The sequence below is a fragment of the Lutjanus erythropterus genome, chromosome 2 (assembly GCF_056507025.1).
Source record: "Lutjanus erythropterus isolate fLutEry1 chromosome 2, fLutEry1.hap2, whole genome shotgun sequence".
In the NCBI taxonomy this organism is placed as follows: domain Eukaryota; kingdom Metazoa; phylum Chordata; class Actinopteri; order Lutjaniformes; family Lutjanidae; genus Lutjanus; species Lutjanus erythropterus.
In genome coordinates, this window is record NC_139318.1 from 13,079,285 (window position 1) to 13,223,463 (window position 144,179).

General features: G+C 39.9%; 8 protein-coding genes across 10 annotated transcripts; 4 read left to right on the top strand and 4 right to left on the bottom strand.

Moving 5' to 3' along the window:
- Positions 1 to 3,148: 3,148 nt before the first annotated feature.
- taf4a (TAF4A RNA polymerase II, TATA box binding protein (TBP)-associated factor) lies at positions 3,149 to 18,972 on the bottom strand. Its single transcript, XM_084728679.1, has 15 exons — positions 17,245 to 18,972; positions 15,743 to 15,882; positions 15,302 to 15,421; positions 13,873 to 13,962; positions 13,539 to 13,661; positions 12,173 to 12,262; positions 11,808 to 12,020; positions 11,490 to 11,631; positions 11,290 to 11,392; positions 10,852 to 11,021; positions 10,386 to 10,516; positions 9,960 to 10,085; positions 9,117 to 9,173; positions 8,900 to 9,022; positions 3,149 to 4,522 (listed from the first exon to the last, which is right to left on the bottom strand). The coding sequence occupies exons 1-15, from the start codon at positions 18,026 to 18,028 to the stop codon at positions 4,358 to 4,360; spliced, it is 2,577 nt and encodes an 858-aa protein (XP_084584805.1). The 5' UTR covers positions 18,029 to 18,972; the 3' UTR covers positions 3,149 to 4,357.
- Positions 18,973 to 24,496: 5,524 nt separating this feature from the next.
- LOC146331235 (protein LSM14 homolog B-like) lies at positions 24,497 to 27,763 on the top strand. Its single transcript, XM_084744197.1, has 8 exons — positions 24,497 to 24,745; positions 25,137 to 25,300; positions 25,433 to 25,562; positions 25,688 to 25,879; positions 26,571 to 26,648; positions 26,891 to 27,031; positions 27,135 to 27,261; positions 27,347 to 27,763. The coding sequence occupies exons 1-8, from the start codon at positions 24,619 to 24,621 to the stop codon at positions 27,501 to 27,503; spliced, it is 1,116 nt and encodes a 371-aa protein (XP_084600323.1). The 5' UTR covers positions 24,497 to 24,618; the 3' UTR covers positions 27,504 to 27,763.
- Positions 27,764 to 28,338: 575 nt separating this feature from the next.
- On the bottom strand, positions 28,339 to 41,977 carry cdh27 (cadherin 27). The gene is made up of 13 exons (XM_084742961.1): positions 41,823 to 41,977; positions 40,455 to 40,577; positions 39,348 to 39,497; positions 38,051 to 38,192; positions 37,766 to 37,932; positions 37,385 to 37,516; positions 34,940 to 35,122; positions 34,468 to 34,775; positions 34,245 to 34,387; positions 32,611 to 32,835; positions 30,889 to 31,110; positions 30,588 to 30,785; positions 28,339 to 29,112 (listed from the first exon to the last, which is right to left on the bottom strand). Exons 1-13 carry the CDS (start codon positions 41,841 to 41,843, stop codon positions 28,688 to 28,690), a joined length of 2,439 nt encoding a protein of 812 aa, XP_084599087.1. The 5' UTR covers positions 41,844 to 41,977; the 3' UTR covers positions 28,339 to 28,687.
- A 1,555-nt stretch (positions 41,978 to 43,532) lies between these two features.
- LOC146331237 (dysbindin-like) lies at positions 43,533 to 67,218 on the bottom strand. Its single transcript, XM_084728691.1, has 4 exons — positions 66,996 to 67,218; positions 45,962 to 46,114; positions 45,736 to 45,879; positions 43,533 to 44,360 (listed from the first exon to the last, which is right to left on the bottom strand). Exons 1-4 carry the CDS (start codon positions 67,036 to 67,038, stop codon positions 44,104 to 44,106), a joined length of 597 nt encoding a protein of 198 aa, XP_084584817.1. The 5' UTR covers positions 67,039 to 67,218; the 3' UTR covers positions 43,533 to 44,103.
- A 7,921-nt stretch (positions 67,219 to 75,139) lies between these two features.
- LOC146331238 (uncharacterized) lies at positions 75,140 to 85,526 on the top strand. Of its 2 annotated transcripts, none has more exons than XM_084728712.1 (3): positions 75,140 to 75,709; positions 81,282 to 82,400; positions 84,035 to 85,526. In XM_084728712.1, the coding sequence occupies exons 2-3, from the start codon at positions 81,417 to 81,419 to the stop codon at positions 84,383 to 84,385; spliced, it is 1,335 nt and encodes a 444-aa protein (XP_084584838.1). In that variant the 5' UTR covers positions 75,140 to 75,709; positions 81,282 to 81,416; the 3' UTR covers positions 84,386 to 85,526. The 2 variants fall into 2 exon arrangements, with proteins under 2 accessions (XP_084584838.1, XP_084584829.1); XM_084728703.1 differs by having other exon boundaries at positions 75,140 to 75,705.
- Positions 85,527 to 87,143: 1,617 nt separating this feature from the next.
- On the bottom strand, positions 87,144 to 102,514 carry LOC146331239 (bone morphogenetic protein 7-like). Its single transcript, XM_084728724.1, has 7 exons — positions 101,936 to 102,514; positions 93,681 to 93,870; positions 89,323 to 89,471; positions 88,827 to 89,033; positions 88,645 to 88,718; positions 87,861 to 87,971; positions 87,144 to 87,761 (listed from the first exon to the last, which is right to left on the bottom strand). Exons 1-7 carry the CDS (start codon positions 102,330 to 102,332, stop codon positions 87,612 to 87,614), a joined length of 1,278 nt encoding a protein of 425 aa, XP_084584850.1. The 5' UTR covers positions 102,333 to 102,514; the 3' UTR covers positions 87,144 to 87,611.
- A 4,790-nt stretch (positions 102,515 to 107,304) lies between these two features.
- On the top strand, positions 107,305 to 115,367 carry rae1 (ribonucleic acid export 1). 2 transcript variants are annotated; one of them, XM_084728745.1, is made up of 13 exons: positions 107,305 to 107,435; positions 108,119 to 108,237; positions 109,163 to 109,267; positions 109,441 to 109,533; positions 109,620 to 109,706; positions 109,791 to 109,877; positions 111,102 to 111,173; positions 111,263 to 111,370; positions 111,593 to 111,699; positions 111,864 to 111,939; positions 112,971 to 113,165; positions 113,262 to 113,347; positions 114,769 to 115,367. In XM_084728745.1, coding segments are annotated over exons 2-13 (1,107 nt in total). In that variant the 5' UTR covers positions 107,305 to 107,435; positions 108,119 to 108,147; the 3' UTR covers positions 114,770 to 115,367. The 2 variants fall into 2 exon arrangements, with proteins under 2 accessions (XP_084584871.1, XP_084584862.1); XM_084728736.1 differs by lacking the exon at positions 114,769 to 115,367 and having other exon boundaries at positions 113,262 to 113,351.
- A 1,551-nt stretch (positions 115,368 to 116,918) lies between these two features.
- Positions 116,919 to 133,189, top strand: LOC146331241 (RNA-binding protein 38-like). Its single transcript, XM_084728758.1, has 4 exons — positions 116,919 to 117,960; positions 121,251 to 121,374; positions 122,612 to 122,666; positions 131,372 to 133,189. Exons 1-4 carry the CDS (start codon positions 117,748 to 117,750, stop codon positions 131,715 to 131,717), a joined length of 738 nt encoding a protein of 245 aa, XP_084584884.1. The 5' UTR covers positions 116,919 to 117,747; the 3' UTR covers positions 131,718 to 133,189.
- The last annotated feature ends 10,990 nt before the right edge of the window (positions 133,190 to 144,179 follow it).

Genomic DNA, 144,179 nt, shown 5'->3' on the forward strand with positions numbered 1-144,179 from the left:
CCCACAATCCATAAATCATTAAAAAACAAAAACAAATATTAGTCCCCATTAACAAAACTGGCAACTTCAGAGGTGAAATATATGTCAAGGGTGCTTTTTATGAGTTAATAGAGCATGAAAAATAAGACTGTCATATTTTAAAGATATGATAAAAAATGTAAGCACATTATTCATAATATAACTATAATCCTGCATATGAAGAAGTAGAAATATATTTCATAATTAACTATATGCTGATATTGAATGAACTTGGTGCTTTGAAGGTACAACAATTGGACTATCAATGAATGTTAGGCTACAAAATACAACATAATGTGACCTCTGGTATGAAGCATGCACACATCTGGTTTTCTGTCTGAATACAGATACAGTGACAGATAATTTTGTCAGTTGAACAGATACAGATAATGACATCTCTCTTCACTTCTACTAACCAGGTAATATGAGGTATAAAGAAGAAACTGCAGCTCAGTCCATGGGAGCTACAGGAGGATCCTGTAATTTGATCAAATGAGCTATTGCCACCTAGTGGCTCCCAGATGTACTCTCATTATGGAAAATGAAATTGTGGCTCATCACCACTGATGGCTCCAAATATACACTTATTTTTCCTCTTTGCTCAACGCAGACACAAAAGCTGCTCCCAATCATCGTAACATCAGGCTACTGTCCCAGTGGCAGAATGGCCTAATTATTTCCAGCCCATGGTTGTGCTGAATGTTAGCAGCTGATGTTGCAGCTGTTGCCAATGCACCGTGTGCTGGGCTGATAATGGAGACGGACTCGAACAAGACAGCCCAACAAAGAGCAGCACAGACTGGTAGCAGACTGTGTGTGAGAGTGTGTGTGTGTGTGTGTTTAATTTTGTGCGTTCCGCTCATGGGAGTTGTGTTCAAAATATGCACATGCAGACTCAAGGGACACACACGGTGTGTGTACTACACGTAGCTTTACAGATGTTAGAGGATTACGTGGAATTATCTGTGAACAGGTAGAGTAAGAAGGAATTAAAGGCATTCAGCTCATTCATGTACAAAGCCTCAGTGTCCTTAGTGCCACATGCTGCACACAGCCATATATTTTCATAATGCAATGCTGCCCCCTAGTGTGAAGCAGTAAATTAAAAAAAAAAAAACTATTACAGCTATTTTTTTTAATCCTTTCCAGTTTTTCTCATTTGCTTGAACACATTTGTCAATTCAGAAGTTACACTTCATTTCTTACAGTTCACACACAGAACTAAACTAGAACTAAACAAAACATTAAAACACATGCAACAAAAGAAAATACTTAAATCAAAATACACACGCTGTGGCCAAATCAAAATGTTCTTTCAATCAATAATGACACAATGGACAACGAAATACAGCTGTCAGTATGAACCACTTCAGCCTTAAGCCTAGCCTAAGCCCTTTGTTGATACTTTACATGCTTAGATAGTATGTGCCAAAAATTGCAAGCAAGCATATCACAGCATGAGTTGTTTTCTGCACTGCTGAAATACTGTTTTTCTAAAAAAGTTTTCTTAATTCATTTCTCAGTATTCTTGTGTGGAGTTCTTTCTGTGTCCATGATCTGTCATTTGCATGTAAGACCTACGGTGAACATCTAGACTACAATATTCCATCAATTATAGTTCAGCTTGTATACAGCATTCTTTCGTTACTAAAGAAGAAGTTATTCTTTTTGGCTGGACCACAACAGTCATATAAATAGAAACTCCTCTTCTTCAGGTCCCTCTGACACGGCCTATGTGCATCTGGCCTCTTTGACCAGCACCTGCAAGTAGCAACAGAGGGGTAGTTTCTTTTTTACATAGATGAGGACTGATTAATGACTGAAGAGTCGTGTAAAGGAGTTTCACACAGGGGCATTGGAGAGTCATAATTACACAAATAAATTCTACCAGCTATGAATAGAGCTTTCCTTTTGTTCAACACAGTTAGTCCAACAGAGCTCAGTGTTTTTCTATGAGATCTGTGTCAACTGTTGTGAAAAAGGGTGTGAGAAACGTTTCAAAACAGTGAAAAAGTGTTGATACATTTGCAAAAGAAGACTTCTGTAGTGCTAAGAAGGTGATGATGACGATCAAGATCAAAACTGTAAACACTTTTCCTGAAACTATAGTTCAATTTGGAAAAACTCTAAACACAAACACAGAGGTGTTAACCATTTGTCAAAACTCCACAAATCTCTGCTCCCAAAATTATATTCTGTCTCCTCAAAACCAGTTCTTTCCACCAAAATGATGCACACAGTTGTCATTTGAAAATCAGACATTGGTGTCATAAATTTGCAAAACTGAGTAGAAATTGTTTCATTCTTATCCCTTAGGATTTAGGGGAAGATTTTTTTGTACCAAGCTGCAATTTTATGACAAATACTGCTGCCATACTGCAGTACAGTATTAAAATAATAAATAATGCATTGATACAATTCTCATTTGTCTAGAAGCTTCCCAAAGTCATGCTGTGAACTTAAAGTATAGTTAATATGGCAGCATTGTTAGAGTTCAAATCAAAGTTTCACAGATGTCATTAGAAATATTCTCTCTCTGTTCTCCATCCTGCTACAGCAGAGGTCACCTGAGGCCTCTGTTACATTACACTCTTACAGGTGATTGAAGTGTTCAGCCAACTGACTTGAAAGAGGTGAGACCTGAATGAGATAAACTGCTAATTAAGGTGTAGTGTTTTTAACGCCAGTGTTTTCCAGGTGAGAATGTGCTAAATGATGTGATTTGAGCTTAAGATTTTTCAAAGATGGAAGTTTGAATTTCTATTTGATTGTGTTTGTGCTGAAGGTTTAGCAGCAGCACCCTGCTATCATCTGACAGAAGTTACAGAAGAATCTGCTGCCATCAGACTGAAGAGCAGCTTCTTCCCCTGAGGCTGTGAGACCGCTGAGTTCATCCTCCATGTAAACTGGTTTGTTATATAATTGTATTTAATCTCTTCAGCCAATCCAATCAATCAGTCAAAGAGGGAACTGCATTGAAATCTCAAACAACATTGTTGTCAATGATGAATGAATCATGTATCCTTGTTGGTGATAAATGAACTTTGACTTTTCAGACTTGTTTGCATAGTTCCATTTCTTACATGTATTTAATGAAGAAAAAACTGTAATGAATCAAACATCAAACCAGTTACTGTAAAATCATTATTTATTCAAACTTTTCAATAGAGAAAATGTTTTTCTTTATGCTGTCTGGGTAAATTTTCCATTCTATACAAAACTGTGTAAAACTTTAGGTGTAACATTTACAAATATACAGGAAGAAACTCCAGTTTGTTAGGCTGGAGGACATGGTCAGTCACTATTAAAAGAGTAAAAATGTGTATTGGTGGGCAGCTACAAAAATAGTTTCCAGTAGATGTATGTTTGGTATAGCAATACAGGTCAAAAGCTTTCAGAAAACTGGTTTAGAAATCAATACATGTTAAACTAATTTTAAAAAGTACAATTTAACCGATTAAAAAACACAAACACGCCTCTGTTCACACACTGAAAACTATACAGCCAACATAATGTCAAAAACAGAATTTAAACACATCCTGTGCACATAAATGCACATTTTGTTTTGAATTTAAGCTACATGAAAGAACTGAGATGTCACATGAAATTAAATAAATAACTAAACATTAATTTAAGCTTGAGTTTAGTAAATAAATATGCTGAAAAAACAAAATCAAACAACATGGTGGAGATGACAGATGCAGAGCGAGCTACTGCTTCATGGGTTACAGAAGGGTTAATTGCTTCAGGATGGCTATATGGCTTATTCATAGTTAGGAAGGCAACTCAGTAGGTTACACAGTCTGGAGTTCAAACTAATTCAGCTGATGAAAATAAAAATAAAATCATTATTATTCAATGAAATTAGTTGGTGGTCTATAAAAACAAATGTGTTGATTTCCATTGCTTTAAAGCCTAAAGCACACACGAATAATCAGAAAATAAATTGTACTGTGTGACAGTGCAAAAATGTACAATAAGTCATTTCTTCGTACAAAAACCCTTCGTCATAAAATACATGATCCATTTTTGCACTTTCTTGAAAAAGAAAAAACTTGTACAGGGTAAATAAAGGGGCGTTAGTCCATGACTGCTGTGAAAGAAAATAGGCGTTATTTGAGGAGAGGTAGAGAGGCCATCCAATATGGCTACTACTGTATTTCAGGTTTGTGTGTGTGAAAGACCTTGAAATGTGCCAAGCTTCTGCTCTCCTCTGCTTCATTTGTAAGAGTCTCTCACGCTCTTTGTGTGGTGGGAGCGGCTGGTCTCTCCACACACTTCGTTTACCCCCCTCTCCCTCCTCTTCCTCCTCCTCCCCCTCTCCTCTCTGACATCAAGCCTATTTAAGAAAGCCCTTGTAGAGGAAATGGGAGCGACTGGTAAATCTCTCGTTCTCCAAACAGAAGAGCAGGTCCCTGAGATTGACGCGCGTGATGCGCTGCCGCGTGGGTCTGGAGCCCGACGAACCGGCCCCGCCAGACAGAGAGGGACCTGATCCTGATCCCTGCAGGAGGAGAGACAGACGGGAGGAACAGAGAGACAGAGAGGGTGAAAGAGGGGAGAGGTATGTCATATTTGTCACCTGCAAGAGAGATGGTCTGATGAACCTCAACAGAAGCACAAGTATTAAGATCTTTTACTTAAGTTGAAAGTACCAATAGTACAATATAAAAAGTACTCCACTAGAAGTAAAAGTCCTGCATTCAAAATCCTACTCAAGACTAGAAGTCTGAAAAGTAAAAATATTTTTTCCACAGAAAATGGTCCCTGTGACTAACACTGTATTATATATTTTACTATCAGGTTGATTACACTAATGCTTTTCTCCTTAAGCAGTATTTCACTCTTGCCACTGTGTGAGGTGGAGCGAGTTTAACTACTTCATATATACAGAATCAGGTATTTTCATGCAGTTAGGCTCCACCCTAAGGGTCTCAAGATGAATCCAAACATCTTTCTTTTGGAATTTTTTTGTGAAATATTCAGTAACCTAACTTTTTTGAGGCTCAAATAGATATTAAAAAACTGAGAACTTATTTAATATTTATACATGTATTCATTTAGTGCATTTTATAACCCTATTGTGTGATTTTTATTGAAAAGTAATTAAACTAACTAAGCTATTAAACAGATGTAGATGAGTGAAAAGAACAATATTTCCCTCTGGGATATAGTGGAGTAGTAAGCATTAAATAAAATGGAAGAACTCGACTTCGAAGTTCAAGTATCCCAAAACTATACTTAAGTACAGTACTTAAGTAAAAGCACTTTATAATCCACCACTGGACCCAAAGAATAATTCATACCTGCGTGCACCTTTACCAAATACCTTTATATTTTCACATTTAAACGAGTAATATTGATCAATAAGTAGCAGCTAAGTGACTGACTGTGTGCAGAGTTTGCATGTTCTCTTGTATGGATTTCTTCTGGCTGCTCTGGATTTCTCCCACAGTCCAAAGAAAAGTAGATAAGGTCAGCGATTCCCAAACAGGGGTGCTTGTGACACAGGAGGTAAGCAATGCATACAATAGCATGAAGCGAAGGATAAAACGGGCGAAATAGGATCACTAGCTGAGTTGGAAACTCTACATTGCCAGCTATATTGGCACTTTTATTGACTTGTAACCTGTCTGGAGTGACTGGGTACACTCACAGCACAGAGCAGCTCAGAAAATGAATGGATGCATGCATGTTGTCCAGTGAACTGTTGTTTCTCAGCCAGTTGTCGCAAACTTTTTTCTTTAAGGGTCAAGTAAGAAAACGGACTGTTTTAAGAAGTACAGACTTTTGCTACAAAGTGAACAGGTATTCTGAATTGTCAATTAAAAGTTATCTTCTCTGTCTTACATCTTTCCTAATACATGAAGCATCAAATTAGCTCATGCAGGAAGTCATATGCACCAGCTGTTAGACGGTGACAGCCAGCTGATAGAATCACAATCTATCAGTCATATATCAATCACAGCCCATTCAAATATAGTATGCCTCTCTCCTCACTGATCCCTGCTACACCAATGCACCCCAGCCCCCACCTGTCTAGTTCAGACTGGCTCAAAGGTTAAATGGTATTCATGTCTTGCTTAGGTCTACTCCTGTATATCCATTGGGGGTGAGGAGGTTGCAATTTAGCTTCCAATTTGCAATAAATGTTAAATCTGTGAACAAACTGTTGCTAACTGAAATGCAGTTCATCTTTTACCCAGCAGCACCAAGCAGATTTTTTAAGAAGCCCTGCAGTCATGGCCTAATTACTTAGAAAAAAACATCTTCTAAAAATCCCTCTGAAGTACAATATTTTTTTTTTTTTTTTACTAAAGCCAAGTTTCCACTGCAGGAAATTCCTCCAGGAACTAGGAACCTTTGCAATGACTCATTTCCACCGCAGGGAACACGGTCCAAATGAAGCTCGGGGATGTTTACTCCAAGGACAGTAGGGCTGCATGACTAAATGCAGTTGCAATAAAAACACAATATGGTCAAGTGCAATATCAATTGCAATTGCAGAGTCTGAACCAATTCACAATTTTTTGGAAAAAGGGGAAAATGTATGAGAAAACAGCATTATAATGAGGTACTGTAGTGCTGCATAGATGACCTGGCCTTGTTCTCCAGTTGAAAGAAAGCAAGTTTGTTTGGTACAAACCATAAATATCACTGTTAATCACTATTAATAGTTTTTTTTTTTTAGTGAACATGAAAATTGTAATGCACAACAGATCATTTCCACCAATCGTATCTCAAATCACAATAGCAATGTTAGTCAAATTAATCGCAAAATAACTCTTTTACCAAATCGTGCAGCAGTGCTTGAGTATAGTGCAGGAACTCTGGGGGTGGGGCTTGCAGAGGCAAATATTTCTGAACATTTTCTTATTTTATTTCAGCCACCATTTTTGAAAATCTGCCGCCACAAACCAGTTTGAGTTTTTTGGTCATTGTGCTTTATACACAATTATCACAACAGATATTGACACCTGCCTGTTGCTTTATATGGTGTCATCCAGGTACTCTGGTTGGAAATGCCGTTCAAGTGTTACCTAACTCTCATGTGTGTAACTTTAATTTGATAACTCCTTTCACACCATCCATTCCCCTCTATAGTAATTTGCATAGTACTTAACAGAACAGAATATGACTCTATGACATCTTAATTTTCCTGTATTTTTACAGAGTTAGACAGAAAAACTGCAAAAAAAGCAGAACTGCCATTGGGAGAGTGTATGATTTAACACTGTCTTTAAATTATTGCATCCTTTGTCAAACTAAGTAAATGAAAGCTTTGATATCACACAGCGCTTTCTAAACATTCCTGTCAGAGACAATTAAAGAACACAGGAGCATTTATTGCAGCAATTTGTTAAGACTTATTTCTCAGAATGGCTCTTGTGGATGCTCCCCAGTGAATCCAAACAAAAACAGTAAGAGATCCTATGTGGAGAAAAACAAAGCCCCAGACACACTGACACTAAATAGAGCAGAACACATGCATTTGGTAGATATATAAAGAACAAGGCAGAGAACACCAGAACCGAGAGGATCAACTATCTAGAAGACATGGAGATTTGTGGTCAAAGGAGACATCAATTCACTCAGCCAATAACAGTAATGTGTAGCAGGTAGGACAGAGCAGAACCAGCAGCTGCAGCACGGTGAGTAAAGGTTTGTCACATTGTATTGATTGGATGTGACAGGTGCCTTTTTTTTTTTTTTTAAATGTGAGCCGTAATTACAAGAGTCAGCTGACAGTTTGCATGAGTGCAGTCCTCTGCCACAACTAATGAGCTGCTTCATTATATTATTTTCTCTAGGTATGAACAGCACAGATGACTGACAGCAGGTTCCTGTCGGGGTGGTGTGGGCTGTCAGGGACAGCTTGTCACCAAATTAACTTTGTCTGGTTGATACAGTCACTAGAGAGAAGAACTGAGTAACGTTAATGCTAACATTAGAGCTATTTCTGTAACCAGGATTTTATACTGATGGAGTAGAATTTTAACTTTAACTTGATATTATTATTGCTGTCAGGAGTATTTTACACTTTGGTGTCTTTTGTTGAAGTGTGACTCATACAGGAAGTACCAAATGGACAAAGGTACTTGGTGATTTTATGAACACTTGAAAGCTACCCCAAGATTAGCAACACTATATAGCAAATGTATTAGAGGTTTCACAGCCTAGTCGATACTGTGCATCTTTGTAGACTAATTGTGGTTTTAACACTTTGCAGTACTACAGCAGTGGTAATGCATCTACAGCAGATATGCAGCTGAAGACATTGTGGTTAACTGACAGTCATGTCTGACTTCCAACAGTGCAGCATTCGAAAAAAAAGCAACCTTTCTATGTGAACAGACAGTGGAATAATACTGACCACCATCCGCTTTTATTTTGGCATTTCATTATGGCGTCTAAGTTACGCATTTCTGTTTAGTCATTTGTAAAGCTGGGTGATATGGCTTATAAATAATATCTTGGTATTTTTAGCCAACACTGTGATACAACAAACATCTCGATACACATAAACATTTTCTCTAAAATAACAAACTGTAAATTACCAAATAGTGCAAACATATGATGATCTTACAGAATATGATGCACTGCTGCAGATTAAACTACCCAATAGGAAATAAAGCGGGCTGGGCAATAAGGACAAAATCATATCACAATATTTTTGACCTAATACTCTGACACTGATGTTGTGGCAGTTTTGTAGAGATGACTATTGGTGCTTTCAAAAAAATTTAATTATTTTTGATAAATAATCATCAGTATGTGGATATAATGATAAGTGGGTAAGGACAAATGCAGGGTTTCCCCCCTCACGGTCTCAGACCGCCTATTGAAGACGTATGTCTTAAAGTGTACTGCAATCAGTTACCTCTGCTGCAGCAGAAGAGGATGGAGAATCTATAATCTTCCTCTTCTTCCTGGGACCGATGGCTGCCAAAGCTGTCAGGTTGGCCTCCCTCTGCCTCATCTGAGCCAGCTCCTGCTGCTGCATCTGGACAGTGCATACATACCAACATGGAAGTCAAGCATGGACTGCATAAACGTACAGAAATAGAGACTAGTTGTCTGTCCTCCTCTCATCCTACCTCTTTTGCCTTCTGTTTCAGACGCAGCTGCTCTGGGTCCTCTTGCCGAGCTCGAGACTGTGAGGCCAAAAGCAAGACACATTAATAACTGATGTCAGCAAAAGACAGACCAAAGTCCAGGTTGTGTTTCAAAAGCAAATTCAACATCAGCGACTCATTTTTGGCTGTCTGAACTTGCCTGAATATCCCACATCCACCAATACTTAACTGTAGATCTGAATATTGTTTATATTGCACAACAGCTGAATAAAAACTTTTTCACTACTTTAACTTATCTTGTTATGCCCAGATAATTCATTAAACCCATGCATCATTTTGTTCTTACTGTCACATACCTACTGGAATTTAATTTAGTGATTTAAATTCATCCCCAGTGCTGTTTGATGTATCACACAGCACATTTGTTAGACTCTGTTCGTGTTATATCCTTACAGGCATCCTGAGGGTGAGTCAAAATCAATTGCAGGTGACCTTTTGTCAAACTTTATAGACTATAAAGTACCTCTGGAGAAGAGAATAGCTGCAGGATACTGAAACACAAAATGTAGGTCACACAAATCAGCATTTATTACATACCTGTTATTAATAAATGGGCCTTGAGTTAATCTAAACAATAAAAAATTAATGGATGCCACAATATGGCCCTGGAATCATAAAACGTGTGCAAAAACATCAGAACCTCACAGTTTATTACACGGCTTTTTATTTACACTCTATTTGAGACCAGGTATGTAAATCCATTGATTCTTACTTCCTACTACGCACCACAAAGCTACCACATTAACTTTTATATTCCACAAATAGCCTTGAGATATATTTTGATGTCCATCAGTGATGCTGTACCTTAGCTGCCTTTAGAAGGATCTCTCTCTCCTGTTCCTCCTTGCGTTGTTTCTCTAACTGGTCCAGCTGCTCAAAGAACTTGAGTTGAGCACGAACATCACTGCTCTGCTCATAGTTCTCGTCCTCCTGCCGACAGACAGTAGTGATAAAATGTTACTCCGGAAAAGAACAAAACATCTGTCATTTGCCATTTCAGACCATTTAGTTTCGCAGCACCAGTGTAACTTGTCTGCAAGAATCTGGTTAATGCTGAACCTAAAATAGTGGTTTCCAACCTTAAGGGACCCCTTTCATCTCAAGAAGGCCTCGTGATCCTCTGTGAAGCACTGATGACCCCTAGTGGGGGCTGGGATCCCAAGCTGGGAACCAGTGATCTAACCCATATGTACTAGTGTGAGTCACTCCATAATGACGCTGTCAACAAACCTTGAAAGTGACATTTTTCTGCTGGGCCACTTGTGAAACTTTCTCCAGCAAGTTCTGAAGCCGCTGCTGAGTAGCATGGGAGACGAAATTCACCACATCTGCACCCAGGTCTGACACACCATACCTCCTGCCTGAAGACAAAAACAGTGACACACCTTTGGTGTTGAAAATGCTTACAATCAATTGCTCATTAATAATTAATAGGATACAAAGTGCAAGTTTGTCAATTTTTTTTCTTCTCATTTTAAGTTTCCTTATTCAACAAATGCCTCAGCCAGACAAAACAATGTCAAAAGTACAGCACAAATACTGCCATTTCTGGACAATTAATTATCCATTAATACATTTTTCAATCAGTTAAATTCTAAACTTTTATTAATCAATTAATGATTAACATTCCTATTTAGGGCTTTAGGAGGTGGATAGATAGATGCTATATTATCAATAATGTTGTTAAGTGTCTCACCGATCTCCAGCATTCTCCTCTGCAGCACGGCACAGGAGAGAAAAGCCTCGTCCTTACAGGAATGTGTCACCGCTCCCACCAGTCCAGAATTGGTTGCTAGGATATTAGCGCTTTCCTCAGATAGGTTCACTCCAGCCATGGAGGCAACATCATTGATGTCGTCGTCATCTCTGTGAATATAAATGCAGTATGGCGAACCGAAGCACTGGACTAAAGATCAGGAATCCAGATGTCTCATGGGGGTGTGACAAAAATAAAACTGAAACTTGGAAAAATCCCTATGAATTGTTCTTCAACTGTCCAACTACATATCATTTTATATGTAGCTATAAAGTTTCAAAAAAGTTAATTTTTCACCAGCAACTGATAGTAATACAAAAACAGGTGTGATTAAACAACATTTATAGTAAAGCTGAATTCTGTAATCTTTGTCCTCACTTGAAAGTGCCACCCGCCTCCTTCAGCTTGTTCTTTTGAGCCGGGGTCAAGGCTGCAGCACCGACTTGTTTAGAAACAGGTAGCATCTCTGGTCTCACAGGAACTGTCAGAGATGCAAAATCACAATACAAACTGCAGGTCATCCAGTGAAACACCCATAAATGCCCAGAGAGAGGGTGTTATTAGACTGACATCCTCACCTGGTTGCAGCTCTTTAAGCTGGATCTGTTGCTGTCCCAGCATGATGCGACCAGGGGCCTGATTCCTGAGAGTCACCACGGGGGTCGTCGGTAAGGTTACCTGAGGTCTCAACAGTGCTCTTTGCTGCTGAGGCTGGAGAACCTACAACAGTTTCAAAAGCACATTATGTAATTATTAGCAGAATGCTGCGTATTCTTTATGTTTTGTTGTGAAATTTCAGGGAGTGGAAACATTTGTGATGAAATTTGATATGAATGCCACTCAAAGTTATAGATTTGAGTTGAGCTGACTTTTGAGATATTAAAACATCAGTTTACCAGTGAGGAGGTCTGTCCTGGTTTGCTAACTCCTGGCTGAAGCTGGGGCCTGCTGACCGGAGCAGTGAGGTGGGGGGCTGGGCTGCCCAGGACCACCGCGCTGGGGGTGGGTGAGGTGGAGGAGACTGGAGCTGAGGCCAGCTGGGGGAGCTGACTCTGCTGGATGAAGGCTGCTGAGTCTGGGGTGAGTTGCCTCAATGCTGGGAGGTTTCTCTACAGAAAACAAACAGGTGGATGAACATTACAGAAATGCACTTAAAGATGACGTTCTCCTTTATGTAGTCTGAGATCATATAAAACACATTTTACTGATCTGTGCTGAAGGGTAATCAATAAAAATGAGAACAGAATATAAGCCTTCTTACCTTGAGGAAAGGCACAAGATAAGGTTGGGGTGAGGAGTTTAGCTCTTTGTATAATCTGCTGGTGAATTCCTCAGCTTCCAGTTTGCCCTCCTAGTACAATATTAAGACATTAAGAGCTGTATGTGAGAGGTGTCATATTTGCAGGTACAGAGGATGCTTCTCTTAGCTGAAGGTTTTCTTCTTTTAAAGTCCAGGGTGCTCCAAACAGAACTTTGGGGGCCAATCACCAATCATGAGAAGCAGTATACCAACCACCGAATCTATTCGAAGCCTTCTATTTATTGTGTAGCATTGTATATGAATGGTTAAATACCATTCAGAATCAAGATCAAGATCACCTGATGAAGGTCTACAGACTGAAACAAGTAAAAGACAGTGTGTGGGAGTTCTTTTTTCTCTTGTCCATGGATTTCCCTTCTACGCACCTGTCTACAAGAAACCGGACATGTGCATGAACCTTTATTCTATTACTGACAATCAGAAATACGTTATTGATCCCTGGTTAGAATCCATAAACAACAATGTGTATTAAATATACAGCTAACAACTTCACAATTATCACAGAGGTACTTGGGGACCTGTTGTACAAGTATATGGTTGCATTTACCATTTACCCATAACTATTCAAGTTTTCTATAGCAGATTAAAGTCTGCCTGTGTAGAAATGAATGGGACACTGTTCTGATTTTAGCATGTAATTATTAAAAATGCTGTAGTAGGTTGAAGGCCAACTGAAACAACCTTTGTGGCCACTGGAGAACAGATGTCATAGTTTACAAGGTACACTTGAATGCACTATGAAGTTCCTGTACACCTTGCCATACAAACAGATGTTGATTTCAGAATAAAGCAGCAACTAATGATTATTTTCATTACTGATTAATCTTTTCACAATTGATTGATTAATCATTTAGTCTATAAAATGTCAAAAAAATGTGAAAAAAAAGAATGCTCATCACAATTTGCCAAACAGTCCAAAGACTCTTCATTTACTGTCAAAAATGATGGTAAATTATCACAATTAAGAACCTGGAAGCAGCAAATGTTTGACAGTTTTGCTTGATGATTAATGATTAATCGATTATAAAAACAGATAATAGAAGAATTTGGGCTTGGTGGGTCTTAATTTCAGACCCTGTCACTTCATCATCTGACTGGCTATTCTGATTGGCCCTTATAGACACCACTGACCAAACTATTTTGAACTAATATTGGCTGATGACAATCGGTGGTCAGTCAGTCACAGCATCCTTAAGTTTTTTAGAGCTTTCCCTGGTCTACATGCTTATCACATGTGAGATATATATTTACACACTGTAGCAGCCAGTGGGCTCCTGTGTGTCTCCTGTGTGTGCAGCTCACTCACCAGCAGGTCCTTGACCAGCTCTCGCACACTGGCTGCAGTCTCTGTTGATTGTTTCCCAGTGGATGCCAGCTTGATCAGTGTAGACAGGAAGCTCTTACATTTTTTCACATTCTCCATTGTCTCCTGCCAAAAACACAGAACATTTGGATTCTGAACAAATTCAAGACTCGTTTGTAAATATCCAATGCTTTTATCCATCTTTTTTAATCTGTTATCATATAGTACCTGTCTACTTCAGTACAGACTGTGCTTGTGTCATAAACTCAACAGTACACTGTTCCACTACATGCAGACACCCAGCTCTATCTGATCCCTTGGGCTGAGCACAACTCACTTTGCTCACTGTTACTGAGGTAACTGTGGTCCCAGCTGTTTGGCTGACGGTCCTGGGGGTCATTCCTGGTACTGGAGCCCCAACTGAGCTCTGGAAAGACAGACATCACCATCATAGCATGTTACTGAGGTTGTTGAAACATTTCAACACCCACTTCTCAAGTCATCACAGGAGAGTGTGGGTGTTCAAGCTGTTCCAGAGTCAATCAACTGCATCAAACTTCAGGTTCATAAGAGGAAACAGGTGTGCCTCTGCAATGAATTTCAGTTGGGGGCTCTTCCTCAAAAAAAGAACTTCAGTGTGTTGGTTTTTTAAGATTTTAGGAAAGAAGTCAGCACTCCAGTGGTATCACTTGTTCATTTTTTGATTTATACCTGGCAAATCTGCTGACATGTTTTGGAGTGTGTAACACATAAATCCTCTCATCCTCTCACAACCTCTTTGCCAGGTTGTAAGAGGAAGACATCTACATGTGTCAATACATGAACAGCAATTTCCCACTATTATTCTATACATATATAATTCCAACAGCTTGCAAGACTGGGGTAAAGATGCATGCACAAAACTTTTGGTCAGAAGGAGAAACACACCTACTTTTACACATCATGAAAGACAAAACATATGAGCAAATATCACAAGACCAACATTTTCAAGAAGGTGGTTAAATAAATGAAAGTCTGACACTGTTGGAAAACTGAAAGAAACCTATTTTAACAGACTAGCAAAATGTCTCAGGCAACCCCAGCTCTTCCACTTTTCTGTAATTGGAGTTTATACCACTGCATGTGAACAGGAATATTAGTGATTTTCATCAGCCATGTAAACAGCTTTGTAAAAATATTATAATTGAAATTTGAAATATTTTGAATATTTTGCACACATATATATACTAAATGTTGGCTGGATGAGGTCCCATATAAATTATAAAACATTATAACATAATTGTTCCAATCATGCAATAGTAAGCTCCATGTAAGTGCACACTTTGGTTCACTTTTTACAATAACAACCCCACATGTATCTTGTTTCATCATCTATTTTACACCTAGTAGAGGCATTAGACATACGGTCCAGGGTTCAGTTTTCTTGAGACCTCTGGCTGCTGGCATTCATAGAATATCTCTTTATAAAAAAGTTTAATTCCCTCAAGCCTAGGACTCAATTCTACTGTAGTAAATTTAGGAAACAAAGTCCAGGATTACCGATAAACCCAAGCAACTGAAAAAGATGAATTCACAATATGCGTCATACAACACACCTCTACAAAATGAGAGTTTGCATCCTGCCAGTGTGACTTTGAGACAATATTATGGTGCAATGTAACATATTATCATGTTGATCCAATTTCAAACAGTGAAAAAGGCACTTTGTATCATCCAGCAGTCTGCAACTTATGCAGAAATGATTCGACACCAACAGGTGGGGTTACCTGAAGAATAGGAGGTCTGTGAAGAGTGGTGGTCGCAGCGAGTGACGTTGGAGCTGGACAGCCTTGACGGATGATAGTGCTGGGAGCTACTTGTCTGCTGATGATGGTGTTTCCAGGAGCCTGAGAGACAGCACAATGCATGACATGATGTATGTGTTTCATCAAACCAAAATAGACATCCACTGATTACACCTAATAAGTAAAGAAAAAGCTATACATCTTATACAATTCTGCAAAAATGAAGGGTAATAATACAACACACACGCACATTACGTTCCATATACTTATCTATGAGCTGTGATCTATCTAACATTCTACTCAACAGGTGCTTCCCTGAGTTGTAGGCAAGAAGGCAAGCAGAACATCAGCTATAGTACTGACACTGGCACTAAACTAAGACTTAATGTTGCCTTATCCTGAGGGCAGTCTGTGTGATCTTACCTGACCAGGAGGCATACTTGTTGGTGTAGAAGTCCGCGGTGCCATGCCTCCCTGCGCCTGTGCCTGTGCCTGCATCTGTGCCAGAGCCTGCTGTGGGATCATCAGCAGCTGTCCACTCTCACTGCGTACAAGAACCATCCCTGAACCAAGTCACAAAATATAATATAATTGAATATAATTATGAAAATGAGAGAAACCAGAAGCTCTTCAAATAAATGACACAGTGAACAGCCCAGCTACTATGCAGCATAAACATGAGCAACTGTCTGAAAAGGTAGTCATGATAAATCGTGACAGACTGGTGGTCTAGTATTATTTAAAGTGAAGTGACTTGGGGTTGTATGATGTACTTATCCATAGTCAGTGTATTGCCAACAGTGGATGCTAGTCGACACGACCCCAGTTTGGAGAGGCAACAGGAGTGCTGGTGTAGAGAGCTAAACAATGAACTGCTGTGGAAAGGCTCAGCAGCAAAACATATGTTGACCACTTAAAAAATATTAGTTTATATGCACTCTTTAATCAGAATATTCTCATCACCTTACCTTGTCATCAGACAGCCTCTTCTGATAGGGAACCCACTGTTATATAAGCCAAATATTGCTCTCTCTTGCTCAACCAGACTTCACAAGCGAAATCAATAATGTTACCAATATGTGGCTTATAAAATGGCAGTTTCCTATCATAAAAGGCTGTCTGACTGTGAGGTAAATCAGTGAAATACAGCACACGCTTAAAATGATATTGTTTTCTTAGGTGAACTTTTCTCCAAGTGGCTAAAATGTGTTGCTGCTGATCCTGTCCTCAGCAGTACACTGCCTAGCCTTCCTGCTGAGACTCCTCTCTGCATCTCCAAACGTGGTGCATGTCGACACTGACTATGGACAAGTGGAGGAGGGACAAGTGCTTCATACAAACCCACTTAAAATAATATGAACTATCCCTTCAAAGAATCATGTACAATACTTAAAATGAGTATAAGAGGACAGGCAGGCTGCACAGAATTGTTAAAAAATTATATTGCAATTGACAGATATTGTGATTGCAGTAAGATTCATGATTAGTGGGAATTATCATTTCTGCATCATATTTTTAATTTCACTGGAAAAATAAAATATGATAAAATCATGATGATTATTATGGTCTGTAACAAACAAATGTGTTTTCTTATATCTGAAGAACAAGATTTGTAGGCCATAGCACTGCTGCAGAGGTACAGTTTTTTTTCCTTTATCAAAAATTTGCTGCTTCTGCAATTTGCATATTGCACTTGGCCATTTTATGATCTGACAGTTTTTTGATTAATTGTGCAGCCCTAGAGGACACATATTTTCTCTGTGCTCTGAACTGGATGACCAACATTCGATATGATCACAACTATTCGATACTTACTTTTTGCAATCACTGATCTGAGAGAATGAAAATCAAACCACTTTGATGAATCAGTCGAGTGTGAAAATAAGTGCAGTGCACATACAATAAAAAGTTGTGATTTGACTCACCCGGGGGGAGCTGGATGTTATGTATACTGGGTTGTCCCGGGGAGGTCTGGGGGAGCCTGGGGACCAACATCTGAGGCGTCAGGGCTCGGATCCCGCCTGGACCCGCAGCTACCGTCACGGGGATCCGGGGAGCGCTGGGAATGACAGCCGGCTGCGGTGCTGCTGACTGTATAATTGTTGTGGGTGGCTCTGCCTTGATTATGTGCGACCCTGCGCTGACAGAGACCGAGTTGGACGGCTGGCTATTGTTTACAATCGGGGTCTGAATGGCGATACCTGCCTGACCTGTTGTACTGGCCACCACAGCGGGGCTCGCATTGTTGTTCCCATTCAAAGTTGTGCCCGACCCCGCGGTTTGCATAGGCGGCCTGACGAGTGTCACAGTGGGTGCTGCTGCCTGGCTCACAGGCTGAGCTGCAGAGACAACACTCTGGGAGTTCATGAGCGGCGTCTGAATTACACTGTTTGACGACGGGGGCATGATCGCTTTGGACATCACTGGTCCACTGTTGACAGCTGTGACAGACACCGCAGTGTTAATGCTGCTGTTACCGACTCCACTTGTCACTGTCGCCCCCCCGAGAGGGACAGCGGGGCTTCCTGAATTGTGAGAGTTCATAGTTTGGCTCCCATTGAAAGTCTGCACTGAGTATGAGCCTACTACTTTCCCCTGGTGATTAGGGAGAGAAGTTACACCGCCACTAACAACAAGTGTTTTGCCAGGGTCGCGTCCCGGGGTGGTGGTGGTGGTGGTGGAGTCCGTGCTGGCCGTCGATGCATCCATAGTTGAACCATGGGGACCTCGTTATGATGAGACCCCCTGCACTTCAACTTGTTAGAAGGAGCACAAACAATCTCGAGTGAGATGGGGCAACACTCTGACACATCTACTGTTCGTCTCTGTCAGCTCCGGCGCTTGTTTTTCGTGTATAATACCCGGAGAGACAAAGAGGAAAACAACATAAGTAGTTACAGCGTACCTGCTTCAGCAATCGTCTTGACCAAGTCCCAGCTGGACATTAGCTTGCGCTATACCCCTTGTCCCGGAACTATAGCCGTGTAATTACCGGCTGCTTCGTGCCTACCCCAGTGGTTGTTGTGACACAAGAGCGACAGTTGTGACTCTACAGACTGGACAAGAGGACAAACTACCGCTTTATTCACCTCTGTGTGTAAAAACGGCTCATCCAGCGGGCCGGGGCCAACCGCCATCTTCACACTCCTGCGAGCTTGTGAGAAGTGAGGTACTTACCAACTGACATGCGCCTGCGCACAACAACTCAACGTCTCCGTGCAGGGAGTTCGGCGCGCTGTGATTGGCTGCTCCGCATTGTAAAAGGCGGTACCAATGGCTTCAGCTGTCATTCCAGGGGATGCATGAGACGGAACAACATCGTACTGGAGACGAAGTGTTTTCATCAAATGTTTCGTCGTCCCCGGTGTGTTTCTGCTGTCACGATAGCTGCTTCGTTTCAGAGTTGTACCGTGTGACTCTTGGTAGAATAATAACGGGGTTTACAACAAGCTAACAAACCAAATTTAAGAGTTTAAACACTCTCGATACGCCGTGCAAGATGGCTGCAGCGTTTTGGCCAGCAAGTGAAGTTGCTGTTGTAAAAGAGGCGTTTGAGGGCGCCCCACCCTCCTTTTAGAGAGGAAATATTGTACTGTACTGTCAGCAGTCATGGGATTTAGTGTGGTTAAACTCCCACGTGTTGAGTGTTTTTTTTAGTTTTAATTTTTTTTCTTTTATTTTATAAAATAATTTTCTTTTATTATACTGTTTTTTTCTATTATTATGTATTGAAAAAAGCAATAAATATATTGTACAATTAAAAAAAAAAAAAAAGTGCTCATGCACAACTCAAAGTTAGTTTATCTTTATATTCATGACATCTAAATTCAATGTAAATTTCTGAAAAAAAATTACATTATAATCTTTATAGGCTAAGAGATGTATAAGACCCCACAACTACTATAAAGTCATTTTCTATTATACAGTCTTTATATATCAGCTTAAAAAAAATATATCAGTTACAGCTATTTTGGACATGCCAATGTTCATGGACTGCCAGTCAATGAAAAGCAAATAAACTATTATTATGTTGTACTGCTCAGGATAAGGTCATTTATGTTAAACAGAAAACGGAAATATGATATATGAAATATAATTGATATTATTAATGTTCATTTTTAAATTGCCATTTATCAATATCTACTCCAGTTTCCTTTTCAATTTTTCTTGACAATTAATTTGAATAGTACATCATAATATAATAATAGGGTAGACTGGAGACGGTTGCAACAGGTCTTATTCCTCCAATCAGCAACATATTAGAGTGATGGTGTTCATACTCAGAGCCGGTCCAGACTTCCATGGGGCCCTAAGCAACAGACTGGAGAACCACGTAAACCATTTGCCACACAGTCACACCTGACACCTGAGTGCTTCCACTACAATCCCTCCTCCTTTCAAACAATTTGCTCCATCTGTCGGTCAAAGAATAAGGGGAGAACAGAATGAGGTACAAATAACATTATTGAATAGAATATTTTATGTAAAATCTTGAGATGAGTGAATATTGATGTTAAAATAAATAAGACATTTTGTTTATATGAATATTGACATATTCTGAATATTAGTTGAAAACTAGTGTGCATGTCACTGATGCACATCATTTAAGGCAGTGGTCTTCAGCTGTTGGTTTGTGACCCCTAGGCGTCTTCAGTCACTGCAGGGACCCTCCAAATTTTTGTTTCATCTTTTATTCCAAAAAAATAATTTTGTTTGAAATTATGTTTACAATTACAATTATGTACACATCATCATTTTAATGAATGCATACAAATAGGATATCTAGAGCTAAACAGAGATTATACCAACACAGATACTTTGGGAAAATGCAGCTTACTTTCACATACAGTCTGTCTTGGATCACCATTAAAGTTACAATTTATTTGTCTTTGAAATAATACAAATTGTATTCAGTGTATTTTGCCAAAGAAGAATAAAAATGATTTTCCTTTATGCAAATCACACCACCATTTATTTATAATGTACTCTGCAATTCATTGTAAGACAAATAACTTTTCTGTCTAACTTAGTGCAATGCCACCGAGTTCATCACTCACCCTGCCCCCAAGATAAACAGGCAGGAAGCCCCCACCATGGCCAGCAGCCCCCAACAAGGAGTCACCCCCACCTGAGGAGGCACTGTTTTCTTTTTTTCAGGAAAAAAACAGAAAAAAATGAAAACTGCAATCAGCATTGTATGGGGCCTTGCACACCTCCATGCATCAGGGCTACTATGACCGCAACCATGTCACCAGATGTCAACTGGTGTACGAGGTGCTGAATTTTCACATGGCGCTATGACTATGTTCTAGTTGTCATGTAGATGTGTTCATATGTTCAGGCCTGGACTGCGATTGAACATGTCAAGTTTCAGGCAGACTCGACCAAGTACACGGAAATTAATGCAGCTTTCCTGTCTTTTGGCAAAACACTGAATGTTCCCATGCCATCACAGTAATGCCATTTGACCAAACGTCAAGATCTTCGCAATATAGCATAAATATGATCTTAAGGCCTTTCTGACCAGATTTGAGTTGGATATGGCTTGGACGAGCACGGAGACACAAGTCTAAAACATGACATTTCCTGTTGCCAGTAGGTGATGCTATGAGTATGACTACTATATTTAAAAAATAAAATTTAATAAAAACCCTGGAATGGAATTTGAACCAAAACTGTAGAACAAGATTTCTTCCTGGGCCAAAAAAATCCTCTTTCTGGACTGGAGTCTTAAAGAGGAATTAGTTACTAAATAATCAGGCAGGTATAATAATTTATACAATGTATAGACAAGTTTCTTGTTTACAAACATCACAGGGTGTGCATGCATTCAGGGAGTAAAACAGCTTTGGTAGCTGGTCATAAGATTATAGTCAACAGATGTAATCAATGTATGTTTAGCATGGTTTTGAAAAGCCTTGTTGATTCAATGATAAAATGTCATTTCAGAGTTGGATCTGTTTGATTGTCTTTCATATCATATTAATATATTATATAAAGTGTTAGCTAACTATAGTGGACTGTTAGTATAATCATCAGGTCTTTGAATGAAATGGTCCCACTAAGTTTGTTATTCAAATAAATGTTTAGCAAAAAGGAGCCGAATCACAGAAACTTTGTTGCTGACATGTCCTGTTAATTTTGCTCAACTCATCATAAAACTTAAGAAAGATACTTTACCTTTCATAGAATATTTTCCCAAAAAATCAAATGAAATACTTTGGCTCATATATCTTGATATCAATATAGACACTCAGTGGAAGTTTAATCTGTGTGTTAATCATCCATCTTTTGGAGAAATTAACTATTAGTTCAAACTATTTAAATATTAACAAGATCAAACTATTTATATTTCCACATTTCTTTTCTTATTGTTTTACAGATTTATATTTTTATGACACTCTATGACTCTGTATATGAACACACTGAGCCAGAGATCAGAAGAGAGAGTGAGAGAGGAGCTCAAACTCTTTACATATTTTTTTTAGGAATGTCTCAATCTGGAGATCTGGAGACAGAAAGAGTGAGAGAAGCTCACTCACACTTTGAGAAGATCCAATCCACAGAAAGTTTAAAAGTGAGAGCGTTACTGTAACCATAGAAACTCACTACAACTGACCTCCCTCTGCTGCAGCAAGCCTGTCCTCCTGCTCATGTCCAGAGGGGAACCCCTGATTTGCTAAACTCTCGACAGATCGTTGTTAAAGAAGTAGTTCACCCCAAAATGAAAATTCCATCATTATCTATTCACCTTCATGATGACTGAGAGTCAAGTTTATTTTGTAAGTCCACAAAACACTTTTGCAACACTGTTTTCCCATGAGAAAAAAAAAAAAACCTAAACCCAACTTTCAGTCGGCATGAGGGTGTCCAGATAATGACTGAATTTTAATTTTTGGGTGAACTATCCCTTTAAGGTTTTAGTTTTTGTGGGTCTGGGGTTCCCATCTAGACATCACCATAAAAATCAACCTTGGTCCGAAAAAATTAAAGTTGCATTATCGCTCAGTGAAAGTCCGCCATCAATGTGAAAACTTGTATTGTCTTACCTTTTGGGGGTCTGTGGCGACCTGACTTGCTTCAGCACTTGGGCCTCAGGCCTCACAGCTGAAAAAGCAAGCAAGAAAAAAAACAAGTCACACACACAGATATATTGTGACACACCGCTAAATGGAGCAATCACACACACATACAGGAAAGCACACACACATGATTCTGATTTGACTTTAATCCAGAGCTGGTCCTGACCTCTGTGGGGCCCTAAGCAAAATTCTGCTAAGGGGCCCTCCTAACTGACCGGAGAGCCATGTAAATGATTTGCCACACACTCACGCCCCAGTACTTCCACTACAGTCCTCCTCTCCAGTGTAGTGGGAAAATTATATGCTGAACTGGTCACTATTGTTCCTCTTAGTCACTTCTCATGTATTATCAGGCACTAACTGGTTATTCGCCCTTGAACACACAGCTGTTCTCCCTTTGGAAGAACAACTTCTGATAACATAATCACATCCTGACCCTCCCAATAAGCACTTCAGGTCCATCCTGACCCAACCTCCTTCGCCTCCTAACCCCTTTTACACTTTCTGTGTGACTGTGTACTGATCCTTTGCAAAGCTCTATTAAAACACCACAAAGACAATCTTGGTCTTCGTGCCTGTCTTCATTTTCAGATTTTCCACCACACCAGTTTGCTCCACCTGTCAGTCAAAGAATAAGATCTAAGAATGAGATCTATATAGAATAGAGTGAGGTACAACAAAAACAATATTTATTGAATAGAATATTTTGTGTAGAGTCTTCAGATATGTGAATATTGACATTAACATGAATTAGAAATTTTAGAATATATAAAATGTAGAAAACACTAAAACATAAGACTGAGCTTTGGGTCAGATGCCTGATAATTAGTCAGTTAATTGAGTTTAAGTTCAATATTTAATCAATCATCAGTGAATGTCAGTCCATTAATTTCTATCTTGCATCAGTTCAGAGTTGTAATCAGTGGTGGACAGTAACTAAGTACATTTACATTTACAAGTACTGTATTTATTTTCTGTTTTACTTGAGTTCCATTTTATCCAATTTTATGCTTCTACACTACATCTATACTGTACTTTTTAATCCACAAAGCTGAAAAAAGTCTGTTTTCTGACTTTTTAGAGATACGTGGTTCTCACAGGACACTGACACTACAGACATTTGATGGTCTTATAGACCATGATGCATTGATGTAGATTAAACTCATAGTTTAACTAGTTAAAATCTACAGCAGTAAACAGCAGTAATATTAAAGCAATAATATGAATCCAAAAACATCAGACACATATCAAACCAGACCGCACAACAGTGTTTTTCAGTTTAAACTAGTTATTGTTGCAGTTTTGTTCAATAAATCCATGTTTAGTAAAGGTCTGTTGCAAATTGTTCCATTCCTCTTGACTCATAGAGAAATGTAGAGATTCCAACATCTGCACATTGACTCAAGATAGCCATATGTTTTGCCCACAAACAAACATAACTTAATTATATAATTTAATAAACATTGCAAATAGGTAATAGTATCATGTTATTGTATACATAATTGATACTACTACTAATATTATTATAAAACAATGCATATTTGCAGGACACTAACTTTTTCAGACATAAAGCAATGGCTAATTGGTAAAGATTTTATGTATTTTTAACATGTTGCAACAGTCCCTTGACTGTGTTGCACCTGTCCCCAAGGTTGGGGTCAGCTGCAACTCTTACATTCTAATAAATACTGTGATCAATATTTCATATGTAATCATCTTAAATTGGAATTGATAATTAGCAAACAGATGTAGGTTTATTGTGTAAAGAATTGGTTGGTCTAGTCAGTGAGAGAAATGCAAGAAGCGTTGCAACCGTCCCCAGTCTCCCCTATAATAGATTATTTTCCATTTCATTTTTGCTTTTAAATTTGGATCCATTTCACTCCATACATATTGGCACAGGTGGGAATATTAGATTAAAATTCTCAAAATTATGTCATGAAAGTAGAACAATAAAGTACTTCTTTAAACCACTTTGCAGTTTTATTAAGTCTGCAGACTCGGCAGACCTGTGTGTGTCTCGCGGTGTTTGGCCGCAGGAACAAACCCTGTCTGTGATCCCGCAGCAAAGAAGTGCGTCACCGTGACAATCTTATAAAGGACACAGGTGCTCGTTAATTGCGCTCGTTGCTGATTAACGTGTCTTGTGGTCCGTGGATTAACACTCTGTGATTTAACCGCCTATTTCTACTCTGAAAGCTCATTTTCACTGCAGACATGAGTGCTGGAGGAGGAACCCCTTACATTGGCAGTAAAATAAGTTTGATATCCAAGGCACAGATTCGCTATGAGGGAATATTGTCTTCTGTCGACACCGATAGGTCCACGGTTGCTTTAGCCAAAGGTAGGTTGATAGGCCCAGTCAACACCTGTGTTTTATTATTTATTATTATTTAATTATCTCTATACAAGGTTACTGCAGGCCTTAAGATTTCTCGGACACACGTTTCACGGGTCTTAAAAATGATTTGCTATCTCTTTAAATGTCTTTTGAGCAAATATAGGCTATTAATCGCGCTGTAACAACTACACAATGAAACTATCATTGAACTAATAACCACTAATGCAAACTTCATGTACTTTTTTTTTATCACTATGGATGTATAATGGGTCTTAAATTGCACTCATAATGCTCTTGTTGAAAACTACAGAACCTCTGCTAATGTTAGGTTAAAGTATGGAGGTAAACAAACGACAACAAACTTTTTTCCCTGATTAATTTCTTTTCCCATCAGTGAAATCTTTTGGGACAGAGGACCGGCACACAGACAGACCAGTGCCACCCAAAGATGAAATTTATGAATACATAATTTTCAGGGGAAGTGACATCAAAGACATCACGGTATCAGAACCTCCTAAACCACACCATGGACTGCCCTGTGACCCTGCTATAGTACAGGTGTGTGCCTCATTTCACTCACATTTTAAATGAATTTTCACTTTGAATGTGTACTTGATATTAATCAAGGGTTGCAGTACTCACAGTTGATAAAACAACTCCCTTTGTCTTCAATTGTGTGTGTTTTTTAAGTCATCTATTGGCAACTCCTCTGCTGCGTACCACCCACGCTGGAGTCCATACAGAGACATGATGCCCACCTACAACCAGCTGGCTGCTAGTTCTCTATTCAGTCAGCAGTACAATGCAGCACTGGGTCTAGGTACAGTTACTGATCTTTTGGACATTTGGGATATCTTCAGCTTTTCTCCAGCACTATAGAGTGTCTGTGTCTTGCATGTATCTGCAGTTTGGTAAGCCCCATCATGTTTGTTCCTGTTCCCTTAGTACCTGGACTTCACGGTATCCCGGCCAGAAGAGCTCCCATGGTCGAGCAAGCCGTCCAGACCGTGCCGTTGGCCAGCGCTGCCCAGAAAAGGGGGAAGACTTTAACCCAGCCACAGGTCAAACAGCCTGTTCGCCCAACCCAGCGTTCTGTCAGAGGCGGTTCACAGGTTCAGAAGGAGAACATACCAACCAGTAAGCAAAGTTAAACAGAGTTCAGATTATTTGATGTGGGGTTGTATGAGACACTTATCAATAGTCAGTGTATTACCTACAGTAGATGAGTAGGTCAGCAACAGAAGGTATAACAACTTAGCAAAAAATCAATATCAGTTTAAGTATATGCTATATTTAGAACATTTTCACAGGTCTATTTTGCTGTCAGACAGCCTTTTTCCCTCTAAACCAACAAAACTTCATAGCCAAAATTGGTCATTTTACCTCAGTGAACACAGGAGTTTCTGGTCCACTGTTGTGTCATTTTGTTAGTTAATTTTTTTTTTGTGACTTTGAGTCTGAAATATCAAGACACTGAAGTTGTACCGTAACACAAACTAAGATTGTGGCAGTGGTTTACTAGAAAGTCCCATGTTCTGCAAGGTAAAAATAGTGAGTTTGGTTGGTTTGGAGAGAGAGATATTTATTTGTCTTTAGAACGGTGGATTCCGGTCAGGAAAGGCTATCAGTGAAAAGCTTCTGTGCTGGTACTCCTCTCTGCTTCTCTAAACTGGGGGCATACGGACCAGCCTCTACTGGACTACAACCCCACGTTAAATAGTCCAGTAGTGTCCTTTTCACAGTGGCTCATGACTTACCACTCTTCTATTTATTGTATTGCTTCTGTTTTTAATCCAGCTCAAATAAAAAACATTTTATTTATGTTTAGGCCGAGCACAATCTCAGCCAAGTGCAGCCAAGATTCAAGGCCAAGGCACTGACAACCAGAAGCGAAGGCAAAAGCAAGGTACCAAAATGAAAAATGCACCCTGAAACCTTTTTCTTACTAACAGAAGAACAAAGCTTGTTTTGAGACTTTTGTTTCTGCTGTCAAGAAACATCTGTACAGTGCAGAAGTACAGCAGGAACTGTAAGAAATGGATTACAAGAGTAAATGTCAAAGACCAGATGAACCTGTTCTACATGGTTACTAAACCAGTTTCACAGTAGTGTTTGGTGTATTTGTCTAAACGTTCGGCTCTCCTGCAGGCAGTCGGAGATCCAGGAACAGAAGCAGAGGCCAGCTGCTTGTGAAAAACTCAAAGGCCACAACCCTGCAGTTTGAGTCAGACTTTGATTTTGAAACTGCAAATGCTCAGTTTAAAGATGACCTTACAAAGGAGGTTGTAGGTATGTTTGTTTGGAGGGACCTCTGTCACGTGTGTTCCAGTGGACACAAGATAAAGCTGTTTTTTAAGTGATGTATGTATTTTGTTTTTGTGAGTTTCGGCAGTTGAAAAGGTGGATTCTGGGGAGGCCCAGGACAGCCCGGTTATGCAGGAGGAAGACCCTTTGGGAGAGAAATACTACGACAAAACCAAATGCTTCTTTGACAACATCTCTTCAGACCTTAAGCCCAGGTAATTATGAAACTTATGTCTGTCTGTTACCTGAAGTGTCTGTCACGCTCTACAAAATTTACATTGTTTGTGCACACTTCATCAGGAGAACCACCTGGGCGGAGGAGAAAAAGTTGAACATGGAGACATTTGGAGTGCCCGGCCGCTTCCTGAGAGGCAGAGGATTCAGGGGCCGAGGACGTGGAGGGCAGAGCACCGCTGAGCAGCGACCCCTCCCAAAAATGGGTAGTGGGAGGGTGTGAAGCCCTTTCTTTTGTTTCTCTTTTTGTTAACATTTTCTGTAAATATTCTAGTTTTCTACTTATTTAAAAATGGTACCTCCGTTTGAAGCACTTGAAGCAAAGTATTTTTTTTTCTTTATCTCAAATATGCATCTAGGGAATTTTGTATTTTGAAGCTTTATATTATATGAAATGGGAGAGGAATTTATTTTTAATACAGCAGCTGTATGCTAGAAGCACATTTATTTATTGGTAGTTTGGTAAAATGCAATGTGGAATTTGTCTTTTGAACGGGCCAGCAGGCATGTAAATTGTTTTTTTGTTTTGTTTTTTGACAAGATATATTAAATTCTTGTCTACTTGACTGTCCAAGTTGTAACTCCAAATTGTTTTTGGAGGACAGCTGTACTTTATTTTTCCCTACTTGTAACATGAAAATCGTGGAGGTTGCTATTAAATAATATGATTAACTGTGTTTTTTTTTTCTGTGATTTTGTGTGATTTCATTGTCATTGAGGAGAGAAATGCACAGAATCCAAAATTTCTTTTATTCCAAAATATTTAGTATCATTCTACCAGAAAAACACAGCCTGTGCACTTCTGATTACCATACTCCATACTCTTTAGTATGCTGAAAAAAATGGTATATACATATGCTAAAAAAACCAAGATGTCCTGCTGCATCAGTCATATTTAGCAGCATGGAAGCCAGCCTGCTTTTCTGACTATTGAGACCCACAATCCTCTGCCCAGCAGAAGACACAGGCACACTCACACACTAAGGGACTAAGACAGGGACTAAGACAGATGAAGGATGCAGTGTTCCAAATTGCATGCCTTTTTTAGCTTAAATTTCATGCTTAAGGTGTTTTTTTTTAAGATTATTTTTCCTTTTATGCTTTCAGATAGGACAGCTAAAGATATGACAGGAAAGGAGGGAGAGAGGGCAGGAATATAATGTAGCAAAGAGACACATGCTGGAATCAAAACCCAAAACTGCAGCAGAGGACTGATAGCTGCTGTACCCAGGGTGCATGTTCTACCAACTGAGCTAACGGGGTGCCCCAACGGTGCAATTTTGAGAAAATGTATCCCAATTGTATACTGCATACTTTAAGAGCAGCTACAGTACATAACTTGAAGTAGAAGTGTGCAATTTGGACTGCAGCTAATGTTTGGGGAAAAATGTTACAGAAGAAACGTGTTCATTTTTGTTTATGTGGTGGCATGCAAATCGAAGCCAGTCGGTTGAACTCGGGGCCGAGGTCTTGCAGTGCACTCAGGGATGACTCATCGTCAGGATTGATGATGCTCTCCAGCTCTGAGAGGTTTTCCAAGTCCCCCTCATCTGCGTATTGGTGAGGCCAGTAGTCAGATAGCACATCTCCCTCTGTCTCCTTGAGAACAGTGAGCCTCTGCAGGAGGAGTGGAAAGTAAGTCAAGTTTAAATATAGTGGATATTTTACTCCAGCAGGTCCATGCATGTATTTACAATGGAGTAGATGTGATACTGTAAGAACACCACCAACCCGATGAAGCAGGTCTAGGAGAGCTGAATATGACGCTTGATATCTTGAGTCCACTCCATGGTGGAAATTCATTGTGTTCATGCCCTCCACCTGTACACAAAAAAATGTTCACACAAAGATTAATTTTCTTTCCTCCGCCGCCTCACAGTAATGAACACAAACCGAACAACTGTTACTCTACCTGGTAGGCGCCATAGTGACCACTTCCCATTTGGGAATTCCAGTTCTAAGATTAGAGGAAACAGTGAAACAGCAAGGAGCAAAGATGAAAATAAGTATTTGAATGCACAGTTGTGACTGATGTAATTGACCCTGCAGAATACCTGGTTCCAGTTCTCACTGAAGAGGTAGTTTTGATTAACCTTCCTGTAATCTGCAGAGTTTGTGTAGATGAGGTTTTTCCCCTTAACCTGTTGAACAGACTGACAGGAGTAACAGCTGAGTTAAAGTACAGTAGGTGTTTAATTTAATTTTTAATTTATTTAATTTTTAATCAAATAAATTTCATTTGAAAGTCTTTATGGGCTGATACCAATGGTGCACCAATGTCGCTGTGTATCCCAAAACCAATCTGAAGTTATGCAATTTGACCAATGAAAAAATTTTGTCCATATCATTTCCACCTGCGCTCACCTTTGCTGAAATCTGTCCTTTTTGCGTTCCATCATGCAGAATTTGCCCATCGAATTGATCGAGGTGCTTCACTCCCAGGGTGCTGTCAGGTAGCTTGAAAGAAAAGAAAATACTTACTACTGTCTGCATGAAGAGAAATCTGGAAATGTATCACTGATTTGTTACTTCCAGCAAGGAGGTTATATTTGCAGTGCCATTTGTCTGGCTGTCAGCAGGATTATTGAAAAACTTTTATGAAACTTGGTGGATGGATATAGCATGAGCCAAGGGAGAATCCAAAAATTTTGGATTGGATCCATTGTGATGTTAGACAGTAACTCAGTAACTGATGAAGGCATCTTTTTGGGTACTGAAATTAACCTTCAAATTTTACATAGTAGTTAGACATTGGTTGCAACAGTATCCAGAAATGAATAATGGAGAAGTAGAGACAAAACAGACCACCTTTGCTACATTTATGTAATGAAGTGCCGTGTAATATATGTGTAAAATTTAAAAAAAGATATGACTTTATATTCTTATATGTATTTAATTATTCACATATTCTAGATTTCCAGAACACAGTCTTTTCTGTTGCTAATCTTGATCCATTTTTGGAAAATACCTTGGTTTTCTGTACGACCTGGAAATCTATATAGAGAGTATGATCTCAGACAGGGGCACTCTTCAAGTGTTTTGCATTTGTTTGCAACTGTTCCAGATTCAACGGGTTCTTCCCGACTTCTTAGACATTGTACTTTTTATGAGACACCACTGCAGCAATGGCAGCTTGTTTACTTCCTGTACTTCCCTGGATTCTGGGTACTTTTACATCCAAATGTGAATTGTCTGCAATGAACTCCACCAGAGAAATGACAGAAGAATGTTTGAACTTTACACTTCACAAGAACAAGCAATGATATTGACCCTGAAGTTGGCACTTGCAGATTTGCATCTCACAGACAAGTGGACTGTTGTTGTTGGCGGTGGTCTGTGCTCTCCCTGGCCCTTCTAGTTTGCACATGTTTCTGAGCAGTTACCTTGCAGTCTGTTCCTGGTGTCTCAGTGTTTGTTGTGAGGAGGGTTTCTCCAGAGATGTCATCGGCTGGAAGAGTGGTGAACTCTTTTTTGCATGAAATGGCGACTACCATCAGCAGCAGCACTGTCAGCAAGACAGACCAGACAAAAATTCAACTTGTAGTGAGTTATCAATATTGTTGTAACATATTACAGGTTCTTCTAAAGGCAGTGATTCAGGCTCTTACACCCCAGTAAAAACAGTGAGCCAAACACAATGCCGATGGCACTAAAGGAAGGTTTTGTGGCAGTGGCTCGGCGGCTTCGGCAGCTGGGTGTCACGGAGCAATCACACACGATCGCACTGATGTTGTAAATGCCAAACTCCCCCTGCAGGTCAGAGATCTTCAGTTGAAGTATGTGTGGGCCAGTATATACACTAGGCTCCTTCACCAGGCCAGCTGTGAACCCTGTGTGAAACAAGCACAACATTAAATGAGCAGGGGTTTTTTTTTAACCCTTGTTTGCCCAACATGGAAAAAATTTAATATAACTATTATTGACCAAATACCTAAATATTAACATTTATCAATATTGTGACAAAATTAGGGGTGACTATTGGTGCTTTCACAAGATATTGACTGTGAATGTTCCTGGTGACTAATCACCCTGTCAATCAAACCGAAATTTGAATTTAGACTAGGTGACTAGTCTAAAAGTGAGAAAACACTCACATTAGTAAACAATGTCATATTGGTTCAACTTGTGTGCAGCTCGCGCTCCTTGCAGGTTAATGTCCATATGCCTGTACTGAATGTAGTTACTCAATGCTCTGGTTGAGAGGTTATATGCCAGTTTACTCTAACACAGTGTTCCTCAAACTTTTTATGCTGCCATACCACCTCAGAAAATATTGACCTCTCCAGAAACACAGGAGAGAAATCTTATTTTATATTACATGTCAGTGATCTTATGTTTTCATTTGAAATTTGTAGTATTTTTGATAGTATTACAGGTTTTTAATTAATTTTCATTTAAAAATGATATTTCTGATATTCTTCCGCATACCAGTAGAGGGAGCTCACGTACCACCAGTGGCACAAGTACCACAGTTTGAGAATCAAGGTTCTAACACACCAACACACACTTTTTTTTTTAAATCAAAATACTGTCAAACAGTGCTGCCTTAGATGTTATCTTGGTCCAGCTCTCCAGCCTGCTGGGTATAAGCGCATGCTGAGACTGCAGCGCTGGCTAGTAGCAGGTGGCTGCATGACGTCTTAGGTACAACAGTTCACCAGCATTGCAAATTGACATAATAAATCAATAAAATATTAATAATTGATTTAACCGACTCGTATGTCTGGTGCTGACCAGCAGGTGGTTGGTTGGGTCTTCCTCCCACCTCCACATGCGCAAGACACTGGGCTGCACTTTGCTCCCCAGCCACTGGGGATGCACAAGCCAGATTATTCCCAAATTACTGGTCCCAAAACCACATAAATAGGGGAGGGTGCACCAGGAGGTGCATCTAGTATAAAAAGCCTATGCCAAATCAAATATGTGGGTCTATTCAGTGTTGGGTGGGCCTCATCCTGCTAGCAAGAGGATTCATTACGGTGACCCCAGACAGAAACAGCCAAAAGACTTAAGAATCATTTCTGGCTAGGATGTTTAATTGACTAGATAACTAATCGTGCACATCCCCTACATTAATATAATAATAAGATTTATGATAAATAATCATCAGGTATGTGGATATATTGACCAAGTGAGTAAAGGCAAAGGAGAGCAGTCTGGTAAGCTCAGAGAATTAAATCATCTTACTGTAAAACAGCATTTAAAACCATAAAAAGACAACAATTATGCCTTATGACAATGTCTAAAATGTAAAGATGAGATCTACTCTCATATCATATTAAAATATTATTGATTAATTTCCCAGCCCAAGGAAGCATAGACATTTCTACCATGTGAGGGATCCAGTTTCCATTTTCCTTTAGCGTCCCCCAGTAGTTCAAATGAGAAAGGCCCTCCAAAGGGATTGCCATCCAGGTCAAAAGCTGTGATGTTGGTGGTGGTGGGGCTGCCAGACACACAAACATCCACATCATACGCTGTGGGTTTAGGCACGTTGTCGTTTTGGTCGGACACATGGATTGTCAGTGTGGCTGTGCCTGTCAAAGGTGGGTTTCCTGTCCGAGATAGAAACAAATAGTGTCACAAAGCAATAGCAATTTAAAGGAACAGTTCACTCCAAAATCTAAAATACAGATTTTTCCTCTGCCCTATAGTGCTATTTATCCATCTAGATTGTCTTGGTGTGAGTTGTCAAGTTTTGGAGTTACAAGCTGTAGAGATGTCTGCCATCTCTCAAATATGATGGAACTAGATGACACTCATCTTGTGGTGCTCAAAGTGCAAAAAATACATTTTACATATATTCATGCATATATTTTCTATGCAGAACTACATCCAGCAACTGTTTCAGTGCACTAGTGCGCTAAACTGGCTCAGTGAGTCTAATGTTTCAGCTCAGCTGAGGAGGACACCATTAAAGTTTTCATCCCAAGCTTTCAGAAGCATAAGCCTCTTGTCCATGAGTAGATGCATGCTTCCTTTTTTCATGGTGATAGGATTGGCAGGTTTAATTTAGAGAAAGGAAATAGTTCTTTCATGAAACTGCTGTCTACAAGGTCTCTGGATTATCTTGAGTACCCAGGTCATGATTTCTGATGTTGCTGTTGAGTTTTTCAAATATGTATATATATATATATATATATATATATATATATATATATATATATATATATATATATATATATATATACATATATATACATATATGTATAATGGCAATTTGAGCACTACAAGCTGAAGGCCATCAGTAACCCTTATATTGTGCTGTGGCTCAGCACAGCAGGGATTTACATATCCATTACAACAGGGTCACCAGCTTGAAGCTGGGTCTTTAAACCGATGATGAGCTTAGCTCAAGTTGAGCAGCTGTAAGACAGTGAATAAACACTTAATTTCCTATAAATGCATCAAAATAAAAGCCTGACTTATTTTGTCATCCAAACATTTTAACTATAAAAAAGCAAAATCAAGAAATGTTTAGAAATGCGTTTTCATCACCAATAACTTTACATGACTCCTATTTAGCTGAAAGTACAAACAGTGAAACAGGAGAGAAGCTAACATTTTAAACCACAAAGATTCAGTAAGAAGCTGCAAAAGCACAGAGAGCTGAACATACAGAGACTTTTAAAAACCTATGTCTCTCTGATTCCCTCTTCTCACAACACGTGCTTGTTTGAGTGGGAGAGGGAGGGCTGTCACACGTTGGCTGCAGCCAGTACAACCCACTTGGAGGCTGGTCAGGCCCGCTTTGGCCTTACTCCAGAGATAGCGATTTGGTGCAGGAATGGTTTGACTCGGTGCAGCCAAAAATGCCAGTGGAAAAGCCTGAAAGAAGGCAGACATCTCCAAAACTCAGCAACTCACAGCAAAAAATTCTAAATGGAAAAATAGCATTACGGGTAAGAGGAAAAATGAACTGTCCCCCCTTTGGTGTGTGTCCATGCCAAGAGCAACACTTTACCTTGATCCACTGCATACAGTATGACGGTGTAGAGTCCGTTAACAACATAAGTAGCTTCTCTGTCAGGTTTTTTGATGGTCGTGATGTCTCCTGTCTGGGGATCCACCGTCACCCAGCCAGCAGGATCGTCTCCCACCTTGTACCTGTGGACAAACGCAAGTTGTTTTATTGCAGCAAGACCCAGATTAGAGCTAAAACAAGTTGGAATAAACATCCCACTTACACAAAATCTTTTGCGTGACTGGTGTCGGGGTCATAAGCAGTCACTTTCTCTACCCATGTTCCAAGGGGTACGTTCTCCGTCAGCACGGCCTCTTTGTTGGTTACATTGAACACCGGGGCATCGTTGACATCCTCGACTTCAATGAGGACTTTTACAGTCTGAGGCTGACCCGCACCATCACCTGCACTGGCGTCAACTTTCCAGAGGCCTGAGGACGTCCTCTCCTTCACTTTACAAGAGAAATGTGGTGTCTCATTTTCCACTGAGATGGACAGCTGCCTCTGTGCTCCCTCCTCAAAGTCTAGAGGCTGAAATTATACAGTAGTTGTGTTAAACTGTGCAGCATTTAAACATGTCAGCTTCAAGTAAACGAGCAACTTTCAAGCAAACACACTGTGACAAGTAGTAATTATATGTCAGAGTGGAGGTGGGTGTCACTATAATGTAAGGCATGCAGTCAAACAGCTCTTACCTTAACTACTGTCAGAATTCCATCATTAGTGTCTGGATCTGTTTCTATTTTGAAGTGCTCTCCCTTGTCACCCTGTATTGTGTATTTGGCTCTCCATGCCGGGGTATTCGGGGTGTCCATGTCTGTCACATGCAGCCGCAAAGGGGAGGACCCAGTCTCGTCTTCTTTTACTTTGCCAGAGCCCTGTTATATTAACCCAGTGTGCAGAAGTAAGAGGAGAAACTGTAGAAACCTGTTAAATGTAGACCCCACTGCTACTACCAAGCATGTACACACCCTGTGTTAATTAAATGTAATGTTTGTCCCTTGTTGACTTGGAATTGACGTGCATTGACTGTTGGTTATTGGCTCATAGAGATGTTCTGTCTTTATCTTGAGATAATGAGCTGTGTTGTCTTGAAATAATCAACTCATTATCAGGAGAAAACAAAGGGTTGTTTCCTCTTATAATATTTAAAGGGACAGTTCACCCCCAAATCAAAAATGCATGTTTTTTCCCCTGGCTTATAGGACTATTTTTCCTCTAGATTTTTTGGAGCGAGTTGCAGAGTTTTGGAGATATCAGCCCTACAAATGTCTGCCATCTCTCCAATATAATGGAATTTAATGTCACTTGGGTAGCACTCAGTGGTGGACAAAGTACTCAACCCCAGTACTTGAGTCAAAGTATAGATACTCTACTAGAGTTAAAATGCTTGAGTACTTGCTTTTAAAACTACTTAAGTATTCAAAAGTACAAATTACAAAGTACATTTTCTAATATCAATACATTGCCGTATTGTTTTCACAATGCATCTCTGAAACCATCTAATGATGCACTGACTTGCCTGTAGAATCACTCTGCTATACAAAGCCTATAGAAACACCTATAAAAACTTCATGCAAAATGCATGAAATGCAATCAACCTGAAAGCACAGCAATGCAATCAAAAACAAAAAGGACAGCTATAGTCATATTCTGACCTGATCTGGCCTGTGTTAACATCACTGCATACAATTAGATTGAAGCCAGCTGTAAGGAGTTCTCCAATTCTGTTAAATAACTGATATTTCCTTCTGTCTTCAGGGATAGTATATACATTAATTATATGGTATTTTTCACTCCAATAAAAACAATCCAACATTTAAAGCCTAGCTGGAATTATTTCTCTTTTCTAATTAAAATAACATCTTGAGATTTAATTTTGTCTTTCTCCTGCTGTCACCATTTCAGTGTTTTGTTTGAATGAAAGAGGGAGAGCTTGCTTGCTCTTGTTACATTACATGACGCATTTCTGCTTTTACATCAATCCCAGTTGAGAGCAGCTACTGTGATTGGTTTCCTTCTGTGAGGAACACAGCGTGTAGCCAGTTGCATTTTAGAAAAGAAAAACCAGCAGCAGCTGATTTCAAAGCTATGCTTAGACTAAAAGTAACAAGCAATGACAACCTTCCTAGAAATGTAGTAATGAAGTACAATATTTGTCTTTGAAATGTAGAGGAGTGAAAGTCATAAGTTTCCAAAAAAAAAAAAACCACACAAATACTCACAAATACAAGTACAGATATTCAAAATGTACGTAACTACAGTACTTAAGTCAATGTACTTGGTTACTGTCCACCACTAATAGCACTACAGGCCAGAGGTAAAATATGCATTTACCTAAATTTGGGGGGTGAACTGTCCCTTTAGGAAATCAGGAGAACCATGCCAGCATGCGCAGATTTCATCTTACAACTGCAGCAACTGATTTAGCTGAAAATGTGTGGTCAGTGCATCAGACTGTGAATCAAGATCAAACAGGCAGATATTGTCTTTCTGTTAGAGATAACATTCATATCAGTCCTCGACACTGACTAACCAAGACTAACCTGACTGCAACAGCACAGGTGGTGATCATTTTCTAGTGATAAGTCATCTTGTGAGGTCAGCCTTGTGTTTTCTTTAGATAACCAAATAATTACCTCATGATCTCAAGCTCACAGCAATAAAAATGAATTGCACGCACAGTCATTCATGGCCTCTGTGATACCATGTAGTTTCCTTGTCACATTTTAATCTTCATCTTATTTGCTGCATATTGTTTTGGTTGTGGGAAGGAAATGTAAAACTGCATTTTGGTTTAAAGACGACAATAATATATGTCTGTGAAGCCATTATGCAACTATACTATTTTTTTTAACTTCATCAGTGCTCTGTTTTGTTTGTTTGTTTGCTTGTTTGGTTTTCATCCCTGCAAGTACATTGGAAAGTGATTTTTTGTAAATCCTCAAGGACAATTAAGTTTCAGGGGAAAACAACTTGTAGTGACAATTAAATTACTTCCAACATCTTTCTACATGCTCCGTACCTCAGCATTATAGATTAAAGGGTTAGAGTTTGATGTGTTTACTGAATGAAGAACTATGAGATCCGCAGAAATCATTATGATATTAGGGAGAAATTGTCAACCGAGGTGAGCGTACTGTTTGTCCGCTGATTTCTGGGAGGTGGTTGTTGCCGTCCTGGACATGAATGACAACAGTGGCTGAACTGGACAGACTGACGACTTCACCGTGGTCCTTCGCCTCCACCAACACTGTGAACATGTCAGCCACCTTAATACAAACAAATAAAGACAATTTAATTAATACTTTTTAAGTGTGTCTTGCATTCATTTTCTACTAAGTAGCTTATTTTATTGTTCATGTTGTTGTTTTTCCAGCGTCACTGACACACATACAGATTCTAAACAGATTCAGAATTCACCCTGCAGGTCTTTTTAGTTCATAGTGTTTTTAATTAGAAGGATCAAAGCAAGCATACAGTACATACTTAAGTAAACCACATATATACTTAATGCTTGCCTCGTGATCCAAACATCCTTTGAATGAGATTGTTCCAAACTCTTTATCGATGAAGAATTCGGTGTCAGGAGGGTTTGGAGACACAGATTTGATTTCATAGTGGAACGTTGAGTTTGGTGTCCCACTCTTATCTCTGTCGAAGGCCACAACCGTCAGGATTTGGGAGCCTGTTGAGAAATGGCTCTTTAACTCTTTTCAAATACAAGTAAAGGAGCAAACTTCATAGACATGATAGGTTTAAAAAAAAAGAAGGAAAAAAGGGTCATGGATTATGATATTCTTTACCTTGTGCGTCCTGCTCAGCAATACTGATGTCATAGAAATCTTTCAGAAAGACCGGGGGGTTGTCGTTGATGTCCAGGATGGTAATCTCAACCCCTAATACAGTGTCGACTGATACATCCGCCTTTCTGGCCTCAAATTTCAGCTATAATTTGACATATATAACTCACAGTCAGTCAAAATATAAATAAAAAATATGAAGTTCTTGGACATTGTAATTTTGATATGAGATATAAAGGAACAGTTCCTCACAAAATCAGAAGTGCTTATATTTCTTCTTACCCATGAAGCTACTTATCCATCTAGATTATTTGAGTGCGTGTTTCCAAGTTTTGAAGAAATGCCTGCCTTCACTCCAATATGATGGAACTAGATGGCTTGTGGTGCTCAAAGCACAAAATACATAAATAAAACATCTGGGAAAACTCGACAGCAATGTCTCTTTCACAACTCCACAGACCTTGTTGTGAGCAGTTTCACATTGGAGGTATTTAATTCTATTAAAAAATGACACACACCAGCTGTATCACGACAAGAACGTGTGCATCTCTTCATGGACGAGAGATCACCATTAAAGTTTTATATCCTGCGCTGTCACCAACACGAGCCTCTCGTCCATGAGAAGATGCACACTTCCTTCTGTGCAGTGATACAGTTGGCAGTTGTAGTTCTAATCATCTTGTGTAACCGTGTCACAATTTCTGGAAAGAGACATTGCTGTGTAGATTTTCAGATGTACTTTTCTGGTGCCTTGAGCACCACAAGCCACGTGCTATCTAGTCCCATTATATCAGAGAGAAGGCAGACACCAAAACTAACTAGATGGATAAATAGCACTATTCTCAAGTCTGTCTATCTTTAAACTCTCCCAATTTGATTCCAATGTAAGTGAAGTGGGACAAAATCCAGTTGCGCTTAAGTTAGTATGAGGCTTCAGCAGTCAGTTAGTCAAAGACAAAGTGTACATCTTATAACGTGACTGTCTTTTTGATATGAAAGACCCTCTTTTTGTTTCTCTGGACAGCTGTTCCTTTCTACTAATAACTATTTATTCAGCTAACCCAAATTGGTGAAGCCTCATTTTAAATTAGTTTATGACTAAACTAAGGAATGTATGTTGTAGTATTTTGCAGTTTCAGTTACGCAACTTAATAGTCACCAAGAATTCCTTCTCCTTAATTGAGCACTGAGCCCTCTCTGATGGCTGAGTGCCTATTATGGAAACTGTTGAAGGCATTATCAGTATATGACAGATTGTGCATCCCAACATTGTATGGAAGATTTATGTACTGAGTCCAACCTTAAGCAGCTTGTGCTCCTCATAGTCCACAGTCTTGTGGACATACACCATACCAGATTGTTTATCAATGGAGAGGAGTCCCACTGGATCCTCGTCCACTCCTTCCCCAAAGAGGTCAAAGAATACGCTATATTTCCGCTCAATATTTATCTACAACACAACACAAAACAGTTCACCGTCAGATTTTGGGAGCCTGAGATTTGAGACAGTAGTCATTTATACATTTTACTGAAGAAAAACCTGATTTACATTTGGACAGAAGTGATAAAGGTTGAAGAAAATGACAGCAGATGTCAAAATAAAGCTCATTACAGACAAATACATACAGCAAAGATCATCTTAAAGGGACAGTTCACCCCAAAATCAAAATGACATATTTTCTCTTACCTGTGGTGTAATTTTTCTACCTAGATTGTGTTGCTGTGAGTTGCCGATTTTTGGAGATATCAGCTGGAGAGATGTCGGCCTTCTCTCCAATACGATGGGACTAAATGGCACTCGGCTTGTGGGATTCAAAGCACCAAAAAATAAATACATTGAAAAACTCAACACCAGTGTCTCTTTCCAGAAATCATGACCCAGTTATTCAAGTTAATCCACAGACCTTGTGAGCAGTTTCATGAAGGAACTACAAGAGATAAAAGAGTTCCTACATGAAACTGGTCACAGCTGTGGAGTATCTTGAGTAACCAGGTCATGATTTCTGGAAAGAGACACTGGTGTTGAGTTTTTCAAACATATTTTCTGGTATTTTGAACCCCACGAGTGGTGGGCCAGCTAGTCTTATTATAATTATGAGAAGGCACACTTCTCCATAGACAAATCTCTGCAACTCATACAAGAACAGTCTAGATATGTAAACAGCACTTCAGTCCAGAGGTAAAAGATGCATCTTTGATTTTGATTTTGGGGTGAACTGTCAAACCTGGGTTATGATGAGCTTTGCATTCAAATGCTGATGTTTGCTATTTATTATAACCAATAGTTGAATCAATTGATTAGATTTGGTGTTTGAGTTTGGAAACGGATACAGAGCCTACTCCAGTGAAGCTGTTTATTTGTTGACATACTGTCTGACTAGTTTTTTTTACACGGTGGCTTTCTCACCTTGTCTAGCGCATATGGGAACGGCCCTGGATGACCCTCCTCAATTTTGAAGGAGTCAATGATCCAAGCTCTTCTGTGACGGCTCAGCAGCTCCGAGCATGTCACACCTGACAGACAATAAACCTGAAACACAGCCAAACAAACCTGAAACACATTGTTGTTTAAATGAGCGTCACGCAAACAATGAATGTTTGTTTAACGCGACAGGCTCATAATTCATTTCATGGACCCAGCTGACAATGACCTTAGACTCACTGTGCTGCATAGTTGTTGAACCGGTTCCAAAGAAACGCACGCACACAAACATTTCCATGGAAATAACAGTATCAGAGTCTGGACTTTTCAAATAGAAACGCCCACTCATCCGTTGCAAATGTGGACTCTAAAAAATTGTTTTACCTTAAAGTTACTATCCGGGCTACCTTAAAATTTTAAGTTAACTGATAACTGAATAACCCATACAACAATTTAAAACAAATACATTTTTGGCCGTATAAAGTCAAGATTATAATTCAGTCATACCTGAGAAAACATGTTTGATTAGCTTAAGATATTAAGTTGAACCAACAATTTGTCACAAGACAAACTAATTTCAATACTAACCTTCAGTCTTGTTTGTTATTATTATTATTGGGTTGTTGTTTTTTTCAGAAACAGTCAAAAGACTTGAAGTTAGACTATAACTGTTTATAGGTTCTGAAGTACTCTGAAAGCAAATACTATGTTTTTAAATTTATAGAACTTGAATAAATAAAACATGTAAATTTACATTAAGTTAATAAGAAAAGATTAGTTCATTTCCATTAAACTCCTATATGTTTTTTTTTTTTACAGTGTAGATTGTGGCACTGCCTTCACCTCCACTAACTCAGCATGTGGACTGTAGTTTTGGCAGCATCATTGTGTAAATACTTGTGTCAGGTCATGTGGGAAGGCTTGGGGAAATAATATTTTGATGCTCGCACGTGTGTACTTGAATGCTAGGATTGAATACTACTGGAAAGCTACATAACGATTTAAAATAACAAAAATAATAATAATAATTATAAATAAATAAATAACAATGGACCTGCCCTTTAAAGAGATCATCTATGATTGCTGACGTCTGTGGAAACACACTGACCTACAAATCAACATGAGCTGCACAGCGTGTGTTTGAGCTTGAGGATCAACAGAGTGCTGGAAGATAATGAGGTGATATTGTGGCAAACTTTTGTTCCCAAATAAAGAAAACCAAATGTTCCTGTGAAAGTAACACTGAATTTAACTGACATATATTAAAGATAGCATCTATAAATATGGAGTAATAACATTTCACCTCAAATTTAAGGACTTTCAGAGGATTTTGAAGTGTGTGTTGCTACCTACCAGGAGGAAGAAGCTGAGCATTGTGCTTGTTCAGTAGATCCAGCTCTGAGCGTCTGAGGACTGGCTCACCTGACACTCCAATAAAGGAAGATAAGACCCTGCCTTCTCTGCTCTACACACCCACACACATGAACATAATCACAGGGTAAGGAGTGTGTAGTGGGGAGGTGTGTGCATATTTATTGAACCAACATTTGCTCAATAACCTTCAACGCGTCACTGCATGTTTGTGAGGTTTTCTTAAGAACTGAATCATGCATGCGGGTACAGAGCTTTTTTTTTTTTTTCACGTCCACAATGTGCAGTACAGTACAGTACAGTACAGTGCAGTACACAACAGTCACACCCTGTCACTACAGTGTACCCTGTACCCTGTCACAGTGGTGGAGGAAGTATTTAGATTCCTGACACAAGTGAAAGCATTGATACTAAATTTGACAAATAAATATTCACCTTCAGTGGCTCCTGTATTTAAAACCATACTTACCTTAAGTAAAAGCATGCAAAGTATTATCAGCAAAAGTGAAAGTACTCATTCTGCAGAAAAATGATGCCTGTCTGTGTTTTCTATTAATAATATTTAGACTGATATTACTGCTGCATTAATTAATATTGAATTTTACTACTTCATATAATGTTGGGTAGTTTAATCTACAGCAATGCATCATATTCTACAAGATTAGAGAAAACAGCCCTGTTTTCTGCTTTGTGACCACATACTTTCCAGCTAATCTGAGAGGATTTTTATATAGTTTATTTCACTGTATTTATTTCATTTTCTCAGCCCATACAGGAACACTTCATCCTTCATTTTATCAAAAAAGTTGGAGATACATGGTTTTCATTGGACAGTTAAATAAATGTAGTGGAGTGAAAAGTACAATATCTACCATTAAGTATAAAGTTGCAATAACATGCAAATACTTGAGTAAAGTACAAGTACCTCAAATTTGTAGTGTTAGGGAGTAGTGAACTACATGTATTTAAAGTTATTATGAGGAACTTTCATATTTTGTTCATTTTGGAGGCACCTGTGGACAAATGTGGTAGAAACACTGACTTGTTTCATCTGATTCGTGAATAAGAACAACGGTTGTAACTGCCGATCTTATCACAGATACTCTAGTTTACTTTTGCACGTCATAAAGAGGCATCAGCGTTAAATTGAGCTTGTTTCATAACCAGTTGAACAAGTCCTTGTGGCAGCTTTAAACTAGTATTTTAACTGCATGGTTGTGTAGCTAACTACTGAAACTACTGACATGTTTTACTGTTATGCCTGAGGTAACTCTACCACTTTTGTCCACAGTAGCCTTTAAAATCAACACAACATGAAAGTTCCTTATAGTAGCTTTAACTACAGCACTTGAGTAGATGTACCAAGTTGCATTCCACCACCACTCTTTCAAAAATACTTATTAGTCGATCATGTCTTTTCATTTTTTCAGTCACTTTTCCTGTTCTTCAACATACATTTAATGACCTCAGCGGTCCGCAGCCTTGACATTGTTTATGGGCTCATTATGAAGCTGCACTGCAGGTTCTGGCTGTGGTATGCTCAGGCTTTCCCTGGAGAAAACGTTTTAATCTTTCTATCCCTTTAGGTGGATGTTTTTGATTGTTGTCTGGAGGCACCTAAGCATTTGTAGTTTGCACTCGTCAAAGCACCTTAAAATAACAAGCTAGTGTTGAGTCTTAGAAACACAAGGATGCATTTTCCCCTTTTCCTTTATTGTTAAAACAAAGAAATATCGTGAGAGATATATTTAAAATTAGAGCTAGAAAACAGAATTTGCATTGGCAGGACAAAACAGCACATTTTAATAAACTGAAGCCTTCTACTGCCAATTTTACCCCATGTCATACTTCATCAGAGCCATCCAAGATTTTTTTTTTTTGTTCCAGTCACTGCTTTACTGTCCTGGTTTGTCTTAATATTGTACAAAATGCATCGTTCATCAATTACAAGTCCTGCGAGGTCAGAAACAGAGAGGAATCTTGTCCTTCAAAACATGCCGGAACAAGAATGGAAGCAGAATTAATAGGAAAATTCCACATTTACAGTTCAAGGTCCACAGCCCCGAAACGCACACAGAGAACCCAACCTACAACTCATAAATCAAAGGAAAGATTGAAAGCAGTGAGCCACTGTGTGGAAGACAGTCGGAGCTGAGAGGGCTCTTTCAAAAGATCACATCCCAAACTCCTCTCTTCTCCCCCAGCCCGAGGTGCCAACGCCTGTTGTGCTGCAGGTGGAGGTCTACAGTAGCGAGGGTCCATCCTATGAAGACGATGACGGAGTCTGAGTTTTTATCTTGTCTGTCTCTGGAGGTGTGGCTCTTCGCTTGACTGTGTTGTTGTGCGTTTCCTCGTCGTCTGACCTGACCACAGGGGTGTCTCCCCCATTGGCGTTGGTCTGGCTGTCATCGGAGGAGTTTGAAGACGTGGAGGACATGCGAGACTTAGCCTCGAGACCCTCAAGGACATGTCGAAAGAGTCCATTACTGATGACTTCCTCATTGTTGTTGTTTCCTTGGACTGTGAGTCAGACAGAACACATTGTTAGGATGTAACCATGCAGTGTCTTGTAATCTTTGTTCTGTTACTCAACAAAAATATTATGAAACACTTTTGTTTTTGCTCCAATTTTTCATGAGTAAAAGTAAAATATCTAAGACTATATTTCTGTCAAGTATTCTTTGGTCACAAATATTTTACAATCTGTGTGGGAATAGTTTGATCTTAAAAAAGACATTTATTAGGCACTGAACTAGACACTGAACTATACTAGTGTAAGTATGGCTATCTCACATAGAGCTACAGATTTTTTTTCCCAGGAAGGCAAAATGATGACCCATCCTACTCTGCCTCTGACTGGCTTACCCTGATATCCCTAATCCTAACCAGTCACTTCTCATGCAAAAACCCTAACCAATCCAACCAACAAAGGCAATGAGTATTGGCCAATCAGAGGCAGAGTAGGGCGAGTCATGACTTTGCCCTCCTGGGAAACAAAAGTGGTATTTGTGGCCCTATGTGAAATAGCTCAACTTCTGTGCCTAATAAATGTCTTTTTTAAAGATGAAACTGCACATTTCAGAGTGCTGCCTAAAATATTTTTTTTGTAGGCCAACCCAGAAGTTAGGTTCGCTCCAATAATATTTTTTCCATTGGATTCTGGATTAGTACAAAAAATAAGCTCTTTAGCAAACAAAGGTTTATGATACTAACATGTTTTGTTCGGTGAGATAATGATTTTTGAAGCGTAAATGCACTCCTCAGAAGCCAAAAGGTAATATCAGGCTATAAACAAACTCAGCTCATATAGCCACTTGCCAGCAACTGCCTTTTTAATGACGTGTAAATGCTTCAGCAAGGTATTTACTGACTCATGCTATGTCATAGAATGAAATCTGAATGAAAATCTCTCTCTCTCTCTCTCTCTCTCTCTCTCTCTCTCTCTCTGTCTGTCTCTCTCTCTCTCTCTCTCTCTCTCTCTCTCTCTCTCTCTCTCTCTCTTGTTAACCACAGACCTCATTTCAGGCAAATAACAGAAGATCCCACAGATTTTGAGACAAAGTAACCAAAGGTGCTAACATGTTAACTCATTTCCAGGTTTTAGGACACATTCCTGCTGCATTCTACTGGAACCAGTCAAAGGCACACCTATGTAATAATCATGCTTTTTAATCAGCATCTGTCTATGCCATGTCTGTCAGTGGGATGGACTATCTTGGCAAACAATAAATGATGGAAGATTATAACAAATATGAGACCAAAATTTGAGAGAAATAAACATGTTTTTGTGCACAGAAAAAGTCTCACATCTTTTATGTTAACTCATAAAAAATGGGAGCTAAAAACAAAAGTGTTGCTCTTATATTTTTGTTGAGTGTATTTCCTGTTTCCATACCTGGAAGTGGGGAGGTCAGCACCCCGTCTTCTCCACTGGAACTGAAGAAGACATCCAAAGCCTCCTGGTCAGAGATGTCAATCAGTTCCATCTGGTCCAGCAAGTCCACGTTCACCTCCATGGATGAGACGCTGCCAATTGGAGCTGCAGGAGAGTAAACACATTTGTACATGAGTGTGCATATGTGTGTGCATGTATTTACAAAAGTGCCACCAGTCCTACTTACGTCTCTTATAGTCCCGAATGCAAAGGTGCGCCGAGGACAGGTAGACGTCCACATCATGCTGGAAGACCTCCTCAAAGAAACGCTGCCTCTCTCTCAACTTGAGCTGCTGTGCTGCATCCACATCTGGGTGCCTCTGGCCACGCTCAGTCTCGGCTGCCGATTGCAACAGAGGGACAAGGGGTTAGATACCAGCTCGGGTAAAGTTTCACACCTGATATCTGGAGTTTCAAGACCTGAGAGCACGTAAGTCTGTATTCCAATCAAACACTACACATGAAGATTTCACAGACTAGTTTCTCTAGTCTGTTGGCAGGAGAGCCAGTCAGTGACATAATCTGGTGTTATATAATGTGACACTAATGTTTTACAATCACACAGGAGGTCAAATGTTGGTAGCCAGAAGGGGGAGACATTGAGCTGTAAGTGAGAGACATAGGGAGGTGGAATCTCCTTATGGACACTGCTGACATTGTCTTTCAAAATGTAGTATAGCAAGGAGGCATAATTAAAAGTCAATCACATACATCACAACTAATAAAAGATATATCTGATATCTGCAATGTAAACAGTTGTCATTCCTATATGGATTATGACACTAATGCACTACTTTTTCTGATAAAACAAATACAACAAACTGTTACTTTTGTCACTATTTAAACACACTCTCCTAACATCCACACTGTAGTAACCTGCATATTTAAATCAGCCCTGATCCACAGATTGATCTGCCAAACCAAGCCGTCAGGTCCTTTACTTAGTTAATCTTGTTTAAGGTACCATGCGATCCCATTTTCCCTCTCATCAGCATCACTGCAATAAAGCTGAGTGCAAGTCCAGTGTGTGAGTGGAGGGCTGAACTGCAGCAGTGTGCCTGCGAGAGGACTGAGGAGAGGGGAAATGCTGCACTCATTAAAAACTGGATGGTTTTTCTGTGGATTAAACAAATTACAAATAATGTGTTAACTAATGAGCTTTAGAGGTTCTAGTAAGTGGACAGACACAAGCTAGCTGCTTCCCCAGTGCTTCCAGTTTTTGTGCTAATCTATAACAGGCTGCTGGCTCCAGTTTATAGACTAACCACGTCCTTCCTCAAAATTACCCTTTAGACACATATGAGTGGTTTCTATCTACCAGTTTAACTCAAGAAAGCAAACTGTTGCTTTAAATTCATTCAATAGAAAAAGATCGATTTTTATGCACATACTCTGAGTATGCACTGACAGATATTGCAGTCTTTTATCATGAAGTGCAGTTCCACTCTTGCCTCCTTTACATATAGGCTAATGAACATGTTGCACAGGCATAATGGCATTTAGTCTTGAGGAGCAACCTGCAGACAGGGCTTGAGCTAATTGGATGAGGCTTTCAAGCCATGTCTATACTGGGAATAATGTCAAGATTATCTGGCCCGTGTTGAGAGCAGCAGTCACTCACAGAGGCCCTATATATACACCACTGGGTGATTGAGGGTTGAGGGAAGACTTTCAGCTCAGGATGTTTAAAGTACCAGGAAAGGAGAGGATTCCAGGGATTCTCTATTGTCTCTGACAGCATGAGACTCCCGCTGACAAAACCTGTCACATAATGAACTACAGCCATGACATAAAAGAGCACTGTGTGGGATTTAGTGGCATTTAGTGGTGAGCTTGCAGACTGCAAACATCTTACGTCACCCAAGCATATAAGAGATAGTACGATGGCCAACAAAAAACGGGGGAAAAATGCCAAGGGTTGTATCTACTGTAGAGCCAGCATTTCCTTTGTCCATTCTGGGCTACTAGAGAAACATGGCAGTTCAACATGGCCGACTGTGTGGAAAAGGACCCACACTCTGTAGATATAAACAGCTCATTCTAAGGTACCAAAAACACAATTACTTTTATTTTCAGGTGACTACACACTAATAAAAACATACTTAATTAATATTATATCCCGTTTCTGCCATATTCTGCCAATAAAATCACTGTAAAACATACAGACTGGACCTTTTATAACTGCTGCAGTCAGGATAAAATCTGCAAACTATAAATCCCCAAAAATGCAGATGTTGCCTAAAAGCAGCAACAGGTTGCCATCCTCAGATTGCTGCATCAGCACAGTCCTCCCCATGAACCGTGCCCATGCACATGTCTGCTGTGACAGAGGGACACGCGCCTGTCACTTCAGCTCTGCTCGGCCCTGTTTGACACCCTCCCTCCTGGGTGCAGGGACCTCACTGGCTCTGCAGTCAGACAGGCAGACAGCGTTGGAGGGAAGGGAACAAGAGGACAACTCAAACTCCAGGCCTGACAGCACCTATGGGCATACAGTATCTGTGCAGAACCTGGAAATATGAACGGGATTCCCAATAGACTGAAAACACAAAAATCTACGAGCAAACTGACAGCAAAAAGTGATGAGTCAACAATACCTGTGATCAGTGATTATACTGTGTTTGTGTTTAAATTATGGAGCTGAAATAATAGATCAACGATAAACAGCATCCCTATGTTTTGTTTTGTTTTTATGATGATGGCTTTAGGGGATCCTGACATGCATCCTGTCTTATTATTTTAGTTTTTAATTGACAGAATTCATAAAATGATCTGTTAAACTGATGACCTGTCCTCATTCATCCTCCTTCTTCATTTCCATCTCTCAGCAACACTAAAGGCACTAAAGGCATACTTTCCAGACAGTCTGTTTGGCAGAGATATCTTGCCTTTCAGTCCTTAGTGTGGGTACATATTTCAAACACCATGGCTCTACAAGGCTGTCTATTACAGATTTGCTCCAAGTCAAGCTAGGAGAACCCTTGTGATATAACAGAGTTAATTTGACTTTGAAAAGTGCCTTCAGAGCTAGACACTACCTCTTCAGCTGTACAGATTGACCCCTTGATTGTCTTTTCTGAAAGTTTACAGGCTACACCAGTTTAGCATCGCTCATCTACAGTGTTGTTGGATTCACAGTGAACAGTTGGAAAAAAAAAAGTAGCAAGTTCCATGCAGGAGAACCATATATGTCATCTTTTTGATTTGTTTTCCTTGGCAAACCCAATCGTTCTCACTTGCAAGACATCAAACATGGCAGCTGGATGCCCCTGTGCTTCAAGCTGTGATGCTGTGTCTATCCATCCAGCGTCATTTCTGGAGGCGCCCCTGTAGCATTATGTTTTGATGTGCCACTGAAGTCAGGTGATGTATTATAAAAAGTGAAAAAGTATATGTATGCAGGTGGTGGGATGGATGGATGAGTTTAAACAAACACAGGACTTTCATCCAAGAGACTGGGGTTCATGTCCTGTGTGAAACCACTATCAACATCAGATTCTTTTTAACTAATGTAATGTAGGTACATTAACTTATATAACAAAAATACTTTTTTTCTTTAACCCAAACCATTTCCCTACACCTAACAAAGTAGTTTTGGGGCCTTTAAAAGTCTTCCTGAGTGTTGCATATTTATTAATGCTAACTTGGTGACAGAGTCCTGCAAGTGCAAAACTGACATTTGAGCGATATCTATTCCGGTCTCACTTGAGCGTCATAAGTTGAGGATGTTTTTAACAACTTGGGAGTGATCAGAACAACATGGTGCCTGTACCCATATTGCATCTTGAGAACAGTTTGGTCAGAATAGTTTAGAGATTCAAATGTTTTCTGATAGTAGCTGCTAGCCAGACAGAATCAGGTGTCATTTCATTCATTTTGAATGGAGGTTGTGCGTTTTGGCTGCAGTGGGGATGCCAAACAAGAATGTTGTGGCCTATGGCAGAAAAGTTGATGGAACTTTTGGAGAAATGCAGCCATATGTCACATTATGGTGGCCAATCACGAGCCAGCAAACAGAATTCTCCACAGTCAGTCTGAAACATCTTCAAAAGCGGGCACTATCCAGGCAGAGTTCAAGGACCAAACAATGATAATCTCTCAGTTTTGTCCTTGCTTATATATTTCATCTTCCCAGCTTTGACGTCTGGCTGCAATTTATGCTGCAAAATAACGACACCAGAAAACCTCGGCTGATTTGCGCCTGAATAGGGTGAGGAAGCGCTGAGTAGTGAGAAAGTCAGTGAATCAGAGAAATAAAACATTTGGGATTGTTTCACCGTGGTTATGGTCTAAACACAAATAAATACCCATGCACACCCACCACACACACTCAAACCTGCAGCTAATTGCTGCACTTGTAGTTGCAGTCGCAGCTTGTAATCTTTGGTCTCAACAGACGCTGACTCAAGTGCCATCATTTGAGGCAATTTATCAGAACGCTTTATACAACTCGTTTCACATATGCGATGCTGCCTAAGACCTGTGAATAGATTCTGATGTGGAAAATCAGCGCACTTCCCCTTTAAGTAATTTCCATCACTGCTCTTCACCACACAGAGACAGAGAGCAGGTGTGACTACACGTCCCGTGCAGGAGGTGATGTTAGCGATTATGATGTTGCAATGAAGGAGTGTGACAGTGCAGTCAGCAGGGTACTACTGCTCTTTTGTAGTAAGCTTCCAAAAAAAGAGTGATACGCTCAGATGGCGAATGATTACAAGTTGTTTATATGGTGTCAGTCATCTTTATGGCATTTTGTCTCTGCAGCACTTCTGTCTTTGTGAGGACATCTGAGGTTGTGTGTCTGCGATGCTCTCTTCTCCTCGCACTGTTACACAATCAGGAACACTTTAGTTGAGGGCAGCAGCACTGACAAAGCAAGATGTCAGTCACAATCAGAGGCCGCACGAACGACATGAGTGTTTGGATGAAAAGAGCTCCTTGTTTAATGTGACCATCAGAGGACATCATGTCAAACAAAACGCTGGATTTGTCCTGGATGAATGACTGTTCTTAAAAAGAGAGCAGGCAGGACTCACATACCACGTCTGTGGTGCAGGACAGAGATGCTTTTCACTGCAGACTACAGGTTTAAACACAGTTTATTCCCACTCAGTTAAACACTGATTGATTACAGCATTGATTGTTTCTACTTAAAGGCAGAGGCCTGTGCAGAGTTAAAGGTCAGCTACAGATGTATATCCTCACATTGATTTGGCTTCCCTCTCCAGTTCTTTTTTCCATCGGATCACCTTGATCAATACGTCCTCCCTGACCGCGGACGACCCCTGCGACCTCTGATTAGTGCAACCAGTCACACGGGAAAATCCCCAAGAACAAGACCAGAAAACCTCGTCCAGCCATGGAGTCCACATGAGATCACATGTCTGGTCTACTACAGCTCCACCACAACCCAAAGTCTTTAGTTTCACAGCACAATATGTCTGAAGGCTTGTGGCTGCTGAACAGAGAGAGCTGACGGAGAGATAAACAACCTGCAGGCTGGAGAATGACCTCATATTCTGTCTTTGTTTGTTTACATCTTTCTTTCTTTCTCTGTCTTTCTACTCTTTTTCAGTCTCAGCCTTTCTGTCTGTTTCTCTTTTTTTCTGCCTTTTTGTTAGTCTTTTTCATGACTCTCTTTTTGTTTTTTGTCCATTCCTGTCTTCCTGTCATCTCTTGTCTTTTTGTCTTTCCCTCAATTTCTTCTGACTCCTATTGTCAGTTTTCTTCTGTCTTTCATTTTGTCTCTGTTTTTTTCTGTCTTTTTTTCTGTCTCTGTCTGTCAGTCTTGCTGTCTGACATTCAGTCTTTCATTCTGTTTTTTTGTCTTCCTGTCTGTCAATCTTTGGGTCTCTTTCTGTCTTTCATTTTGTCTATTTTGTCTTTATTTCTGTCTCAGTCTCTGTTTCTGTCTTATTTATATCTCTCTTACAGCCTTTTTCATTTTTTCTGTCTTAATATTTCTAATTTTCTGACTCAATTTGTCAGTTTTCTCCTGTCTTTCTTTCTTTCATTCTGTCTTTTTCTAACTTTTTCTGTCTGTTTCTATCTTTTTTTAATCTTTTTTTCTCTACCAATCTGGCTTTTTGTTTGTTTGTTTCTATCTTTTTTTAATGTTTTTTTTCTCTATCAATCTGGCTTTTTGTTTGTTGTTTGTTTCTATCTTTTTCCATCTCACTTTCTGTCTTTTGCTCTCCTCTTTCTCTCTGTCCTTCTGTCCTTTTGGATTTTGTCTCTGTCTGTGTTTCCTTATGTCTTTTTTTGTCTTTTTCTGTATTTCTTTCCATCTCCTTCAATTCCTCATTCTTTACTATCTTTCTATCACTCTCTCTGGCTGCCTGTCTCTCTCTATCTCCATCTCGGCTGCTTCTGTCTCACCCTCCTTCCTTTCTTCTCTTTCCTTCCTTCCTCTGAGTGCTCAGGGACTTGAGAAAGAAAAGGTCATAGATCAGGGCTCAGGACCAGCTGGACACGCAGAATGACTGGAACAGACACAAAGATAGAGACAGACAGAGAGACAGACAGACAGACAGAGCGGACCGGACGTGTGTGCCTGCCACTCTGCCTCCCCACATAAAGACAAATCCAGATCCTCCGCTCAGGGGGCAGAGAGAGAAAGAGCCCATTCAGAGACGGACAAAAGCAGAGATGTAGGAGAGCAGGACTGGCCTGCACTCCTCAGACATGATGCCATTTACAGGAAATCATTCTGAGTGAAAACATCTAAACCCACCCTCCAGTTTGTCTAGTAAAGTTACACCCATGAGATGTTTTAAATTCCTCCGTTTCTGTGGTTCTTCACTCTTTTTTGCTCAAATTAAATGTCCATAAAAACTGTGTCATGATGAGAAAGACTTCTCAGAAGATCCAGGCATGCTGCCAACAGATATAATGCATCATCATCATCATCACATGATGATACAGAGATTGTTCAATGGGCCTCTGTTTTCACTTGGACTGTTCACTGTAAAAACACGGACAGGGATTTAGTGGAATCAACTGATCTTTTCTTATTTATAATTTTATTTATCCAAGCAGATTCAACTTAATATTTTTAGTATTTATTTTCAGAACATATAAACATGGGTTCTACTGACAAGGAGGCTTTTGACTTAAAAGATGAGTTGAATGAATGTAGTGTACAGAGTGCAATCAACTCATTTAATTATGTCTCAAAAGACACACAGAAAAAACTCTGGTTAGACCCTTCTTTTTTATAGTTTGAAGAAAATGTGATGAAAACTTGCTGTGTGTTTAATATACTTAAGTCAAGTTTGCTTGTTTTTACAATAATAAAAACATGCAAGCCAATGCAGTTTCACATTTTGTCTTTGTGTCAATGATGGAACAAAGTAGCTCCAACAGCTTTGTGTAGCTTTGTGTTAAATAAAAAACTAACTTCTCAAACAGAGAAAATGTAAAAGTAAATCAAATTTGTTTCTGATGTTCGTTAGTGTGACTGAAGAGTTGTTGGTACAACTTAATATCTTAAGCTTACTAAACATGTTTTCTCAAGTATAACTAAATAATATCATATCATCATTTATTTGACAAGAAAAGTTCATTTGGTTTAAATTATTACAAAATTACCTCAACTTGTCTTTTGAGATTCAGTCAAACATTTTTAAATTGTAAGGCAGGCAGGCTTTTTTTATATAGTATATATTGTTTTCTGAGCAGAGCACATTTTCTGGTCCATAAACCCAAACAATCAGGTCACTCTCTATCTATTTAGTATCGTAATGTCACATGCCTCTTTTTCCACTGACATGTTTTCAAGGACAGGACCCTTATAATGCTGGTTTAGAAGCACCGACAGACAAACAGCACATTGATCTGGGGGCTAAATGAAGAGAGAGGCGGGCTCAGTGTCGCCCACAGGCTGCCATTAGCCCATCACTGTGCTAAATGAAAATGTGAGCCCACTGGCACAGTACCCTGTGAGGGAGGAAAGGGAAGGTCAGGGCAGAGCAGAGCAGAGAAAACGACCTCCCCAGATGATCCTGTTGTTTTTACACTTGTTGGTTGAAGGAGCAGCTCTGGCTGTAACACCTCAGTAAACAGTAGTTAAACAGAAATCCCAGTGGGGCTCCATCGTTTCCTCCTCTGGTTTGATTTGTTTGCCCAGCTCTTAGTTTACTCTTCATCACTGTTCCTGAGAAGTGGCTTCGCTATACAAACAGATGAGGTCATCCCCGTTTAAATGGCTGTGGTGGTGGTACACATTTCCATGTGTTGTCTCACCTATCATCATTAAATTTAAATAGCAGACTGCCAAGAAGAAACATCATGCAGCATCAATGGTTTAAGTAAAAAAAAATGTCCTATTCATCCATAAATAAATAAATGAATAAATGTTAAACTATATACAAAATAAATATAGTAACAAATAAATTAATGAATAAATAAATATTGACCTGAATGATAAAATAATACAGAAACTAAAATTAAAATATAGCATTAAATGTTTTCACTTATTGGCTAATTTGACCTCTGCTCAGGTTGAAGTAGGGCAGAGCTATAGGGGAGACTGGGGGAAATTGTAACTTTTAAAATATTTTCCTTTATAACTCAGACTACCTTAAATAAACTACTGATGCTGTGTCTGGTAATGTTACTTAAGACTTTTACACCTCAAATAAATTTTTTGTTGAAAACTTGATCCTGCTCCTGTTTCACAGTCAGAGATACAATCTCTCACCAGAATAACTGGGTATGTTCTAATAGCCCCAGGTCTCCCCTACTAGAAATACATGAGGTCACCAAACTTCATGAAGAAATGAAAAAGTCCCCAGACAAGACTAATAAGGCAAAACAGTCAATAGTTCTAATGCCTAGATTCAGGCAAACTTTGGTACAAGTACTATTAGAGTACTATTAGATCGCTGGAATTTAAAATAAGTTTTGTTTTTCCTGTAATGCTTTTGTCTCCATATCAGCCTGCTACGTAGTCACGTTCATCCACTTGGTGCACACACACACACATCATCCACGATTAGTTACAGGCTAAGCTGTGGTGACAGTAAGCCACTCCATTACTGTAAAGGAAGTGTGGCTGTGACTGACAACAGTAAACAATAAATAATCTTCTTATTAGGAATAAACCTGCCTCCTGAGTGAGCTGTCCATAGCTGAATAGAGTTGACCTGTGCTGTTGTTTAACGTCTGTCATAATGTATTTGTACTTAGACAGACAAATATGTTAGGTGGTATGCGGTTTAAAAAGTTTAAGAAACACTCTAAACAATGGTAATTAAAAATAAAAATAAAAATAAATGCTAAGAAATAAATAAGTAATTAGCACACAGATAAATTACTCTTTGCAATTAATCAGGATGTAGACCAATGTTCTTGATTTATTTTTACATTATTTCTATGATTTATTATTTATTATATAGACATAACAAAATAAATAAATATTTGTAGAAATTTTGAAATAAAGTTTTTATATGTCTCATGATCACCTGTTGGCACTAAACCAGCCTGGCTTCTAACCATCAGCAGACCTGAAGCTCTGAGGTAACACTTGTTTGGACTGAGACTGGCTGCCCTTTCCACCCAGACACTGTTTGTCAGAGGAGAGAGATTTTATTTCACATGGACAGGTTCCCAACTGTGACAAAAGAGGCTGCAGAAGAAGAAGAGGGCCTTGAGTGGCTGTAAAACACAGAAAGGCAGAAAGAAGAAGAGTGCGGGAGGAAAGGTCAGGCAGGACAGGAACGCTCGCAGAAAAAAACGAGGAGGAGGATGTTTTAAAAAAATCTAAAGTATGATAGGAGAGAGAGGTTAGCCAAAAGTGAGTCAACACCAGGGTGTGGGTGGTAGAGATGGAGAGGACAGAGAGGAGGAATTCTGCACGGGCTCATTAGTTAAAGAGGATGTCTTGTTATTTTTATTGAGAGTCTCTTCCGTACCTTCGAGCGCAGCATTGACCTCAACCGCAGCAGCAGGCTGTTAACAGTGTACAGCTGGTCATTAGTGGATCAGTCTCTCTGCTCAGGCTGTTACAGTAATTAATGGTGTCTCAGTGGCCATGAAGGATGGTGGAGCAACTGGTTGGCTACAGGTAGAAGATTTATACTGCTCAGCAAGAGCAGTGCTGCAACAATAACTGCATGTGCTAATTTATCACAACACTAAAAAAGATGATGTTGAGTGCTTCAACACATCCTGGTCAGCACATCCTGAGAGCTCCCGCTGAAGTTACTCCTGCTGTTTTACGGTTTTCTATTTTCTGACGACCGCAGTTTCAGAAGCATCACGTTGCTCGCTCACTCAGTGGCACAGCCCTTGAACGGTTTACGTCCAAAGACAGTAGAAGAAGAAGTGTACAGAGCTTCTAGGTCTGAGAAGTGAAGCCAAGGCAGAGGTGCCTTAAACCTGTGTTCTTTTCTAATGGCCAGCAGGGGGCGACTCTTACGGCTGCAAAACAAGATCAATTCAACAGATGAGAGAATGACCTACTTCTCCCTTGATTTATTACCTCTGTTAAACAATTTCCTAGTGAGTTTATGGGCTCAATCACCAGTTTCACATCTTCTTCTATAAAGCTTGATGTTCATTTTGTAAATTATGGTCCTATTTAGAGAAAAACAGATGATAAAGCAGGGTATGATTTAGGGCGGGGCCACCATATGATTGACAGGTCATTCTCAGTGAATCTGTCCAGTGCAAGGCACAGGGCTCATGAGTGGGGGTGGGTATCAGTACTCAATATCTTTAAGGTATCTATTGAAATTACCCAGTACTAAGTAGTATTTAAACTTCACCAGTCAAACAACACCTACATTCAAATCTTTTGCTACCCAGATCTAGAAAAGACAGACTATTTATATGGTTTTGCTCGCACAAAATAACAACAAACATTTGTTCTATAGCTGAACCTTCAAAAAGAGGTATCAAATGAAGTTTTCCAGGGGTATCTGTATCACTTTAGGGTACTGGTATTGTAATTTGAACAATACCCAGCCCTACTCGTGAAACTCAGATCAGTCTGTCAAATAAGGCAGTGCAGATCAAACATGGATCAAGACTGTGTTACCACAGAAACATTATTTAGTGTACTGTTTTCATTTTAACATGAGAAAACTTTCAACCAGGCGGTTGGGTTGTGTCTAGAAGGGAACCCAAGATTTGTAAAGGTCTCTCGAGGTCTGTACATGTTTCTTTATTGTCTACATGGAACAAACCAGTTGTTTTATAATGTAACCCTGTAAGATATAGATAGGTTTAGAGACAAAAACACCTGGTTATGGTTTTTGGTTAAAGTAATCACTCTTGTGAGAGTCTTCACTTATCTGGGGTCCCCTTCTAGACACGGCTCCTCATCTCCTCGGTGTGTGTCGGTGTGCAGTTTGCTGTCTGCTGTTGTCTAAAACATCCTCACTAATGAAAACTGTCAGAGTGACATTGATGTAAATGATCCTGCTGCTTTAATACAAAAACATGAATATCAATCACCGTTTTGTCATTATATAGACTGAGCTGAATAAAGGTGAGGATTTTTCTCCTCACAGGACAATATTTTATTAAACAAATAAACTATTATTAACAAAATAAACAGATACATATGAGTAGTGGCCTTTTTCTAAACTACTGCTGGTTCTGTGGTGTTTTAAATCTGAAGCTTGCAGTGCACCATTTTTAAGGCGTTTTGGCCTTAATGTTAAATTTAGCAGATCAATATGGTCATCTGTGTCTGATGGACTGATGGGTTATACCAAATGTAGTGCCTTTGAGGGTTTCTGGACAATATTTGTAATGTATTTTATTTAATAAAGTTACTTTTGAATTACACTTTAAACAAATATCTCTTTAGGGTATCGGTGATCATGTGATTAATTGCGATTAAATATTTTAATTGATAGACAGCACAAAAAACAAAAAAAACAAAATGGCAACCGCCATAATGCCAGACTTGAGGCTTCCAAATGGTAGGCCACAAACCACTTGGTGACTCTGTCCACTAATATACTGTCTATGCTGAAGTTCCACCTTAGTGGTAGGACTTTTTCTGTTGATATTGCTGGTTCTAGATCTGCTTGACTGCACTATGAGGTTCCTCAGGGTTCCTGATTCTGTTCACCATTTACATGCTGCTACTGGGACATCTCATGATCACACTGTGTCAGTCTCTATGGTTATGCAGATGAAACTTTATTTTAGCTGTAACCCGAATAATTTCAATGGAATAGTTTCACTTAAAAACTCAAGGACAAGAAGAGTGACATACTTTTGATTGGCACTGAATCCTCCAGTTCTTAAATTAAATAAAACAAACATTATATGCTCAGATTCCAATCCTACTACTCTACAATGCAGGAACCTTGGTGTTTTATTTGACAGCGACCTTAGTTAGAGCAGCCATATCATATTTTTAATACAGTCATGCTTCTTTTGACATTTCTGTCCACCAAAAACCTTGAAGAAGTCATTCATGTTTTGTTTCATCAGGGCTGGATGACTGAAACTCTTTTCATTGCCTGCAGCAAAAAATCTCTCTCTTCACTACAACTCATCCAAAATGTGTCCACCAGGGTTTTAACAGGTACCGGAAAACCGGAGACCATTTCTCCTGTCTTGTTGTCTTTGCACTGGCTGCCAGTAAGTTTTAGAATTTATTTTAAAATTTTACTCTTCACTTTTAAAGCCAAGGGCACCCCGGTGGACACTTCATTGTGTTTTCTCTACCGAAAGGACTCACTAGAGGGTATTTTATCACAGTGAAGGGCACCCTAGAGCAGTGGTTCCCAAACAGTGTGCTGAAACATGTTGGTGTGCCATGAGGCAAGTCCAGGTGTACCTTGGGATTTTGTGACAATCATAAATTACTATTGCAATACACAGCTAAAAAGTTATGTACGCCTTGAACACACTCATTTTCCCATATAGAGTGGAATGCTATACCTTAGAAAACCTGTCAAAGCAAGTTCTAGTTTTCGCTATTCAATCACCACAAAAAAGACAACACTGCTAGTTTGTTTACATCCATACCATCAGCGACCAGATGCTAACTTGCAGACAATTGCACAAGTCCCTCCAATCCGAGTCCCAAGCAAGTATCAAGTAATTCGGTCCAAGTCTCAAGCAAGTCCCAAGTTTTTTTGTCATGGGCAAGTCAAGTCAAGTCAAGTCACAAGGTTATGTCGAGTCAAGTCACAAGGTTGTCGAGTCAAGTCGCAGATTATGTCAAGTCAAGTCTCTCACTATTGTTCCTCATCCAAAAAAGAGCATGCAGTCTAGTCTGCATTGATTAAAGCATAAAGCTGTTAATTTTATCTATTCTTACATTACATGTTTGATCATTTAGACCAAGGCAGATGGGGAAAGGCTACATTCCTGGGCCCAGGTTGGAGGGTGCAGGGGGTGCCAGGACCATAGATAAAGAAACTATATACTTCTATTTCTATATCTATTGTGGGACCTCATTAAATTATGGAGTAATTATTTAAAATATTTCAAAACAGGCCTATTTGTGTTCAGTATGCTCTATGTGCGGTCGGTAGAAGTCCGATGCACAAAGAAGAAAATAAAAGAGAAGAAGAGAAGAAGAAAATAGAGGCTTTAGAGATTTATTAAATATTTTTTAAAAAGGTGATGACCATAAAGCTGAGACCTTTACAGTCTGTGGTTGAGACGAGCAAAGTCAACGTAGCGCAGGGTAAAAAAAAAAACTAACAAAACAAAAACAAACAGCGAAGCTATATGTTTACCAGCCTTGCAACGTAATATTGTCCAGCTCTAATGTTAACATCCATAGGTATAAAAGCCACGACACGTCTCTCTGACTGACTGTCAGAGAGGAGGCAGAGAGAGGAGGAGAGCAGCAGTCAGGTGAAAGAGTGATGCTCCAAGTCCGAGTCGAGTTGCAAGTCATCAAATTTGCGACTCGAGTCGACTTGAGTCCGAGTCCCTATGACTCGAGTCCAATTGTCTGCTAACTTGCCATTTACTTATGCCATCTGAAACACACATCCAGTGGCAGGTTTATATCACAGTCTACATCTTGTGAATCAGGCTATTTCTACACTAGTTGTTTTTTATTGTTTTATGTTTTATTACTTATTATTACTATTGTTGTGGTTGTTATATATTTTTCTCATTTCTCAGAACAGAAAATGTTTTGAGCCAAAGTGACACAGACAGGTGGCCACGCTTGTAAAATGGACAGTAATATCTTTGGAGATTGTGCACTTGCACTGCCTCACACTTTGATTTTTGGTTTCTCTCACTCGCTGTTTGCTCTCTAAAAAGCTGGGCTCCAGTTGCACAGACAGTAAATTATTTATGCGAGCTGTTGATGTGTGTCTGTGTGTCTGTCTGGTCAATATTTTAGTGCATGCGTGTGTGTGTTTGTTTCATTTGCATATTAGATCTTGCTGTTTTCTCTGGGACAAAGCAGTGTCCAGCACCATCAGCCCAGTCCGTCAGCACAACAATGACATCAGTGTTAACCCTCTCCTTCCTTCCCTCCCGCCTGGCTTAAACCCAGACCGACAATAGGACACTGTTTGTAGGTCAGTGTCTTGTCCCACTGCCCTCCATAAGCCCACAAGCACATTGTCATGAGTTCTGATCAACACAATAGGCTTCACCATCTGACAAAGTACCAACATACCCATGTTTTTTTTCTACACTGACTAATCCTCTTATTCAGAGTGACTATTAATGAACATTCGAATTGACTTATAAACTATTATTAAAGCAATCTAACCAGCCAATAATGCTCAAATCTCTTTGAGGGCATCAGTAATCACTGGTGCATCTGGAGTGGCTGTCAACAATCTGACAGAGAACACTGCAACATAGTTGAGCTCAGAAAACCCTGTCACATTTTTATCAGATAATTAAATCTGTAGTCACGCTGAAAACATGAAATTATCGAGTGAAGGTTGACTGTGTATCCTCTCTGTCTGATGGAGCCTGAACAAGAGAGCAAGGCAAGCAGGGAAAGTGTTCTTTCACTATTATTAAACCTTCACAGGCCGACCTCTCTCATGGCATCACTTCAGCATTCACACCGCTCCACGTTCTTCCTGGGAAAGCAGCCCTGCCTCTCCACATATTTGTTGGGGAGGCTGGAAGCTATTTTCCCTTCAGCTGAAAGAACTGTAGGAATGTTTGGTTAAACTCAACACAATCTCTCAGACATTTCTCCTTTGTTTGCTGAGGCTTTGGCAGTATGGCCTGGAGATGCTGTGCCAGCTACAGTATAGAAGACTAAGCATGATTTTATCATGACTTATTGTAGCATGGAGTGGCCAGAAAGTTTGCTACTTCAAGTTATAGCGATCATGAACATTGCATGTGATTAATTTATAAGATTAAGTCTGAGCTCCATGTTGTCTCATCTTTCATGTAGCTGCAAGCACCAAGGATATATTTATATTCTTATAATATTATTTGAGTTTATCATCTTTTCTCAAATGCAATTACTTGTATTGCATTATTAATTTTCTCTATTACACTTGGTGCGCGTTAATACTGCACAGTTGTTATTTTCCTCTACATTGTGTTTTTAAATGGCCCTCGCACATCCACTCAGGTGATTTCACTTACTGATTAATTAGCCCTCTCGGGTTTGATGCCGGGTAGAGCCATAGCTACTAGAAATACTTGAGGACATCAGACTTTAGGAACCAATGAAAAAGTCCCCAGACAGGCCTAATGAGGCAAAACAAGTCAAAACACCTTTGTTGATGAGCTGTGGTTATACAGAGCTTTAAAATGCTGTTGTAATGCATTTATGAGCCTTATGAAAAGTAGTGTGTTTGCCTTGCCTTTTAATTAGACATATCCCTCCAAAAGCCTTAAAGTTTCCATCCTAACAAATGGAGCCAAAAATACTCTGCTATGATTAATATTTCGTTTAAAAGGATTTCACCACAGTAAAAAAAAATGAGATGAAATTTGGAATCTGACCCCTGCTAAGTGTAGTTAGCATCTTTTATTTGATTATGTTGTTTGTTAGCTTGTTAGCTTGTAACTGGGTGACAGAGGTGATGCTTACTATCACTCACTGCGAAGTCCACTCCGCCCTGGAGGTTTCAGCTTCCTTTGCGTGCATGCTGGTTTTCAGATTTGTTAACTGCTTACACAGAGCTGAGGCAGAGACCTGAAGAGTCCAGTAAAAATTCTCTACAAGTGATACATTTAATCAATTACTAATTGATTGTTAATATAAAAATAACTACTTTAATTTCCCACCTTTTTCTTTTTTATAGTCAGAATAATATTTTGTGCTGAATTTGTGCTGCATGGTTTACACATTCAGGATGAGTGTTCATATGATGAATTGCTGTTGTCTTTCCGTGTAGGACTCTGAGCGCTCAGTGTTTGCCTGAGGCTTCTGCTCTGTCTCTACCCAGAGGACTCGGCTGAACAGTGAGTAGATGGATTTGTTAGAGAACTAATGAGAGGAGCTGGTCTGTGTCTCCAGGGCAGCACAGCTTAGACTGATGAATTGATGGGAATCTTATTGAGCCATCCATGTTAGACTGTTCAGTATAACGGCACACCAACACGCACCTAATCATCTTAAAGTCATGAGACATTGTTTGTGATATATAATAATCTGCACATTTACACCATGTGAACTTCTCTCACATGGTAATTTATCATCCTCTTGATATTCCTGTTGTTACTCCAAGAGCATAACACATTATTAGCAATTCTTTCAAAAACAGTGACTGAATTGCTGGAAATTTTCATTTTAATCATGTCAACATCCATATTATCAACTATCAAGATTTTTCTACCATACACTAAACCCACTGACGATTCAGTATGGTATAGTAGTATATTAGTCATTATTTATCAGTCCTATCTTTGAATACAATGAACACTTGGTTTACACTCAGTTCAACCCAACTAAAGTCAGTCTGGTCCCAAAAAACACTGAGCGTCTGTAGAGACTCACTTCATGGGTGCGGTTGTAGCCAGAAATACAATTTATATTTTCAGTTGCATGTTTAATTAGCTTGATCAGACTGAATTACCACTTTGTTTTCTGAAATTGAAGTGTGACATTAAGTTCATGTTAGCAGACTTGTTTGAGGCAGAGTATTTTACTTCGCTTGCCTTCAGGAGATTTACTGTTAGGTAAGCTGGCAGTTGCCTTTGTCCCAAAGCTACCAAGGGTCCATTAAACTTATGGTTAAGAAAGCTTTTTTTTTTTTAAAAACTAATTGCTAATTAATATATTGTGTCCTTCATATTATCAAACACCAAACAGACACCAGAAAGGTTAATTTACATGTGTCTCAGGGCCTCCCCACTAACTTGGACTATTCTGTGATCCCACTTCAGAAATAATTCAGGAAGACTGTAGGCAACTTGTGTAAACAAACAACTTGGCATGGTGTACAGACTGTTAAAAAATGAAGTGACTCTACCTCAGCGGTGCTGAAAAAAGAAGGAACCATACTTAAAGATAGTATTCACCCTTCTGTCGTCCAGAAAGAAATACAGAAGTGTCTGCTGCTGTATCATCAGACTACAGAGCAGCTTCTTCCCCAAGACTGCTGAATTTGTCCACCACACGTCACCATAAATAAAAGTTTACTTTTATGTCTTATTATTTATACAAGGATTGAAAATGGTTGAGAACAAGGGACATGAAGGGCCACATACCTGTGTTTGCCTTAGACCCCAAAATGACTAAATCCACCATTGACCCTAGCCAATCAGTAGCAAACTATTCTTTCTGTCCCGCCAGCATTATTTTAAGTTGATATAGAAGCTTTGGAAGTGGTTACTAAAGCAGTTAAAGTAATGCTTTTCACATTGATTGAGCAAATATGCTGATTTAGGAGTCATCATTTCTGCGGTCAACTTACAACAACCTGTATGGCCGCATCGATTTTATCCACATTTATTGCCTTTTTACAGCCATTTATCTGTCGACATTCTTCTGGCTCTTACATGGGTCCCCATGCTTGATCCCATTTTTGCGCAACACCAGACATTTAAACTGATGAAAAAATTGGAGCCATGGGGAATGATTCAGAAGTCTGCCACCCGGCTACTGTTCAATTATACTGTCTCTGATTTTTCATATCCCGATATGGAGGTCGTAATGCTGTTTCAAAGCCTCCCCCACAATGGAGTTAAGCTTTGGTTGGGAAACTTTAAAGCCAGTATAATAAATATTTTCCACAATAACAATAAATTATCTAAGTCATTCAGAGACAACCTACAGAGTATTGTTACCCACCTCTGCAGTTTCCCTCAGCTCTACAGGATACTTTATTATCTTTAAAGGTCCAGTGTGCAAGATTTAGCAGGATTTATTGGAAAATTGAATATTATATTCACAAGGATGTTTTCATTAGTGTATAAAGACCTGAAAATAAGAGTTGTAATGTTTTCATTACCTTAGAATGAGCCATTAATAGCCACAGAGGGCACGGGTCCTCTTCTGTGGAGTCTTTCATGTTGGCAGACTCCCTGGAAGAGGACCCTCATAGGCTCTTCTAGATTCTACAGTCGCCTATAATGGACTTCTTCCTTAATGGTTTTGTTTTGTAGTCACTGCAGGTTCTCCAACACACCTGGAATGGCAGAGAAGGAATCTGCAATCTTGCAATCTGCAAGTTCACCAAATCCTACACACTGGTCCCTTAAGCTCTTTGTTTTGGTTTTACTGGTCTCCACACCCCCAAAAGTGTTGTTTTCGGCTGCAAGAGGCAGCTGTCTTCAGCCTCACCTAACTCCACAGCAGACAGACATAGTTAGCAACTATCTGGTGAACATAGTGCAGTGTTTAGCAGGTAGAGAGCCAGCTATTTCCCTTGGGAGTCAGTGGAGGAGACCAAAACCAGAGCTAAAAGAGGGTGAATATTGGACTTACATTCATCAGGTGGTCACAAATGTGGTTCCAAAGGGATACTAATGTTTGCCTGTGACTACTGGATGTGTAAATAGGGCACTGTATACTAACAAGTTCACCATAGCAACTTTATAAGTTCCCAAAAAGACACCAAAAGGCGAAAGACCACAGGTTTGAATATAACTAGAGTAAAAACAGCTCTCAGCAGAACGTTCAGAGGACATGAAGTCATTGTTGGTAGGTATAGCCACACACAGGTGCTCAAGAGAAACAAATAATGAGAATGAGAAGTGTGTAACTCTGTCAAAGCCCTTGTTTCAGAGGAGACAGAGGGAAAGGAGGTAGAAAAACACCTACATATTTTGGTTTACACCTACTTTAATATGTTCAGTTTGGTCCCATTTGTATCTCCTCCAGCTCAGACATTAAACTCCAGTGACTAGATAGCAGAAGAGTACAGCAGAGACATATGCTGTACTGTATGTATTCCTTGGAGTAAGATCAATTAAAGATACAGACAGTATGTGATTTTTACTCCTTTAATTTGCTCATTAAACAGAATCCACTCCTCAGTCCTATCTGGGTCATGTCCAAGGGGACTTGGCTAAGAATACATGGAGAATATAGACAATTACTCCTACACCCGGTGCCCTGCTGTCTGTAACGGGCTCTCAACAGCTGGTCAGCCCTTCACTCCACAGCACACCAACATGCCGCTCTCTGGCACATTCCCACAATAATCAAAACGTGACAGAGCGGACTGTGGAGGCATAGAGCAACAGATGGGAGACGTCTTCTCTGGAGTCACAGCCCTGATCCTTTTTAGCCTCATGAAATCACACACTGATCTCACTGGGACTAATTCAATTTCAGGTCTGTAAGTCCGATCTGGGCCGGTGGTGTGTCTGCGGAGTGAGCTGCAGAGACCCCGCTGCAGTCAGTCAGCCGACTCTGATGAGATCTGCAGGCACAATCCCATTAGAAATACGAGATCTTTGTCTGGAGCTGTGCGCGGTGGCCCCAATCCAAGCTTGCCTTGTGTGTGTGTGTGTGTGTGTGTGTGTGTGTGTGTGTGTGTGTGTGTGTGTGTGTGTGTGTGTGGGGGGGAATGCATCCCCTTTCCTGTGCAAAGAGAGTGTGACCTATTCACTTGGTATTAGTGAACATGACTCAGGGTGATGATTCAACATTCCTGTCTGATTTTTTGGGGCTGGCACAGCACTTGGAGCAGTCACTTCAGGCAACATCAACACAACAGCAGCTATTTAACACACTGGCTGAGCTGTCACACACCGGCTTCTAAATTATATCACACACATACATACACAGCTTATGCCTCACAGTAACGGAGCAGTGAATAAATTCAGTGCCCATTCACAAACCTGCAAGACACTGTCATTTGTGCATTTTCTTCACTTAAATTACATTAGTTTAAAACCAATTAATATAATAATGGCAGGGGATGTTTCAATACAGATAACTATATTAGAAAACATCACCAGTACTGTCAAAAAAGCTGGTATTGGTATCAGCAAGTATGCAAGTCTGTGCACCAGTCTAATACCATAAAATTTATTAACCCCAAAACTGTCCTTATGTAATGTATTTGTTCATGTTTTACAAATAAACCATAAAACAACAATGTCAATCATATCACATCCATACAGGGTTAGTGCAGCTGTTTAAAATAATAATATATTTTCTTTTTAACACACTTGTATCAGATCAGTACTCAGCACCAGCAGACTCAGCGGGGGAGACAAGGGGTGCAGTTGCCCCCTTGGTGCCCCTGCATGTCCTCTGGAATGTCCTTCCAGCGGACAAAACATGATAAAGTGACCTCTAGGATGCCAGGGATTGGAACTGTTTGACCATAAATGCATCACAACTTTAGGTTGTGGTACCCCTTTTAGGTTTTGTTTTTTTTTTTTGCCCCTGCCCCACAGAAAGCCTGAGTCTGCCACTGGTGCTCAGTGCCAGCAAGTTCACGTACTGGATTCAGTATTGGGAAGGAAAAAATTGTCAGAATTGGAACATCTCTAATACAGACACTGGATTTCATATAAAAAAGGATTTCTGACACTTCAAAAGGTGATACATGAAATGGAGAAGATGGAGAGATGGTGGGAAAGGTGAAAGGTGAGTTTTATATTATTTACGTGCCTGCACATCACAGTCATGTGTTGCTTGAGTTTCTTTGCCTTAAATGTTCAATCTGTGTCTCTGCTGTGCTTCTGACAACCAAATATGGAGAGTACTGTTTCTCCTCTCTAATGTCATGCTCCACGTCTAAAAATACAAAACTGTGTTAATGGAGCAAACTTGTGATAAATCTCTAAACATCCACCTGATCTACAAGATGTGTTTAGAAGTTTTAAAAATGACTCACAGGGCAGGCGTTTGTTGTGAAGGTTGGCTGATGAGGAACTCATGCTGCTGCTGGAGAGTCGTAGGAAATAATTGGAGATAATCAATCAGAGATCAATCAGTGTGTGACAGCCGGTCATCTCCCTCCTCCTCTGCTCCAAAGTGACTGATGCTCTCTGCTCTGCTCTCCTTCCCCGCTTCCCTCTTTCCTCTCAGTGGACTCACTCTGAGCCACTTGGATGAAACGAGAACAAGTTTGTGGCTCTGTGGAGCCGACCAGCTGACCAATGACAGGGAGGAGGGAGGAGCTGAGGGAGGGAGAGCGAGGAGGAAGGGATTGAGAAGAGGGAAGGAGGGATTTTTATGTAACGGAGTGGAAAATACCAAGGAGAGACAGGCACATGCCTTTGTTATTTTTGTCTTCTTACACCCCCTCCCTCCTCACCCTCCGTTCCGTCTCCTGTTCCCTGCTGTCTCCCTGTTTTTTTTTTTTGTTTTTTTTGTGCAGATTTAAATCTCCCTTCTGAGTCACCTTCAGGGTCAAGTGATGTCAACAAATGTTACTTGAGCACAACAATATCCTTCTAATTGTTGTAGTTTCGTAACAGTTTTTATAAGTAATCAGAGGTCATTGATTCTTCTGACTAATTTAAAGTTTTTTCCAGGTTTCTCTTTTTCAAAGTACATTTTTGTTCCTTGCTGATGACTGATTAATATTACTATTACCTTTGGAGAAAATGTGCTACTAGTAGGGATGTAACAATATATTAAACATCATCAAAAAAATGTCTCAATACCATACCAAAATGTGGTGATATCTACCGAGATATTACATGGTTAATTATTTTATTTTACTATTTTTCTTATAATTTTATGAAAGCACTGCTGTTGACTTCTGCATTCTTTTTGTTTTTGCTTTTTGTACCTACATAATTCAAACATGGCCACTTTTTTGAACGTGCTTCATAACTGGCTACTTTTATTTTATTTTATTCAACGAGGAAAGCAGAAGCACTTTAAGGTAAAAGAAAATAAATATTTTATAAAATGTTGTACATCTCAGATTTATTATTTGATAAAGGCCTTTTTCAAGTCATTATTCTTCTTTATTTTTTAATATCACAATAAATAAATAAATATAAATAAATACATATCATAAACTTTTTATAATGATGTAATCGTCCCGTGAGTTTTTGGTATTGTTACATCCCTGTTGGATAAAATTCAAAAAGTGATTTCCTATCCCAAAAAACTGGGGCTGTAGACAGTGATTCAAAGATCTGCCACCAGGCTACAGTTACACTGCCTCTAATGTTTTGAAAAATTAAAAAATAAACAACAATATGCAATATGAAAGTCACTCATTGTAAAAAAGAAAATCTGTAGAATTTTTCATCCAGTTTCCTCTCTGCTCAACAAGCATTTTATAATGTTTTTTAAATCAAATGAATGTTAATGTTTCCCTGTATCTGCTCATTGACATAGATGGATGATGGATGAAGCCAAAATATTCCTGATTCAAGCACTGCTATCTTGCACTTGTGGTGTGATTTGGAGGCACAGTCTGTGCCAGGGGCGCCACCAGGGGGGGAAAAGTTAGGACGATTCTAAGGGCCGGGCCTGACAAGGGGCCTTTTGAGGACTATCAATATTATTTTAATAGTATTATCTATCTAATCTTTCAGGGGGCCCAAGATTTCTGGTGGCGCCACTGGTCTGTGCATTAATTGTTGGACAGAGTTGGACAGAGGTCCCGCTGACTCAGGGCTCAGCTCTCAATCATGACTTAAAACCCCCTTTTTATACTGCATATTAGAACATACTTGAACAAACATCAGTGTGATAAGAACTACCTAAAATCACCATCCTTGTGGAAAATTAGTTTGATGTTGACTTTGATTATTTAAGTTTGTTTTTTAGTTTGGATGTATCTACTAACATGCAGGGGTGGGGTGTATGACCTATGCTGCAGCCAGCCACCAAGGGGCGATCAAGAAGTTTTGGCTTCTCTTTTGCAAAGCTGTCATGTCATTGATCTTTACATATGTCAGTTTATCTGCTGGATGTGTACAACTGTATGCTAGTTCATCAAAGCAACTTTATAAAGTGATATCAGCGTTGTGTCTATAGTTCTGTCTGTGTTGTGGTGTCATAATATACATATTGACCATATTTAAAAAAATTTAATATTGATATCATATTAATGTACGTGATAATACTGTGTAAATAATCAGCACCAATTTTACTCAAGAAAGTAGAACTGTTTGGTGTCTTTTTAGATGCATATCTTTCAGATATTATAGATATATAAGAAATATCCACATTTGAGCTGAAACCAACATCAGTTGATCAATAATTCAACGGACAGAAAATTAATCAGCCACTATTTAGAGAACCTCTAATCATCATCGTTTCTGGTTCCAGCTTGATCCGGTGAGGATTTGCATCATTATTCTGTTAAAAAATGATATATCGTTTGGTTTCTGACTGTTGATTGAACAAAACAAGACATTTAGGCTCTGAGAAAATGGACATTTTAATTGTTGTTCATTGCCAATTGAGAAAATAATCAAAAGATTAATCTATGATGAGAATAGTCATTCATTGTAGCCAATTCATGTATTTTAATAAGTGGCTCATGATCTTTGATTCCTGGTCATTGGCTTAAACAACCTAAAGTTGGGGTGCTCTGGTGGGCTAGAGGTTTGTTTGGTTTTTGACCATGTCCAACATCAAAGTTTGAGTCCAGTCATCAACTTTGGTTGCATGTCATTCTCCATATCCCTCTCTTGCTTCATTTCCTGTGCACAATGGCATAAAACTCTAGAAACAACAAATAAGAAAAACAAAACTTTTGGCTGTTAAATTTTTCCACAAAAATCATATTTATTCAAAACTGAATTTGAATCACTTTCATGTGACCCAGAGTCAAGAAGAGACAACCAGTGTTTTATGTGATAATTTATGTGTCCTGAACACCACCTAGTGGACAACAGCTGTCATTGCCACTTCCTCTAAGCTGTGCTTCCTGATAAAACAACATTTGTATGCAGACCTCACAAAGCAGCATTACATCATAGCTTTTTTTTTTTCCAAAACACCGCATCTGCATCTCAGAGAGACCTTTAAAGAGCGCTTTGCTTCCGTTACAGGCGGCAAAAGTTGCTGGTGTGAGTCATTGCAAGAATCTTTTGTGTGTGAGAATGAGTACAGGGTGACTAAACTTGTTGATCTTCCACAACTTTGATCAAAAGGAAGATTTATATTGATTATATTTTATTTGCTTTAGAACAATTTAAATTATCAAATGACACACATTTAGGTAACACCTTACAATAAGACTACACTTATAAATGCTTTATAAATTATTTATAATTATGTTATTAAATGGATTGTAAATTTTCATACATCATCTTTAATACCTGCGGTGCATAACAACCTGATAGTATATGTCATATGGCTGCTGTGATTTTGTGCAAAACATTAATAACAACAGCATGCAATGATTTGTAAATCCTTTTTGATTTGTAGCCTGAATACAGTACAAAGACAAAATATTTAATGTCAAACTGATTGTTTTTTGTTAACATACACTCATTCTGAATTTGATGCCTTCAGCACATTCCAAAAGAGTTGGGATAGGAACAACAAAAGATGGGAAAGTTGTGGAGTGTCCAAAAAATACCTGTTTGGAAGATTCAGAAGGTAAACAGATTCATTGGTGATAGGTGGCAGTATCATGATTGGGTATTAAAGAGACATCCTCGAGAAGCTCAGTTGTTCATGGATGGATGGGGGAGGTTCACCACTTTGTGAAAAACTGTTGGACTATTTGTGAGCAAATATTTATTTAAGAATTTAAGGATTTCGCCATCTACAATCCATAATCCATAATATCCTTAAAAGAGAATAGTAGTAAAATCTCTGCATGTAGGGGGCAAGGCCAAAAATCAATATTGAATGCCAGTGACCTTTGACCCCTCAGGCAGCTATGTATTAAAAACCTCATACTTGCAAAGGATATTACAACATGAGCTTGGGAACTCTTTAGAAAACTGTTGTCAGTAAACACAGTTTGCCGCATCTGCAAATGCAAGTTAAGAATCTACATTGCAAAGAGAAAGCCATATATCAACAACACTGAGAAAGGCTGTGGACTTCTCTCGGGCCTGAGCTCATCTGAGATGGACTGACACAACGTGAAAAAGTGTGCTGTGGCCTGATGAGTCCAAATTTTAAATTTTGGTTAGGAAATCATGGACATTGTGTACGCTGGGCTAAAGAGCAAAAGGACCAACCAGACTGGTACCGGCTCAAAGGCCAGCATCCGTGATGGTATGGTGGTGTGTTAGTGCCCATGGAATCATGGGTAACTTGCACATCTGTAAAGCTCAATTTATATTGGAAGGTGCATACAGGTGTCAGAGCAACATATGCTGCCATCCATGTGTCAGCAAGACAATTCCAGGACATTCTGTACATCTTACAACAGCGTGGCTTCGTAGCAAAACGGTTTGTGTACCTTCCTGCACTCCAGACCTGTCCACCACTGAAAATGTGTGGTGCATTATAAAGCTCAAAATGCAACAAGAGACCCTGGACTGTTGAGCAAGTGAAGTCATATATCGAGCAGGAATGGTAACGAATTTCACTTTCAAAAGTTGAACAGTTAGTGCCTTCAGTTCCCAAATGCTTACTGAGTGTTGTTAAAAGAAAAGGTGATGTATCACAGGGGAAAAGCTGAACCCATGCCAACTTTTTGGAAATATATTGCAAGTACTATACTTTACTATATTCAGTTCAGTATAAGTTGAAAAGTAACTGCAAATCATTGCATTATGTTTTTTTATGATTTACACAGCATCCCAACTCTTTTGGAGTTGGAGATTGAAGGATGATGAGTGTGGTTAAATGTTAGTAATTTATTAATATCAGATGAATGCTGGTATAAATGCTGCTGACGGAGAAGTTGAAGTAATGAAAAGCAATGAAATCTGAGGCTTAACAGTAGAGATAAATGTGGGGTCACTACTTGACAAGCAACATGTCACTTTCCCTTTTTATCTAATGTGTTGTAACAGCATATTAATATTTAATAAACCAATTGAACCTAATAAATAACCCCATTATAAACCATAGTCTTATTGTAAAGTGGTGCCCAAATTTAATAATAAACCTTTATGTGCTTCTGTCTACAAGTGCTAAGCATGAACGCTTATGAACACCACCGAAACTGTCTTGGTGTCTGTGCCAAACTGAAAAGTGAAACTTCAAACTCAGGCTGTAATTTAGCAGTTGGAAAGTGGTGGGAGTGACTGGCGATTTCTATCAATAAAAACACTCTCTTTGTAAATGTCAGTGGTTGTGGTTAGTTGTGGCAAAAGACTGCAATGCACCGTCTTACCATGCCGTAAACTCTCTCCAGTGTGTGCGTGTGTGTGTGTGTGTGTGTGTGTGCGCGCGCGCATCAGAGAGAGAAAGCAGAGAGCTAGATACAGAGAGAGAGAGTGGGCAGAGGAAGCACGATGTGACTCAAAGTGAGAAATCCTCTTCACCTCAAACTAAATTCTGCGTGGGCTTTCTCATGACTGGGGGTTCACCTGCTGAGGCCGTGCAAAATCAATAGCTGAGACCTGGGCTGCTGCAAAGGCCAAGTCCTCTTTCTTGTGTTTTAAAATGAGAAGAAAAAGAGGAGGCACGAAAGCAAGCAAGAAGAAAGTGTGGCGAAGTATACACAAAGCTAGCAGGCAGCAGGGCGTGGGTGAGGGTGAAGGGACATCGTTTATGTTGTCTGCACGGCCATGAAAGGACTTCTTTTCCTTGCAGACGATTGGCTTTGGTACTTAATGCCGACCTTTGAGCATTTTGCTCGAAAGCAATTACTGGCCATTTGAAAGCATTGATACAGTCTGCTGTCTGGCTCATTGAGAATGAAACATTATGGCTGGGTTGCACCAACAAGGATTCATTTTCAAACACAATTGAATCATGGTTTAACTTTGATGTTGCACCAAACTTTTCAACTACCTTAAAATCAAGAAGGATTACTTTTAAATCTCTTGAAAACCTCTGTTTAGTTTTTTACTCTAAACCTATATTAAATTTAATTCTGCTGCACCAAACCTGCTTTAGCTTAAACTATGATGAAGTATTAACTTCAACCATACATCTGAAGAGGTTTAACTTTTAAATTGGCTGCCTATTTGACATGGATTGAGCAAAATAATCAAGATCCCCGAAGAAAGTTAAGGGAAAGACTCAACCCAGTTGTGTTTTATGATCTGTCTCCTCCTTCTTTCTATCTAGTCAATAAGTTTTTCTCAAATTAGGAGAAATTAGAGCTGCTCTGCTTGGCCGTCATGAGTAAACTGAGGCTAATTAGCCAAAAAATAAAATGATTTTGTCATTGTTTGTTAGTTTGTTTACTTGTTAGCCAGCTAACAAACAAAGTAACATTGCATTTACTTTTTTGCTAGCTGGGAAGCAGCATTAATCAATAGGGGTGTCCCGATCCGATATTGATATCGGATATCGGCCCGATATCAGCCAAAAAATGAGTATCAGATTTTATCGGACTGCATTTAAAATCTCCGATATAAGCGCTCAGATAAGCAGTCCATTTTCCGCTCCAGCACTTCTATCCATAGGTGACTCTGGCTGCTGACTATTGTTCTCTGTTTGAGTAACATCACTTGATCAAGCCTTTTCTAACATTCTACACTACAAAATAAGTAATAAAAGTATGTATGATTCGTGCTGATATCATATCGGATCGATATCTGCAATATTGGTATCGTATCGGAAGTGAAAAAGTTGTATTGGGACATCCCTATTAATAAATATACTGTGTTTAATTCTACTGCACCAAAACTTTAAACTAATAATGAAGTTACTCAAAGAAAGTTAGTGGATAGACTCAACTCAACCCTACTTTATGGGCTGTCTATTCTTTCTTATGTGTCTATTCTGCTACAGTTGACACGTTTTTCTCAAAGGGGGAGAAATTAGAGCGTCTCTGGTGAGCCATCATGAGTTTGGTAACTAGGCTACGTTTTTAACTATCTAGGAAACAATATAACTTTTAGTTAGCATTTTAGCTAGCTAGCTGTTTTTTTCTTTTTAGCTAACTACCACACAGTGCAACCTTCTATTAGCTTTTTCATTAATTAACACACAATGTAATGTTTTGTTAACTTTATAGCTAACAGGGATGCAACATTAAGGAATACAGAGCAGCCTAAAGTTTTCCCATAGATTTATAATAGAACTAGACAGGGCATTGCTGCTCAGCCTTGCTGCCAGTTTGTCTCAGTGGCCACTTGTGGTATTACAGTGAAGAATTTCACACCTACCCAAAAAGCATTTCCCCCCATTGGCCACCATTACAAAAGAGACATCTGTAAAACTGGTGACAAACTCCAAACAAGGTCAGTTATGACTCTTTCTATTATGCATTTTTGATCCATGGGGTTTTAATATTTGTAAAATTTTCCTTGAGCCAAAAAAAGCAATATTTAAAAATCTGTGACATCATCACAATGTAAAGTGTATGGGTTGAGCAGGAACTTGAGGGCAGGGGCATAGAGGAAACACTACTGCGTATGTTCAGTGGGCCACATAACCACAAAGTAAACCCGGAAATCCTGGCTTACGCGCCAGGAATCAACTTTCACTGGACTGAATGGACGTCATCTTTGCACACACTATCTAGTTCTTTATAGTATATCTATGCCCCCCACCCCACACCCACCCCTTTTTTTTTAATTTCTGTAAAGAAGCATCTCCATTTTGATTGACCCCCGTTTAGTTTTGGTTTACATCACTAATCTTGGATTTACTAAGCTGCTATTAGTTTTTAATTGTGCAACGGAGCTCTGCTTTTGCTTTGCTTATTTTAGATTAAATCCAGTTTTGCTTAATTCTGATCAGAACTGATCTTAGATTAAATTAATCTTTGTTTGTGCAACCCAGTTTATAAGTCTGCATCTTCCCATTGAGGTGAGAAAAGCAGGAAGTGAGAGGAATTAACATCAAGCGAGGGCTGTTTGCTATCAGACTGCAGATGTGATGTGCAGCAAGATTTCTGTTCCTGCTTGTGTGTGTCCAGGCTAGTCTAAAGCAACGTCGGTTTCCCGCCCTCACTACACCAGGCAGAGCGCCAAAGCCATCAGGCAGTCATACGCCTACCATCAGCTGAGGAGTTGCACAGCAGTCTCATTTCTAATTATACACCCAACAACAGAGAGAGCTCCGGAGCGAGGGAGAGAGTGGAATATGGAGAGGAGAGGAAGAGGAGTGTGATTACAAATGGAAGAGAGGCTGAGAGTGCTACTCAGCAGCAAACACAGGGTGAACAAGTTCAGATGTGAGAGATTGAGAGAGAGAAAGAAAGGAAAGTAAGAGAGGGTGAGGGAGAGACATCAAATCTGTCTGAGAAAGGTTAACAGGACTGCCTGACTAAGTAGAGTGGGAGTGTAAAATGTAAAAAGCGAGTAGGAGGGAAGAGAGAAAGGAAGAGGAGAGAAGAGAGAAGGAGGAGGAGAGCGTGTCTGATAGACAGTCTGTTGAGCTTGTCTGGATGCTTCTGATCATCTCTGCTTCTGTTTTTGCCTTCACACCTGCAGCCTCAGAGGACGACACAAAGCCAGACAGGTGTGTGTGGAGCGTCAGTGAACATGGATGGACATGCTTTGTGAAGATGGATGCAAAGAGATGGATGGATGGAGGAACACGTAAGTAAGTCTCCAACATGAAGCTTCTCTGAAAAGCAGTTTATCTTGATTTATGCAGCATATGCCTGTCTGGTTTTTATGTTAAATGCAGTAGTCTAACTCTGAATGCATGGTTGAGGAACTCTTTGCGGTCTGTGGGTTGAATTTGGTTGTATTGCGTTACAGCTCCATAGATAGAAACATCAAGCTGACTGTGTGCAATATTGCCACTACTGATATGCAAATAATCTCCGGTGCAGATTGTCTGTATCATGATGGCACCAAAAACACTAAACAGTGCTGTGTATAGGGTAGACTGGGGACAGTTGCAACAAGGGACGGTTGCAACAACCGTTATTGGTTATTCCTCCAGTCAGAAACATGCTTGAGCCGTGACACTGATACTGAGCATGCTCAGTTTGATCTGGTCCCCACTGAGAAGACAGAATACACATTCAACTGTGATGAACTTCTGAAAAAAAATGTTTGGAGGTATGGAGGAAATTTTTATTCTTTGGCTGTACTTCTGTCCTGACCTTTCCTGTGAATTAATGAAAACCTGACTATTCTAAATAATTGTTTTCTTGACTTCTTAGTTACACAGGAGTGTTTCCTGACGTTTTTGATTGGGCTGGCACAAGTGAGGCACTGACCTATGCAGGGGTGGTATGAAATATAGGCATGTATGCACGCACATGCTTCAGAGTAGTACTGATTTAGGTTTCTCTACCACTGTTTCTCTACTTTATTAGTTTTATATCTCCATGTTTAAGATTTCTTTATTTAACAGATAATCGCAACACAACAGAGTGGAACACTACAAATATAATATAATGCTTCCATACTTTATTCTTGAGGTCCTCAAAAGGTCTATTCTACCTCTATCCTCAGCATTCCACCAATAAAAAAAGTAGACTACATACAAACACATTTACGAACAATCATCAAACAGTGGTTTGAACTAAGGTCCCATCTTTCAGTGGGATAGAACCTGGAGTGGCCAGTGCCACAATATAGAGATTGAACAGCATCTGTAACATCTGCATATGATAGTCTGTGCAAAAAAAACTTGATTTGATTTGATAAATACCACTAAATACATAAATAATGCTATAATACTGTAAAATAATGTACATTTTCTGAACACTGCTTATTGAGACAAAAAAACAAAAGTTAATTAATTAAATTTTATGTATTTTTTATATGTTATAAAAAGTACAGGGTTGGGGTCAGTTGCAACATCTGAATCTGTATCAGACTTCTATCTTCAAAAAATATTAACATATTCTCCTAATTTTTAAATGAATATTGTGAATGATAAGTCATATGTAATTATCTTGGCATGGGTAATTAGCAGGCAAATAGTCTCTGAGTAACTGAGAGAAATGCAAAAAGTGTTGCAACTGTCCCCAGTCGCCCCCATATCTCATTTCCGTAGATTAGTGCCCTGTAGTGATGTGATTGCCTCATAAGGTTATTCAGTCTGGATGACATTACAGTACAGGCCTGTTTTGGGTCATGAACTGATCATACCTGTGTGCCGGCCAGTGTGAGTAAGAAGCCCACACGTCTAAGCCATTTGAATGAATTTACATTTACACTGCAGGCATTTAGCTGACAAATACTTATCTATTTATGTATCATGGTGCTTGCACAGGAATGTCAGTGTGAGGGTGTTGTCTGATCCCACACACACACACACACATACACACATAATAGCGAAACAGCTCATATCAGAGACATGCCTGTCAGGCAGAGTGAAAGAGGTCCATTCAGCGGCGGTGCCCTGCTCTGATGATGACATAATACAGGCACTGAGATGAGCTTTGCATTGACAGGCTGTAAAAGTCCCACACTGCTCTTTACCTCCACTTTGTGTACATAATGTGTCTGCAGAAATAAGTAAGAAACTGTATGTGTGTGTTCACAAAGTGCTTATATTTAGCCCTCCTCAGTGAACTGACTCAACACTGTGCATGCATGTAAGGAGGATGATGGATTTTCAGTAGTTTGTGATGTTGGAGATCACTTCAGGCCCATGAGAAAGATGCAGACTGGGGTTGTGTGTTGAACACCCTGCACCTGTTTACTCACTGAATACACCCACATTCTTTTGTTTCTAGTGGGAAATGTCCCCATGAAAACCTGATTAAAAGATCAAATAAACCTGGTGATAAAACACTGGTCAAGTAGTTCAGTTGGTAGAGCATTTGGCCCATGCACTGAGGCTGTGAGTCCTCTGCATCGGCTGTGGATTTGACTCCTGCCTGTGGGCCTTTTTGGTATGTCATCCCCCGACTCTCTCTCCCGCTTTTCTGTCATATCTTTAGCCTTCTTATTGATAAAACCACAAAGGCCCAGAATATATTTTAAAAATAATAATAATAATAATAATAATAATAAGTCTTGTGATAAACTCTAACCTATGGAGGTAAAATGCACAACCTTTGGGCCAGATGCAGCTCATCAAAGATTCCAATGCAGCCTACAGGATGACTTTGCAAAGTGCAAAATATTATAGAGCAGTCGTTGATTCCAAAACTGAATACAGTCCTGTGAATAAAAGAATACTTATTGTGTTCAAATTTGAAGATATTGTGCATTGTGCAACACACCAATCAGGCATAACATTATGACCACCTGCCTAAAATTGTGTTGGTCCCCCTTTTGCTGCCAAAACAGCCCTGACCCGTCGATGCATGGACTCCACCAGACCCCTGAAGGTGTGCTGTGGTATCTGCCACCAAGATGTTAGCAGCGATCCTTTTAGTTCTGTAAGTTGCGAAGTGGGGCCTTAATGGATCAGACTTGTTTGTCCAGCACGTCTCACAGATGCTCGATTGGATTCAGATCTGGAGAATTTGGAGGCCAAGTCAACACCTCAAACTCGTTGTTGTGCTCCTCAAACCATTCTTGAACCATTTTCGCTTTGTGGCACAGTGCATTATCCTGCTGAAAGAGGCCTCAGCCATCAGGGAATACCGTTTCCAAAGGGTGTGCATGGTCTGCAACAATGCTTAGGTAGGTGGTACGTGTTTAAAGTAACATCCACATGGATGGCAGGACCCAAGGTTTTCCAGCAGAACATTGCCCAAAGTATCACACTGCCTCCACCGGCTTGCCCTCTTCCCATAGTGCATCCTGGTGCCATGTGTTCCCCAGGTAAGTGATGCACATGCACTTGGCCATCCATGTGATGTAAAAGAAAACATGATTCATCAGACCAGGCCACCTTCTTCCATTGCTCCATGGTCCAGTTCTGATGCTCTGCAGCCCATTTGTTGGTGCTTTCAGCGGTGCACAGGGGTCAGCATGGACATCCTGACTGGTCTGCAGCCCCATACGCAACAAATTGTGATGCACTGTGTATTCTGACACCTTTCTATCAGAACCAGCATTAACTTCTTCAGCAATTTGAACAACAGTAGCTCATCTGTTGGATTGGATCACACAGGTCAGCCTTCGCTCCTGACATGCATCAATGAGTCTTGGCCGCTCATGACCCTGTCACCAGTTCACCACTGTTCCTTCCTTGGACCACTTTTGATAGATACTGACCACTGCAGATCAGGAACACCCCGCAAGAGCTGCAGTTTTGGAGATGCTCTGACCCACTTGTCTAGCCATCACAATTTGGCTCTTGTCAAACTTGCTCAAATCCTTACGCTTGCCCATTTTTCATCATCAACTTTGAGGACAAAATGTTCACTTGCTGCCTGATATATCCCACCCACTAACAGGTGCCATGATGAAGAATAATCAGTGTTATTCACTTCACCTGGCAGTGGTCATAATGTCATGCCTAGTTGGTGTATATTGTCAATCAGCAGCTTCAGTATAAAATAATCTGTCTTCTATTCTCAAGCAATATTGGTGGAACCAATCCATTATCAGTAGTGGTGTACCTCAGGGTTCGATCCTTGGTGGTATTCTCTTCTCTGTGTACATGCTACCCCTTGAGTCCCTGATTCAAGTGTATTTCTTAAATTAAAAATCACAGTAATGAATTGCTCCCTTAGTTATCTGACACATTTTAAAACAAGAACCCTGTGAACATGTAAATATAAAGTTAACTGACAGCTGGTATAACACATGGCATAACATTAATGCTAAACGCTAATGTTAATGCTAAAAGACTGAGGCTAAAGCTAGCTCACAACTCAACAAACATTGGTCAGATGGTGAAATACAGCATGTATATCTACATGATAAATGACAGAAACACACTCATTAACGTGGGAAAAGGAAGTGAAAGTGCAGCGGACTTGGAGACAGGGCACCCAGCCAGACCAGTTGGACCGCGCTCACATAAGATAGCCAGGATAGGAGCAAAGTTAACTCGGCTTAGACCTGTGACAGCAAGCCAGAGAGAGATGTATTGTTGTCAGCCCACTTTGATTGTGCATCAGACCACATCTTCCTCAAACGCAGGGTTCACATCACACCAGTGCTGCCCAACCAACACTGGTTGCCCATATAGTGTAGAATTGATTTTAAAGTTCTTTTAATCATCTATAAAGTGCCACATTGGCTCACCCCATTTTATATTCCTGAATTATTGTGTCCCCTCGAGCAATGAGGTCTAATGAACAAGGGCTTCTGACCTCCCGAAATCTAAGCTCTAAACCAAAGGTGACTGAGCTTTTGCAGTTGTGGCTCCCATCCTTTGGAACTGTCTTCCTCTAGCTATAAAAAGAACAGAGTCAGAAGCTGTTAAAAATTAATTTGTTTCGCAGTACTTTATCCTGTAATGTGTGTTTACCCTCTGGCTAGTTTTTATTGTTTATTGTTGTTTTTATATTTACTTTTCTGCAATGTTCACACTGTCCAGCACCATGTAATTGTGGTTTCAAAAGTTGCTGTTTAGCTTCCAATTCAGTTAGAGAGATAAACTATAAAAATAGTTTGTAGAACTCGATTAGTTGTTAGAATAATTTAAAAAGTAAAATACTATGTTGTTACATAGCTCCAAAATACATAAATCGTTTTTACATTTGTAGATCCACTGTGATCTCCATATTGCAGTGTACGTGCAATGAAAGTAGACTGGCTGAGTCTGTAAAAACTCAGACACTGCACACTGAGAAATTGCACTTATTTAGGATGAATTGTGAATGTTCTTAGAAAGTACTTTACACTAAAAAAGTAAAAACTGGATATGTTTCATTCTAACCTCTCACTTTAATACCTACCCTCAGCCTTTTACTTGCATTATTCCCACCATGCTCATTCCTCATTCCGACCACACTGTGCTGTACTTTGTTACCATAGTAACTTTTTTTTCTACAAAGGAGTTGTTAGATGTCCATCAAACTGAACCCCATCAATATAGAAATTGGTGGTTGGAAAGCCGTCATTTAAAGCTGATGGTGAAGTTATTGTTGATGTGTCAAGGGGATATTTACAGGCAATGATCCCACCAGGTGGCACATTCAGAGAGGAGGGGAAAAGGTCTGTCATTTATGAAGAAATCTTTGAGCAGAGAGAAAGTGACAGACAGAGAAAGAGAGCGTGTCTGAATAGAGGATTTAATGACTTTCTCCAGCTTGTTTGCGAGGATATAAAGTGCACCAATATTTGTTTCTTCTACTTTTCAGATCGTGACGACCTTGGACCGAACTATCTGCAGCGCTTGCCAAGAGACTGGAGTCTGTGTCACATGATCGCAACACCTCCTCAGCTTCTGCAGGAGGGCATGCAGTGCCAGCGTGAGTGACAGGCAGCTTGAGCCAATGAGCTTCACACCAAACCCAGCTCTGGTCCCGGACAGGGACAACCTCCCACTCAAAAAGAGGGACCAAAGACGGAGCTCGCCCACTCCACCTTCACAGCAGCAGCAGCAGCAGTGTGATGCTGTCACATTCAAGGCACCCTACCCCTACAAGACAAAACACACAAGCCCCTTCCAGCCCGTACCGAAGCGGGTTCCTGCGCTGTACCAGCCCTGGATGCAGACTCACACCTCCACTAGGTCCAAACCTCAGGTCCTCTCTGCGTTCAGGGAGCATCACGGCTGGGGGGAGTGGAGAGAGTTCAACCCCCTCCACCTCGGATGGGACTTTTCTCACCACTACCAGCACCCTGGCCACTTTTCTGGCACTCCTGCACTCCACCACCCGCACCACCCCTCCCGGTTCAGCCCCGTCTCCCTGGTCAGTGATGGTTTCCAGAAGGTGGGTGGAGGGTACGGCTGGGAGCAGCTCAAGACATTAAGGGACAAGAGTTTGAACACAGAGAGGCAAAGTAATGGGAGAAATAAAGGGCCGTATGTGAGGAGAAAAGACAGGAAAGTTGAGTATTTTTCCAGTCCTCCATCATTGAGCACATGCCTACCTCACTCTCCACATGAGGACATTACACACAAATCAACAAAGTTTGCCAAACATCCTGCTTCAGGACACTCCTTCATAAGAGTGTCCCCTGATGATAATGCAAGATCTCCTGCTCTCACCTCTTCTGAGCAGGCTTCTTCCTCCTCTTCTTCTCCCAACCATTTTCCCTGGCTGCTTCCTCACTTCGTGGCCGGCTCTCTGATCGAGCTCAGAGACGGACGACTGAGGAAGGTGGAGCACCTGCAGACAGAGGACTTCCTGCTGGGATCGCTGGCCTGTCCGGACCTGCGACTAAGCTGCTGCACGGTGCACAGCATCTCCCCTTCAGCCACCTCCTCCTCCATCTCACGTCTCCTCATCCTGCTCCACGACCAGCAGACCCAGGTGAAGAGAAATCACTTTGTGTGTTCATCAGTCACAGCAGAAACTTTACAAGTAGCTGGTATTTTCCTTTTCATGTAGAACGTCTACCAAAAGTTGCATCCAAAGCATATTGAACATGAATATACCACGATAGATGGAAGGAATCAAGGTCATTTACTATTTTTATTTTGCACAACCCATGGTTGGACAATGAAATTAGATCTGCAATTCCTTCATGCTTCATGCATTCAGAATGGAATAGGATCAGATATAAAATAAAATAAAATCTAATAATATATATGGTATTTACACGCACAATTTTCACCAGGTTGAATGCAAACAGCAGATAATGGTGATAATATGGTCGACATCTTTACATAAAGAGTTCAAGATCTTGGAAACATGGACTTTGACTGTGTTTTAGCACCAAATATTGATATAAAAACACTGAGTCCTCCTTCCCTCGTCCTATGGGAGACTAGCATGCAGTATTCTGTCAGCTTGGAACTTTTCTCTTTCTTGGTTCATTTCATCTATTTAATTTCCTAAGTCCCAGCTGTAGTCACCCACATCGGTGCGTCCAGCTGATCTGCCTGCATGTTCGAAAGATGCCAACTGCATTTGTTGATTCTCTCAAAGTCCACTGCGCTTTGATCCAAACCTCATGCTTCATTCTCTAATGCCTATTAATTTATTTCTGTCATAGGTGATAAGTGTTTCAGCAATGAAGTCGAAAAAGTTTGAAGGAGCTTCCAGCCACTGCATCTATATGTGCAGCCATTGCCTGGAGTTTATTGACAGAAACTGAATATAATATGCCATGTTGCACTGCCATGTTTCTACAGTAGCTCAGTACACATAAGGCCTTTTTTCATGAGTTTGACAGCCTCCTTAGTTTCTCCATGCTTGGAAGGGGAGGGTGAGGTGAGGTGTTTGCAATCTGTAAACTCACTGTAAGATTGACTGCTATATAAATCCTATCCAGTGGTATTTTAAAGGATAAGGTGATAGTTTGTATTTTGATCCTCCTAACATCGTCTGTGAACCCTGATATATCTTATTCCGCTGAGTCACCATTATGTAAGCCAAATATCACTCTCTCCAAATCAACCGATCAATTGAATTGAATCGATTGAACTGAAATCAGTAACAATCTTGCAGAACATGGGAGGTTTTTTTTTATCAGTGCCTTAATGTATTTATTTTTATTTCAGTGTGACTTTGGGGAATTCAAGCTATCCTTTTCAAACACAACATAGCTATTGAAATTTAATTACTGTGGCAGTACATTAACCTAACTTCACATTGGATCAATTATGTTTGAAAGGCATTGCATCCTTGGATGTGGTTTTTGAAAAAAACTGCTGAAATTAAGCACTCAATTAGTCTGGGGCATCGATGCTAACTGAGCAAACAGTTGAACAAAAGATGCCTGTATTTATGAAAGGTCTCTATTCAAACTATTAAATGCTTCAGAAAAGACAACTTTGTGTGTTTGTAGTTTCAAACATATCTGAAATCATTAAAGAAGTCTCTCTCAGTTGCTATTTTACATGAAATTAGCACAACAGAACAACAGCACCCCCTAGTGAACAAGTGTGTAAGCTGCATTTCTCTGTCTAATCTTCATCTACATATGTAACGTCCTGCTGCAGGAGTTGGTGGATGTCTATGTGGAGTACCCGTTCTTTGTGCGTGGCCGGGGCTGGTCCTCCTGCAGCCCTCAGAGGACTGCCCGTCTCTGCGGCCTGCAGTGCCGCCAGCTCAGCGTGGGGGACGTCTGCCTGGCTCTCACCCCTGTCTCAGCCCCCCAGCCTCCACCGTCAGCCACCCCGGAGCCAAAAAGGAAGTCAGAAGTTGGGTGTGAGACCCTAAAGGCACCACAACCCCAGGATTCCTCGGGGCCAGAGCAGCCAGCAGGGGGGCAGAAGAAGAAGGCAGAGGTGGTACGCAGGAGACACTATTCAGCCCCTGAGTTGAGAGGACCAGGGACTAACTGCATGTAACGAGGAGGGACAGGGGGCAAATCAATCTCTTTTAAGCTCTGCTATATTCAGCCTCTGTTTGCTGTCTTTCTACCTCCTGAATCATATTTCTGTGCTTGACTGTCTTTTTTTAATTGCACAAAAGGAATAAAAGCTAAGGAAGAATAATAAGATTAACTCTCAGGATCCCCCAGAGGTAAACCTGTATTAGCATATTAGTCAAGGTAAGTCAGGGATCAAACACTGACTATAAACATTACATTTTCTGTGATCACAACACAGCGTTCAGATCGTATCCATGTGAGAGCACTCCGTCAATTTAATACATTTTTGTCAGAACATGGAGAACAGAGTGCACATATTGCCACAGGGAGCTTCTTCAGTGAATTCAGAAAGATCTTGTAGGTTAAAAGAATATTTTTAGTTTGGGTTTTAAAGTGAGCGTTCATATTATTTCTAGTACTTCTGACAAACTCGTCCCACATTCCCTGAAAAGCACAGAAAATACTCCCTCAGGTTCTTCACTGCTGATCATTAAAGTTTATCTCTCTTCCACCTATTATTATGTAAGACTTCTTTATGATAACAAATGAAAAATTTCATTCAAAATTGCTGTGTATCCTTAATGACAGGAACTTTTCTGGTAAGAGTGAATTTTCACACTGACAATCAACACCACTTACTTCAGTAGGAGAATTTAGTTTTACGCTTCTACCTCTATTTTCTATTTAAGGTGACAGATGCATCTGATAATGTGTGTTTTTAACAGTGTGGGCTGTGTTGTAATATGCTACTCTGGAAGCTCTCAGCTTCTCAGTGAATGTTAGTGTGAATGCCTTTATTTGCCTGGTTGTTACAGTAAACTGTATAGCTGCTTTGCTTTTGTACTGATGCTCCTTTAACTGTCTGTCTCAAGGTTAGAGTGGAGATGTTACGTACTTTATAAGCACAATCTGTGGTCGGTGTACAGTGCCACATGGCACTGCAATGTTATTTCCTCCTGAGTATACATGGTACACAATTGGACAAATGAAAATTGAAATCTGAACCATGAGGACTCAACAATGATTTCACAGTTAGGACAGACAGCGCTGTATGCATAGGTTGGGTCTTTAACCTGTGAAACAGTTTTCTCACTGTTAAATAAATATGTCATGTGTCAGATTTTCTCTTTTTTTTCTCTAAAACCCATTAATCATTACCAAAATGCCAACCCACGTAGGAGGGGACTTTCTCGGGACCTTCCTTAATGTTCCCTAAAAGTTCTCTTAAGGTGACAAATGTCCTGAACAGAGCTGGGCCGAGGCACAGGCAAACTAAGCGATTAGCAGCCTCGTAGCCACCAGAGGGCCTCAAAGAGAGCCTGAAATGTATTTGTTGCTTTTTTGATGTGATTCTTGTTAATGGTAATCATACAAAGACACAATATTTTGTTAACAGGCTTATATTACTGGTTTAATAAATATAATTAAATATAAAATTTAATTCTGTTTATGGCCTTAAAAATGTTTGGGCCGGCCCTGGTCCAGAATCTTTACAGAACACTGGGGACCTTACAAAAATGCCCTCTTTAGTTTTGAAAGTGCTGTGGTTCAAAGCTCCCTCTACAACTGTAGGGAGATGTTACATTTTGGTTATTTTATGATTACACTGCAATTTTATAAAGAGGACATGTGGGACTTAGAGAGAACATCTCCATATTCCCCACAGTCATGTTTCATTCATGACAGCATTAGATGTAGGTTCTGTTGTCATTATTTTATGGCAACATGGCTTCACAAAGCGGACTTGTCAAAGAATTGTTACTTGTATCATGCTGAGATATCAAGCCCAGCAGTTCAAATAGGAATACTGTATTTAACTACAACTAACACAGCAATGTTTAACATCATTCTAATATCTTTCTAAAACATTTCACTTATGTTGTTTCATCACATAATTAAATAGAAGTGTAAAAAATTAGGCTAAGTATTTCAAGGGATATATATGAGGGAGTCCCTGGAATATTCTCTATCTTGTAAGGAATCCTTGCCTGAGAAAAACTTGAGAACCTCTGACCAGGTGGGAACGTCCTAGGGTAACAGTCCCCTAAACATTACCAGAACAACCTGAATGTTCCCTGAAAGTCCACGAAATAACGTTCCCCTATCCTTAAAAGTTCTCCACATCATGACTGTCCAAGAAAGTTCTGGGAACGATACATGGCGACGTCCTTTACACCAGCAGGGACACTCTGAACATTCTGGGGACGCATAATTTCTAGCTAAAGGTGCTTTGAGTGTTACTGCAAGGGACATTATTGAGGTCAAATGAGACAAAAACACACACCTGCTTCTTCTTTTAAAGTTTCCATTTATTCGACTACTTTAATCTGACAAAATAAAATTACAGTTTCCCTTTGCCCACCTCCTGTGCTGGTCTCAGCTGCAGTCAGGGTGACTGTGCACACGCTGATGTCCGCCTCATGAAGATGAATCACTGACATCTTGCAGACTGTATTCCTTTCACAGGCCCGGTGATATATGTCTGCACCACTGAAAACTAGGCCCAACAGGCCAGCCTTTCAGTCCCACACACTGTTATTAACAGTCTCACCTGTCAGTCTTCACTGAGCTCCAGAACATGCACAAGCTGCCAGATGTCTTACACCTGACCTCGTCCACATAGCCTCCTGAACAACCAGTTCAACACCAGTACGGTTTGTTTTTTTCTTCTCCTCGAGACATAAGTCCATCCAGCTGTTCCAAAGACAAGGTGCAGTGGTTCAACAGGAAGATGGAGATTTAAAGTTTTATGAGCTGTGAAATCAGTGACCAAATGCATATTTCCACTCAGGCAATATCTTATATTCTAATGCCTGATGGTCAAAAAAGAACTGAAACAGAGAGATATGTGCTGCACAGTAGGGGAAATAGTTCACTTAGTGTTTTTTTGGCACTTAATGTTTCATTTGAGACTCCACAGTGCTATGAGTCCTTTTAGTGCACTTTTTCTAGTCACGCTTATAGGAAAACAAAAGAAACCCCTTTGTTCAACCTTTGTGACTAATAGTTCTGTTTGTGATAGTGGTTAATACTGCATGGGAGGCTCAGCTGCTGGTCATAACAACAGTACATCAGATTAAAGCTCCTTCTGTGGCAGGAGCTCCCTGGTGGCCAGCCAGTAAATCATCTCTGATTCCTTCACTTCCAGCCTCTCTTAAGTGTCCCTCTGGATTTGCGGAGCTCACAGGAGAGGGTACGAGTGGTCAGTGACAGCCGCAGGCTCTGACCACCATGTTGCGGTACTTCTTCAGGATGACGTTGGAGCTGTCGTCGAAGTAGAGCACTGAGATGCCATGGAGTTGGGTCGGGGCACAGCAAGGCTTGGGCACTGTCTCCGGGTTGATAAAGTGCACCTGTGATTAGAAGACATATAATAAATCAGTCCTCACAGACAGTGGATGAGGTCGTGCTAGGTGAAAGTGACCGTCATCACAGGGCTGTTTGGGACTTACCAGAGTTTGCACAATAGCATGATTGGTGGCGTTCATGTAGGAGTTGAGAGGAAAGGCACATTCTCCCTCGCAGTAGTATGCAGCATAGCCCTCTGGTGCTATGATCCAGTCCTGATGAGAAAGAAACCACATACATGTCAGTCAGTTGTCACTTTTGTAAATAAAATTATATTTAAGGGAAACTTTGGATAATTTAAGTGGAGTTGTATGAGGTATTTCTTGATAATTTGAACATTACCTACAATAGATGGAGATTGGCACACCCTCAGTGTGGAGAAGCAGGTCTACTGCTGTGTTATGGCATGACTTCAGCATTTTAAAAGCATAGTTTGGATTGACCAACGTACCACAATAACTCTGACTAAACAAACAGGTCAAGGCAGCAGTTGACAAGCAACTCCCATGTTCTTTGAGTTAAAATTACTGACTTTGCCTCTGAAGCAACATTTGGCTCATGGTTTCCCGACAGAAAAGACTGTCTGATGCCACGGTAAAGACGTGAAACTATTCTAAATATAACATAAACTTAAACTGATATTGATGTTCTTTTCAGGTGGGCCTTTTTTTAAGTGGCTAAAATATATTTTGTCGCTGACCCTGTCTACAGCCGTACATTGTTAACTCCGTGCTGATGTTCCTCTCTGTTTCTCCAAACTGTGGGTGTGCCAACCAGCATCTACTTTAGCTAATACACTGTTTATCAGTAAGTACCACATACAACTCCACTTCAAATAATCTGAACTATCCCTTTAAAATGAGATCAAATGAAAGTTCTGAATTATACCTGCCATCCCAAATCTCTGAAACTGACGTACAGCTCATGCTTTTTACATCCTTCTTTGGAGAGGCCAAGGTTATCTGAAAAAAAAACAAAAAAACAAGTATGAGTACACACGAGTATTGAAGGCCAGTAGGTCAAAGTCATGACAAGAGTCTATGATGGTGAGATTTGAAGGATTCAGGCACCTGTTGCAGCCTCCACTGCCTTTAGTGCATCTTGCACAGTTCTCTGGGGTTTGGAACGGTTAGACTGGCGCCCCTTGTGGCCGTGCGCAGAGCGGACGCTGCGGAATCGCACCTCGTTGGCTCTGAAGAAGGCGACCATGAAGGGCTGCTTCTCCTGAGGTCCACTGCCCGTCACCAGCCCTGCAAGTTGTGGGTTCCTCTTCTGGCCTACAGAGGGAGACAGGGAGAGCAAAAGTGATGAGAGTCTCAACCAAACCACTGAAGATGACAATAATACACATCCAAGCCTCTAGTGAACAATCATTTGTTCATCCTAATATGACCACAACAACCTCAATAGTGACTTGAACTCTGTGAGAACCCTCTACACACTGACTAAATATGTGGTGGTCCTTTTAACCATGGGATTTAAAGAGCATTAAATCATTACTGCAGACAAAGACTGTATTCTTGCTGTTGTTGCTCTTATGTTAGTTAATGTGTGGTAGTGACTAACCATGGCTGTCCTCCAGGACCAGGTGCAGGCCCAAGTTCTGCTCAGGCTCGACCAGCCAGAAGTTACTGGCGGCGGTCAGGTCAAAGGCCAGCCAGCCCTCCTCTGCAGCCCACACATCTCGCTGCTCCAACAGCAACAGCTCCACTTCACTGAGGAGAGAGGACAGTATGCAACTGAATTCAAAGCTAAAACCATCGAGTGTCAAAACATCGGTTGTTTGGCCGCAGACTGAAATATTCCAAATGTTCCTTGGATGCAACATCAAAGACTTTAAAGAGTCGGGAAATATGTTTCCACAGAATGAAAATACAAGTTTGACAAAATGCTACAGTGACGAATTGTTCACTGTGATTTCTTGCCCATCTCTTGTTTTCAAGTTTCTACAAACTGATTTTTATTCCTGAAATGAATGTAAAGAAACAGCTTTCTGGAGTGTATGAAAACAATCCAAAAGCATGTGGTATGCTTAGGAAAATGGTTAGTTGTCATGCAAATGACATAAAATGAGTATTTAATAGACTGAAAATGCACGTGTGGTCCAGTAATAGCTTCAGTGCAATCAGAAAGTACTTGTTTTATGTTGTTTTGGTGAATACACCAGCACATTGGATTTAACTTTGAGGTCAAAGTGCTTATTTTCAGCCTTGTGTTTGAAGGTGTTTACTTCCATACTTGGGGCCCAGTGTGGGAAACATAACCCTTTTTATACATATTCCCCCAATGCAGCTGGAAAAAAACAAATAACACAGGTTTTTATGGCCAAATGGTGGAATGTTATTGATTATTAGCCAAGTCCGACACCTGACCTCAGTCAAGTCGAGAATGTGTTTCATTTGCTGTAAACCATACTGAAGGCAAAAAACAAGCAAAATAATTAGCAAGGCTACAGTGTTGATGTCTGTGGTTGCAAAGGAACCAAATATCAAATTAAGTAAATAATTTAGTTTGTATAAACTTGTCCAATTACACTGTGTCACCTAAAACTGTGAAACTATATTTTTAAAATTGGGTTACAGCTCCCACATCATTCATCATATGTGGATATGAATAACTTCAAATTAAAGTGGCTACATAGAACTTTCATGTTGTGTTGTTTTTGGAGGCCCCTGTGGACAAAAGCAGTAGTGTTTCCACTGCTATAACCACAAAATATAATGTCAAAATAAAATTATCTAAAGAAAAATCTCCTCCCTGCGTCTACTAGTCTACTCACTGCAACTTTGCCTTGGAAAATGTAAACATAAACTCTTCTGGTTTGAATATGATCCGGTTTCAAGGAAAAGCCAACACGGCAGCAGCCGTCAAGAATAACTGTAGAGCGAGAAACAGTCGACCTTCTCACTGATGGGCTTGTTTGCTTATGTAGGTCATATAGGAGCATCAGTATTAAATTGGTACTGTTTCATAACCAGCCATTGTTTGTGCTGGGGTACAGTGCCAACACAGCAGAAAATGTGACTGTAATAATTTCTGACTGCACTGTAAACACACTGAATCAGGATAAATATAAAAGTGCAAATCAGAATAAGAAACTGATACAACAGAAATTCATAATGCTCTGTTGATGGACAGATACGTTGCTTTTGATTTTTTTTTGTGTTTGTTTGTTTGTTTGTTTTTTACAAAATGCTTCATTATATCCTGCATTTATTTTATGATTTGACTTTTATTTTACCCAAATTATTTCCTTTCTATAAAAAATAGGCCTGTTGTATTCAAGTCCCAGGCTAGGTCTGTTATTGTTCTTTTAATGTTTCTGTGTTAGGTCTATTTTATATTATTTATATTTTCTATATATTTTATATTTGTATTCATATTATCTGAAATCATCAAAATCCACATTTTATTTTATGTATGTCTCAAGAGTGAAAAAACAACACTCTTGATGCGTGTGTATGTGTGTTGGGGGTATTCTTTGTTAAAATGGTGCATTTTTAAAACATCTCATAAGTTTCTAACACATTTCTCTCATAATGTTGAAGAAGTGTAGAAAATACTGTAAGCTACATCAAATTATTCCAAAGGACATACATGATGCTTTTTTTAAAAATCTTGTACGGGGTCCTTGGCTGAGAAAAAAACGAGAACCTCTAAACTAAACATCCAGTGTCTGTTCCTTGAATCATGTTTCCCCTCACAGTGAACAGACACTATCAAAGCAGCACTTTCTTAATATCCTGGGAGTAAACTCCTACACTGATATGGGCCATCCCAGTCTACACCTTTGTCTATGGATTGAGTTTCAGACCCTCAGGCAGACGTCTGCCTTTAGTCCCTGATCGTCTGTGTGGAGTGACCTTTGTGTGTCTGTGAATGACAATGGTGTTGCCCTTAACACCGTCGTCAGCCCTGCTGTCACCAATGAAAGACTTACATCTACCGCCCGCACATGTTTCCTCCTGCTCACTCACGTCTCCCCGGCAGGCAGACAGAGTGAAGCAGGTTAAACGGGGTAGAGGGGCTTCGTAATGTGGGTGGTAGAACGTTTGATTTGCGGGGAAGAGGGGAGGTGTGCGGAGTCTAATTATCTAATTTCAGATGTGGTTAGAAAGGAGGAAACAGAAGCTGGCAGGCTGACAGACAAAACAGAGCCACAGACAGTCACACAGACATGAGGGAATAACCAACTGTGTGAGAACTGACGTGTTGAGCGTTGAGTGTTACTCGTGGTCGGAGCTGCGTTTTATAAATGCAGGTCTCCTGGGGACTGTCCTGTTCTCACCGTGTGAGAGAAAATTCACTCTGGAGAGAACCACTGTGTTTCTGTAATTGACACTAATGTCTGTGTAAACAGCGCTGGTGCTGACACGGACATGGGCAGAAATAACCTGTGGGGAAATATTAGACAGACGAGGCCGACACAGACAGACCTGTATGAACGTACAGCAGCCTAACAACCAGTTTTCACTGAAAAATACACACAGTAGCACGAGGTGATTGTTTAAACTCAACCACACTACAAGTACTGTGTCCCTGTCATAAGAGGATAATCATATGTACCAATGAAACCTGCTCAAAGGTTTAAAAAAATTACATTTAAAATATAAACCAGCAACACGCCCTGGGAGTTTGGGAATTACCCAGACGAACGGGCACATTGCTGATGAATGTTAAGCTACACTAGCAGCATGGTTTCTAGGTATGGCCTGCTGGTCTGTCCACCACTTTGACACAGACAGAAATATCTCAACAACCACTGGATGGAGTGGTGTGAATTATTATACAGAAATTTAACATGCCCAGATTATGAAGTCTGATGACTTTGATGATTCCCCAACTTTGCCTCTAATGCCACCTTACTTTATCCATCGGTACAACATTTTAACAGAGAATGAATCTTCATGACTTCACAACTTCATGGTATTCACCTTGTGAGTGGAACTACCACAGAAGCAGTTTTGAGTATTTTGCCTGTTTTTTATGTCTGTGGACAGACATTGTCACCACTATAGCATCAAAACAATGCAAGATGCAGTCACAAAACTTTACAGGTGTGTAGCTGGGATCAAAATGAAGGCTGAATTTGAAGGGCAACGTGGAAACTCAGTTGGTCAGTCTGTCCTATGTACTGAGGCTGAGTCCTCAGCAGCAGCCCCATATTCTGGCATATCTTCAGCAGTCCTATCTAAGTAAATGCGTAAAAATTCCCCACATTTTTTTTTAAAGGTCGAGTTTGAAGATGGGTGCGGTCTGAGTGAGAGGGTCGGAAGTAGCTGCCATAGGCCCCTCCACTTTACGCCCCTGGTCTAGGCCTTTTTTCAAGTTGAGATCAAAATGAAGGCCAACTTTGAAGATGATAATAATGTTGTAATGATTATTGGATGCTCATAAGTCCTAATGTCAACATGTTGACATGAGTCACAATCGCTTGTTAGGAAATGTTTACAATATTAAAGCTGGTTAACATTATACATCAGCATGTTAGCTTTGTTATTGTGTGGATGTTTGCATGGTGATGTTAGCATTTATCCTGAAGCACTGCTGTGGCCAAATGCAGCTTTAGAGCAGCTAGCATAGCTGTAGATTTGTTTAAATGTCATGTGTCAAATCTGTGGGCACCAGAAATTAAACAAATTCACCTGGTGGCAGAAATCAGACAGATACCAAAACCTGGATAAATGAAAGCAGAGATGGCTAGAGAAAAGTGAGGCAAAACACCAACACTTTTTTATCTTTATTTAAAACAATTTATTAACCAATAATTAAATGCTTCACAATACTCAGGAGATCAAGCTGATAAGTTGGTATGACACAGGATAAATCAAATTGAGGGTAAGCAGCAGTAAAACTCTGGAAAGAATCTGTGATGTTCCTGTAAACTCTGAGATGTGCAGTAGCTGGACAGAGAACACTCATACCTGTTTGGAGGTTCCTGCAGCACCTGGTAGATGCTGACTCTAAAAGTCTCGTTTTCGTAACGTTTCTGGATGAAATCTTTATAGATCCTGAACTCTGCCGCTGTGATGGCCTCTCCCTCTGGAATACGAGAAAGATCAAAGCGAAATTCTCTTCTGTGATGCTGGAAGAGAAGATCCTTGTCCTGATCAACTATGAGGAAGACACAAAGAGAAAAGAAGATACAGTCTGAATCTTTAATTTCATCAATGCTTTTATGAGATTTATCATAATACACCAGATTTCTGACTACAAGAAACGGTTTATTATTCTGCATCAGCTGACGCACACGCTGTAATAATACTTCTGACCCTCACAGGGAAAGTTTGTACATCTGAGTAAAAACCAAACCACTGTGAGTACAATCAGATGGTGAACCAGTCGGTGGTTGCATATCTGTCAAAATCAAACGATTCTCTGATGTGTGTCACTCTGCCCACATCTCGGAAGCAGTGTGTCAGAAATAGGAAAAATTCTGCTTCCGCAAAGGAAGTGATTGATCTAAACATCACTTAAGTCGAGTCTGCCATACGTGCCGATGTGGTGGAGAAAAAACACACTCTGGGCTCAGTTTGGCTCCCTGTTTAAATTGCACACATGTGCTGACCACAAGAAAAGGCCTGTTAAGGCACTGCCCGGAAAACCACAGCAGCCAGTGTGCTTTTATAAACAGAGTCACATAAAGTAAAGAAACACACACAAATTCATGTGACTTAACTACTAAGAGTGTGTACCACCCACACCCCCCTGATCATTCTTCCATGTATCCCCGTCCAGTGACCGTAGAGGATGAAGTAAAGCAGCAGTAGCTGATGGCACTGTGGGGTTTCCAACCCACCCTGAGCCAGCTGAAGCTCTCCAGCACTCAGACTTTCCAGGGGAACGGTGGTCAAAAAGACCCCAAAGCTTCCTGAAGCTTTCCAGTGTCGTGTTTTTACAGCGTTAGTCAATGTATTTGTCCTTGGAAAGAACACTGGAGGTCTCTGGTGAAGGTGTCCAGAGCAGAGCAGCGATTAGTCGCCTTAAACACATCCTGCCCGCTGGCGTACACCATGACATCATCATGACATCATCTCATATTCTCCTCTGATGGTCGTATATTGTTTCTGCATCCAGTCAACCAGAAACACAGCACTCCAATGCTTGTAACATACTTTTTTCATGAAACACAATGTAAAAATAAACAATTTGTTTTAACTTTAAAAAGCCGGCTAAGAATTTTAAGTTGACTGCATTTGAAAAGATAAGTTATGTAATTTTATGATTCAAAACAAACTTTTCTAGTCAAATGAACTTGATATTAATTCAGTTGTACTTGAGAAACATGTTCAGTAAGCTTAAGATGTTAAATTGAACCAACAACTTTTCAGTCATGCTGACAAACATGATTTTCTTTTACATTTTTCTCAGCTTGAAGAGTCAGTTTTTCATTTCAGTTCTGTTGGAGCTACTTAATTCCAGCTCTGCAGATTTCTTCTAACTATATAAAAAAGTATCTCGGGAGAGTTTAATGATCAAGTTGGATCATGATCATGTTTAGAAATTTAATTAAACAACTTAATTGAATTCATTATTTATTATTTCATATTTATTACAACTTAATATATATTAAATAATAATACTACAAAATGTAAGTTTAATTAACTTGAATGAATAAATTGTGTACATTTATACCAAGTTAATGAAAAAGATTAGTTGATTCCTCTAAAATTCCAGCATGATTTTTTTACAGTGCAGCACACACACACACACACACACACTGAGTCACAGTCTTCTAAGAACATTTGCAATGACACAAAAACACACACAAGCCGTTCGTCGTTAAGAGCAGTGCATTCTGAACCCTGCTAGTCATTTGTTTGACCGCAATTAAATGCTGGAAGGGAACGAGGGGTGTTTTTATGAAAGCAATAATTGCTTGTAAGGACTTGGTGTGTTTACGTTAGGGACCATTAGCTGCAGAGATCAGACCTCAGATATGCAAACTTCCCTCTGGGAGGCATTTCAACACTTCAGATTGCTCCTCACGCTGCAGGGCCACACAGCCACAGAACTATCATTAGCCTATTGCAATTTTATAGTAAGTCGGGGTTTTTTGCATTTTTTGTTTTTTTAGAAATCAGCATGGGAGGTTTAAAGATGTATCAGAATCTCTGACGAGATGAATGCACTCAGTTGGGTACAGATCTCCACCAGGCAACCTGAAAATAATATTTGGCAACATACTCTTTGTAATCAAAAACATTTTGATTAGTAACTGTAATTTAATTACATATTTTTCTCAGCAACTGCACCAGATCAGAATTACATTTATTTTGTCATTTAATTAGTAACTCTCCAATAGTCAGTATCTGATCAGACATTAGAGTGAAACTTTATCATAATTAGAGTATGAATTGTTCAGTTATGACCAAAAAACATGCTTTGTGACGTCACAGTGATCTTAAACTTTTGTCCTATAATTTAAAATCAGTTCATCCTTGAGTCTATGTGGACATTTCTGCCAAGTCTGAAGAAATGCCCTTGATGTGTTTTTGAGATCTCATGTTCACAAGAATGGGATGACTCAAAAGAATAATGGTGGCATGAAAAAGTTTTTCAAGCTTTTCCAAAAATTCAGAGTTAATGAATGTGCAAAAAAATGTGCTGATTGGTCCATTAGCGTGTAAAATTCACTTTGGACAGGGTCCAGGTCCATCGGTCATGCGCATACACAAGCATACACACAAACAATCGCAAACTCCCCTCCAGGCTTAACCTGGCAAAAAATGATGTGATCACTTTTTTAGACACTATGTGTATAATTCTATGTTGGTCTGTTCCTCCATTCTGTTCTGTACATGACATCGTTTGCATGTCAGTCCGTCATCTGTAGCTCTTCTTGATGTTTCTTCCATTTTTTCCTTGTTAAAATTTTGGGGGGTAGGGTTTCATGATCTGGAACAAGGTTCTAAGGATAGCGGGTGTTGTATACTGTACATATTGCACAACCCCTTGAGGCAAATGTGTCATATGTGATGTCTATATATAAAGTTGACTGGACTTGAATCAGTCAGGCTCAGACTTAAATTTTCATCTAATTAAAGCTGTAAATCTATTACTCTAGTGAGCATTTTCTGCCCTTTCAAATCCATGAATGTCTGCATGTGTTAACATGTTTGACAAAGTTGCTTAAGCTGTTTCCTTGCAGATTATTAGAGCGACCAAAAAGGCTTTTGCTAAGGAAATGTTGCACCATGTTTGTTTACTGATGACAAAGTGAGTTATTCTACACAGGACTTAAAAGACAGAAGTGGGCTTAAAGTGTCTTGTCATGGGAATGCAATTACAATTAGAGTTTCAGAGTATTAGAGAATTATTTTGCACATGAATGTATAAATAATGAGGAGGTTAATGAGATTTTCTGGCAGGCAAAAGAAATTCTTAGAATGATCTCCTTATGCTTCCTACAGATCAGCTTAGAAGGACAAACTCATTTCTTCCTGCTTGGTCTCAAAAACACAATACGTCTTCTGTTCTTCAGCGACACGCTCGCTCCTCCAAATGAGAACATTTTCATTCTACTCTAATGAAAGCCAGTGACATTTCTGGTCATTAAGCCTTTTCCCATGCTCTGCAGGTGTGTTGTGGTCCCATGCTGAACGCATGTGTACTCGTCTCCAGGCAGAGATTTCCAGAGCAGTAAACAAGCCGGCCGACATGACGAGTAGCAGAGCAGTTACAGTCACAGCTACATCTGATATGATGTCTCTACTTGCACAATGCAGTGTGACGTATGTACGTCCAGGCAGGGTTGCCAGGTGTGCATGTTTTCTGTGGAATTGGGCTACTTTTGAAGTGTTGCCACGTGATGATTTTTTTTGTCCACTTGCTGGGTTGACCTATTTTGCATGCAAATTAAATTAATAGCATCTATGAAAATTTAGTGTTTTTTTATATCTAAATTCTACCAAACTGACTTCAGATCAGCATGTACACACACAGACCTGGCACACATCATTCACATGCCCACAGGCCTAGCAACCCTGGTCTTAGGAGCTGCACATCTGTGTACTTTTGCTACAGTAACATTACCTTCACCTAATAGTATTTACCATTTTGTATGAAGTGTTTTAGAGCATTTTGATAATCACCTCAGTGTATTAGATAACCATTAGCAGCATTAGCTAGCCAGCTAGCATTGTGATCTTCATTCAAACTCGACAGACACAAAATAAAACTCACCATAAACATCTTGGCTCGTTTTTTCACCGCTCCAACAATCACCAGCTCACGTTTGGTCAAAATAAACCCTTAATGCACTATGTCAGATATGAAAATATTGGTAGAGGAGCGAGGGTGGTCAGACCGTGGAAACAGCATGTGAATTAAGGGTTTACCTCGACCAAGCTACCATAATTGGTGCAATTTGGAACAGTGGAGAGACGAGTCGGTGTTTTTGGTGAGATTTATTTTCTTTCTGTATAGTTTGAATGAGGATGAAGTTCTGATGGGAGTTGCTGAGTTTTGGAGATGTTCGTCATATGGGAACGACTTTCTCTCTATGGTATTAAGAAAGTAGCTCCTACATGAACATACTCATGTAAAGTCTGCGGATTATCTTGAGTAACTGACTCATGATTTTTAGAGGAAGATATTGCTGTTCAGTTTTTCAAATGTACTGTTTGACACTGTGAGATCCACAGTGCCATTTAGCTCTGTTATATTCGAGAGAAGGCAAACATCTCAGTGGTGGATATCTTCAAAAACTGTGCAGCAGGACAGGGGAGAAAATATGTTTTTTGTATTTTGGGGGAGAATTATCCCTGTAAATCAGGCTTCTTGATTGCAGTCTATTTCTTAATAAATAAATGCACAACAGAAACCACAAATGTACAGTGCAATAGCAGTTGCCTTGTGTAATGTTGTATGACAATGAGACAAATGCTTCCTGCTAGTGATTCTGAAGTACAATCTATGGTTTGGCGTTCTAACACAAGTAAACACATGCAGGAGCTGAGTACGTGCATCAGCATGTGTGCAATGATGATACTGTATCGTTATCAAATAGTGTCTACCAAAAGAAAAAGAAGGGCTGAATTGATAGTGAGTTATACAGGCTGATTTATCTAAAATAACTGTACTACTACTAAATCTATTCTAAGCCATGTCAACCTGCAGGATGTACCTGGGTGCACTGGGAGAAGGGGCTGGGCAGCTCTACAGCAGCTCTCCCTCACACTGGAAGCTGTGGTCTTTAGAGGGGAAATACCATAATCCAGTTCGGTCTTGAAGCGATCATCCTGGGACCACCAAGATAGTCGACTCCAGCACAATGTGAGCTGGAGCCCCAGCTAAAGAACTCTGCCAATCATCAGCACAGGAGGCCGTGGTGGGCTCCAGAGAGAAATAATACACACTCACTGTGTCCTTTTTTTACCCTCCTCCTTCCTCCTTATAATCAAACTCTTCAGATGTGGAACCACATAAATCTGCTCTGAGTTTTCAGAAACGTTGTTTCCAGAACTCATTAGCTAAAGACTGTCAGTTAAAAGTTCATGTTAAATGTTATGTTTCAGGGTTTTTTTACAGTCTCCAAATGTTTTGTATTAACTGCACATTTTATGGGCGGATTGAGAAATAACTACATGGCTCTTCATTAAAAGGCTACAGTTCATGCTCAGTGACATACAAACTGGAGCTGCAACAATTAATCAATCAATCGATCGAAAAGAAATTTTGATAATTGATTGTTTGCCATTTTACAAGCAAAAATCTCAAACATTTGCCTGTGCCAGCTTCTTAAATGTGAGGATTTGCTGTTTTCTGAGTCATGTTATTCATAAAAATTACGTTTCGAGTTTTGTTGATCACTTTGGGCTCTGGGAAATTTTAATGAGCTTTTTTTTTTTTTTAACAATTTTTGGACGTTTTATAGTCAGATTGATTGATAGTGGAAATAATCATCAGTTGCAGCCCTATAACAAACAGACAAAATGCATCAGCGAAACAAACTTCATCTTTTCACATTGACCCATCAGCCCTGAGGCAGGAGAGGGGGCTTTGGATCTAACCACATCCGGATAAGAGCCACAGGCACCGTGCCGTCTGCTGGTTCACCATAGTGATATCAGAGCGGGATCTCCAGGGTAAACAAGCGCAGGATTTGCCTTTTATAAATTCAATAATGTCTGTGTGAGCCCAAACTCCCACCTGTGACCCCTGTGATTTGTGCCCCCAAACAAACACACAAACAGACACATAGCTGCAGGAATGTACTGCACACACAAGCACCTGCACTAACAGAGATTACTACAGCATGTTTGGATGCAGTTTGTGGCTCCAGCTTATAGTCAACTTGTCTCTCACTCCCTAGGGGTTCAGAAATGCCCGTTCAATTCCTAGTCATGTGAAACAAAGCCATGCTAAAGCCTCTCCCCCTGGAGCTTTGAAGGGATTCTGGGTAATCGGATACAGGCATGTTGTCATAACATTTACAGCTCGGAATGCATAATGCTGGATTTCAAGTGAAGAAAGTGACCTATAAGCCACAATGTCAGAGACACTGGCTTTCACGTAAACTTAACTAATGAACTCTTGTGCTTTCATTCCTCCGTTTATTCAGTCAGATAACAGAGATCAAACTTCCCCTAGACATACACTGTAAAAAAAAAAAAATACAGGAATTTAGTGGAATTGATTAATCTTTTCTCATTAACTAAATGTATCCATACAAGTTTTATTAAAAGTTAATTAAGCTTAACATTTCTAGCATTTACTTTCATAACACTTCAGAACTTAAAAATTAGTTCTCCGAAATTGAAGTCTTTTGATTTGAAATGATAAGTTGAAAGAATGTACTGTACAGAGTACAGAGTAAATAAATAAATAAAATCACTGGAGACAGTTTTGTAAAAGTTCTTTGTATAAAATAAAGAATTAAATATTCAAACTGAGAAAATGTGAAAGGAAATCAAACTTGTTCATTATGATCATCGGTGTGATTTAAGAGTTGTTGGTTCAACTTAATATCTTAAGCTCACTGAACATGTTTTTCACAAGAGCAACTTAATTAATATCAAGATAATTTAACTAAAAAGATTAATTTGCTGGACTAATTACAAAATTACCTATCCTTTTAAATTCAGTCAACTTAAAATTTCAAGGCAGCCTGGACACTAACTTTTTTAAGTTAAAACAAATAGTTTTTTAATCAAATTTGCCCGTCAATGTGACTGAAGAATTGTTGGTTCAACTTACAGCTATTACAAAGAAGTTTCATAATGTGTTTACTTTGGAGGCCCCTGTGGACAAAAGTGGTAGTGTTTCCACGTAATAACAACAAAACATAAAGTCATGAACAAAATCATCTAAATAAAAATCTCTTCCTTCTTTTTCTACTCCCTGCAACTTAATGGGAAAATGTAAACACGGGCTTGTTTCATCTGATTTCAAGGAGAATACGACCAGTAAGAATTATTTTAAACAGCCAGTCTTCTTGCAGATGGTTTTGTTTGCTTATGTAAGTCATATAGAAGCATCACCAATAAACTGAGACTCTTTCATAACAAGTTAAAAACTCCTTGTACTAGCTTTAATAAGTTTATTCAACACGATATCTCAATTACAATTGAATTAATGTCAAGATTTCTTTGGCTGGAAGTGCTTACTTGTTTGAATCTTTGCAGAATTACCTCAACTTGTCTTTTCAAATTCAGCCAACTTTTCAAGGCTTTTTAAAGTTAAAACAAATAGTTTTTAATTTGCTACCAAATTCATCAGAGTGACTGGAGATTAGCTGGTCCAACTCATTGTCTTAATCTTACTGAACATATTTTCTCAAGAACAACTAAATTAATGTGAAGTCTATTGGATATCAACTTCAAGTGGGCACTGATTTGGACATTTTACAAACAAAAACAACTATATAATTTACAACAAAAAAAACTATATAACTACAAAATTAAGTATATAACTTATTTTCATGAAAACAGTATCATGGCAAAACAAGTTCTTTTAATACAGCTGGCGATATAAGATTAGCAGATCTTTGGGCGCTTTAATCTCCAGACCAGTTATCAGATACTAGACTGTCAGGCACCTTTGTACATTATACAAGAGTTACTGTAAAATTACCAACCGTTACAATGCTACTATACACTCATTGTATCTAACACAACTTAGAAACATCCCGTTATAACTTAATAAATGTCATTATAAAGTTGGATTGTAAACTCACCGAGGTTGACAAAGCTCATCACCATGTCTGCGTCATCTAGGAAGCGGCTCTCCTGCGGGGTCACTATGGGAGACACCTGAGTGGGTAAAGCGGGCTTGTAGTAAGAGTATCCGGGCGGCTCCAGGTCTGTGGAGATGGTGTTGTACAGGTCCAGCATGAACATCGGGGCAGCGTTGTGTTTGGTGTGGACGTGCGGCCGCGGACGGTGCGGCAGCCCCAGGATGGAGAGGATCTCCCGCTGCATCTCCCTGCGCTCCTGGCTCCGCAGCCGCCGCTGGATGAAGCTGGAGTGCACTTCGTTGTCCACGGAGAAATTGGAGAAGGAGATCTGCGTGGCCGGCACGCAGTAAACCCACGACAGGAGGGTCATTACCATCGCCAAGACGCCTGTCATCATTTTACGCAAATATTACGCACGGTTCTAAGTAGTACAAAGATACAGAATGAGTTCTCCTGCTCGGTTGCGGGAATAAAACAAACCGTTTTCTATCAAATTAGAGAATCATTTACTCATCAGATTTAGTTGCGCACTGATACAGCCGTGCGCTCCTCTGTATGGCAACATGGGAATGGATTTTATTGAGGCTCTGTGTCAGGGGAGGGGCAGGAGGGGTTCAGAGTGGGATAAACCAAGACTGGAGAGATTGGGAGAGTGTGTGGGGGTGATATCAGTGTCCTATCGTGAAGTGCGTTGCTCTATCTTGCTAATAAGATAGGTGGGGTGCGGACCTTTCAATCCAAAGTGCCCAATCAGCGCGCCTTTTGTCTGGACATGTTTGGCCACTGATGAAAGTGGCCTGTACTTGTAAATATTAAATTCAGGTCAATTCCAAAGTGCTTCATTGGCATGGGAAACAGATGTTTATATTGCCAAAGCAAAAAAAAAAAAAAAACCCATAAAAAAGTGTGTGAAATAAAAGCCACACAAGTGTACCCAAAAAGAGGAAATGTGGTTTTGTTCTTAGAAATACATGTATATATAAGAATGAGTGAAAAAAATGGCTTGAAGAAGATGCTACATAGTGCACATAAAGTGCATTTAGTGTGCAACCATGTAAGATGTTTAGTTGGTGTGTTCCCTTGGTCAGGGTCACACACTAGGGCTAAAGATACCCAGGCAGCACAACATCGTGCAAAAATGACTGTATAGTGCAAAAATGTTGCTAAACCAGTGCATAGTTTAAAGACTGTTGAAAACACTTAAAGCTACTACAAGGAGCTTTCATATTTTGTAGATTTTGGAGGCCTCTGGACAAAGGTGCTATAGTGTTTCCACCACCACAACCATAAAATGTAACATCAAATGGAAAATTAGTTAAATAAAATCTCAGCTTATTTTTAACCAGATAACGTTCTACTCACTGTAACTTTGCCTGCAGAAATGTAAACACAAGCTTGTTTCATCTGATTTCATGGAGAATTACAATAAATAAATAACAAATCTTCTCTTCGATGGTCTTGCTACATATGTAGGTCATATGGAAACATAAGTAATAATTTAAAACTGTTTAATAACCAGTTAAAAAACTTATTGTAGTAGCTTTAAGCTGCTGTATTGACTATTACATTGTTACATTCACTACTGTACAAGTGATTAGAAAACTGCAAAATTGTCAGAGGTAGAACATTATAATAGTTATGAGCTGTGCAGTAACTGTGTCTATGTACAGAGGTCAGATGATTGAAAATGTTCATGGTGCTTGATTTCCACTGGAGGTCCTTTTTTGGTCACAAGAGCTCACAAATCTTGCTGCTGCATTTGCAAATTGTTGTATTTCACCCAGTAGATACAGGAGTTTTTTGTTATTAGTCATGTTTTAAAAGTCTTTTTTAGCTGGTTGTGAATTGTGAGTTGTATTTGTCTCTGATGTCTTTGTACAGTGGCCTGGTGGTTTAAAAGTGCAGCTTGGTCTTCATTTGATGTATCTGATTAGCACATCTTCCCTGGCATTCTCTTCTTTTTCTTTTTTTTAGCAGTGGCCTGTCAGCCAGCTGACCCATGGTTTATCAGTCATTTGCTTCCAACAGCACAGGCAGTGACTACTTATTTTCAAATCCCTCTATAATCTTTCTTATCAAAGATCTGGATTTATTGTCACTTTACCTCAACACTGTGACTTTTAGTAATTCTGTTGATATCTGATGGAAACAGTGCCCAAGTCCGTGTTTCTAAATGTGGCACAAATAATAAAGACTTCTTACCAGGCTAAAATAATCCTCTTCATTCTCATCCAGAAATTTAGCTGTATGAACCAAAGTAAGTACTGTTTCGTTAACGAATTCATCTTGAATAGCAGTGCACTCTTATTTTGAAATGCTGGCAAAGTGAGAAGAGAGAGGTCAGTGTGATGGGATATGGAATCTTCCCAGCATGCATTTAGGCAAATAGATTCACAGACACCTTATTTTATGCCTCCAACATCAAAGACTATGACTACTTACTTCCGAATCCCAGCTATTTTGCTTATAACTGATCTGGATTTAACAGTTTAAATTTATTGTCACTTGGCTTTGACGCTGTGCTCATGGAGCTTGTCCAACACCGCTCAAAGATCAGTCTAAAGGTAAGGAGGGAAAATCCCCTAATCCCTTCTGCAACTCAGACACCTTTGAACTCAAACAATAAACCGAGGCCCACCCTAATTATTGAGAGGTTTGAGTGATCAGCAGCAGAACAGGCACATGAAGAGACATGCCAATAGCCCCAATGAATTACTACAACAACGTGTCAAGCACTCCACTGTGACGACTTTAATAGAGAGTTAATGGGGTGGGGGGTGAGCAATGAATGACAAAGCAAGAATCCAACACTGAGGTACAGATTATACATGTGCCCGACGAGTGGATCAGCACATTAAACTCAAGCAGGGAAGTTAATGTGTCATAACCACAAACTTAGATGACCTTTTACTGATGTGCTTTTCTGTTTCTCAACTGCTATTTTCAGCTGTCTTTGTGGAGGAGACCAGGGATAAATGTAACATGTTTTACACTGACATTCATAACTCAGAGAATACTTGAAAAACAACATAAATCTGTGCACTGATTAATAATGCAATTGATATATTTTCATTTATAAGGACAAGAATAATACTTCATTTGATGCAAGAGGTCAGAGTGTTACAATTGTCACCAACCAAGGGGGCAATTGTGAAACATACATCATAAAGATCTACTGTATATCAAATAAAAGCACACCTCACAGTAATCTCATTACTGCCATAGTATCTGAAAATCTTACTTTTTAAAAAATATTCATGGTTCAAATTCTTTTACATGTCAGGCATCACATACTTTCAAAGCAAAAGTCTGTCTCTTATTTTTCGGAAGACTAGACAACTATGTGATGACCAGGTTTGAATGATGTGAACTGAGTTAAAAGTGATTTTAAATTTAAATTTGGTGAAATATGTTCACAGCAAAGTATGTCAACACAGATAAATGAGGTGCTTACATTGAGAAATTGTAACTCAGTGTTACAACTGCCCCCAGTCTTGCAGCTGTGTAAATCAAGTATGCTAGCTATCAACACCTCTATTAGTATTGTTTGTTCATGTTAATCTTTAACCAGTAACCGAAAGAAAAACAGATTTTAAGTTTAAAGTAGCAGTCATTTAATTTTCATTAAAAAAAAAAACTTTAGCCACAGTGAAATGCTTGTTTCTGACTGAAGGAATTTAGAGTGTTACATTTACCCCCGCTTACAAATTTCCCCCGGTCTCCCCTATATAGGGGACCAACGGACACAATCCAAAAATGATCTAAAATCACACAACCAAATTTCCGTGAGCACCATGCACTAGTCATTTAAGATGTTTTTGTTTTTGTTCAGCAAAGGTCAAGTTACACAGCCCTCTCCACTACAAACATTTGTAAACCTTACTACTGCTGTAATACAAACAATTTAAGACAGTAAAAAAAATCTGTTTTGCTCAAGGACTCTTCAGCAGAGTGGATTCATGCCAGCAGGACTTCTAACTGACAGACGGTCATCATCATCCCACTCATCAGAAGTGACGGAGGTTTTACATTATGTTGCAGCAGCATAATTTTGTAGCTTAGCTGCTGCACAGCCGGGCGTTTTTTCAGCTTCAGGGGTGTACAGTGCATCTCATAATTTAATTCACACACCATATTCTATTCATTTGCTTAATGCACTGAGTCAGTGCAATAAAAATCATTCATTTCATCTCCCACCGGAGCTTCAGCCATGCTGTGGCTCAGACTGTTTGACCGCAGCAGATGAGTAAGAAGAACAGAAAAATGTGTAATTATATTAGGCCGGGTTCTTTGACTCATCCTGCACCAAAATCCTTATCATTTACACCTCGCCTATTCGTTGATCACTCTACAGGTGGCCCTCGTATAGAGCTAAGCCTGGATGACCCACTGAGAAAGTGAGGCAGAGTTTCACAGGCACATCATTTGCTAAATTTCATTCTGAGTATGTTCCCATGCAGGGTAAATCAAAGTATCAGGTCTGCTTATTAACAGTGTTGGAAAGCAGAAAAGTATGTTTAGTAGGCTCTTGTATAATTAAGTAATTGAGGTCTTGGGTATTTGCAATTGAGGCTATTTTATACTTCTAGTTACATTTCAGATGGATGTGTTGAATATTTTACATTAAAACATATAACCATCTTAGAGAATATTTTGAATTATTATCAATTAAAACATCCAACAATATAAAGAGTAGATAAAATTAGCCCAGCCTTTTCAAACAGTGGTATTCAACTTATCCACAATAGAGCCCACCAATAATTTTCCAATCACAATGACAATAAATGGATTCACATTGGAATTTTTCTTGTTGTTGTTGTTGTTTGTTTGTTTGTTTGTTTGTTTGTACCAGTTAGTAAATGTTCTCTGTTGTCCCTTGGCTGTTACTTGTAGAAGTTGTATATTAACCTAAACACCAAAAGAGCTTGATCATGCTATTCATTCTGTACCTGGAGCAGTTTGTTTATAGTTTATGCTCATGAATCATTCCAAGATTTGAGTGATTTTATGATGGAAGAGGTTACAGCTGGTTAATGTTTTATAAATGTGTATAGATTATAAATGTGGCCAAAACATTTACAACAAAAAATGCAGCTGCAGCTATTAAATGCAATAAAACACCTGATTTATGTCAATCTTTGTGCCAAATTAATTTAATACAAGTTTAATTTAAGTCAGTGAGTCAGTTAACTTGAAAATAAAGAGTGTCAAAGAAAGACTAGTTATAGGCTTCCTAATGTGGCCCCAAAGCAAGTTGGGCATCCCTGTCCTACACAGTTGCAACATTAAAACACAGCTTACTTACTTCACACTCAGGAGTAAAGTGACTTGTTGTGATACACCGCCTCCAAGCGGTCACTCTTGAAATTGCAGCTTTTACCGGAGATTGGACGTCACCAAACTGCGACACACCGTGAAACAAGCGCCACATTTCTGTTGCGGCGAATTATTGTGGCATTTCAACGCAACAAGTTTATAGTCATAGTTTAAGAAATCTGGGGTATGTACATCCATGTAGTCGTGGGACAATAATGTAGATGATACGCTGTTTAAATGTGCTGCTTGAAAATGTTGCTATACAGGAAATATGTATTTTTTTAGAAGCCAACGCAGTGGATGCTCTTAAACTAGCTAACGTTAGCCAGCGTTGAATCATTATTATTAGTCAGTTTTGACCCACAGAATGGCTACACACAGTAGTATATACGCTCAAATGTTAATTAAGTACAATACGCTGTTAAACTGCCCTTATATTGTAACAAGCTATCTACCTTAGCTAGTATTCAGAAGCTAACAGCGGTGACTGACGTTAGGTACGTTAGGTTAGCGTTAACATTAGCTGTCAAGCTACGTCTTGTCAGGTGTAAATTGTCAAAGTTTAATGTCACGTTACTCAAGTTAACTTTTCCTGAAATTTTATCTATAACATTAGTGTTGAGTATCCTAACTTAAGGCTATGATAAATGTCTATGTAACAAAAGTAATTCAGTCTAACGCTGTTATGTTAGCTATTTGCCTTCTTGTTGTTGCTAAGTCCTTTTTAAATGTGACGTCAACTTGAGCTACATCCAGTTTGCGTGCATCAGCTAATGTACGTTAACTGTTATTAACTAGAAGACGACATGCTAATGAATGTAGTTCACTAGTATGTAAATTACCCTGTGTCTCTATCCTCTCTCACAGGTGTACATTAGGATTAACCTTAATGCACTATGAGTTTATTTGGGACAAACACCGGGTTTGGGACAGGAGGGACAGGAGTCTTTGGAAACGCAACAACAGACAGCCACAATCCCATGAAGGTAAACCAGGACGGGGGTTGACATGTTGTCATCCAACTTTCATTTCCATCCAGATGATTTGGTTCTTTGATAGTAGTTTGAGGACTGGTTTGTTAATCCTGGATGAAATTATCTTGAATAACAGTGCACTCTCATTTTGAAACATAGGGCTCATTTTAAGTGTGCTCCTGTTTTGTTGCAGGTGTCATTTTGTTTTACATTGTGCTCCGCAATGTCTCCACACTTCACTGTTAGATATTATCAGTGAATATGGCCAGATTACCAGAGATGCTGGTGCATGATTCGTGGGGGTTCCAGATGAAATAGTGAGAAAACAAATTCTCATTTTAGTGTCAAATTAAATGTCATATGTCTGGGCCTTATTGGTCTTTTAATAGTCAAACTCTTTAAATTAAGTTTATATCTTTTTGGTTACAGCATGTCAAATTAACTTTAGTTTGGCTCTTTTTTTGTTTACATACTTTAATTTGTTATTGAATTAATTTTTTTCTTTTATTTTGTTTGATCGTGTGTAAGTGTAGGTATCTCGTCATGAAGAATATAATTGTGATAACTACACCGTCAGAGTGATTTCACCAGAATATCCATGTTGTCTTCTGGAATCATGAATATATCAACACTCTTTCTTTATATATCTAAGAAAGTAAGCCATTTGTATTTGAAATAAATTCATATACGGAGTTTCCCATAAAATGTCCTTCTCCTGATCCAGCTAAGTGTCAATAAATCTGCACTTTGTAAGTTTGTGCTTAATGGACTTGTTGCTGTGACAACAGCTCTGGATGAATTTTAAAGCAGCATTGAAGAACCAAAAGATCAAGACTCATGTCATCTGATCATCAGCATTATAATTTTGGATAAATTGGGGCCCTGTTTAGTATTTAATGCATTTCTTTATCGCATGTTTTCCTGACTTGTCCTGCAGGATGTTGAAGTAACTTCACCTCCAGATGATAGCATCAGCTGTCTGGCTTTTAGTCCCCCCACCATGCCAGGGAACTTCCTCATCGGAGGATCCTGGGCCAACGACGTGAGTAATTTATTTAGTCATGGACTTAATGAACCCAAGGTTATGGATGATCATTTTAGTATGTGATTTCAGTACAGTATGGTCAGGGGGATATCTTCACCAGGGTTGCCTTCCAAGATGACAACATCTGCTCTACATAATAAGTTTGACTATGTTGTGTAAACTGACATCAGGTACGGTGCTGGGAGGTGCAGGACAATGGACAGACTGTCCCCAAAGCCCAGCAGATGCACACAGGCCCAGTGCTGGATGCATGTTGGAGTGATGTAGGTCTCATCATACAGAGTAATTTAAGCTGCATTATGCTGGGCCACAGAAAAATGTATGATGTGCTGTTTTTCTCTTTATCAAGGATGGGAGTAAAGTCTTCACTGCTTCCTGTGACAAAACAGCCAAGATGTGGGATCTTAACAGCAATCAAGCAATGCAGATTGCACAGGTTGGATGACAACCCCCAGATCAACTATGTGATCATAAGAATGAAGCAGAATCATCTTACACCTCTCACTATACCTCTTCACAGCATGATGGTCCAATCAAAGCAATCCACTGGATAAAAGCCCCAAACTACAGCTGTATTATGACTGGCAGCTGGGACAAAACACTGAAGGTACAACAGCAACTTAAACACATCTGTTAGTGCTTGAAAAGATATCCAGTTTTTGCATTTAGGGTCACAAGAACTTCTCGAAAAAACAAGACAAATAATTATGTTGCCAATAGATCCACAACTGTCTAGGGTTAAATCAAAACACTACACAGTGGTTTATAACACCCTGGGGCAGGACTTGATTCTGGTAAGTTGTCATGGTGCTTTTATTTTTCATTTTGATGATTGACAGTTGAGCAATAAAAATGGCTTCCTTCATGTTAGAAGGTAATCTACCAGAAATGTGCGTTTACACATCTTTGATCAGCCAACGAAGTACCTTGTTGAATGACATTGTGGTATGGTCAGGAAAGAGTTGTGCCAGGTTCAACTTTTTTGGTGACCCTGAAGAGGTGACTTGATTCTCCAAATCCATAGTTTGATTTGACTTTCAATTTTAAAGTCTTTTTTGGTGACCCTGAAGAGGTGACTTGATTCTCCAAATCCATAGTTTGATTTGACTTTCAATTTTAAAGTCTTGATTCAATTAGGTTTTTGATTTAAACATTTTTTGTCAAAGTTAGACCATAGATTCTTGATTTGTAGAGATCAACAAATTATTGGTTTTATGCCTGACAGCTGTCTTTTACATTTTCAAATTCGTCTTTGAAAAGACAGAAAAGTGCTGCTGCAAGTTAACATTAAGATACAACATGTGATCTTGAAGTGTTGTTGTGTGGTGTTTTTTCTTCAGAAACAAGCTGGGCAGACATCAGGTGGGGTTAGAGAGGGGAAAAATACCGGCAGGACTGCCGATCCTTTTTGATTTTCATCTGTTTTGAATTGTGACACCCCTACCCTGTTTTTTTAAAATTATTATTCGTATATCATTATATATATTATATATATATTTTATTTATTTCTTTTGCATGACTTCGTCTGTATTGGCCTGCTGTGTCAACAGAGTGGACTTATTGTCTCTCTGAAAATAGCTAATGTCCTTTCTGGGTACAATATACTTCCAAAACAGCTTTCTGGTAAACAAAGTTTCAGTCATCTTTGAATCAGCATCTTACTGACCAGTATTGGCCGCTGTTTAGCCTTTTTTCTTGATGCATTTGTGTAGACACATAAATATAACCATAATGATTGTTGATTAAAGATCTAACAGTCAGTGACATTTCAAACATAGCTGTGTTTTTGTAATGAGAAACATGATGACAACTTCTCTGTTTTTCTCCTCAGTTCTGGGACACCCGCTCTCCCAATCCCATGATGTCTCTGCAGATGCCAGAGAGATGCTACTGTGCAGATGTTGTAAGTATGCACATTTTTAATGCTTACTAAGGAGTTAATTATGTAGATTTTTTAATGCATTGTTCTAACCTCCCTGACTGTTAATGTAGGTATACCCCATGGCAGTGGTTGCCACAGCTGAGAGAGGCTTGATAGTTTACCAGCTGGAGAACCAGCCCTCAGAGTTTCGTAGAATAGACTCTCCTCTCAAACATCAGGTGAATTTTCTTCCTCCGTGACCTTTTTTCTCTTAATCTTTTCCCACTATTCATATTTCTCTTGATACATAGTGTCACTCACACTTGCAGTTTTATGTCAGATTAATTTTCTATGACTTGATGCTAAATATTAAGCCAAACTTTAAAAGACAGCAAAAGATATTTGATTTTTCCCATATGACTGCCTCTTGATTCAACAATTTTTCTGCCCTGGTCCTGCAGCACCGCTGTGTTGCCATATTCAAGGACAAGCAGAACAAGCCCACAGGCTTTGCACTGGGAAGTATTGAGGGCCGAGTGGCCATCCACTATATCAACCCTCCAAACCCGTGAGTGTCTAAAGCAATCAATTTCACAAGTGAATTATATTTTAAGTCTTGCTACAGGTGTTTCTTTAATCCAATGAAATTCAATAATGATTGATTATTATGTTTTTCAAGAAACTGCTAGTACCATGGCAATATGACATGAATGTGTTCCCAATCCTTTTCAGAGCCAAAGACAACTTTACCTTTAAGTGCCACAGGTCCAACGGAACTAACACAACCACTCCACAGGACATCTATGCTGTAAGTTGTTCTGAATTGCTGAAGTAGTGTTGAATTATATTACTTATTATATTCTGCCAGTTTGTGGATTTTCTTTGTCAAAGGTGTTGATGCAAAGTGTTATAACAGACCTTTTTCACAGCAGACATTCTGCTTGAAATACCAGAAAAAACCCAGGTGTAAGTAATTAACATTAATGATGGATCCTCTGGGATTTGCCAAACCACAGCTAGAATGAGTAGAATTAATGAAACCTGTGCTTTTCTTATGACATGTTATATCTGCAGTTAAACCAGTGGGTTAATAGATGTTTTTCATGGCAGCCATATTGATGTGAAATGGTAGAGTAACCATTAGAGTTACCAGTGATACTTTAAGATCCCAGTCAAGGCTGCTGAGAAAATGGTCTGTAGTGTGTTATTATTGGTGTTCAATATCTCAATATAAATGCGAATATAACAATAATGTCATGGATATTTTTAAATACACATATTTTAATATAATTGCTGTATCATTTGAATGATGACAGGATTCCCTCTTGTATTTCTGTTGGATTAATCATTCACCAATTTTCACTATACTTGGATTGAGATCAGGTCATGCCACTATTGATTATTTCCATTGTTGATTAAACTTTTTTGTTTGTTTAGTTATAGCCAGTTGTTTGTTTTGTCAATTAATCTATTAGTTGTTTGGTCTAGAAATGACAGAAAATAGTGAAAAATGTTGATCAATATTTCTAAATCCCAAGATGATGTCCTCAAATGTTGTCTTTTATATATAACACAGAGCTATTGATTTTCTGCTACTTACTTATTTAATTACTCAAACTGATTAATTAGCAAAATAGTTTGCAATAAATGTAATAGTTGACAACTAATTGATTAATCATTGTAGCTGTTGCAGTCCTAGTTGTCACCACCTTGCTGGACAGTCTCTGCGTGTCTTTTCACAGAGTCTGTCATTACAGTTTAGTCACTCCGATACACCAGACAGCCTAGTTATAGTGTTTTCCCAAGTCTCACATACTAATTTCCATTTTCTTTCATCAGGTGAATGCCATCTCCTTCCATCCTGTCCATGGCACACTGGCAACTGTGGGCTCAGATGGGCGCTTCAGCTTCTGGGACAAAGACGCCCGCACCAAGTTGAAGACCTCAGAGCAGCTCGACCAGCCCATCACAGCGTGCTGCTTCAACCACAACGGCAACATCTTTGCATACGCTTCCAGTTACGACTGGTCAAAGGTAGGAGGTTGTGCATATTTCACTACTGTTGGGAGGCACCTCATGCTGGCCTTCACTCATATTTTATAATATTGTGTACGTATCTGCATTCCTCAGGGCCACGAGTACTACAACCCCCAGAAAAAGAACTACATCTTCCTGAGGAATGCTGCAGAGGAGCTGAAGCCTCGGAACAAGAAATGGTGAGAGAAGGGCAGCCGCTGTCTGTAAACCTGGAGACTGGTCGCTGGACGGGGCTGCCCCACGTCCTCAATGCCCTTGTGACTCACAGCAGGGCCTTTAAAGGCACCCCGTGATGGATGTGGGCAGTGACGATAGACATGATTCAGATCTCAGTACTGCCATGTACTGCTGCAAGTAGCCATTTAGTATGAGAGTGGTACTGTACTGACCCGAGTGAAGTTGTTTTCAAGGCTTGTGTGGTTTCTGCTATAATAATGGATACAAGCTGCCTGTGCAATCAAGAGTTTGATGTGATGAAGCCTGCTGGCTTTTTACAGCATTAAGCTTGTAAGAAATGAGGCTTTGCAGTGTATTCAGTGACATAAAAAGGCATTTAAAGGTGCAGTATACAACAATCAGCCTCACTAGATGTCAGCAAACAACTATTTGCCATGTAAAGTTATAGTAGAGTAATGGCTTCCTGAGCAGAGAGTGAAGTCACACTCACTCTGTGTGTTGTTAACCTGAGTTTCTCTATTTCCGATGTGGTGGACTGTGAGTAATTTTTTCATATTATTGCTAGATAGTACACTAAGCTATGTTTTGGGCAATAGTTTAGGTGAGTAGTAGAGAATGCAGTAACCTAATCTTGAGCCATCTTTGATTAACACTGCCTAGTTTGATACTTTGATCTGAGTTTAAGGAGCCCTTGTTGGAAACAGAGCCAAAATGGTGGCCACCAGGTCCAATATATGTCATATTACAAGAAAATAAGTAAATAATGTTTCTGGGGAAAAAAAGTAACAGAATCTTGTTCTGTATTAGATCAGCACTGCCTGCTTTCACAAATTGATTTTCAGTTTGAGTTTCCAAGCTTGGCACAAAATGGCAGCCGTCTTGTTGCTTTTTTAATTTTACAGCTAAACAGTACAATAAAATGTGTTTCTAAAAACATTTTACATGCAAAATAGGCAATATATTAACATAATTTTGCTCCATATTTGATCAGCACTGCACAGTTTGACAGTTTGATCTGAGTTTTGTGAGCAGTGTGTTTAGATGCCGCTTTCTTTTCTTTTTCTTTTTTTTTCCCCTTTTTTTGGTTGAGTGAACTAAGCGCACATTTGTTTTGGTGTAAGATGCTGGTGTCTGCTGTGACCTCTAGTGGCAGTAAATATCGTATACAGCACATTTAAGGACTCTTATTTATTAGATTTTGGACATAATGGATGATGAAAAGAATCAGGAAATATCGAACATAAGCAAGCAATAATTTATGATGAATCGACCATCTGCGAGCATTGATTGATTTTTGTCTGCTGAAGAGTGATATTGTACCATTTATTCTGTGCAAAAAGAGACACAGAGAACACCCTTTTAAGAAATAAACAAAACCTCAGAACAATGTTCCTTGTGACTGACTGCTCCCTCCTGTCTTTAGATTCGCCGTGCCAAGTCACATCTCTTGTGGGGAAATGCGGAAGACCTGCTGCATTAGTGTGTGTATACGCTCGAGACAGACTCCTTCCTTTCGGCAAACACCTGGACCAATGCCGTGGTGGTGCATACTGTGCATGGACCAATCTGAGGGGCCTACCCAACCTGGCGTTGATGACAGCTGCGTGACAATTGGTCTTAGAGGTCATCATAGAAGGGGAGGGCTTTATTTGTCATTCATCTTGATGTTTCGATTTCTTTTTTTTAAATATGTCCAGGTCCTGATTTTTTTTTTTACAGCTTTCCAAAGACTTTTCATTCGCTTATGTCTTGCTGTTACTCGGTGGTTTAGCTCCATTACTGAAACTGGGATGTAAAATAAATAATTAAGTGCATACTATTAGATTTGAAAATGTTTATTCCAACTGGAGGGAGTAAGTAGGTTAAAAATAACCTATTGTGTTTGCTGTATAAATGTTGGGGATTCACAGAACTGTATTGTGCATGCGAAACCATGAACTTGACCACTATCTCATATTTCAGCTGTAAATCTCTTCATCATTGGAAACCTCACAAAATCATAAACTTTGGACAACATCTGTATCACGTTGACCCGTCCTGTTTGCTTGTTTTAATGCAAGTTAACCAGCAGGTGGAGCATTTTGCCCTCCAGTGTGTTGCCTCCAGCAGTCACCTGTAGATAAGTCCAGGAGCTGAGGTCAGAATGCTAAGCAGGACAGATGAGATCAAAGCAGGACAGTGGGGTTCTTCATCCAGGTTAGGTCCTTTTTACAGCTGGAAATTGGGGGGATTTATCAAGAGGATATGAATGAGGTCGCATGGGCAGCTACAAAGGCCATGTGTGAAAAGTGAACCAGTTCATAGAGGAGAAGGTGTGAATTAAATGCCTTTTTATTGAGGTCATTAGAGTATCACCTCACTGTTAGGCCTGACCCTTCATACTTAGCAGTGGAACTCCAAGGCACCAGGGGCGGGAAGACATGCTGCTGCCACAGCTCACCGGCTCCTCTCAGCTTTCATGGGGTGACGTTGGTACCACTCCTCTAGACGAGTGTCTCCTGTAAGCTGCACTACGTTTCTTTAAACTCTAGGTCGACTTCACTCATGATCATAAATAAGGTTGACTCGCCGGCTCCCATGAGCACCAAGAGAGTGATATTTATTTGGACAGGCAAGCAATTAAAAAACTTTAACTGTTTGACTGACCTGTTGCTGTGGACTGTTGGAGCTGTCCTGCACAGAGGTTATCAGTGTTTGTGAGGAGCATGTAGAGACACGTCAAAACCGTTACTATGGTACTGGAAAATAAGAGCTTGGAGCTCAAGTACAAACTTAACATTTGCAATTTTTATATTTTGAAATGTGCAAATCATTTGCTTTTATGATAGGGTAATAAGAAATGGCCTGTTGAGACGGGCCCATTGAAGTTTGTCATATTGTACTTCAGCCAGTTTATTTCACAAAAGGACACAGCTTTGTCAGACTTTTGCCTTAAAAAACACAAAAAAAACCTCTGAGGCACCTTTTTTTTAGCAATTAAAATGCCTTTATTGTCATGGTATGGTCTTCATCAGGGTTTGTGTGCCAAAACACATGTTAATGTGTTTGTTTTAAGGTCTACATGACCATTCCATGACAGTAAATGACCATAAATGTTTTCCTATCCAAAGAGCACCTCAAACAAACTTAGTTTGAGTCCAGTCAGCTTCGCTACCACCGAAGGTGAGGGTTACAAATCCAGCATGAACTGATTATAAAATAAGGCCTAAGAGTCTTGTTTATTTAGTTAATGTGGTGGAGTTTCCACTTTCCTTTTGTTTCAGCTAACTTTAGGTCGTCAACCTTTACACGTCATGAGCCTTGTTCCATGTGATATCAAGCAAAACTGGCTATAACTAAGCTTGATACTGTGGCACAGAAGAGCCAAAATGAAAACATTTTTGTGTGCATGTCCATCAGAATGTATAGCCACACACATTTTGACTCAAACACTATAAATACCATCTCTACTGAAGCAAATACAGGCGTTAAAAATACACCATTTCCCTGCTGCACTAGTTTGTTAAGTTTGCTACTTAATTTTACAAAATACAAATGTTAGTCTTCTTTTTGCCAGTGTTTGTGTCTGCTCAGAGCATGGTGGTTTATGTTTGTAACTGTCATTTGGGTGCAGGTTTATAGTTTTAACCATGAGTGAGGTGGCTGTTACATTTCTTTAGACCAGCTGTAGTTTGCATATTTTTTAAGTGCTTGTCTCTGCTTGCCACAATATATCATTATGTTCTCCACAACCATCTGGCGACCCCGGAAATTATCTTCCAACTCATGTGGGGGTTCCAACCCCAAGTTTGAGAACCACATCGCACAACTCCAATAAGTCTGCTGTCTGCTCAGGCTCTTATGTGCCATGTCATGATTATAAGGCAAAGTCACAGGAAAATATATGTACTTTTAACCACAGCTTATGAAACAGGAAAGGTGATTTTTAATCCATTAGCCGAGACAATTACTTCCTCATTACAGTCGTACAATGGACCATGTGGCAGAGCCGCGCTTTCTGTCCTACTGTACGGGCTTTTTCTTTGTGTTGTAAAGGACAAAAGCAGGTGCAGCGCCGCGCCGGGGAAGGCGGACCAATGGGAGGAGTCCATGCCCAAGTTGGCACTCAGCGCTTGCGCCTATTGGTCAACAGTTGTGAGTGGGTGTGGCTTCAGTCAAGGCGTATAAAGTCTCCCGGCACATTTCCTCACAGAGCAACCAGTGTGGACGCGACCGGAGGATCCCCTCGGTGTGAGTCATAGTTGTCATCAGGTTGCTGCAACTTTGAGCGACGGGAAACACAAGAGGACAACTGCAGGACAACATAAAGAGGCGCTGAGCTGAGTTTTACTGATGCTGGGACGTTGTTAAAGGCTTATTGAAGCTTCAGCGTGCCTCTGGTGGTCTTCTCCCCGGCTGACCAATGCTTCTGCATCAGTTCATGAACGGAGCCCTGGAAGTCATGCATCCCACACCGCTGCAGAAAGACACCACTTTTACCAAAATCTTTGTCGGAGGGCTGCCCTACCACACCAACGATGCCTCTCTGAGAAAATACTTCGAGGCCTTTGGGGACATTGACGAAGCTGTGGTGATAACGGACAGACAGACCGGTAAATCCAGAGGATATGGCTTTGTGAGTACAAACACACATCCACCATGAGACCAAATACACAGCTCTCATTCACAACTTTAAACACAAACCACTGTATAAGCTACCTGTCTACTGTAATTCTGTCATACAGGTCAGTTCCTGGCTATTGACACTAAAACAGTGTGTAACAATTGCTTTTTATGTGTTAGTATATTTTCTCTTTTAATTAGAACCTGACCGATATTGGAGTTCTGCGTCCAATACCAATAATTTTTATATAGAATATATGCATAAATACACATTTTTACTTGTGAGAAAGATATGTAATGAAAGCAGGATATTTTACAGTTTAACAGTAAACTTGTCCAAAATGATACCGGGGCTCTGAAACCATAACCTTTTACTAGTAAATTTAGTAATGATAAAGAACCACAAATAAATACCACAAATAGTGCTAACATAAACATAGCCAGCATAATATGAAAGCTAGCATATTCAAACTATCTGCATTATGGTGGTTTTTTTGTTTGTTTGTTTGTTTGCTTGTTTGTTTGTTTTAAGTTTTCATACAGGTGCATATTGGACAACATGCTGATACCGATATAGACCAATATAGCTGTGATTAGGGGCGAAATAATACCTAATTTTGGATCAACATATGAAGGCAGTGTTCAAAGATCCGGTGTGATCGATGTAAAGTGAAAATGCTGATTATATATCATCATCATCTTTAACATAAACCTTCATGTTGAAATTTCCATGGCATGTCTGTGTCACAAATATCTCATAACATTGTAGAATTATAATTTAGTCTATGCAAGTTGACATAAGTGTAACTGAATGCGTTAAATGGACATGATATCACCTGACATCGATTGCAGACCACTGAACTGAATTTAATCAAATTGCTTTGTGGCGGACTTCGTGATATCAGCACATATATCGTTGTTCAAAGAATTGACATAATGTTGTGTTGAGATGAAACGTGTGATTTACACCACTAGCTGTGATAGGCCAATATCGGGCCAATGATACTGGTCATCTGATAGTTCAGGCAGGCTCTATTTTTAATATAGGAAATTATGAGTAAATATCCATCTGTAGTTTTATCTACTGTATGCAATCATTCAGATTTATGTCAAAGGTAATCCTCCACTGACTGAAGCTTACACGCATAATTGCACAGCAGCATCTCTGTTTTTTCGCCTGGCTGGCTGTTATTTTAGCTTAATGAGGATGAGGGATCGCACAAGTTGATGGGTAACTAAGAAGATTATATTTCAACATATGTCTGACGTCCACCCCCCAGTGAAGTCCCCCCTTACTCACCCCTGAGCAGCCCCAGCTTATGGATTTGGAAGACTGTGTGTTCATATGTGTGCGTGCAAGTCTGCTTGCTTTATATGGTTATTTTGGAGCAGCGGGGAGGTTGACCTTGCACACCCTGCCCTCCATTGTCAAGGGCCGGAGCACTGGGCTGTAGCACATGATTTACATCACAACTTGGCTGCTGAGAGAGAAATTCCAACATCAACAAATTGGCTCTCTCATACAGTGCAAATTTGTGTTTGTTGTGTGAGAATTCCCTTCGATCTTATCTCTTTTTTGAGTCTGTGGACTGTCCAATAAATAGAAAATACTTTGAAGTTCATAAAACATAAACAAAGTTAGTCTGGCATGCCCTCTGATGTCAGCTTATGGCATAAGATGGGAAAAGTTCTGTTTGCTGCTAGATTAATCACAACCTGATCCTCAGCCAGAGTTGCTTTTTAAGGCACGTTAATGAAAAATGGCCAAGCATTCTTGTGACGTCTACAAGGCTGCAACTAACGATTATTTTATTTTTGATAAATCTCATCATTTTCTCAATTAATCAGTGAGTTGTTTTGTCAGATAACAGTGGAAAATGTTGATCAGTGTTTCCCAAAGCCTAAGATGACATCCTCAAATGTCTTGTTTTGGCCACAACCCGAACATATTCTGTTTACTGTCATTGAGGACTAATGAAACCAGAAAATATTCACATTTGAGAAGCTGAAATCCTAGAATTTGGACAGTGTTCTTTAAAAAATGACTCAAAATGATTAATCAACTGTCAAAGTAGTTGGCAATTAATTTATCAACTTATTGACTAATCATTGCAACCCTAGATGTCTCATTTAAATCTGCCCTAATAGGTGACTTATCCAGTTCCAGGCAGATACAGATACTCATTCTCTCTTCGACACAAAGAACAGAAGCAGTACCAGAAATGCAAATATTTACCAGAACCTTGGAGAGACACATCAGCACTAATGCACTGTCAGGCCAAAGAAGGAATGGAAAACTGTTATGTGTGCATGTTTATTTCTAAAGTAAGACAATTGCTCTCAGTGTTTACACATCAGCTCCCTCCTAACTCCAGAGGAAAGCAGTCCTGTGAGTCGAGCTGGAATCAAACGGCTGCGTTCTGAAGCCGGTGTTTCAGGTTAAACAGGCTCGGGCCGATGTGGGTGCTGCTCGGGACACACAGACACACATTTTGTGCGGCATGAGGCAACCTGCTAATTCTGCTTTCTGAGTGTTCTAGTTGGAGAGGTAGCTGGCAGCAGCAGGAGGAGGGGAGGGAGGCGCACCTTTTTTCTAAACACACTTCAGAGGTGGATTAGTAGAACCCCCCCCCCACAGCAAGGCTCTTCACAGTGTAAACACAGCCTCGCTCCTTCCTGTGTGTTCACAACACAGGCCCTGGAGTGGGCTTTGTTCCGGATCCTTCCACTATGAAGAGCCATGCTGCTTTTTTAAAATAAAGAAAGGCACGTCCTCTTAAACAATGCAAGCCGTGGCCTACATTCACTGTTCGGTCCGCACACCGAGGTGGCTGAACCCTCTGAGTTGGCAGAATGTGGCAATCAAAACAGAAGGCCTCGTCTAATGCCAGGAGGGAGAGAGGAGGAGGGGTGGACTAATACCAATCTCCTTAATATTTTGTCCCTAATTGGATAAGCTCCTTGTTGCTCTTCCCAGATCCATATTTCAGCAGCTCTGCCCATGGCTGAGTGGCAGTCAAGTGGCTGGCTACCACTGCTGCTGTGGGCAGTTTCAAAGCTTACCATTGTGCTTTGTTTGTAGTTTCTCTTCTTGTTCTTCTTCAGACAAACAGAATCTTAACAGTGGAAAGCCTGTGGGGGCAATTTTCTAATAAGAGCAACAGTCATTTTTATGCATTTCCAGTTCTTGGTTTGTTTTGCTTAAACAGTTGATGGGTCACCAGCTAATGCCAGGCTACTGTCTGTGTTACATGAGATAATGATTTTTTGAGCCCTTGTTGACAAGTCTGATTCTGTCACCAGGTGACAATGACAGAACGAGGAGCAGCAGAGAGAGCCTGCAAGGATCCCAACCCCATAATCGATGGCAGGAAGGCTAACGTCAACCTGGCCTACCTGGGTGCCAAACCCCGCAGCATACAGACAGGTGAGATAGACGTGTGTTTCACGGGTAAAGTAAATTTATAAAATCCTTCCATCACAATTAACCAAGAGTGATTACAACATAAAACATAAAATATGAATTCATAACTTTAAAAGATAGTTCGGATTATTTGATGTAGGTAGATGCCGGTTGGTTTGGAGAAGCAGCAGGAGCACCAGCATGGAAGCTAAGGAATGAAGTGTCATGGACACGTCGGAAATAAAGGTGTTTTAGCCAATTAAAAAATCAATATCAGGTTAAGTGTATGCCATATTAAGAATATTTTTACAGCTTTACTTTGCCATCAGACAGCCTTCTCTGACAGGAAACTGCCATTATATAAGCCGAACAATCACTCTCTCCAAACCAACCAAACTCCATAGGTGAAACCAGTGGCTTTACCTCACAGAACATAGAAGTTGCTGGACTACTGCTGCCGCAATCTGTTACATTGTTTGTGCTATTGTGTGACTTTGGGGTTTTAAAAAGGTTAGTTTGGATTCACCAAAGTCAAACAATAACACAAACTAACCTATCAGGGCACTGGTAAGACGAGCAAGTCCCTTGTTCTGCAAGGTAAAATCACTGATTTCACCCACAGAGTTTGGTTGGTTTGGACAGGGTGATATTTGGCTTATAGAACAGCGGTTTCCTATCAGAAAAAGGCTGTCTGACATAGAAGATGAAGCAGTAAAAATGTTCTTAAAACAGCATACGCTTAAACTGATGTGGATTTTTTTTGTTGCTGACCCTGTCTACAGCAGTACACTGCTTAACTTCATGCTGGTACTCCTCTCTGCTTCTCCAATCTGGGGCGCATCGCCAATCATCTACTGTTGATAATACGCTGACAATAAAGTTGATAAGTACCTCAAACAACTCATTTGATACATGCTTATTAGTGTGCTTGAGTACAAACCTCTGGTTGTGCTGTCTGGCCCCCTGGGGTTTAAAAGAGACTGTTAACTACTAGTTTAGCATGTGTGACAGGCAGTTTCTATTCAGTACGACAGTCCACACTGTCCATATGCAGCATTATTATTTTAACAGGCCAAATAACGCTTTCTCAAATGCATACATGTTTTACTGCTTATTGTGCATTTGAAACTGTTGTTCCATTCGTGGTAGGTCTGAAACAGGCACTGCCTCTGTCTCTTCATGCCCTCTGTGTATTGTTCTCTGGTCCTCCTCTGTAAATGCAAATGTGTGTGCGTCTGACAGCCGGCCTCCTATCTTCCAGGCATATCCATCGGAGTGCAGCCCATTCACCCAGCGCTCATCCAGAGGCAGTATGGGTAAGTGAGCAGGAGTGGGCGCTTGCTGTATTCTCATGTATTACTCTCCATGGGACACCACCGGGCTACTATTTCTTTGACAAACATGGCCTCTAGAAAGTACATGTCAGTTTCTGTGTCCACATGCAACTCCAGTTGTAGTCTATTAGCATATTTGAGTTTTGTAGGCCTGGGAGGGCTGTGAGATGGTTCACATATCTGTGGTAATAGAAGAGCATTCCAGAGGTGAATGTGTGACTCACTCATTGGCTTCTGTCAGGAGCCTCTTGACTAGTGTTGTACCTGCCTGAGTGGGCTCTGTCACTGAGAATGCTTCCTAGAAGTGGCTGTGTTGTAGAAACAGCCTGGATTGCGTCTAGGAGCCATAATGGTCTGCTGAGCAGCTAATGAGCATCTCACTGCAGTAATGACTCTGCTTGCCCCCTGCAGCTCCCAGAATTCATCCCCATGCCGCCATATTTTACAGGCAGAAACCTCTGATCTGTCTGGGAGAAGACAAGTCAACTTTATAAAGTGGTTTTGTTTACAGGTTTTAATGTATGGTGCATATAGAAATACAAGCTAATGAGCAGTAACATTTCTATGTTAAAGTTGGGGAAGGCAGTTTATTTCTGCCATCATTAGAAAAGGATTTTTAATAACATTTTAAGCGTAATGTAATTCAAGTGATCTGAGTGAAAACCAGACTTCTGCTCCTCCTCTGTGCTCTGTTTTTGGCCAATCACAGGTCAGTAAAGTGGTTGATTGTTGAGTGTCATTCCCAAAATGTCAGTTGTCGGGTTTCATTCCTATGTTGTTGAGTACTGCCATTACTTTACTTAACTTTATTTGTTTATTTGGTAGCGAGAGCATGCATTAATGAACATCAGTATAAAGGTACAAGATGTAAACATGCAAGATTGTAGCAGAAATGCTAATTTTCATCTGTTCCTTGGCAGGAAATGAAAACATTGCAAAATGTAAAAAATAAAAATATACAAAACAAGTCTTTTGGGAATGAAACTCAACAATCTGTCTCCAGAATCACTCACCACACCTTTAATATATGACAAGCGCTGAAAGAAATGTGATTATTTCATTGGTAAAACATAAGAAAACCAATCGGCAACTATTTTGATGATTACTTAATTGTTTGTATAATTAATTAAGCATATGTCAACATTAGCTGGTTCTATGTTCTTAGAAGATTTTCTGCTTATTATATTTTTAAATTATTGTCACTTGAAGATTTTTTGGACCCAGACAGCAATTCCCCATAGACATTTTCCCATTTTTCTGATGTTTTATATGAGAAATGTTTAATCCATTAATTGAAACAAATAATCAACAGATAAAATATAATGAAAGAGTCATTAGCCCAAGATGTATTTTCAGGGTTGAGCTGAAACATTTAAGGTGGGGCATGCGTGAAAAACCATGCAGTATAGCTACGCATGCTTGGCTCTGTAAATGGGAAACAAAAATTGTCTGTGGCCAAGTCACATGACACTTTTCCAGCCAACTGGCAATAGGTTGCGTTTGTGCTTAAGCACAGGACAAGGGCCCTCGGGGGGTGTATTTTTTTTGGCTGTTGAGTTCAAATATTAATCAATCTTTCACATACATCACCTTTAAGTTCTGAGACAGAGAATTAATGGGCAAAAATTCTGATTGACATGGAATTGTTATCATTTTTAAGTAAACGGGACAAAAATTTCCTCACTACAGCTCAGTCAAAACGAGCAATTTGAATATGTAAACCTTCCCTGTGCAGAATTATAATTCGCATCTATTTTCTGGCATTCCTTGAACAAAATGATCAGTTAATCAAGAACATAATTAGCAGATTAATCTATAATGAAACGAACACAATATGACATCATAACATGTGAGTGGTTAAGAGCTTCATGGAAATCCCAGGACGGTCCTCAGGGAGAAGGACAGAATAAGAAACATTTTGTGGTTTTGGAGGCTATATGATGTAACTATCCTAAAATCTCATTGGATCTGCATTATAAAGCTCAGGGTCCACCAGGGACGTGTCCCATCATGTTCCAGGACCTTAGGAGGACTCTGGAAAGTCCCTCCAACGTCCGCGCTCCTGCTACCACAGTGAGCCTGAATGGCACCAAAACCCTGAGGGGTTTGAAAAGTGGAGCGTGGAGCTGCTCTGAGGCATGTGCCTGACAGGTGCTGGCTCGTATTACATCCTTTTACACCCCCATAATCTCCCATGACCACCACCCCAGAGACGTAGAGAGGCGCACGGAGGGAGCACCTGTCCGTCCCCTCTGAGGCTCCTCTGTATGGCGGGTGACAGACGCAGCCCTCCCTAAGATGCAGAGCCTACAAGTGGCTTTTCTTTCAGCCTTCTCGTCTCCCCCCAAACCCTCTTGACAACATATGGTGCAAAGACATGGTCTGAAGGAGGATTTCAAGCAGCGCTGCTGCTGCTGCTGGAGCAATGCATGTAGCGGCGGTGTGCTGGTGTGGACTTACTGCGGTGTGTGTGTGTGTGTGTGTATAGCTGTGGTCAGCAGATGCTGTGGACTGTGAGGGCCAGAGGGGGTCACTGAGGCCAGGAACATTGTTTTGATAGGGAGGGGGAAGAGTTGTCGACCGTGCTTGCAGATTCATCTCCTCTCATGCATCACCTCCTCCACTCCATCCACTTTCCTGCGCTTTCCTACGTCATATATAGAGTCAGACACATACAGTGGCCAGCCCAGTATTGGCCTGCATATATGTTGTCCGATATGATTCAAACTTTTTTTTTTGTTTCCGTTAGGGCCCAACAAATACTAGATTTTTGGGGCCGATACCAGTTTTGGGGAATAAAAAATAGACAGATATCAATGTGTTGGCCAATATTCTTTATATAGCAAATAATATACCAAATATAGAAAATGCACATTTTTCCCCTCAAAAGTGTTTATCAGTAACCCTTTTTAATAATTAGAAGTAAAAAAAACGAAAATAGTATGTATATAGTAAACCTAAAGTAAGAAAATTTATCAAATATACAGAAAATTCTGTCTTTAAAACCAACAAATAAAAACAATCTGCATTATGTTTCGTTAAAGTTTTCATATAGGCACATATTGGACTGCATATGCCGATATCAGTATAGGCCAGAATAGCTGTGATAGGCCAATATGGGGCCAATAAGATCAGTCTATCCATAGCTCTGGTGGAGCTCTAGTTGCAGTGTCTTGATGTTATTTTAGATATAAAAAGAATATCAGCTGATAATATATCCATCAGAATTTCTTTGGTATGGTCATCAGGCCCAAAAATATCAGTCAGGCCCTCGTCATATATATCCTTTTTAATTCCTTTAGGTCTGGTTTTTACTTCTCCCATCTAAGTGCTGCCACTATCAGCGTGTCAGGTAGAGGCACTGAAAACTGACACCTCTGTGAGACTGGGAGGAGATTGAGGGGGAGGGTATCTGGGGGTGTTTTCTGGGACTAATGCTTAATGAGGCTGTGTGCTCCCTAGGAAACCCACATCTACAGGTGCCAAACAAAACACCTTTTTTTTCCCCCTCCTGCTTTCAAAGAATATTCACAGTCCTCTCAAACAAAGGAGGGAAGTAATATCAAGTCCTCTTTACAAGTATTGTGAAAGGTGTTGTTTAATTCCCCCACCCAGTCCAATCCTGTCTGCTTTCACACTTTGTGCTGCGGTGAGTCATGCGCTGAAGGTCATTTGTGTTATCGTGTAGAAATATTTAGCTGCTTGGTGTGATTTCGCACAGGCGTTTTTCACATTTGCTCATTAAGTGGCCTTCATGAAGATGATTTCTTCAACCTGTATTTGTAATATTTATGGGAATTGAATTTATGTGTCTGCCTCTGGTGCCGGTTTATACAATTACTTTATTAGAAGGGCCAGATTTGAAAAAAGTAAAGCGGCACTATAAAGTTGGAATATTAAACATGTAAAACAATGCATCTTTTTATTTTTTTTATTCACTTTATTAGTTTTCACAGTTGTACATTGTTCTGTACACAACAATGCACCTGTAGAGGTAGCATGTTTATGTTGCATTTTAACTTTTTTTTTAAAATCCAGTTTGACTCTACTAAAGTCCCTCTGCTTAAGCAGCAGTATCTGTAACATATTTATTGTAATAAATCATGAAATGACCAATGCTACAGCTGTGTTGCCCCCCTTTGAAATCTCAATCCCAGTCTGTAATTTGTGTTATTATTTGCCCGTTTCACATTCTAGTTCAAATTAATGGCGAATGTTTGCTGAACAAGTTTGTGTCTATTTATAAGTTATAAGGAATCATCAGTAATCTTTTAGAAGTAGCAGAAGTTTATAACGGTTAAGTTGAGCAATAGTTAATGGAGTCTGGCAGGCAATCGCTAAACTCCAACTCCAGAGAGTGTATTTTCAGAGCAGTGGGTTTTTGTTTTCAGGATAACAAGCTTAGCTTTTTATTGACAGACAACTGACAGTTACAACTTAAACTGGCACACTCCTCCTCGCTTGTTATTACCTGTCATTACTTGTTAGCAGATTGTTCAAATAAAATCACAATGATATACTCTTTTTCATATTTATAAATGATCTAAGGGCTGGACTGAAGTCTTTAAAGGGCCAGATTTGGCCCACGGACCACCAATTGAATAGGCCTGCTCTGGTGTCTCAGCCTGCCGTCCATAGAGTGGCACGATGTCAAACGCACACCGACTAGCCGTCAGCACAAAACCAGCTGACCTATGATCTTCTGGCCGTCATCCTCATTCCCCTGCCATTGTCCCACAATCCACTTGGCATCTGGCATCTCTGTGGCCCCGGGAGCTCGCTACTGTCTGTCCCAAACTTGCCCCAGTCCCGTCCCTCTTTTCTCTTTAGATAGAGTCTAAAATTAACTCCATACCACATCAGTGCTTTCCTTAACTCCCTTAGGCTCGCATTATTTACATGATTTTCTGTTCCTCTTTACCTACACAAGGTCACTTGATTTTGAGGCTAGATTACAGCAAACAGCCCATGGCGACACACTGCCAAGGCTATGGAGGAGGCAGGCTCATTATACATGATGCGAGTGAAAGCACATATGCCCCGCAGCATTAATGTATGGTCATGTTTGAAAGCCGTGTGTGAGAGTGAATGCCCCTTTGTGAGCAGCTCAATAGCACTGTGAGCGCAAAGTGTAGATTTGCGCGCATGGGTGGGGGGTTACATTCATTTGCTTACTCATTACATTTAACTGTTGTCTGATTTTATGTCCATCACTGTTTTTCTCCTTCAGTTGCCAGATCAGCTTATTGAGCTTCTGTAACTTGTTTCAACCACACTGTTGTTTTGAAATTTTCTCCTCATGGTGTAAAAACAGGGCATTTGTGCAGGATTCTTAGCTAAAGCTGTCACCAGCCCTGCTCTTTATATATTTGTGTGTTTGTATTTCCATGTTATAGATGGTATTTTTCTTTTCTTACTCTGAATTTCTGGGATTTTGGTCATGCAACTTTTAATTTTAAGTGTTAGGTTCCACATTTCTTAATCTCATCCATGTATTATTGTAATGATACAACATTACCAATAGTTCAGATCATTTGAAGTGGGGTTATATGAGAAACTGACTTGGTTTTCAGTGGATTAGCTTCAATAATGCTGGTCAGCACACCCACAGTTTAGAGAAGCAGAGAAGAGCATCAGCACAAGCTGAGTAATGAGCTGCTGTGGACGGAGTCAGCGACAAAACGTATTAATTTACTTTTTAGGTGGACCTTTTTTAGGTGGCTAAAATACCATTTGCTGCTGAGCCTGTCTACAGGAGTACATTGCTTAGCTTCTGTGCTGGTATAGCTCTACACTTCTCCAAACTGGGGACATCTCAACTGCCATCTACTAAAGGTATTACACTATACAATACTATAAGCAGGTCATACAACCCCACTTCAAAAAATCCATACTACCCCTTTAATATTATTGCTGACAATAATCACTGCCATCCTCCTATCCAACCATGGTTGCTCTGTGCTGCCAGCTGACCAGTGTACCAGCAGAGGATAAGAAGATGCCCACAGTACAGGACTAGTCCCGAGGAGGGGGTCTGACAGAAAATGTCTGTCTGTCCGCCCGCACCCCCTCTTCCCTCCCTCAGCCAGCCTCTCTCCAAGGTGCCAGTGATGGCTTGAGAGTGCAGTGCGGTGTGCTGTGATGGATTGGAGTGGCTTTTTATCTTTTTCCCTTTTGTGTGATATGAACTGAAGAGGTTATGCTGATTGCGGTGTGACTCTTTCCCTATTATGGCATGGTTTGGGGTTTGCAGTGGTAACTGGTGTGTGGGTGGGTGGAAGAGGGGGTGGGGGTGAGGCAGGAGTGAGTGTGAGTGAGTGAGTGAGTGTGTGTGTGTGTGTGTGTGTGTGTGTGTGTTTGAGAGCGTGATGACATCCCTATCCATGCATGCTTCAATCTTTTGCTGTGTTGACTTCATAGCTGCCTCTCATTGCTGATCCTCTTCTTCTCCTCCATTAAATCTGTAGAAAACAAGAAGCTAAGACTAAAATTTAAATACAGTCCATGAAAAGAAGATTTTCATCAGTACTGAGATGCAACTGGAGAGCGTACCTCAAAGTGACATTTATTGTAGGGCTGGGCGATAGGGCTTATAAATATCTTGATATTTTTAGGCTATTTCACGATATACAAAATAAACATCTTGATACACACCTTTTCTCTAAAACATCAATTCTCAAATAGTGTAAACATACAATCTTACATACATACATTGCATTGTTGTAGATTAATCTGGGGCCTGACAGATGTATCGGCCCAGTGTTGATCTGATATGGGCCTGTGTAGGACATATTGGTATGTATTGCCATACACATTTACAGATAAGCCTATGAAAGCATTTCTATTGAACATATAATGCAGAAAACAATGCATTGAGCAGATTTGGGAACATTTATGAGGACTGGCAGGTGTCAAGGCTGAGAAGCTGCTTCTTGTTTTACAACCTTCCCCTAATCTACTGACATTATTAAAATATTCAGCAGTTAACTGATACTTAAAAGTACTGATGTTTATTTAGCTATTTATTTTTATTTATTCTTTTCTCAGTGTACCTTTCTATAGTTGGTTGGCATATGTATATAAATTATTTAACATCTTAGATTAATAATGAATAAAGTTATTTGCTTCAGAAAACAGCCTTCTGAGTACCTTTGCATTGTGATATTGTGGCTCAGCCCACATAGAAAAGTTGTTTTGTTTTGTTTTTTTTAAATCTAGCTAAAAAAATTCACTATATTGACCACCATATCGGTAATCAGTGAAGATTTAGATTAAACAACCCAAAAGTAAATTAAGTATTTAAAATGAGCTCAACCTTAAACGCCTACAGCAGTGAAATGCAATGTACAAATTAATGCAGTGGTAATATTAATTTAAAAACACACCATATATGATAGTAAAACACTGACTAGAACCAATTTACTGCACAATGAGTGCTTCAAGTACATTTTGCTGCAGTACTTACAGACTTTTATTAAATACAGAACTTAACATGGATAAATGGACAAACTCAGATTCTTTTTGATCAAATACCTAAACATTGATATTAGACGATATCACACTTATGACTATTGGTGCTTTTACAAAATAATAATGCAATTAGATTTTTGAAAAATAATCATTAGTATTGTGGATATAATGCAAAAAGAACAGCTAGAACAGCCTTTAAAACCAGGAAAAGAAAATATCACGATATCCAAAATCTAAGACGATATTGAGTCTCATATCACGATATCGATATATCGCCCAGCCCTAATTTGTTGTGACTATCGCGTCTTTGTCTCTGGGGGTGTGTGTGTGTCTGTGGATGTTTTCCCTTAAAAAACGGTAGTAGTAGTAGTATCAAGAGTAATGTCTACCAAAAAAAAAGTCAGTTACATCACCCTTTAAATGGAGGAGGGGGGTTTCTCCTCACTGCCACAACTATCCCTCCTCGTAGACAACAACCCCAGATGAGATACTTCAATTCCCAACCAAATATAGCCCCCTGCACAGCCCTCTCCCCTTCTTTTTCCTCCACGGACAAAGTGGCAAAGCCAAACCGAAAGAGAAGGAGAGACACTGCAGTCCCCAGACCCCACAGCTCTAATCAGCTACGTCTGAGTGCCAACCCGTGAGGCCCAGCGGAGCCTGGCACCCAACCCTGATGAGCTCCCCCGCCACCATTACCTCCCATAGCTCGCAACATCATCACCTGTGTGATCATGAGATTTACACACTAAGAGAGAAGTAAGGGACTTCTGCACAGCCTTCATGCACTTCCCTTTTTTTGTCTGTGTGTGCGTGTGTGTTTGAGTGTGTTCAGCGAGTGAAGAGCAGCAGCTGTTAAAACACTCTGCCGATGCCTGAGCTTGAAAACCTGCCAGTAACGGCTGACTCTATCATTCACCCCCCTCTCGTCTACCTCAGGAGGCCCCACCTAACAGGTTTGGTAGGTTTCACTAACTGCCACAGACAGAGGGTTGAGTCACCTTCGCCTCCTAACCTCCTCTGCCTCTCGTCTGTTTAGTCTTTAATAACAGTGGATATCCGTGTGAGAACTCTTTACATTCAGAACACCTACAGAGAGTTTATATTCTTGACGTGCTCGCCCTCCTGGAGCAGTGTAAACAATAGAAGCCAGGCATTCTGGGATTTCTCTGCCCCTCTGTCTAATGACCCTGTTTGGTCTCTGTGTCTGTGTGCAGGATGGTCCAGCCATATGTCTACCCACAAGCCTTTGTGCAGCCCAGCCTGGTGCTGCCCACTCAGGTTTCCTCCTCCGTCAGCACCAGCCCCTACCTGGACTACAGCGCCGCCTACAGCCAGTACGCCCAGGCCGCCTTTGAGCAGCAGTATCCATACGCCGCCTCCCCAGCTGGTTTTCTAGGCTACAGCTACGCCACCAGCCCCTCAGCTTCCGCTGGCCCGGCTGCGGCCGCCACAGCTCCGGCCACCGTTCACCCCACCCTACCCTCTGCCGCCGCCGCCCAGGCCCCAGCCTTCCTACACTACGCTCCACAGCAGCACATCCAGCCCGACCGCATGCAGTGAAGCAGAAGAGGAGTACAGGTGGTGGAGGAGGAGAAGACCTTTGGACAGACTAGAGGGGGACAAAATACCCTACAGGGTGACCCAGCTATCGTCAGCAGGGGCTTTCAGGAAAAAGGGCGGGACTATTGCACTATACGATCAGGATGAGCTGCTTGCTCATTGGTTTAAGGGTAAAAAGGGTGGGAGGGGTTGGAGGACAGTCGTGGTTCAGGTTGGGAAGCTGAGCAGCATAAAGTATGTGGTCGCTTCCAAGGGCTTCCAGAAGCTGACACTTCTTCTTTTTTTAATTATTATCATTATTATTATTATTATTATTATTATTATCATTGTCCTTTATTATTGTATTAATGTCATTGTCAATGTTTGTTTGTATGCCATTATTATTATTATTATTATCAATGTTATCATCAATCAGTGGAAGTTCTGTGTGTCCATGGTACATATTGATGACTGTTGGAGAGCTAGCTGTCTGGGACATGTAATACATCTTTCCTCCCAACTCCAGATTATCTGGGGTGGACATGAAGGGCGCTGCTGCTTAAGGACACTGTGGGACAGTCAGAGATGTGGGGTGGAGACAGGGTGGTGAGCCTCTCAGTCTATCTGTGGTCCCATCCAGGTGGAGCTCTGCCTCATGAACAAACCTCCAGCTTCACACAGGACGACAACGACGAGAGATTTCACCTCAAGGGCAAACCAGAAGAAAGTTTCAGTATAAAAGACAGTGGGAGCTCCATTGTTTTGAGACTGTGACATCAGGACTATACATTATTTTTTAATTCTTTTTAATTAAAGAGGCCTTAATAAAAAAAAAGAGAAACTCCTTTTTGAATCTCCTGATTTTTCAAGCGCTCCCCCCACCACAGAAGAGCCCTTTGTAACTGGCCTTGCAGCAGTCGGGGACATTAATCTACGTGGGTCTTGATGATTTCAAATGGATGTAGATAATCACATGCAGTATGTGGGCGACGGGGACCGGGAGCGCTGTGTATCGACGTTGAAAGGTAGCGACACTGAGCTCAAACACCAGTGTATTTTTATTTTCTTCCTTTTCTCACTGAGATTGTCACAAACTGTTGCTCTCAAGAGGACATTCATGTACAGCGTTTTAAGATGTTTTCAGTCATCAAGTACATTTACAATATTTATATGTAGGTATTTATATGAGGTACTAAGTTAAAATAGCTTTTTTTTTTTGTTACTATGACTCTAGTTGTGGCACTGATGTCATTTAACCTGCAGAGGCATACCTGCAGCTCAACAGGTGTCGTATTCATTTTGTTTTTTGTCCTGTCACCATGTCAGTGGATTTGCCCGGGTGCACGGCAACTACAGTAGATGCTTGTTTGTAGATCCTTGACAGGTTGCATCAGAAATTCTCTAGATTTTTTTTTTTTCAATAAAAATGTCTTTTACAGTCTCTTCAAAGAAGCCATACCAAAAAAATAAAATAAAGACTTTGTTTAATTAAAGATGCCCTTTGACTTTGTCTTTGATTGTTAGAATGAAGTACCAGAAATAAAGGGACCTTAAAGAGAGAGTTCAGATTTGTAGGAACCCAAACACTGTATTGTTCTGGACAGGGTCAGCAGCAAACCATATTTTGGCTTACTTAAAAAAAAATGCTGTGATAGAAGCCAAATATCACTCTCTCCAAACAAACCAAACTCCATAGGCAAAATCAATCATTTTACACAGGAGAACACAGGAGTTCCTTCCTCGATCGGTTTGTTTGTTTGTGTTATTGTGTGACTTCGGTGTTTAAAAAGGTTAGTTCATATTCACCCATGTCACACAATGACACAAAGAAACTAACCAATCAAGGCAGAGGAAGACCAGCAACTCTTGTTTTCTGTGAGGTAAAATTGCTGGTTTACTGATATAGATTCTTTTAGGTACCCAAAAGACTTGTTGTTGCTGACCCTGTTCAGTTCATTGCTTAGCTTCCTGCAATGGTAATCCTGCTGCTTCTCCCAAATGGGGGAAAGCTGACTGCCATCTCCTGTTGGTAATACATTTGTCATGAATAAGCACTTCATACAACCTGAACTATTCATTTGAAAGGAAACACCCAGAATAAAAGTCAAAAGGGAACATTGATCCTGTCACCTAGAGAGTTCAGAAAGCTTCCACTTGACTTATTTGTGTTTACAGTATGTGTTATTGCAGCGTCACTATTCACAACAGAACTGAAGCACAGATCCTGCTGTGATGATACTGTGAAACCCTGTGGGGTGAGAGGGTTCAGTTATGTGTGTGTGCTTGTTATCAAGCCTGTGTGTGCTGTTAAATCCTGTATGGGGGGGTTGGGGGTGGGGGGATCAGGAGGCCCAGACTTTTATCAAGCCACAACACCACCACCTGCCAGGGGTGCTGGGTGTTCCCTCGGGCCAGCAAGCTTGCTTTTTTCGCGCTGAGAGTTTTGTGTGAGCAGAAAAAAAAAACAAAGTGTCAGAAAGTGGTTTTAAGCCCCGTTACAAGTAACAGGTTTTTTTTTTTTCACTCTGCTAAACAAGCTCAGCTAGTTCTGTTTCCCAGCAGCGTCTCTACATGTTTGTGCTTACATCAGCTACTTTAGAAGATGTGTCACTTCTAAACCCCACTCAGGCCCAGAGAACAAAACACAGACAAGGTTGTTAGAAACAAAAACACATCCATTATCTTTTTGTCCTTACACAGGGTGTAATTTATCCACCCGATTATGATTTACAATATGGCCTTGGGTTCAATAGAGGTTTTTGCGGTGCTTTGTTTTGATCGAAATCCATTCAGACCACATTTACTCAGAGAATTCTGCTCTTAATTACGTGGACTATTTGCCCTTTTATATGTCATTTCAGCGAGTTTCAGTTCACATGACTGTTGGTAATGTTAACCCTCACAGCATAGTTTTCTTTTAAACATGCCACAGGTTTTATAAAGTTGTAGTCCTGCAATTTAGTATGGTACTTCCATTAAGTTTGGGACAAACAAGACACCGATAAAATTAAGAGTCTGCAGCCATACTAGTGGCTCACTGAAGTTATATTTAGGCACAGCAATAAGCTAAATGCTAAGTTGAACATGCTAACATGCTCACAATGATGAAAAGTAACACGCTTCTGTTTACCAGGTATAATTTCATGAGCATATTAGCATGTTGACGTAGGCATCTTGCCCAAGGCAAGAGCAAGACATGAGCTAAATTTGTTTACATTAACCATTTACATTAAAGAGGTATCACATACAATTAAATTGATACGGATGCTTTCATAGGTAGCTCAAATACATTTTGCAGCTGACCCTTGTCACAGCAGTTCATTGCTTAGCTTCCTACACCAATAATCCTGCTGCTTCTCCAACTGGTAGCATCCTGACCACCACCTACTGTAGGTTATACACTGACTATATTTTGTTTTTTTTCACTATGTTCACTGTGTTTAACAGCAACAAATCCAAAACCACAAATCTCAACCTTATGGTGGCAATAGAGAAAAAGTCAGAGGATCACCAAAGTGTTTTGAGAAGAGAATTTGTTCTCTGGGGATCATGAATGTCCATACAATAGTTATCGAGATTTCAGTCAGGACTTCAGTTCTGAATTTAGTGACCCACATTGTCATCCAGAAAGCCACGCTGTTTGTATGATTAATGAGAGTGGTCAAAATCAGAGCAGCAGAGGCCAAGATGTCCTGACATTTATGCCACATTTACATAATGTGGGATGGACAGTAAAGATTGTAAAGATTCCCTTGTTCACAACTGAAGAGTATTCATGACAGGCACACAGACTTGGGTAGTAACAGAAGACATATAATGGAGTTACATCATTAGGATACAAAAAAGGTAACTGTATTCCATCAAAGTTAGAGAAAGCAGGCGGAATCAGATCACATAGACATTTAGTCAAATGGGGATTATAAGCAGGATCATAGGTTTAAAATGCATTTTAAAAGAAATACTGATACACTACTATGGACAGTCCACATACATTTCAACACATCATGACTCTCACAGCAGCACTCTGGTCTCAGGTGAAACCAGCTAAACTTACAGTTGCTAATTCATTCTCATGAGTGAAAAAAATGCTTCACTTGGTGGAAATTATACTGTCTTTAACTCAGAAAAAGAGAACAACATCATCGTACATCGTAATGCTAATAGACCTCCCAGTCCTCCAGGAAGAACTCAAAACTACATTTGGAAATTTATAATACTACTACATTCCCATAATGCAGCTTGGTAGTGTCTCCTTCTGTAAGATTGTCCTTCCATGGTAAATGCCTAAATCTGTGAAACTCCACACCTTCAGTTCATAATGCATGCCTCCTTTAATAAATGGTCTTCAAAAGACTTTGGAAAGCTCTTCCAGACATTATACAACTTTTCACAGGTTGACTGAGTGTGATGAATAAACTGACTTCCAAGCGGAAAATTGCTTGCAGTGCCCCTTTAACAGATTCAGTCAGGATGTACTGATGTATAAAATATATCATCTTTTTGTTTTTCAGTGATGACAGCCGAGTGTGTTTGTGCTCAGGAGCTGTGAGCTGAGAACAAGACAAGGTTTTAAGTAAAACAAAGAGCTTGATGGAAGCCATGCCAGTGTGTGAGGACACGCTGTAGAAGATGACAACACAAAGGACAAGTTGCAGTTTTTATGGCTGAATCATGTCACAGATGTTTAAACACACTTGCACTGAGCAGAATTGATGTCGTTGCTGTTGCTGTGTTTACTGGTTGTTGCTGTAGCTCTGGTCCCCCTCTCCTCTCTTCTCCTCTCCTCTCTTCACTGTTTATCTCTCGCTATCTGACCTCCCTCCTGTTCCTTTGTGATCTCACTCACACATTTATTTACTCAACTTTTCTGCTCGTCATTTGTGTTTTTTCTTCCCCCACTTCGGGACTCATGGTCCTGTTTCTCCTCACATGCCATCACATGCCCCCCCCCCACATCTTTTCCTCCTTTTCGCGTCCTCCTCGTGAATCACACCAGAGGAGAGGAGCAGAAACAGAGCCGGGTGTCAGCTTGATGAACGAGGTCATGCAGGCCCAGCAGACCTTGTTATGCTGAGTCACCATAAGGCCTCTCTCTCTCTCTCTCTCTCTCTCTCTCTCTCTCTCTCTCTCTCTCTCTCTCTCACTCTGCCTCTCGTTCACATGCACATACAAAGTAGGCTCAGTCAAATCTCACTGTCCGCACGCTTCTCACTCCGTCGTGCAACTCTGACGTCAGGGATTCCTCAGAACCATTATAGAAACTGTCCCACCTTATCGGACACCTCAGCTCGACTTTAATCACAAACACACACTCAGCACCATGTGGGACAGCTTTGAGATGGCCTAGTTATCATTATGTCATCTAGTTACATCATCTCAGAAATATGCGCCTAATGTGTACACAAACTCAAGGACAAGCAACAAGAGAACAATTTTAGGTAATGTAATTGAGTACAGTGAGATTTTTGGATAACATATCCCCAGGCCTGGAATTTCATTATTTTAGAGGCAAGACCACTTGGCCTTTAGTGTTGTCAATTTTTTGAGGGCATGAAGGCCAAATGTCAGGGCAGCCATCAAATAAAAGAATGGTTTAAGTCTATGGAAATAATAAATTTAAATAAAGAGTTAAGACTGATTTTATGTGAAATGGATTAAAGCCCAACCGATATATCATCAGCTCCATATTGGCCTGATATGAGCCTACAGAGGATATATCTGTATTAGTGCATATGTTTAACAATATGCACCAATATGAAAACGTTTTTTCTTTTTTACAGAATATTCAATATAGAAAATTATGCTTGGGGTGATTTAGATTTAACACAATGGGGGATATTTATGAGGACAAGAGGAGCTTCCTGGCAGATGTACATACTGAGAATCTTCTTGTTTTATACTCTGTCCTTTATTGTATTAAAAGTGTAAATGTATTAAAATATTCAGCAGGTGGCTGATACTGAACACTACTGATGTTTATTAAGCTTTTTTTCAATATTTCTCAGTGTACCTTTCTACAATTGATAGAAAATATGTTTATGTTATATTATTAAACATGTTCCTTAATTAGTGTCATTGGTAAGACTTGTGTTTACATGAGTATTTCATAAATATCATATGGCTGCTGTAAAAACAGATCTATTGTCAGGCAGAAATATAGAATATTGATGCCTGACATTGAAACCACATTGAAAGTGTTGATTGATTGAATGTGGATAAAAATGTTTGTGTTGAATGTTTATTAAACTACTTGCAGATCAAATATATAAAGTAAAATGTCTAGTATTTCTTGTGAATTAAAGTGAGTAAAATACTTGTACAACATTTTTTTTACATTATAAAAATAAGGCAAGAAATCAGAGAACACTGTTTTATTTTTTGATAGTCAACCCACTGCAGGCCAGCCTAATGCTATCTGGCATTTTTTAAGTAGTAAATACAACCTCTTTACAATAGTTAATTCAACAACCATTTACAACATTTGGCAACTTAGAGACAGCAAGATAATCGCTTTTTATTTCAGTGCCCATTTTAACAGGTTACAGCAGCCACACTGCATAGAGATATGGCATCTTGCCACGCCGTTCTCAGAAAAAATAGATCTTAAAAATGATCTGTTGACAGTCATATCGACATCCTATCAGCAACATGACACCTCTCACTACAGTCTATATATATGTCTATATGTGTAGAATCTGTCAGACATGAATAAATTAGGTGAAGGGCTGTGTTTTTCCAGTGCACTCTCTTTTTCTTTCTCTACTTCTCTTTCTCTCTTCTGCGAACTCAACATAGAAAGATGTTGCTGGCAGGAGCTGCGCCAAAGCAGAACCGCTGCCTGTGTGGACACTACAGGGGTTCAGCGAGGTGGCCGTCACACACAGGTACATACAGCCAGTGTGGTCCCAGTGTAACTAACAGGACAGCACCAGGAATTTTGGTCTTTGTGCATATGGGTTTGTTATATTGTTTAATATTTCAATCAAACACTGACAGATTTGCCAGGACAAGATATTGACCTCCTTCTCCACAGGCAGCTAAATGTTAGTAAGTTACTATGTTAGCTATTAGATGTTAGTATTTAAATGATAAATCTGTCATATATTTACTGTAATAAATCATAAAATGATGTGGCATCAGAGGAAAGGAAAGGAAACACATGAAGTTGAAGTACTCACTTCACTCGACAAGAATGCGACAGCCATGGGATCTTCTTTTGAAATCTCCATTGCGTGAATTTGAATTTTCAGTGAAGACGTGTGTCTGTTTTTGACTGACAAGAAATCATTAATAATCTTGTAGAAGGCATAGATGTTTATAACTGTTAAATTAAGCGACATGTTGTAGAGTTTGGTGGACAATTAACTAATTGTCCAGAGTGTTTATTTTTTCCGAGCAGTGGGCTTTTATTTTCAGGATAACAGGCTTAGCTTTACATTAACAGACAACTGACAGTTATAAACAGCTGATCCAGTGGAGGATTCATCGTTGCTTCTTATTGTCAGTTTACAAAGTTGCACACATCCTGTGCTGCTGCAGAGCTCCTGCAGTCTGCCTGTCTCTGTTGTGTCTGCGGAGGAGGCAGCGAGGGGAAACAACTTACTTCAACCACAGATCGTATATTAAACAAGATTACAACCTCTTCATTATGCAGTCTATGGCTCTACCTCGTTATGTGTACTTCTGTACTCATTTTTCCATTCACAAGATAGCATATATGTGGAGCCATGTAGGAACTACTTTCTTTATATCATAGACAGAAATTAGTTCCGACATGAATCTGGGTCATGATTTGTGGAAAAAGACATTTCTGTTGAGTTTTCAAATGTACCTTTTTGTGCTTTGAGCACTATCTAGTCCATTTATATTTGAGAGAGGGCAGACAACTCTAAATATTTATTTTACTTTAGATTTTGGTGTCAACGGTCCCTGCCTAAGCTAGTTGGCTGCAGCCACAAAACCAGACATTGTAATCGCTCATGTAGTTATTTTAAAAAATATGTTGTCCTCCATTTAAATGAATCTGAATTTTAACATATAATTTTTTCAGACAGAGTTTGCTACACATTGTTGTGAAAGAATGCAAAGGTTTGTAATTGATGATTACACAGTTAAATACACTCAATTAGTAAGTACAATAAAACTTAAATTTATAGGTTCTGTATACATCCATACTGCTAAACAACATTTACTGTAATTTCTAGGCTTAATTGACAAAACTACAAAAATAAATGAAAGCTTTGGACCTCAGTTTTGTTTTGCCTTGTTTTGCTGTGGCTGCATTCTTGCTGTGTATACAGTACCATTTCATTTTTAAACTACATAAATTTGAAATGATAGTTATGAGCACTCACGGTGCCCCTCTTGTTTAATTTCCACTGGAAGTTCAAGCTTTATAGAGGATCATAAATTGCAGTTTTATGAGCTCCTTATTTTGTAATGGACTATGATGATCATGCATTAACATTATTTCACGCAAATGCTCCCTTATTAAATGGCCCCTAAAACCCCAAGCCGAGCATCTTACACCTGACTGGCCTCTCCCACTCCACATGGGTCTGCCTGGGCCTGGGGAGTGTTGTCGGTGCTGTGGTGTCAGATAGGTCTCAGATACAGGCTATATTTACCCAGGCTCTTAGACGAGATGACCAGACTCCCAAAACTCTTCACATGCTCTCTCCTGTGGCTTTTTCCTGTGTCAGTAACTCATTCAGATAACATGGTCTGGTCTGGAAAGACTCGGGTCAGAACAAGAAGTAGAGACAGTGAAAAGTATAAGCCCAGATGAAGTCATGAACTTTAGTTGAAGGGACACAATAGTTGTTTTCACTTGGTATATTAGCATTGTTTGTGTGACACCCCTGGGAGAAGTGTGTGTAAATGAGATTAACTGTAAGCAAAAGGGAACTGGAGCTCAGAGAAACAGTAACTGATAGACTCACCAGTGAACCCTTGCCCTCTGCCGTGCTGTGAACCATGATCCCATCCCGTGATGGCGCGAGGAATGGCGCTATAAAAGGTACTGTTTACCTTGATGATGTGTTGGAAGTTTAAGATTTACCCGCATTACAATAAGTGTAGGAGGAACTCTGATACTGCACACAGATACTACAAACCTGGACAAAGGTTACAGGATGGAGAGAAATGAGGAAATAAGGATTAAAAGCAGTTCAACTGGTGCCAAGCTGCCAACAATCTCTAACAAGCTGAGCAACCTCATCATTCAAAGGAGCACCAAAGAATTCAGCTGGTTCAGCCAGTAAGACTGGGCAGGCAGTCTTAAACCAATATACTACGTCTTCTACATAAACATGTCCCTTTGTCCCTGTGAAATTGCTGCTTTGACTGCAAGGGTACCATAAACTAGTCAGGGATGCAGGCTGATGGGGAAAAAGAACATTGTAGCAAAGAATTGTGTCCAATATGTATGTTAAAGTGAAGCTGTGTAACTTTTGCTGGACAACAGGCACTGTGGCCACAGCTATTGTGTTGTGTCTAGATCGTAAGACATTTGAGAAACTCAAGATATGTATTTCTAGTTGCATATTGTGAAAACTAAATGTTTTATAATGTGTTGTGCTGCTTATGTTTAGGGATTAAAAAAAACTTGGCTAGGGTTAGTGAAAGATCATAGTTTGGGTTTAAGGAGATATATGCAGCAATTGTTTGTGCAGACCTATGCAGGATGCAGGAGCTCTGCAGGAATGCAGGACGCACACAACATTGTAAATTGACAATAACAAGATAACTGATAACTGTCAGTTGTCTGTCAGTGTAAAGGTAAGTCCATTATCCTAAATGAAAAAATCCTCTGCCCTGAAAATATACACTCTGGAGCTTGAGTTTAGTCACCGCCTGCCGTCTGCCTGCCAGACTCCATTAACTTATTGGACAATTTAACTGTTCTAAACATCCACCCCTTCTAAAAGGTTATTAATGATTTCATATGGCTCATAAACTGACACTAACTCATTCAGCAAACATTCAGTATTAATTTGAACTCTAATTAACATGAAACAGGCAAACAAAATGTTATTCCAGCCCAGAATATGAATTTCAAAGTAGGCCATAGCAGCTGCAGCGCTGATTTTAGAGAAGCATTTCAACTCGTGTGTTGTTTCCTTGATATTTGCTGACATATAATGGTCATTTTATGACTTATTACGGTAAATATATTATAGATTTCTCATTTAAAAGGGTCACTCTCACAAGCTCTTTACCATCTAGACAAAACCCCTTAGGTTAAATGCTAAAATGCACTGTAAGAGTTTAATATTTATAATAGTACAAATTCACCAATCTCAGTTAGGTAATATTAGCTAACATTAGCCACTATAAACTACTGGTCATACCAGACCAAGTAAGACTGTAGGAGTGAAAAACCCCAGAGTTTACTGAATTGAGAGAAGGTGCATTTGATTTCCTATGAATTCAACTTTTCCTTGTGCTATTTCTTTGTTTAAAAGTTACATGGTGTCCTTTTAGCATTTCAGTGTAAACATGGCAGTGCAACATGGTGGTGTCCATGAAAGAGAGTCTGACACTGCTTTACATATGCACGAAAGAAGTAATGAAAACACACATATTCTATTTCTGCCATATTCTGCTAATAGATCCCAGTAAATCTTACACACTGGACCTTTAACTATAAGAGTTTTTCTGGCCATCAAAAAATGCACTTGCACAGCTTCTTTCCCATCAGACTCCCTTATAAGGATGCAATGCACCTTCATCTTATATTCAGTGGAACGAGAAAGTGGTTGATGCTAAAACCGAAAAAAAAACAAAAAAACATTAGTGTATGTTCATCAGTATTTATTGCTTGTTTTGAGAAATGATCTCTGAAATACTGCACATAGCCTGCTCTATTGACCATAACTTATAACACCTGGACATTTTTAGGAGCGAGGAGCTTGGTATCTCTTGCAAGTCAATAAAAATGCTACTGGAAACTGAAGAAAGTGAACAACCAGGACTGCGGAGTCTGAGTGTGATAAAGATTGAGATATTTCTGGAGCAGTGTGAGTTTTCAGGGCCCTGGCAGAAACAAGCGCTTATCCAACAACAGGCCTGTATCCTATCAGCTGCTCCAATGGCCCTACACGTCACTCTCACACCTCCCGCTCCTTCTGGCACTTAAACTGGGCCTGGCGATAATGAGAAGAGCCAGAGGAGATAGAGGTCCATACAGGACTGATACTTGAGGCAAAGTTTATCAAAGTTAATGGGATTGAAGAGGGTTTATTAGTTGGTGAGACAGGAAAAGGCAGTCATGACAACAGCTGGAACAGGTTGCTCTCTGAATGAAGTGAGGTGATTAAGTGTGTCTCAATTAACTACGCATCTGTGGGCTGCAGTCTATGTATTAATCTATGTGAGTTAAAGCAGTGGCTCTCAACCTGGGATCCTTTAGAGGGTCACAAGATGACTTCTGGGGTTCACCAGATGGCTCTGGGGGAAAAAAAATTAAAAAAATAAAGTATTGTGGCACGCTGTATGAAATGAGAACCAGGAAGAGTAAGGGGTGGTGATATCCGCCCCTTAAAGACATTCAAGTGACAACCTCTCAAAAAAATGTAAAATACAGGCAGCATCAAGAAAAAAATCTATAAACCAGCACAAAAATAACAATTACCAAGATAAACCACCACGTTCTGAATATGCAAAAACACTAACAGAAAGTAACACCTGCATTTTGTAACAAACCACTCAGTTCAGCTCTAGGCATGATGGGAAATGAGGCTGTATTTTACATTACACTGCATGTACCAGTGACATACTTTCTCTTAGAACAGAAAGGAACAGTGTGTAGGATTTAACGGCATCTAGCAGTTAGCTAGATTGAACACCTCGTCTCTCCCTCCAGTTCTAATCAGGCAGGAGAACCTGTGCTGTCCACAAAACCTATGACTCGCTCTCTCTGTACATCTACACATCTCCTTCTAAGGTAACGAAAAACACAACAATTCTTGTTTTCAAGTGATTATAGACAGCCAAAGTCCCTCCCCTTCTGGTGTACCCCATGGCAAAAAATATAAACAATAGTCAGTGAGCAGCAAGAGACAAATAGTCCTGTTTGAATTGTGTCACAAAGTACACATATGATGTTGTTGTAGTTTATTTTGGTTTTGTAAGAAACTGCTCTGTGAATTACATCTTTTGTCTCACTCAATATATGTCATGAACACTAACATCACTGTCCCTTGTAACGTTGTTACAAGGTCCTTTCGCCGGAAAGCAACAGAACAAGCAAGATTCGCTCATGTGACTACATCCTGATACGAGGACACACAGACATTGTAGCCTCTGCAGCTAACTAAGACTAAGCTTTTGGAAGGGGAAAGTCATGATGTCATGTTTGCGGCTGTTGAGTGTGTAGTCTTTCTTTAATGTCTTATACTTCAACAGTTCTACTTTTTCTTCAACAGTTAGACTTTTTTTGACTTGAAAATTAGCTGTAGTAAGGTCCCATGTTGGTCCACC

Bases quoted from the DNA above. Each gene is read 5' to 3' on its own strand.
- taf4a (XM_084728679.1), bottom strand. From the start codon at position 18,028: ATGGATGCATCGACGGCCAGCACGGACTCCACCACCACCACCACCACC. The intron at 12,263-13,538 runs GTGAGTGAGCTG...ATATTGTACTAG, and splicing joins AGCTGGTCAAGGACCTGCTG to GAGGGCAAACTGGAAGCTGA. The intron at 11,393-11,489 runs GTGAGGATGTCA...CATCTCTGACAG, and splicing joins GCTTAAAGAGCTGCAACCAG to TTCCTGTGAGACCAGAGATG.
- LOC146331235 (XM_084744197.1), top strand. From the start codon at position 24,619: ATGAGTGCTGGAGGAGGAACCCCTTACATTGGCAGTAAAATAAGTTTG. The intron at 25,563-25,687 runs GTACAGTTACTG...CTGTTCCCTTAG, and splicing joins CAATGCAGCACTGGGTCTAG to TACCTGGACTTCACGGTATC. The intron at 27,032-27,134 runs GTATGTTTGTTT...GAGTTTCGGCAG, and splicing joins CCTTACAAAGGAGGTTGTAG to TTGAAAAGGTGGATTCTGGG.
- cdh27 (XM_084742961.1), bottom strand. From the start codon at position 41,843: ATGCTCAGCTTCTTCCTCCTG. The intron at 35,123-37,384 runs GTACGCTCACCT...TTAATATAACAG, and splicing joins CAGAAATCAGCGGACAAACA to GGCTCTGGCAAAGTAAAAGA. The intron at 32,836-34,244 runs GTAAAGTGTTGC...TATCTCGGACAG, and splicing joins ACTGTATGCAGTGGATCAAG to GAAACCCACCTTTGACAGGC.
- LOC146331237 (XM_084728691.1), bottom strand. From the start codon at position 67,038: ATGAGTTCCTCATCAGCCAACCTTCACAACAAACGCCTGCCCT. The intron at 46,115-66,995 runs GTGAGTCATTTT...TGCAATCGGCAG, and splicing joins TCACAACAAACGCCTGCCCT to CCGAGACTGAGCGTGGCCAG. The intron at 45,880-45,961 runs GTAAGTAGGACT...ACTCTCCTGCAG, and splicing joins CATTCGGGACTATAAGAGAC to CTCCAATTGGCAGCGTCTCA.
- LOC146331238 (XM_084728712.1), top strand. From the start codon at position 81,417: ATGAGCTTCACACCAAACCCAGCTCTGGTCCCGGACAGGGACAACCTC. The intron at 82,401-84,034 runs GTGAAGAGAAAT...GTCCTGCTGCAG, and splicing joins TCCACGACCAGCAGACCCAG to GAGTTGGTGGATGTCTATGT.
- LOC146331239 (XM_084728724.1), bottom strand. From the start codon at position 102,332: ATGATGACAGGCGTCTTGGCGATGGTAATGACCCTCCTGTCGTGGGTT. The intron at 93,871-101,935 runs GTGAGTTTACAA...TCTTCCTCATAG, and splicing joins GATGAGCTTTGTCAACCTCG to TTGATCAGGACAAGGATCTT. The intron at 88,719-88,826 runs GTGCCTGAATCC...TTTTTTTTTCAG, and splicing joins GGCAGTGGAGGCTGCAACAG to ATAACCTTGGCCTCTCCAAA.
- rae1 (XM_084728736.1), top strand. From the start codon at position 108,148: ATGAGTTTATTTGGGACAAACACCGGGTTTGGGACAGGAGGGACAGGA. The intron at 109,268-109,440 runs GTGAGTAATTTA...AACTGACATCAG, and splicing joins GAGGATCCTGGGCCAACGAC to GTACGGTGCTGGGAGGTGCA. The intron at 111,700-111,863 runs GTGAGTGTCTAA...AATCCTTTTCAG, and splicing joins TATATCAACCCTCCAAACCC to AGCCAAAGACAACTTTACCT.
- LOC146331241 (XM_084728758.1), top strand. From the start codon at position 117,748: ATGCTTCTGCATCAGTTCATGAACGGAGCCCTGGAAGTCATGCATCCC. The intron at 121,375-122,611 runs GTGAGATAGACG...CCTATCTTCCAG, and splicing joins ACCCCGCAGCATACAGACAG to GCATATCCATCGGAGTGCAG. The intron at 122,667-131,371 runs GTAAGTGAGCAG...GTCTGTGTGCAG, and splicing joins CTCATCCAGAGGCAGTATGG to GATGGTCCAGCCATATGTCT.